General features: G+C 40.0%; 1 long non-coding RNA gene across 1 annotated transcript; it reads right to left on the bottom strand.

Moving 5' to 3' along the window:
* Nucleotides 1–45,761: 45,761 nt before the first annotated feature.
* Nucleotides 45,762–122,874, bottom strand: LOC121065928. Its single transcript, XR_005817398.1, has 3 exons — nt 122,587–122,874; nt 48,094–48,191; nt 45,762–45,999 (listed from the first exon to the last, which is right to left on the bottom strand). It is a non-coding gene; the product is annotated as an uncharacterized LOC121065928 (long non-coding RNA).
* Between the last annotated feature and the right edge of the window lie 21,305 nt (nt 122,875–144,179).

The following is a 144,179-nucleotide window of genomic DNA, read 5'->3' as shown; positions in this document are numbered from 1 at the left end:
GGTAGTTCACCAGTGGTTTGATGAGAAGGTAAAATAAAATGTGCCTATATCCTCAGCACAACTAATTTTACTTGGAGGAAGATGGAGGAAGTGGGGAGACTGTGGGGCCTTGAAATAGCTGGGCTGACTGTCTTTACACATGGTATTAACTCCACTATCATGTTTAGAAACATTTTCCGTGGAACATTTTCCATTTTCATTATATAACGAAATTCACATCACTGCTTCATTGCTTGTGGTGCACCGTGAAGAAGGCAGTACCAGTGAAGGCTGAGACAGAGCTGTGTTTTCCTAATGTATTATTGGAAAGTAAACATGGGAATGAAGGATAGTAGGTGGGTGGTGGAGAAACAGGGGAGAAATCTTGTAAATGCTCTCTCATAACTGTAAAAAAAATATACATAATTTGATCCTTTCTGATGAGTTTTTTTCTAATATCTAAAAAGGGGGATAATCAGCTCAGCTTTGAGGGGATTAGCTATCCTTCCCACTCAGACAGATAGCAATAACTCACACTTCACAAGTCTCCTAGTAACTACTCTCTAATAACTTCAGTAAGGTTAATAATTATCCCATAAAATTACCTGGCACTTGAACTGGCAACCAGTTTTACTGCCTGGAGGTGACTGTTAAACAATCTGTTTCTATTGGCAAGCAACACTGCATGCAAACCCCCTCCCCCATGATGGGTACGTGAAATCGCATGGCACATTCAACCACCCTGATTCATTACTTATTTTTGTACCTTGCCTGCGTTCATAACCTTAGATACCAGGGGATATATGAAGTGTGTCCTTCAAGGCAATATCCAGTCCAGTTTGGCACTATAAATGTAAATAGATCACTGATATCTGTGACTTTGTCAAAGGCAGATGAGGTCAAACAGTATAAACCCAGGCTTTAAATCATAGTCATAAGGAAGATATTTATCACAGCTGCTTTAAGCATCTCTGTGATATGCCCTGGTTCAAAACCTGCTTTTGTGATGTCCCAGATGTGAGCATATGCTGTGCATTGTTCAATCTTGATCACTTTGCCTCAGGAGGCAATGGCAGGAACATTTGGTAAGAGTGCAATTCAGGCATGGGATTTGCAAGAGGCAGATATGATATTATCTAGACAATTGTTTTATTTAGCGATTTGGACATATTCTGAAAGAAGTATTAATTATTAGTGGTGGTGTGACTGATATTGGTTTGCTTTTATTAGGTAAGAAGGCCATGATTTGATTTTGAAAAAATAGGCCAGTGCTGCTCAAGGAGCTGGTGAATCCCCTACATACCCTATGGCAAACCCATAAATGCAGGCAACCCACACAATCAATGTATTCTCTCAAGACTGAAATTAGTGTGTTAATTTCTGATCTCCATTCTGACATGGAGATTTCTGCTTGCCACAGGCTCATTCCACATTTGGATGCTGAAGGCCAGCTCTCTCAGCATCAGGGTATGCTTGGAGCCGACCTTTGCAAAACAGGAATCAAGCTGATAAGCCATCTCAGTTTTGGTGACTGTGACTTCCCCTCTGCTTTCAATTTCCAGATTTTAACTCGTCTATCCAATGGACTTAAAAGAACCGAAAAGAACATTGAACAGAAAAGAGCAGAGTACAGCTCTAGGGAACCTCATCATTTCCAAGCACCCACTAGTAAAAATCTGCCTGCAGGGAATATTAGCTGATAGCAGTACAGACTCTCATAGATAGTGGCAAGTGGAAACGATGAGCTAATTCTCAGAGTATTTGCTATATTTTATTACTACTGCTGCACATTTGTGAAGTGTCTATTTACTATTGTGGTTCTTGAACCTGCAGGCAAATATACATTGACTTATGGTGATAGTGTGCACTGACATTTTTGTGCTCATGTAAATCCAGGTTCAGGTCCAGGATTATAGACAAGGGATGATCTATACCTTTTGAGATGTTTGTTGACTGTCACTAAGAGGTTCCTCTGAGAACAGTTTGTTATAAATGGGTCTCAACTGCATTTTAATGTTGAGCTGGATGTCAAAACACAATGTTTGGAGGATTTTTGAATTCAAGCTTTTTTTATTTGGATTTAGACATGATTTTTCATGCCAGACCATAAAAAGGACCTATTTCTTGTCTATTGCAAGGACAGAAAAAATCCAATGCTGTTTATCTCTGCAATGTAGCCTGCAAAGGAGACTGCAAAAGCAGAAGAGGCTAAAGTAAACAAAATCACTTGCTCCAGGTACATTCTCTGCCTAGTGTTAGAATGCAATGGAGCTGGGTAACATATCTTTGTGGCATCATAATTTTAACATTAATTAGAGCTAAAAAGTTAGTAGCGATTGAACAATATTAGTCCACAAAATTAGTGTAAAAGGGTCTGTGTACACAGGCTTTATACAGGATCTTAAAGTTGTACGGATACAACAAAACATTTCTACATTCCCTTGTAATTCTTGGCATAGATGAAGACAAGCTCGTGGTATGTGGTTGGCCAAGCCTGAATCGGCAAAATACTCTGTATTTGCCTTTGAGTGTACAAGCAGTCATGTTTTGAAAAGTTAAGTCTGAAATGAATTTACTTCCTTTTATTCATTTAACCTAGAGAATTTCTTGTCCCAGTTTAAGACACCTTTTAGTGCTTCTCCCGAATATGACATTTTTGGTAGAAACCTTTTTCCTTGTACAAAAGATCCAATTGTTAAGGGAGAGCTTCAATGGTAAATCTGCCTTGTGAATGCATATGGATATCAGCTGCATTCAGGAGACCGCCTTCTGTAGTTTATAGGATGCTGTGGACAGGGAGGCTGTATGCTGTTCCTTGCTTTCTAGGTAGTCTATTGCATGAGTGAAGGAAAGCCTACTCAAACTCTGTGTTCCTCAGTTTACTTATAACAGCCAAAGGAGGATGTCTCATTTTGTTTGGGGCTGTGCAGGCACCTGGAAAATTCACAGCAAAACCTCCAGCTTGAAAATTGTCCTTGCTGGACTATGCTGTATTGTCATCAGAAACCTCATAACTTCACAGTTTTTAGCCTTCTAAGTCCTAAATGTTATTATGGCCTAACTGAATTGAGCACAGTGCAAACTAAGCTCAACTAGAAGAGTTACAATATGGCTTTTTACCATCACAGAATACGTCAAGGCAGAACTTGTAAGCACTGATACTTCTTCCTGAGGGAGCAAAACAACTGGGTTTTGGGCCCTGAGGATGAAAACACACCCAGTGAAGTCAGCAATCTTCTAAAAACCTATTTCTTGTTGCCCCTCACTATCTAATTAACAGGAACATCACACATTTCTGAAAAGACAGTGGGTGAGTTGTCATATGCAACAAAGAGAGAAAATAATTTCAGACAGAAAGTCTATGTAAATTATAACACCCACCCTTTTCTATGCTAAACCACAGCTATGATCATTTTAGGTGATTTTTCCATGGCATTTTAAAATGAAATGTGATTCTCTTGTTCATTTTCTGGCAATATGCCCTGAGATATTCCATTAAGTGTTTTCAATTACTTGCCAGTCCCAATAGGATCTCAGTAAGAGGTTTTAAAAAGGTATCTTATCCAGTATATTATCTAATACAGTCTGAATGCAATCAATGTTGCAATAAATAAAGGTAAATTAAGTTATATATATATATAAAAAAAAAAGTGTTGTAGTTTTGAATCAATAGACTGGGTAGTGTCTGTGGAGATGCATATATGTACTCTTCTCCTTAAAGAAGGGTTTCAGGACTTGGCACTGGAGCAAGGTTTTATTTAATATCTCATTTTCACTGACTTATATCACAGTCTATTTCAGGAATAAAACCAAAATGAAACCTAAACTACATTATTACTTCTGAAAGCTTAGATGAGTGTATTTTTGAAACATATGGAGGTACATTATCTGTATTATGACACCAATTATTTCTTAAATGCTGCATGGAAAAGGCAGCTGAGAGATGCAAGTAGAAGCACACTTGAATGCTTGACTTTTCCCTGCAGTACCAAAGTAGATAGGGTATACACATTTGTGTGCCTCTGTATGTGCACATGCTAATGTGTTGGCCATTTGTATTTCTGGAAGTGGAGCTGATCATGCTGCTCATTCTAGATAATTTATTGGACAAATTTGTCCTGTTCATTTAAACACTTGAGCACATAAATAATTTTCCTGATGTGAAGTCTCACATTTCAGCATAGGAAACCTCTGTATTAATGTAAAGTGTTTGCAAGATCAAGATTTTGGACCTGTTTTTATTTCTTTCTCCAAGCAGCTGACAATAGCCATGATGTTTAGTTTGACCATGTGTTTGGTTTCACTGATGGCTAGAACTGAGGTGTGGGAGAGCTTGTGTAACACCACATGGCATTGCTTCTGTTCTCTGACTAGATGGCTTGAACATCAAACATGAGTAGAAATTCCTATCAGAATGGTTACCTTTAATTTCCTGTAATAATCTTCCATATGAAGAGTGGGAACAAACAAACCAATTCATTTTCAGATGAGACTTAACTACTTGTGAATGTAGTTGCATGATATGGAGGTAGTGGGTGTGTTGATACTGTAGTTCCTTCCTAGGTCCATGATTTATGCCCCTGACAGGATGCTGGATCAAATTGCTCTCCTCCTCCTTTCTCATGGCCTGGCTGTATTCATTTCCTTAAAACACATAGTCACAACTCTCTGTCTTGGGAGCCCCTTTCCCTTCACAGCAAGAAGTTGTGAAAAAAATATCATTGTTTTCATATTTGACGACAAGCTGGCTGTTGGGAAATGAAGGTAAAGAAAGGGGAACTCCATCACTGTCCAATTTGCTTGGTTCCAAGCTTCTCAGCTTCATGTCGTATTTTAACAAAGATTTATAACATGCTGACTGGCTAAGGCCCTAGGGTTGCTAAAAGTAAAGATGGGGGGAGGGAACAAAAGCTGCTAATAGAAATGTAATATTACATTATGGTAATTAGCATGAAATGTGAAGATTTTTATAAATTGCTTATCTGTTTTAATTATTCTTGAGACATCTGTAATATTAATGCACAGATAAAGAACAGTTAATTGGAAAATAAATGAGAGACCTAAGTGCATTTCCCCCCCTGTGTATTTCAAGGGAAGCCTTGATATTAAATCTTGAACTTCCAAATTCCTGTTGTTATATTGCAGGAACGTATAAATTAATCAAACATTTATTATATAAATCAAGTCTTGTCAGATCCCAGTTCTGATGGATTAACTAGTGGAGTCCTAATGCCGAGAAAAGTGTTATTTGCTTCATTTTTTAAACACTTCGTCACCACCATCACCAGCAATGCTGTAGGAAAATATATTCGTAACAGTTTTCTGTAAATGACATTTCTGTTCTTTTTTCTCCCTCTGCATGTTTCACAAATGTGAATTTTCTGTATAGACAACAGCATGTTTTAAGCATGAACAAGATGACTATAGTATGACAGTAATTTTCCATTAAGTCTTCTTGGGAGCCACTACAAAACAAAACTATATGTATATTCCCATTGTATACATGGGCTATGTATGTACATTCACACTTCATCATTGAAGAATAAATGAAAACAAACAAACAAACAAACAAAAACCCAACAACAACAACAAAACAACAAAAAACAACAACAACAACAACAACAAACAATTAACTGTATGGGCAGCCAGAGAGATAAAATAGAAAACATAGGAGGAGAATAAAACTTGAACAAAGTAGCAGATGTAAGCATCTTTAAATTTAAAGTAGAACTTAGAGTTTCTGCTCAGCTGCAGTTTCATGTTTATTAAAAGGATTTATCCTGGAATCATCAAGACTGAGGCCACTAGCCTAGTCCTCCTCCATTTATCTTATTGATTTCCAAGTTACAAAGATTACAAAATCCAGGCATGCAAACCCCCCTCCAAAGCTTTTCGCAGACTCCATGAAAAACACATTCTGCAAACAACATGGAGTTCACTCTTCCTCTCTTCTTTAAGCTCTACCTTCTGCCTTCCCTTCCCTTCCCTTCCCTTCCCTTCCCTTCCCTTCCCTTCCCTTCCCTTTTTTATAAGTGATAATTTAACAGGCTCCTTTTTATAAAAGTATTCATGGCCAGTCTCTGAACCTCAGGTGTTCCCAGTTTGATGCTGCAGCTCATCCAGACCAGCTAATGCACCTTGTGTTCAAATTTTCACCTATCTCAATACCTACTAAAGAAGCAGCATCTTTTACTGTGGCATAACTGAACAGTACTTGCGTGCTGGGCACTCATCCTGGAAGTCCTATGGTGCATAACTCACATTTTTATGGCACTGTTGTAGCAGGTATTTTGTATTTTATTGGTAAAGCACCAAATTCTGTTTATTTTTTCATTGTTTTTTCATTTGCTTGTTATAGCCACTTATGTAAACCAATATCAGGGGTGGTTTGAATAAGGAGCACTGGCTGTGCATTTAATTTCAGAACAATGAAAGACTTATTACAGGCAATGAAGTAGAAGAATAAAGCCATATTTACAGGAGTTATGTAGTGGGTATTCCTATCTCTTGCACACCTATTAAACCTCAGTGGCTGCGTTTCCATGTATGTTGTTCTCGTAGCAATTTTTGCTTGCAGCACATTGCAAATTTCATAAGGGGATGATTCCCCGAAATTGAAATCTTTTAAAGAGGTTTGCTAGGCCCAGTTCTTTCAGGGGACCTTTACTGACCTTCATTATATGAAATAGACCCCTTTATATTGGAGGCAAGAATAACAAAGCTCCACATCTTTTAAATTACTTGAAAATTACATGAAGAAATGAATATATTTCTTTCCAGTATTCACAGATCTGGCAGATTTTTCAAACAGAAGCATAATGGGATTTGGAGTCTGTTCTCAGGAAGAAATGGCACCCCTCTCCCCAGTGTTTGACTATACTGATCATTTACAGTGTGTGAAAGAAAATCTTCAGCTAAGGAAGCCCTTTTCTTGCGTCCCATAAGTTGATGGAGGCAGGAGGCAGGTGACAGTCACCCTGACAGGACCACGCATGCTCTTTTGATACCTGGAAGCTCACCTAAAGTTGTGACAGGTGTACAGATTTCCCTCATCTTCCTGTTCATTCTGGCACATTCTTGAGGTGAGATGCACTATGACTGCAGTCCCATTACAGAAAAGAGGACTGACTCACGAATCACTGACTCATGGAAGACATTTGATAGGACCCCTGTATGTAGGTAACAAGACATGACGTGACACCTGTTCAAAGTGCCCCGCTGTGCTGGGTTTTATGTGGGAACAAACCAGATCTATAAAAGAGGTCTCTCATAATCCCCTGTGCACCTTGCTTTAACCAGTATACGGAGTTAACACCTGGAGGAAATCTGTCTTGTCCCAGCCCATGTGGTGTCAGGGCTTGGAAAATGTACCATGATCAAAGCAGTGGGATGGAAGGAGAACCTTTTATTCATGGTATTTCTGTATGCTTAATGTATTCATAAGCACCATTTTCTGACTGGGGAGTGTGGCTTAATAGGCAGTGTCAAACAGAAGATGCTGTATGCACAGACCTAATGTGGCAGAGGAGACACATTCGAATATTTTTATGTAATTGTATCCAAAGCACCTGAGAAAGTAAACAAAATTAAGATTGCAATTTAATGGAATAGTGAGAGATGCATTACCCAGCTAGATATTTGAATTAAATTAAATATATACATATATATACATGTAAATAAATAAAAACAAATGATTGTGAGATTTGAGCAGTGGTTTATGAAACTATTTTCTTTCATTTTTTATTTTCTTCTATTTTTACCATGTGACTACTCTTGGTTTGCCTGTTTTCCTTTTTGCAGGGTTAGCCTAATTATTTTTTATTCCCATGGGTAATATACAGTGAATGTGCACAGAAGATACGGCACAGACCATGTGCATGTTTGCTTGTTCACAGAAATATACATGAATTCACTCATGTTTACATATGCATGACCTCTTTATATTTGTGTTTATGTGCATGCACATAGACATGCACTCAGAATATCCAACATTTTAAGACACTGGAGATTTGTTTTAAGCACACATATTTCCAGAATGCTTCCTTCGGCTATCAGACACAATAGTAAATAAGCCTTTCTCTCCCTGCTCTGTTGCGATAAAGCTGCCCTGCTATCACTGACCTGAAATCTCAGCAAGCTGATGAGTAGATCTTCTTTCTGATGTGCATTTTGATGAGCCATCAATATAAATCCAATCTGGGTTGCAAGCTAGCTGATGCATGGCTGGCCTTCTGTTCCTTATTTAATATAACGATATTTTTCTCATTCCATATTCTTTTAAGGGTCTCTATTCCACCTAAATTCAAAACCAAAATAAACTTCAGCTGATATGAGGAATCTGTACACAAGAGCAAATGAAAAGAAAGAGCTGCACGCATTTCCAGCCATAGTTTAGTACACAGATGGTAACGATAGGAGGTGTTGGTTGCAAGAAATGAGTTGTTCAGGAAGATTTGCTCAGTTGAATTTTGATTTTGTTTCCAGCAGACCTCCTGACATGGTATTGTTTATGCAAATATACCCTCTTTTCAGAAAGCGTCTGGCTTCAGAAAACCCCTGGCAGTAGAGCACAAAAGCTAAGTTGTACAGCAGCTAGCAGACCTGAAAAGACAGGCTGAATGGAGCAATGGATGCAATATGCAGGCAGCCAGACAAACAGAAGAACCATTCTTTTCTGGGTACCAGTGGTGTGTGTGGAGAAGGCAGCCTACCCCAGAGGGAGAAAGAAAAGGCCCTGAGAGGGGGATAACTGCCCTGCTCCTATTGAGAGGAGAAAAAAAAAAATGCTAAAGGGGACCAGAGCCAAGCATTACAGACATTACTACGGTTAAAACATAAAACTGCTTTAACCCACTTTCTTTTAGGACCTCTTGTGGTATTGCTAACTTTGCCAAGCAAAAATTAATCAGAAAGCAATTCTAATTTGCTGGTAGGTAGGAAAGATAAAAATGAGAAAAGTGGAACAATTCTTACAGTAACTTTCAACCGTCAGGAATGAATGAAGATGTTTTCTTTTTGCTGTTAGCTCTAGCAAATAAGGATCTTGGCAAACATTTTCCTAGAAGCAAACATTTAGATGAGATGAAGTCTCTGCATGTAACTTTATATACATACAGTTAAACTTACATGCAGTCACATAGAGTGACAAAGAGAGCAAACGAGGACTAGTACAAGAATGTTACATTACACAGTATGCACATAACAGGGAGTACCAACTTAATTTTTTTCTATATATGCATTATTCACCCAGCAAGTGTAATCTAAAAGCTAGGTAGAACCCAGCCACTTCCTAGTGAAGAAGATATATTAGCAGTCTTTTATTACTTCAGCTTTACCACATTATTTGATAAAACAACTAATGTCGGTGTCCAATATATTTGTATGAGATAATACTTCACAAAAAATAAAAATAAAAAATAATTAAAAAATCTGTTAGTGTTAGTTTTCTAATAGATTCACTTTTTTGCATATCTTTCCCCAAGTGCTGCATATAAGTATAGCAGGTCTGTTTAGTACACAGAACACATACAACCTCAGAAACTTTCAAAATCACGTTGTATGCATAACTGCAAATTCAACTGCAGATGCATTTAATCTGTTTTGCTTGGTTCTTTCAAAGGGTTTCATGTGTTGTGAAGAAGCCATCAGCTCTGTTAAGTGAATTTTTTGTCAGACCATTCCTATGTTGAATATATGAATAATGCATTTTTAATTTCAGTAGTTCTGGATGCTCATCTTTTAAATGAAAGAATAAGCCCAGAATGGTTGTTTTAAAGGGCAGTCAGACAGCATAAACAGTGCAGAGAAAGCATCTTAAATTGTAGTTGTGCAAAATCTGTTCATTAATTCAACCTTATATCTTATTCTTTTTATGCCAGAAAATCTGAAAACCAAGTACAAGAGAGGGTGGCATCATCTGCATTTCAGTGGTCTGCCTTCAATATAAAAGCTATCTTCTTATCTCTCTTTTTTGTCCCACTAGAGGAACAGTAGCAGAGACAAGGCTTTTTTTGGAGGGTTTGGTGTTGGAGTGAGGGGTTATTTGCCATCTGCCATCAGCTTGCATTTTGCATATCAATAAAAAAAAAATAATAAACTAATTTCGGGCTTATATGATACAGTTAATGTGGAAGGCCCATTGTTAGGGGAGAAATAGTATATTCTTATCAGTAGCTTTAAACAGCTATTCATCATTTCTAAAGGGCAATTATTTGGAATCTATTAAACTGGAATTCATAATACCCCTGCATACTGAATTTTAAACAGAAATCTGTATTTAGATGAAGGAATACATTAGTATAAGTCATTAGAGCACTGAAAATCCATGACTTGTTCATTTTTCACTTTTTTTTTTTTTTTTTCCACACAGTGTGAAGTACCAAGGATCTGAACATTTAAAGGAAGCTTCCCAAAGTCTACCCTTTTTGGGAAGAGTTTTGGATAACAGCATATTCAACTCTGTAGTCCCTTTCAGTTATTGTAAATTTCTCCTGAGAAAATAAACTCTCCAGGAAAATTGTATCAGTAAGCAAAACATAAGATATTTAGCTAGGTAAATAGATAGACAGACAGACAGAGAGGTAGATGGATGCATCTGTATTTAGCTGTTGGACAGTCTAGATACAAAGGACTTGGTTCTAAAATGTTTGTTTAGGATGATGAGAAAACTCTTCAAAGAACAGAGGACAAGTATTTTGTGTCGTTTGTCCTCTAATGGTTATTGAATTTCAATGTACTGGTTATCCAAAGTTGTTTTTACAAAGCTAGATATTAATGAGTAAAAATAATTGATTCAAAAACATGATAGAAAATGATAAGAGGACTGGAGAATAGAAACTGTTTACTAACCCAGTAAATGGTAATGAATCTTTTACCAGAAGGCTCACAAAAAAGTAAATCAAGTAAAAATCCAAGACCCAGTAGAGATAGATAAATATCGTAATTACATATTGCACATATTTTCACAGTAAATGTGGTTTAAGACATAAAAGAGCACACAGAGCATATGGATATCTTGCATCTGCTTTGGAACTGTGTGAACACCAATCACTCCAGCAAACGCTCTCTTAAACAACACTTCTTACAGGAAGCTGTTCAACACACGTACACAAGCATATGTGTGCGCACATGCACACACACACACACCTTTGTACCAAGAAATTTCCCAGCAAGTGAATTAATCTACCAAATTTGATTTATAGTAAATAACTAACCAATAATATGAGAATATGAGCTCCACGTCTCCTGCTCTTTCTGATCCTGCAACTCATTAATATATAGCCACAATAAAATGACTGTATGGAAGTAAAGGTCATGCTTCAGCCTGATGCTTTCTTATTTCTCCAAGGACAATATTATTCTGTTTCTGTAGAAACTGAAAGAAATTACACACAAATTGGGAGGTATTAAATAAGCACTCTGGGCTGCCTGTTGCAGCACTGTGCATGGGTGGAGTGGACAGAGACTGCATACTTCATGCCCCGGGTGGGCATCATCCTCACCAGACCTCCCACAAAGAGAGCAGGGCTACCCCATGGGACCAAGTGACTGCCAGCCCCTCTGAGTGTTTTAGTGTAGAGAGTGGAATCGTCAGACATTGAGAAAACAAACAAACAAACAAAAAGTTCCTAGAGAAAAACAGGCAGTTGACTTCTGACAAACTTTCTTTCTTTCTTTTTTTTTTTTTTTTTTTTAATTGCCTTATTAATACAGTTCTTCATTATGGCTTTAGAAAGGGCGAGACTTATTTGTCCCTTTGTGGTTTTGGGTTGGGTAGAGGATTACAGACACTCTTAAGCAAGATTGTGCTTTTGTTGCAAAGAACATTCCTGAACTACTTTTCAACACTGTGGTCTGTGTCTGGTCTTCCTTGTTGTAGGAAGCAGAAGGGCATGGCTGAATTTCTAGGTATTAAGCCATGTTAGCAGTCTTGTAAAAGAGATAAAATAGATCTCAGATAAACCAGATTTCCCTCGGTCAGGCTCCTTACAACTGGGCTTGTTCTATATTTCACCACCTGCTACCCTGTTTATGTTCCTGTTACTGATGCATGATACATGATCACATGATGCATTAATCTAAGCTGAGACCTATGTACACCTGAAACTTGCATGGACTTTTTGTATAAATGTGTCTGTCTGTCTTCAACACCTCCAAAAAAAGTATTTTATGAGAGGCATGATCTGGTAACTACAGTTTGGCAACATTAAACTTGTCAGTTTTATCATAATAATGAGCAGATACACATTAATAATCATGGCAAATTCAAAATAATCTAACTATGGTTAAAATGCAGTGAAAGAAATTTAGGTTTAAATTCATAATATAGTATGTGCCACTTAAGAGAAAACACACAGCCACTTTGGGCCTGTGATTCCTTTCTTCTTGCTATCCCCCATCAGGACAGACACAGTTCAAGAAAAGCTAGATAACTGGGAAAGTAAGTAGATTTTTTTTTGATTTTATTTTTTTGGATGTCTGTGTCTAACTTAAGCCTGATGTAAAATACCTAGCTGGAAAAAAAATAGTTTTCAGCATGGCTTTTTTAGGTTTCTCCTAACTTGCTGAAGAGAATTCTGTCATCTCTAAATAATGTCAAACTAAGCCAAAACACATTGTTTGACATAGCAGCAGTTGCAACAGCTTAAAAAATTGAGCCCTAGCTAAGCAAGCAGGAAGGGAAGAAGGATTAGAGGGAAGTCTTTGGTCTAAATGACTTACTTGGAAGTCAAGCAACAAAAAATAGTTGTGGGTGAAAATCTACTGAATAAGGTGCAAGCTTCTGTCCTGCTCCAGCAAAGTAGTTGAGTTCACGTTCAACCTGAGAGCACAAGAATGATTCTTCTGCCAAACGGCATATTTAGATAGAATTTATGTTCGTATTTCATATGCATGCTTGAAACACATCTAGAGAGCCATGTTCCCCATTAATTGTCATGTTGTTAGGTTTAATATATTAATGACTTCTTCTCTGCCTTGTTAAGTATTCAGCACATCAGAGAGAATATCACTACAGAACCGTTTACCCTGTCAGCAGTACAAGTTGCAGAATGAATTACTACTGAATATAAATGTAGGTATCAGGAGAGGATGTGCTGAGCAAGTGAAAGCACAGAGGCAAAGTGACATGCCATGGCTTTGTGGATATGTGGATACAAGCAATCACAACTGAACAGATGCAGGTAAACTGGTGAACAGATAGATGTCCTGCACTTCATGATTTGCCCACAGATTAAGGATCTAAATATACCTGATCTAATACAATGAATAATTTAATTGTCAAGTGAACTTGAACATCAGAACAAATTCAAAAAATCCTCCTTGTAGCAAAAAGAAGCCTCAGAAGACAAATAGCATGTTCACTTTTAGTTAAGTGCCAAAGAATGAAAGGAATGACTTTTTAGTATTGGAAGATTATATATATATATATAATCTTATATATATAGATACTTATATATATATATATATATATATATACACTTTCATCCTTCCCATGCATTTTTATTCTAGCTCCAGCAAAATGTATCTATCTATATATACATATATGTATTTTTTTTCCCTACAGGAATAAGCCTTCCTATTTATGTCATAGTTGAGAGGTGTTGTTTTCTCCTGTACTTTACCGATACACAAATCCCTGCCTGCAGATCACAGAGCCCAGCAGACTAAGGAGTGACAGAGGCCATCGTGTACCAATGGCACCATCAGGAGGAGCTGCACTGTGTGGAAAAGATACCCACTCCCTTCCCTTCCCTTCCCTTCCCTTCCCTTCCCTTCCCTTCCCTTCCCTTCCCTTCCCTTCCCTTCCCTTCCCTTCCCTTCCCTTCCCTTCCCTTCCCTTCCCTTCCCTTCCCTTCCCTTCCCTTCCCTTCCCTTCCCTTCCCTTCCCTTCCCTTCCCTTCCCTTCCCTTCCCTTCCCTTCCCTTCCCTTCCCTTCCCTTCCCTTCCCTTCCCTTCCCTCCCTTCCCCTCCCTTCCCCTCCCTTCCCCTCCCTTCCCTCCCTTCCCTTCCCTTCCCTTCCCTTCCCTTCCCTTCCCTTCCCTTCCCTTCCCTTCCCTTCCCTTCCCTTCCCTTCCCTTCCCTTCCCTTCCCTTCCCTTCCCTTCCCTTCCCTTCCCTTCCCTTCCCTTCCCTTCCCTTCCCTCCCTTCCCTTCCCTTCCCTTCCCTTCCCTTCCCTTCCCTTCCCTTCCCTTCCCTTCCCTTCCCTTCCCTTCCCTTCCCTTCCCTTCCCTTCCCTTCCCTTCCCTTCCCTTCCCTTCCCTTCCCTTCCCTTCCCTTCCCTTCCCTTCCCTTCCCTTCCCTTCCCTTCCCTTCCCTTCCCTTCCCTTCCCTTCCCTTCCCTTCCCTGATTTTGGGGCCTTGTTTCTAGAGAGTCCATTGGAAGGATTCACATGGTGGCAGAGATGTAAAATTCTACCTACATTCATGGATATGGTGTTTTACTAAGCAGCCACCCTTACCTCCCAAGAAGTTAGAATAAAGGAGCCTGACAGGCTGAATTCTTATTGTGCCATGTTTTAAACCCTTATAAGGAGAAGAAACCATGGCATAGTTAATACATGGGGTAGCTGACGACATTACTGAATTATTAAACTGGAGTATTAACTGCAGTTAAAATATTTTTAGTCCCTAGGTTTTTATCATTGTATAGTCATGATCAGCTGTTTTGGATAAACTATTGAGAAAGGAACATAAATCTTCCCAAAATTTACAATGAGGAATATAATTCAGAATATAGCTTTTCCCTGTTCATGGAAGTGAATCAATTAATACTGTATTATGCTATTGCTGGAGTGCATAGTGACATTCAATGTTTGCCAGTAAAGATATTTTGCAGAATAGTGAAGGCTATCTGTGTAATTCCTTTTAAACCTTTGGGTTCCCTGTGGCAGTCCTTTGGGAGGATTGCAAGAAACATTGTACTGTACGTTTTCTCTTTGCTGAAAATTCAAACATATTCATCAGGGGGAAAAAATGAGAGAGAAAAAAGAGAAAGAATAACAAAGTTTTGCTGCTAAGAATGGCACCCTCACTCAGGCAGATATGTTTTCCTGTAGATAGTGGAAGGAACACATACATCATCGAACAGCTATCATTATTGGCTTAGGTAGTGAAACTATGCTCATGTTCTTTTTGTAGAAGGAGATGAACTAGTCGTCATCCATAATTGAAAGCAGTGGGAATATTTGCAAGTGTCTTCGCAAAAGATGGCCGATAACAACAGGCCAGTAATATGCAGTACAAATCACTTTCTTTCCTTGATGACTTTCGCGGCTTCATGTTAGTTCCTTTAAGTTAAAGTGGACTGACTACTCTGCTGTGTTTTTCAGCTGGCAAATGTTTGCATGTTACACTGTGCTAAACCTTGTGTGCAAATTGTCTTACTAAACTGATCATCTGCCCAGTAGGCTTGATGTGTTTGATATGCACTGTACTTGATGAGAATGAACATTTTGTTTCCACCGCACAAGCCTTGGTAGCACAAGAAAAATGTAGAGCTGTTGGGACCCACTTTTGCCCATGAAATCACAGATGGAGATCTGGTTGTCCTTCCTGAAACAAATGGAATGTTTCCTGAAACAGAATTCAAAGCAATTCTGAGGCCACATCTTTCAAATTCAGTATTGTAGTACCACTATTACGGAACTTCCTTGTTTCAGGCCAGGCTGGATGGTTTGTGTAGTCACTGAAGTGAGAATATAGCAAAGCTGTCCTTCAAGAAACTGAAGCAAGGATTTTGGTTGGGTCAATATTTTTCTAAATGCATGCAGGAAGATGTATACCTCCAACCTGTATTTAGCAGAACGGATCAAGTTAGTGTAAATAGCTAAACACCATCTTGGTCTGTTTTATTAACATGGATGGTAATTAAATTTAAGAGATTCCATCATTTTAGGTGTTTTATCCAAAACAGGTGAATACAGATTTCAAGTAATAATTACTGTAATTAGAAAAAAAGGGGACAGGACAGACTATTCTTTATACTATGTATGATAAGAAAACAGACAGCATTCAAGGAATGACTTGTTATTGAGTAGGAGACACTTGAAATTTTCAAGAGGAGATGTTTGAAAAAAAAATGAAGAAAGGCAGATAAAATCATCTATTATTAACTACTGTAAGCATATGAATTTCAACGTGAAGCATGCATGCTACAGATAGTCATGGTTTATTGTTACAGAGAATTAATAACATTGACATAACGGATAAAATCACATATCCTGGCTACCCAAGTAATAGAAAAAACATTAGGGTTTAACAATAACATAGCAGCTTTAAAAGTAAAATAATAATAACCAACCAAACAAACAAACAAACTCACAACCATTAAGTTAAATTCTTGAGTGGTGAGCAGTGCAATTTTGGCCTGCTGCAGCAGATGAAAGAACATTCAGTTCATTGCTTATTTGTAGTAGATACATGCTTTGCATACACATCTTACTCAATTTTAATCTTGCTGATTGAATTTATGATAGATACTAAAAAGATAACTCACCAGTTTTTGTGCACTTGATATTTTCAAGTAAACCATTTGTAAGCTGCACCAGAAATATAGCTTTCTTGGATTCCTTACCTATATGGGATAAAATCAGAATTTTTCACTTTCTTTTAGAACAAAAAATGGAGAGGAAATGAGCATTTTCTGCTAAATTGTTTATTCAAATTAAAGTTTAATTTAATTAAAAACCTGAGAAACCCACTCTAACTTTGAAGACAGCCATGCTTGGAGTAAAGGGGTGGACTAGATGATCATCAGAGTTCCCTTTCAGATTCATTTTTCTATTATTCACTGCGCAGCTAACACAATACAATATTAAGAAACAATAATAAATTTACTAACTTCAGTATATTAATCTATAATATAGAACAATTAAAATTCAGCTGGTTTTAAAATACAATGCCTCTCTTTGCAATATTTAGAAATTATATAAGTAATCAATTAGTTGAATTGGAGAAGTAATATCATTTTACATATTTCTAAAGATGAACTCACTGTTCTCATTGACAAAATGCTTTATATCAAACCATCTAAACCTCATCCTTCAGTTTTCTGCTTTTTCTTTAGCAGACCTCAGTAGGTTTTTTTTGTTGTTGTTTGTTTGTTTGTTTATAGTTTCAGTTGCTTTCTTTCCTGAACCTTATGTCTCTAATTCACACCAATTTTTAATCACTGAATTTGAAAAAAAAAAAAAAAATCAAATTTGATTTAATATTACAAAGGCTACTTTTCAGTATACATTATTTTTTACTACTACAAGTAAATAAATTGTGCACCTTTTCTTGTGGAACACATGAATTATACATTTCCAATTGTTTTGTTTCTTTGTGGAAAACTTTATGAAAAAAAATTAATTCCTATATGAATATCTTGACTTCACTGCATTAAAAAGCACTGTTGGTTTAGGTAATGGAATTTGCAGCACTGAATTAAGTGTATTCCCCATAGTAATCATTTGCTTTCATTGTACTAAAGAAAATACAAAATCATCAAGCCCTTCACTGCCAAGGGTGCTTGCAATCTCCAAGGACACTTTTTTATTAATAATTTTTAAAGTATGACAGATTGCAACTTCCTTTTGGCGTCCTTTAGTAAATTATACTTTTTGTTTGTTTCAGAATATTTTCTTTGATGTTTAAACTATTTTATATCCACATTCAATTATATAACAAAGACATTCAAAGAATGTAAACACATTGGGTAAATGAATCACATGTAATCCCCATTGATGGGTGAAAAAACATATACATATTTTAATCTTTTTTTTTTTTTTTTTTTCCTGTGCACAGCATGTGAGAACCCATGGATATATCCACAAATTAAGTATATGTATTATAGCTGACTTCTTACACAAAAATTGATGAAAACATCAAACTCTATATCCCTTTCCATCAACTTACTTGTTAATGTATTTTAAGATATTTTTCTTTTTAATGCAAGTTTATCAGTCTGTCTATAACCCCTGCTGGATACTGAGCAACACTCAAGTGTATTTTTCCAAAATATGATATAACCTTCGTAATATTGATGATGACGACTACTGCTACTACTACTATTATTATTAATACTATTATTTATTATTATGTCCAGAAAGACTGTATTTTTTTTTGGTAGTAAACAATTTGTTCTGTAGCCTTTTAATTTGAATATTCACAGAGAACAAATAATAAACATCCTAATGAGGCCAAGTAAACCTAACACAAATAAAAAGATGTAAACAGCTGAAGTCTTTCTTTTGCCTTTTGGTGAATCTGTAACTGCTATCAAGCATGTAGTGCTTCTGTTTAATTGTTTGGCTGAGAAGAAAACCGAACATCTACATGGCCTTTGAGATATGATGGTGTCTAATGTGAAGGAAAGGCCACAGCAGAAAGAAATCTCCCATTGCAGGAGTAATTTGAAAGCAATAGATGCTGTTTCAGGATACCCATATTATCTATGATTAACTCCATTAATGTTACAGTTAATTAATTCACTTTGTGGCATGCCTGCAAATATTTTAATGACTACCTGTGTGAAGTGTCCAATTTAGACATTGGTTTCTGCTGATGAAACCTAATGCACATGCTCAAACTAGACAGCAGCCAGCAGAGGAGGCTGGATATTGTGGGAGAGCAAAGCTATTACAATAGCTGATTCCCAACGTACTGGAAAAACATGTGTCTATAATTTGATAGGGAGTGGAGGCCTAATGGTTAGCAGCTGTGCTCAGCAACGCCTGTTACATTTCTGAGCCTCAAGATTCTTCTCCTGATTTTAAGGCCCTCTCAAGTGCTGACCCATCCATAGAGACTCAAGTTTGGAGTGATTACTCTGTGTCGACTGTACAGAACATTAGGATATCTCCAGCATATCTGGCAGCATCTACACAGCAAGAAATACTGGCTGGTCTTGGGATATCACCTACTCCTTAAACCTTTGGTGCCCATCCTAACAAGGGCTGTCTAGAAGTCACAGTATTCCTTCAGTGTCTGCAGTGTGCTGACATTAGGACCCACAACCTATTGAATTCATATTGTTCACCCTCTTCTAAAACAAGATGTCACCAGCAAGGTAGGGAAAGAAAGTTAAAAGAACGGGAGGAATCCTGATGGGCAAAGAGAACCAAGTCATATTCTAGACCATGCTACTTTGATACCAGAAAGTGAGCCAGAAATCTCATGTAAAGTTGCTGACAACCCCTGTTTCACCATGTCATGGTAGTCATGGTTTTGCATAATGAGCAAGAAGTCAAAGGATGGCAACTGGAGAACAGCTAATTATAAGGTGTGTTTTTGTGGCATGGAAGGAAGGAGGGAAGGAGGGAAGGAAAGAGGGAGGGAGGGAGGGAGGAAGGAAGGAAGGAAGGAAGGAAGGAAGGAAGGAAGGAAGGAAGGAAGGAATGTTGATTCCCCAAGACTTGTTAAAGTCTGGCTGTCAGATTCAACTGCAGGAAACACTAGGCATCTTGCATTCTCTTAAAATTCCTAACTGATGGATGGATTTATTTATTTATTTTAAATAGCAACAAAGTGACTGAGTACATTTGAGACAGGGAAGCAGAAGCTAATGTGGCTCTGCCATTTTCCTGGTTGACATGAGAACTGAGACCCCAGAGACTTTTCTTATGTCTGCTTCAATGAACAATAAGATTTAGAAAAAAAGAAATGTAGCAAAGATGGAATCATAAATTAGACTAGGGGAAAAACTAAAAGGGAAAACAGATAAGAAATGGAGACAGAGGGAAAGGAGCAGAGATGGCAAATAATAATGTGATATCAAGTTGTTATAATAAAAAACAAAACACAAACTTATCGTGTAAAGCATATGCATAAAGGTCCTGAATTAAGTTTTCCAGTCCTATGTACTTTTTTCTTTTTCTAAATATTGATTGCTGAATTTTAAAACCCCAATGCTTGGTTTTTAACCTTTCCTTCAAATCTTTGTAGGAAGTTTACTATATATACTCAGTGTTAGCCAGCAAGTCTTAGCCAGATCCTGAATTGAATAATTCTGCAGGACTGAATGGTTGCCTGGTTTGGGGAGACTCTAGTTAAAGATTTCGATCTTTATAACTTATGTTAAGGTAATTATACAAGGAGGTGGAACAGGATAATTATAAAGATATCTGGGGAGCTGAAACACAGACTAAGCCCTCACTGACTTGCTCCGTCTTTTGGCTAAGAAGAATGAAGATTTTCAATTGAATATAATGAAGTATGAATGCAAATTTCTTCTTTCGGCTTGTCATGGAAAGAAGAAATGTATTCCCTTGCACAAATGATAACATCTCAGTTTGTACAATAGTAATACCAGTAATAGAACCAAACTTTTATCATTAAAAAAATAGTTTCTTTCTCTGAAAATATCTCTTCTCTTTTGCATTTTGCTTTCAGCACCTATTATCCAGCCACAACGCTCAATTTCATTGACATTGTCTCCTAAATTGAATCATAAATGTGGGAGAGATCTGTAACATAATAGGCAGATTGAGTGTAACTTTGAGTGATTTGAAGTGGAATTTCAGTTCCTGTCTTTGCTGACTGTTTAGTTCATTAAAAAGGAAATGCAGCTCATGTATATATGTAGATCACTCTTCTTGTGAGAGGTAGGGAGCACCAGATATTTCCATGGCCACCTGAATACTTTCTATTTAGGACATCTCAGTCCCACACTCTCGTGAACCTGACTGTTGAGCAGGCTTAATCTGTCCCCACTATGAACTCAGATCAGTTCATATCAAATTTACTGTTTTGGTGGTAAAAAATATCTACAGCCCAATTTCACAGTATACTGGAGAGTTTATCTTTGGTTTATCCCTTGTTCATACTTAGTCCAATGATTTGGCAGGAGTGCACTCTGGAAATTTTGTAACTCAGACATCACCAAGAAAAATGACAGTTGTCTGGTTTTTGATACTCGGATACTTAAAAAAAGGAACACTATAACCCATAAACTTGTGAATACATGTTACAGAATGATTTACAGTTCTTCATGGTGTTCCTAAATGTTATGCAAAACTCTGTATGGTATTAGAAATATCTCCAAAACAAAGCTTTTCTTTATTACTTGCCATATTTAATCCAATAAACAAAAAGATGTTCTTGGAGTCTTACAACATTAATCCTCCTTTAGGTTCCTTGATATATTGTCATTTGATTAGAAGATTTTGGTGAGTGAATTGTAGCTATTGAATTTTTGGCAGATGATGACTCATGTCATCAGTTTTAGGTATGGCTGGTATTTTTCCTCTCATCACTATTTCTAGCTGAAGACTACATACCTCAGTCTACATTGCTGCTGAGTTGGTGTGAGTTTCTTCAGAACATATCACAAACTCAAAACTTGCCTTGTTCATTCTGCTTTTTAGCTTTTGCTTATTGAGTGTTAAAAGAACACATAAGAATTAAGTGACAGTAGAGGAAACTGGGAGGAATCGAGTTCCAATTAAGGCACAGGAGGTGTTCCGCTCAACACAGAAGATCTATATAACCTGTATCCAAAGGATGTTACGAATGCTAAATATTTAAAAGGAAGGTGAAAATGGACAAGTTCATGAAGCAGAACTCTATTGAGGTTTATCAAATACAAAGAAACTCCAGACAGCTAAGGACATCTCAACTGAAAATGTTTGGTAGATGAGAGAGCAATCAAGGGGAACAACATATATGCCTGCTCTCTTCTTATCTTTTGTATACAACTGTTCATGGGCACTGTTGGAAAGAGGGCAATGAACTACCTGACCCTTTGGTTTACCCAGTATGGTTATTGATAGTTCCCTAGGTGTCTCTAGATAATGATCAACTGTCACTTTTAATAAACAAAATTGTATGAAATTCCTAGCTTTACTTTTTGTCTTCAGGCTGATATATAAAGGAAAATATGCGTGCACAGCTTTTACCTGCTTCTAAGAAAGATGGAAGAAGCAAGGAAACCAAAACTTACTTGGACATAAAGAACAAGTGTATGACAAGATGACCAGAGAGAAACAATACCACAAAAAATGTTAGCTTTGAGTTAGATTAGGAAACTGTTGTGAAGAAATACTGCCTAATTTGCATGTACAGTTGTTTTGCCAAAGAAGGCTGCTTTGGCTAAGGAGTCAGTCCAGCTGGAGAAACAAATCTGCAGAAAAATGGTTGTGATATGGCTAGTCCTCATTGCCAGCTTGCTTTTGCCACTGTTGTCCCACTGTTCACACCAGCATACATCAGTGTTGGATTCGAAGCTTTGACGACTTCTTAGCTGTAGGCATCTATCTTTTGACAAGTGGGTTTTAGAAAGCCATTATTTTAAATTTTACATAAGTGTACATTAACTCTCTGGCTAGTCTGACCTCTCTGTGCTTGATGAAGGCATCATTTCAACCCCTATTTATTTTTTCAGAGATAAAATGGCATGTTTCTGAATTCATATCCCCTTAATGTAGGAAGGGGAAGAGAGGGGGGAAGAGAGAGTACAATGGGATGCCCATGGCCTGTTACATGTTACAATGCACAGGTCTTCACAAAGACAAGTAACAAAATTTAAATATGCTCCAAGGCATCTCTTAACCTCCATTTGAAATACAACCTTCCTTCTCCTTTGCCTTGGGGACTACTGAGGGAAATCCAGGAGGTGGAAGGCATGTGAAAATCAAGCACGTATTTTATTTTTCCCCCCCTGGCTGTGAAAGAAGACAGAAGCTTCATGCAGTTTTTATTGTTCCTCTGTGCTCAATTACAGCTCCTGTTTTCTCACACCCCAGGGACTACCTTAGAGTCCTCTGTGATAAAGAGCCTTTACAGCAAGTATCACCCCCTCCAGCCAAGCACTGTGAAGGAATACCCACCTCCAAAGGCTGATAGGCTGATCCTGCTTGCTCTGATGAATGGGTTTGTTGTCATGGTTAAGAAGATGAGATGGGTGAAGGACAAACACTAGGAAAATAGTTTGGCTTTTTGTGTCATACTCGGATGAGAGCCCTCTCTGGGGTCAATGCCATTACATTTCAGCTATTTTTCAAAATACCCCCTTGCCTTTCTTTAAAACGGAGCATATCAAGTTTGGAATCAGACTGGCATGTGAGGAAATGCTGTTACAGTTTTTATTGCAATATTTTTACTGTTTTATATTATTTTCAAGTCCAGTGTAGACCCAGAGCTCTGCTGGCCCTTAACCCTTATATCCACAGGGGAGAATGAAGAAACTTGTTTTGAGTTGAGGAGGTGGAGCTACAACTTCATACCACTGTACGACCATTTAGCAAAGAGAACAGTCCAAATGTGCTTCATGAGCTCTGAAAAACAGCAGCTGACACTGTAATATTAAAGCAGTACCTCACAATTAAAGGAGCTTTGCTCTTACTTAGCTGGTCTGCACAAAATCTGGCTTAATGCTGACGTGTTTTGAAGCTGAGCAAGGTCTCATATATGGAGATGGAATTCTTCCTACTCAAAGCTCATAGTAGGCTTGTGGCTTCTGTTGTTACATTTGTAGACATATTGGCTCCAGGCCTGTTCACAAGGGTGGTAAAATACCCAAAGGTTTCAGCAGGATCAGACCAACTGTAAGAGCTAGAGAGCTAAAAGCAAAACAATCCACCCTCTCTCTCCCACAGAAAGAGCTTAAGCTATACCATGCAAAGTGTCAATAAAAAAGACAAAACAATGATTTGTTTTCCACATAAACATTTCATCACATCCTTTCTGAACACCAATCATTGTGACAGTCCATGACAATATAAATGATGACATGACTGGGGTGTTCTAATACACCATTTTGCATTTCTGTAGTTGTCAAATAAATAAATAAATAAATAATCTCCCCACAAAACCTTTAACCAAAACAAAACTCCATTATCCCATATATGCTACCAATGCTTTCTAAAAATGGCCATTCAACAAGCTAGGCTCCATACCATGACTTCAAATTAAACCATATGTTCATTTATAAAATGAAAAACTTCTGGGATGAACAAGCATTGAAAATGAGGATTATGACTTCCAAGATGATTTTCCCTAAAGGAAACCTTGGGGTAATCAGTATGCCCATCATACAACTCACTGGACACCTATGATACTGTACTGTGAATTCTGGCTTCCTCATAAAGGTCCTCTGTTTTGCAAAGAAGGGCTTAGTATGTGGACTGACAGCTTGATTTTTTACATTTTGACATTTGTTAAAAACAAGCTACAACATAATCAGTCACAGAAACTTTGTGGGCATTGTGGGGAAAATCTCTATCATTCCCAGCCTGCAGCTCACGCGTTTCAGCAGAGTCCAGGCTTACCCTGCCTGTGAGATGGTGGCAAGAGGTGCTTCATGGTAAAGGAAACAAACAAAACTTCTTTCAGCTTAAAGACAAAACTTTCATTATTTTTTGGCTCTTTTATAAATAGAAATAATAAAACCCATACAGAATTACAAGGAGGGTAAATCAATAAACAGGAATTTAAACAGTACATTACTTCAAGATCCACCAAAGTTAGGGGAGGAGTATTTCTCCGTCTGTCACCTTGGTTTTAGTGGGATTCAAGGCAGGGTCAGATCCATGAAGACACCAGGGTGGTCTTGCCCTGTTTCACTGGTGAAATTACCAAATAAATATTTGGGCAGTCCTGCTTCAGTGGGGTCACTGGATCTGCATGGTGGTAAGCCAAGCTACTCTTCTGGTTGGTGTTGGCATGGAGGCCAGCACGATGTTTGGCCAGTCTCAGGGAAGAGATTCTCTCAGACAAGGTGAACCAACAGCAGGCCCAAAGCCACAAACCAGGGACAGTTTCCTCAGTTCAGAGAAGGTCAAAGTGGACCTTCTGGGCGCTGATGAGGTTTTTCTTCAATCATATTTTATCTGCATGAGTTAATCTGATTGTGCAGGTAAAAGGCGAGATGTCACTGGAAGATTGCCATGCAATGGTGGGAGTATGCAGTATATGGATGTCCTGAAGAAGTGGATCCCTTTATGTTACCTTTCTCCTAGACCATCCTCTAGCCCTCTACCTAGCCCTCTTGCCCATCATATCTCCATCTTGGACCTGTTTCCTATTCCCCCTATGCCCCCCACCCCAGCAACTTGCAAAACAGAGCAAGCTCTGAGAATTAAAACTCAGCTGCCAGAGAACAAGGTAGAAGAACACTGAGGAGAGTAGCATGGAGCAAACCTGGGACGGACTTCAGAGGCTGGCTGGAAGCATGGCACTGAAGCAGTGGTGTCACAGATAATGAGATAGCACTGCTATTTAAGTTTGCCCTTACTTGATATTGCCTGCAGTTAGATTCATGACACTGCAGTGGTTTGAAGATAATGTACACCCATGATGAAGGATAAACAGAAAGCGCTCTACAGCATGAGGGAAAAGACAAACATGCTCACTTTCTGATCCACCTTGCAGTTTACAAGTGTTATTCTAGGCAGTTTGAGGTCAAATTTAGCAGTGATAATAAATTCCCTTTTCATGATAACCCTTCCCACTTCCTATCATGCTGTGATGTCCTTACAGAATATTATCCATAATGTCTTCACAAAAATAAATTGCATATGTCATTGCTTTTTGCTACAGAAATGGAAAGGTGGTGCAAACTATACTAACCTTAATACTTGTCACTTCTAACAAGGTGCTCACTGAGATGGCAAATGCTGTAGGATGTGATCAGGCTTGTAGCTCACTCTCTGTGTTTCATATAATGGCTGGCAGTGCTTGACTTTTTCTTGTTTAGCTGATTCTTTCTACTGTGCTGGAATTTCCCTAGCCTCAGGGGCTGCTCTGGTTTCCAACTGGCTTCTCATGACCTTGAAGGCCCATTTGTGTTGGGTTTTGTTGGAGACAGCACATCCATACCCAGTACTTCAGTCTGAGTGCTTGGGTGGCTGAAGAATTAAGACAAGAGCCCTGTAATGTATATAGATTCTTCAGCCTTCATAAAATAAATAAATAAATAATAAAAAAATGGGTAAGCATGCTTCTGTACTATGAGGATAAACTTCTGAGCATTTGTGAAAAGCAGACGCTCTGCTGCTACATCCCTCAGACTACGAAGCTGAGCAGAGAACAGCAGAGGCACAGCAAGCACTTGAATGCAATCCTCCACAAGTTGTTTACTTGCTGATTGGCACTAGAGAGTGGTGGTAGGAAACAGGTTTGTTTTTTCAAAACCAGAACGTGCTGCTGTGGCAGGCTCGCCTGACCCCTCCACAGGGTGAAGTTTCCTCACCCCGCATCACGTGGCTGCACAGGTTCACCCAGGACTGCAGCTGACTCACTGTCTGGGAATTTAGAGTAGGCATGGCCTTTGTAAAAAGCCATGCTAAAAAACGCGCTATGCAAGATAAACAGGGAAAACATGCTACTTGGCACACGTAGAGTTCAGATGTTGACCATTGTGTTCCCTGGCAGTTAATCATCACAGGCCAGCCGTGCCTTTGCAGTGGGAGGTGTGCTCCACTGCTCACTCAATGCTAAGGAAGCAGGTGCAGCAACAGCTCATTGTTATAAGTGTTTTGCAAATTGGGAACTTGATTTTTTATTATTATTATTTTTATTTTTATTTTTATTTTTTTACCTCAGGTTAGCAGGGACCATACTGGACAACGGGTGCAGGTGGCATGGTCAGAGGTGGGGCGGTGGGGCAGGGGTGAGCATACGTGACCACCTCACCTAGTCACCTCATGTTTTTCCTTGCACCACCCACCCCACCCTGGAGGCTGACCTTCCCCTTGGAGGGTAAGGCCCTCTTCTGCCTAGCATGGTCACCTGGGTCTGCCAGCTTGAGGCTACCACCATGGTGATTAGCCCTTCCTCCAATTACAGACTCACCAGCTGGGAAATGTCCTAAAAATTACCTTTAGGAGATATTCAGACAGGATGTCTCACAGACAGACTTCTTGTTTCATTTCTCCTTCTCCCCTTCTATTCCTCAGTCCTTTCAGGTACTGAAGTTTCCCAGCCCAGTAGCTAATTACAGTCAGTTTATTAGGCCCAAGCTTCTTGTTGGCTTTTCCCTTGAAGCACTGGTTGAGCAAAGGGGCTTGTCATCAGATTTTTTACCCCTTTTGGTCTTGGTTTGCAGAGGCTGAAGGTGACAATAATCTAATAACTGCTCTTTGGCCTACCTGAAATGGGCATGTTTACTTTTCATCCTAATTTCTAAGGGATAGATGGGTGTGTTATGGGTGTGTTACATTAATTCCATCACTACTTTAGCTAATCTAGCTGGCAGAATGTTAAGGAAGTCATAGGATACTGAACTCATCGCACAAGGATAAAAGGGGATGACTGATATGTTGATTACCTACCTGCTCTGCTCCTGTTCTATGGTTGTAGGAAACGCTTTGTTTCCCAAAGCTGCTGTTCTTGTGCTTCTCTACAATGGTAACATTTCAAGAAGGGGAAAAGAATGCAACAGAAGATAGCTTTTCAGCCTTTTATGGATTTTTTTTTCTTTTATCAAAATAATTTGCTATTAAGTCTACTTTGTCCTTGCTTCCTTGCCAAGATAGTAAAATGTGTGTATGTATATATGCACACATACATATTTGTGTTAGAGGAATTTCTGGAAAATTTAATATGTGTAACAAGAGCAAAAAATCTGTATTAACTTCAAAAGCTTTGGGGGTTGGGATTGTAATAACTATATTCAGAGGGTAATTCCTTCAGCAGCTCTCCTCACAGTAAGTCAAGAAAAGTCCTTTATATAAGGCTTTAATGTCTATGGTTAATGTCACTGCCTTAGTAAAAAAAAATAAATAAATAAATGGCAGAGGTGAAAGTGGTATTAAGATTAATATACAACTATGAGCTGAATATCATTGCTCAGGAATGGCTGGTAATATAACACTACCTTCTCCTAAAATAAAATAAAATCATGGATGATCCTGTGGGATTTTTCTGTTATCTTTCATGGAAGATGTAGAACATTTTCTGCTGAGTTACTTGCTGTACTGAGCCAGCTACCTGTACTACCAGCTCTTTTCTGAGTACCCATCTAACTGCAGTTTCTTCAGAGACTTTTAAGTGATCCTCAGAATGAATAAGGATGACTTTTACATACCTACTTTTCTTTCAGGTCTCCTATCTGTTGAGCTAGTTCAGACAGCCTTATAAAGGACATCAAAATTAAGGCAAAAGCTCGTCACACAAAACACTAAACCTTGTTGGGAGTAACAGCCTTAGAGGTTGCAAAGTTTGTGTTAAAACCAAAGTTTCAGCACTAAAGTAAGCAAGGTGGAGGAACGAAGATTCTTAGTTCAGTTAAAATAAAGTTGTGGGTTTTTTTTTTTTTTTTGCTTGTTTTGTTTTTAATTAAGAAGTTTCAGGGATATAATTTCTGTAGATACAAAAAATGCTAGATGCTGTAGAAAACGCAAATGCTCTCTAGGTTCACCTGTCCATTTTGAATATGGAACCATCTAGAAAATCTGAACTTAGGCTAAGATCCTCACTGTAAGAGGGACAGCAAAACCAGTGAGCACTGGTATGGCAATACCTTTTATGGCTAAATGAGAAGCAGTAAATTTTCTGTTAGATCCAAATTCTCAGAGCTGCAAAGTGCCAGCATCTTCAGCCCATTTAGCAACACTGTGGATGCTCAGGATGTGGCCCTTTGCAATCAATTCCATTTGTACCTTTCTGTGCAGACTGAAGATCATTAGCTTTGTTTTCCAGTAGTGGATTTTCCTTTTTCCAGCCTATGTAGATTGAGGTGTCTAAGTTTAGACAAACTCAAAAGTCTCAAATGGGGCTTGTTCACCGAAATGAGCTACACTAACCTTTTGTTTTCAATGCATGGCCATTTAAGCAATTGGAATTTTACTGCAAAGTGTTCCAAATTCAATTGCAAAGATGTTAGCTGGTTAGGATCACTAAAGAGGCTTTTTAAAGTAAAATTTGTTTAAAAGCAGAGAAGGCTGAAGAATCTTATCCTTCAGATTTGTCTGTAGGTGCAAATCAAAGCTTGAGGTTGATAAGGCAGAAGTTGTGTTTATAAATGCTTATTAACCTTAAACAAGATTTCACCTGCTTCCCTGTTTATTCATTTGAGATTCTGTAGTTTGGACTGAGGGAAGCCTGTTTTTGTAATAGAGTTCTGAAGTTCTTTCATTCTTCTTTGATAAAAATTGCACAGCCTTCTGAAGGACATTTTAATCTAATATTTTGATTTAAAAAAAAATCCGAAGAAGCTGAGCTTGTCACAGAGAAAGAAGTAGGGTGTAAATATAGATCTCATATAGACATGGCAAATTTGGCAGATGTATATCTGTGAAATCTGGCAGAGAAAACGTGTATCCAAATATGAAAATGAAGAGATTCTTTCTCCCTAAGATTCAGAGAGGTTCAGATATAAGTTTTTAGTCTCAGTTCTTCTCTAGTTAAAATTTAATAACAAAAAGCTTATCTGGTATGCCCTATACTCTGAAAAAAAGAAATAAAGTCTAGATATTTTCAACTCTGTATATGCAGCATTCTGCTACTTTCACCATGAAAATAAGAAATCAGAGCTATAATTAAATAAATAAATAAATAAATAAATAATGGACCAAGACACAACACAACCTGAAGCTATCCATAAACATTTAGGAGAGAGAATGGACCTTTAGCTGTCCTAAGCTTTTCTTTGTCTGGGGCAGTGCCCTGAGTAGAAACATGTGTCTCCACTGTGATTAGAAAGGTCCATCAGCTGGTCAGGCAATTAAAGGGAGAAGTTGGGATTGAGATGATTGATTAATGGGTCACCTTCAGTAGATCCTCCAGCAGTGGTTATTGCAGCCTGTTCCAGCAGTGTTTCTCACCCTGAGTGGGAAGAGACCCCTGACTGCCTAAGCTCTCTACTCTTCTCCTAGGAGAGAAGGTCTGTTCAAAACTATATAAGTGACAGTTAGTTTAACCTTGTGCGCTTGAGAGATACTCAGTTAAAATATCTAATTTCATAGCAGACCAATCTCATCTTATTCTTGGTAAATTTACCAGGATAGTCCTTGATATTCTGACTTTGGTATTCAAAATGTAAAAATCTTCTCAAATAACATCCTTAAAGCTAACTCTTCTATAACTTGCTCTAGATAGTTTCCATCATTAAAAATATACACATACATGAAAACACACAAAAGAGTATCCCATTTTAATTTCATGAATGAATATCCTTTAAATATGGTGACTGTGACTTGCATATGAAGTTTTTTTAAAAAACAGTCTACCCTTTAGACTGTTGTCTAAAGGGTTTACCCTTGTTCCTGCTTGTACTGCTCACTACAAAGACTGTCATTTTCAAACTACCTTCAACTGTCGTATCAGTGCTGTTACTTCGTAGATTTTTTTTTTCTATTGTGTGTGTGTGTGTTGGTTTGGAGTATATTAACCAAAGGCTCAAAAGAACTATTAGTAGGAATATTTCACAGCAGCCTTCCAAAGCACAGAGCTGACAACGGGAAAAAAAATAATAAACAATACACACTGACAAACCATCTACAGATTCATTTATAAACCTCAGCAAGGAAAACAAATCTGTAAACTCAAATCAACTCCTGAGACAAAGACAGGATGTAAATTCCTGCTTGGCACATGTTTCTGATGAGCTCAATCAGATTGCTGCTAACGGAATTTCCTTCAGAAAAGATATGGGGAAGTGTGCAATTACCTAGGACACTTCAGTTTAAAGAGGTACTGACCACAAGTGTTACTGTCTACATTATGAAATATTTGCCTGGGTGCAATTCAGCATAAGTCAAAAGCTAAATTCTTAGTCAGTACTTGTTCTTCACCAGTTTTCTGACAGCCAGGTGCTCAAGAAATGTAGAGTAGTCCTTTCACTTTGAAAGCATATTCAGAGACATATATTTTCTAACATCCTCCCATAAGCACTCCAAGTTATTTGAACTGGACTATTTCCAGGTAATTCACCTCAAATGCTCCTTGAAGACTTGGAAATCTGTCCCCCGGTGAACTTTGCTGAAAAATGAGAATGGTTTGGTTCAGAAATGTCAAAATGTTTTGTCTTCATGCTTCTGACATTTTTTTCTGCTTTTTCAAATTTGGCTACAGCCATTTACCAAAGTCAGGCCAAAGTATTCACTATTTTGATAACTCATTGATTTCATATGCCATTTCCCCCTCCAAAAAGAGCATCTGCCAAAACAAAAAATAAATGCCTACTTCTAGTAATGAATAATATATTTGCAGTGTATCATGTTCTGTCTCATTATTTCTCAAGATGGGTGTGAGTCCTGAAGTAGACACTGAAGAATAGCAAAGGAGAAAGCACCCATCTGTGCTGCAGAAAGTATAGTGCGACATCCATTCTGTCTGTATTACTGTCTCCTGAACATATAAGGTTTGGGCTGAGAACTAATCTAGAGCTGTCTTCTGGTAGTCTTGGGCTTGGTTAGCAAGTGATTCTATTACTCCCACATTTTTAATTGTCTCTATTACAAAGCCTTCTTACCATTACAGAGACGTTTCTTTGGCTGTATGACGAAACGAGATATCCTACTAGAGGGTTGCTTCTGGAGCTCCAGGTCTCATTTATTTTCATCATGCTTTTTGCTACTCCATCTCTACAGTGCTTTGCATGGAACACTCAGCTTTTTAAAAAGTGTAATACGACTACAGCTGTAGCAAAGGAAAGTGCTAAGAGCAGAGACATAAATTAAATGTTAATCACACAAAAATGATTACAATTTGATAATGTACAAAATGAATCCATCTCCCTTGAAATTAAATCAAAATTATTTAAAATCTCAATACACAATCACAATCAAAACAACGTATAAAATGATATTTTAATTTAAATTGCTTAAATGGAATGCTTTGGTGTATTCAACTGGCAGATATGCATAGTCCCAGTACTTGTATAATAAGCTACTTCAGTTAGATAGCAATTAACTTTTTAAATTTAGTAAGTATTACAAATTGCCAATTGCTTTCTAAGAAGAAGTGTCTAGAGAGGAGATCAGGTACTTTTGGCTGAGAAAAAGAAAAATGTAATAGTTTTAACTAATACTGAAAGGTTTTCTGTATTCAAAATGTGATAAAGCTAATGGTTATAAATATTAGTGATGGACAATTGATCACTATTATTTTTTATAATAGTATATAAATTCAATGTTGATTTGTGGCTAAATTTTTAGGTTTAGGCTGAATCTCTTTTCTGCAAGGTGCTATATGAATAGAAAATCAAGTCTTTTTGATTCATAGCCCAAAAGGGAAACAAAAGCAAGTATATATAACTAAAATAAAAAACAAAACAAACAAACAAAAAACCACCAACAACAGGAAAAACAAACAAACAAAAAAAAAACTTAGAGAGCAGTTAGCAGTTGAACAGAGAATTTGAGAAGTAGTTTGAAAGCATTAGGAAAGTGCCATCAACTTTCAGGTGCATTTATGTTCCTAAATCCCTTTGTATCCTTTGCAGGTTGTGGCTTTGGTACTCTTTTGGACTAGGAGGTGTTGCTAATGGGAGAACAGAGGGAGACTTATGGTGGAAGATCTCACAGGCGTGATGTGAAGGGCTTTTAGAAATAACAAAGAGATTCCTGCAAACTTCAGTGAGCTCTTTCCTGTCATGAGAAAAAAAAAAAACACAAACAAAAAAAAAACCTACTCTTCTGTTTCTGCACTCATAGTGCCTGCAAATACATTATATTATGTGGATTTAAAACTATGTTATCCCCACTTTGAAGGACTGTCAACCTGAGTCCTGGCTGATAGCTGATAGCATGTGAAAAGGGATAATCCATCATTAAAAACCAACGCCAAGGTAACGGTTAAATGCTTATGAGTAGAAACAGAGTGTGTGACTGTGTAGGCTTTGTTTCTTTGCAGGTAATTACTTTCTTACGTGCTGTGACTTGTGGGCCCCCAGCAGCACTGAGATGTGAAGGCAGTTGGCTCAAGTGGGTAGGCTTCCGTCTTCAGTACCTGCTCGGTTGCTCTAAGTACTGAGTTGTTATCTCCCCACCTTGTGATTAGCATTCCTGCACACACTGAAGCTGGCCTCCTGGAGAAAGTCTTATTTATCTAAATGCTCATTAATCTGATAAGCAATGGAATAGGTATTCTCACTGCATAAGAGGCAGGCATGTTCTCAGGCATAACACTGCTGAGCTGGCAAGTTGAAAGATTTTTACGTATATTACCCTTTCATATATAAGGACTGGGAAAGAGTAGTTAGTTGGGGAGTTGCAATAAGCAGGCCAATATTAGAAAAGAGCTAGTGTGCAGAGTAAGGGGAGCAGGTAGATGCTGGAGATAGGCTGGGGGATGGCAAACGAGCAGTGAGAAAAAGGAACCAGAAGGAAAGTGGGCTGGCACACAGTCAGCAGTGCAAGCTATGCTGACAGGCAGAGCACTGTGTAGGTAGGTGGCACGCAATAAAGGAAATCCATATAATGAAGGAGGGCAGATGAAAGGAGAAAAGATTCAGCCTCCAGGATTCACATGGCTTGCCAGTAGTGGTCTGTAAAACCGTGTGAAACAACCACGGCTAAGAGTTTGTTTCAGTCCTGCAAGGAATCCCAGTAACATAAAGTAGAATATCAGGCATGTTGCTCCCTTCTTTCTCTGTATATCTTGAATATTTATGCAAGCTCCTGAATAGAGTGCAAACAAAATACTAGATGGTTAGCATATTTTTGGAGCAAACATTTATTTTAGAGGTGGGGGACAGAGGTCATGGCTGCCCATAGATGTCGAATAAAAGCAATGGGAAAACCTTTTTTTTTATATATATATATATATATATATATATAATTATTTATAAATAAAGGATTATAAACAATGGGTCACAAGGTCACAAGCCAGGTAAAGATGGGCTAAACTCACAGTTTCTTTTTTCAATTTCATCAAAGTTTCAGATGGAAAACATTAACCTGATAGAATAATGAGGAAGAAGAGATGGAAAAAAGCAAAAAGAAATAATTATCTGAGTGTATGCCATTTCAATTATTTTTATTTATTTACGTATTTGCAAGAGAAACATGTTTCTGTTTCATTGGAAGGACAATTGAGTGATTTGTCCTATGAAAGCATAATTTAAATATTTTCAGAAAGACAGGAAATGTGTATGCCAAAAAGATGAAAATGGTTTTAATGTCTAGTGTAAGTAATTTTCTGAAAACAGTATCTGTTCTTTCTGATTTTAATACCATCTGAATATACATATAATTTCAATTACATATAAATAAAGTCATGATCCATCTGAGTACATCATCCAAAGGGAGGCATAAAGGAAGAAATTATTTCCATTCAAAAAACTGTAAAGGTGGAATTCTCTGCAGTGTTGCTTTCTGAAAATTAGGAATGGATAACAGCTAACTTCACACTGACCTGAGCGAAGTGTGTGTTCAAATATCCTTTTGGTGCCCAATTTTATGGTCCAGTTGGGCTACATCCTTTAGAGAAGACAATGGAAAAACAGATCATGCACATTAATTTTTGGTTATTCCAGAAAAAAATACTTTCTGTTTGGATCCTGATGCGACATGTTTTTTAATGAAACAGTTTTACATTATACCTGCTTTCTAGGTGTCACACTGCTTACAGTGTGTCTGAATTCTTGCTAAGTACTATTCAAAGTGGTAGTGCTTCAGAAATCATAATAGAGGTGTCTTTTGTGCACTTCAAGGGCTCAGAAATGGACTTCCATTAGAAAGGATTTGGCTGCTGTGTCTTTTGGAGATGCCCATTCTAATTCATACCTTCAATTCCCCCACAAAAGACAACTATTTTCAGGATGGTTTTTCTTGTGGGCTTCTTTAAGAATTTCTTTATCTGTTTTTCCTGTTTTTGTTTGTTTGTTTGTTGTTTTGTTTTTCTGTTTGTTTGTTTTGAAGTATTCTTGTAAAAAGTGATATAAGAAAAACTGTCCAGATAAGATAAATCTTCCTATAATGGCAGATCTACCCTGTTTTTCAAACTTTCATTGTGTGCTGCATTATATCGTGCCATCAGTGATCTCACTGACAGTAGCATGGCTTTGGTTCTTCGTGATGACTGTAATTCAATTTCTTGGTGACAGTGTTCCTTGACAACACTTATCTTCATAGTAAGTCAAGATGGAAAGCATTTCCCATTCAACAGATCTTGTGATACTACTCTTTACCTAAAGAAAAGCTGCTGTTGGTACTGAACAGATGGAGATTTCACATTGTTTAGTGATCACTACTCCCCTAGGTGAGTCCTCAGTACCCTTTTAGCTGGTAATGGGAAGACCACAATAATAAGTGGGGAATTGCAGTAGTTTTATAAACACACTGTGTAAACAACTGAGATGATAGGAAATGGTGGTGTGGCTCTCTATATTAGAGAGTGTTTTGATGTTGAGGAACTTGAGGCTGGGAATGATAAGGTTGAGTCTCTTTGGGTTAGGATCAGAGGGAAGGCCAACAAGGCAAGCATCCTGGTGGGGGTCTGTTATAGACCACCGAACCAGGATGAGGAGACGGATGAGGAGTTCTACAGGCAGCTGGCAGAAGCCGTGAAATCGTCAGCGCTTGTTCTTGTGGGGGACTTCAACTTCCCAGACATATCCTGGAAGCACAACACAGCCCAGAGAAAGCAGTCAAAGAGGTTTCTGGAGAGCGTGGAAGATAGCTTCCTGATGCAGCTGGTTAGAGAGCCTACCAGGGGAGGTGCCCCGCTAGACCTTCTGTTCACAAACAGAGAAGGACTGGTGGGAGATGTGGTGGTCGGGAGCTGTCTTGGGCAGAGTGACCACGAAATGGTTCAGTTCTCTATTCTTGGCGAAGTCAGGAAGGGGACCAGTAAAACCGCTGTCTTGGACTTCCGGAGGGCTGACTTTGAGCTGTTCAGGACACTGGTTGGCAGAGTCCCTTGGGAGGAGGTTCTGAAGGGCAGAGGAGTCCAGGAAGGCTGGGCACTCTTCAAGAAGGAAATCTTAATGGCTCAGGAGCGGTCTGTCCCCACGTGCCCAAAGATGAGCCGGTGCGGAACTAGACCGGCCTGGCTGAACAGAGAGTTGTGGCTCGAGCTTAGGAGAAAAAGGAGGGTTTATAATCTTTGGAAAGGAGGGCGGGCTACTCAAGAGGACTATAAGGATGTTGCAAGGCTGTGCAGGAATAAAATTAGAAAGGCCAAAGCTCATCTGGAGCTCAATCTGGCTACTGCCGTTAAAGATAACAAAAAAAGTTTTTACAAATACATCAACACAAAAAGGAGGACTAAGGAGAATCTCCATCCTTTACTGGATGCGGGGGGAAACTTAGCTACAAAAGATAAGGAAAAGGCTGAGGTACTCAATGCCTTCTTTGCCTCAGTCTTTAGCGGCAAGACCAGTTGTTCTCTGGATACCCGGTACCCTGAGCTGGTGGAAGGGGATGAGGAGCAGGATGTGGCCCTCACTATCCACGAGGAAATGGTTGGCGACCTGCTACAGCACTTGGATGTACGCAAGTCGATGGGGCCGGATGGGATCCACCCGAGGGTACTGAGAGAACTGGCGGAGGAGCTGGCCAAGCCGCTTTCCATCATTTATCAGCAGTCCTGGCTATCAGGGGAGGTCCCAGTCGACTGGCGGCTAGCAAATGTGACGCCCATCTATAAGAAGGGCCGGAGGGTAGACCCGGGGAACTATAGGCCTGTTAGTTTGACCTCAGTGCCAGGGAAGCTCATGGAGCAGATTATCTTGAGTGTCATCACGCGGCACTTGAAGGGCAACCAGGCGATCAGGCCCAGTCAGCATGGGTTTATGAAAGGTAGGTCCTGCTTGACGAACCTGATCTCCTTCTATGACCAAGTGACGTGCCTGGTGGATGAGGGGAAGGCTGTGGATGTGATCTACCTTGACTTCAGTAAGGCTTTTGACACCGTTTCCCACAACATTCTCCTCAAGAAACTGGCTGCTCGTGGCTTGGACTGGCATACGCTTTGTTGGGTTAAAAACTGGCTGGGTGGCCGGGCCCAAAGTGTTGTGGTGAATGGAGTCAAATCCAGTTGGAGGCCGGTTACTAGTGGAGTCCCCCAGGGCTCAATGCTGGGGCCAGTCCTCTTTAATATCTTTATCGATGACCTGGACGAGGGGATCGAGTGCACCCTCAGTAGGTTTGCAGATGACACCAAGTTAGGTGCATGTGTCGATCTGCTCGAGGGAAGGAAGGCTCTGCAGGAGGATCTGGATAGGCTGGACCGATGGGCTGAGGTCAACTGTATGAAGTTCAACAAGGCCAAGTGCCGGGTCCTGCACCTGGGGCACAACAACCCCAAGCAGCGCTACAGGCTGGGAGATGAGTGGTTGGAAAGCTGCCTGGCTGAGAAGGACCTGGGAGTACTGGCTGATAGGCAGCTGAATATGAGCCAGCAGTGTGCTCAGGTGGCCAAGAAGGCCAACAGCATCCTGGCTTGTATAAGCAGCAGCGTGGCCAGCAGGTCTAGGGAAGTGATTGTCCTCCTGTACTCGGCTCTGGTGAGGCCGCACCTCAAGTACTGTGTTCAGTTTTGGGCCCCTCGCTACAAGAAGGACATGGAGGTGCTCGAGAGAGTCCAGAGAAGGGCAACGAAGCTGGTGAGGGGTCTGGAGAACAAGTCTTACGAGGAGCGGCTGAGGGAGCTGGGCTTGTTCAGCCTGGAGAAGAGGAGGCTCAGGGGAGACCTCATCGCTCTCTATAGGTACCTTAAAGGAGGCTGTAGCGAGGTGGGGGTTGGTTTATTCTCCCACGTGCCTGGTGGCAGGACGAGGGGGAATGGGCTCAAGTTGTGCCAGCGGAGGTTTAGGTTGGATATTAGGAAGAACTTCTTTACTGAAAGGGTTGTTAGGCATTGGAATGGGCTGCCCAGGGAAGTGGTTGAGTCGCCATCCCTGGAGGTCTTTAAAAGACATTTAGATGTAGTCCTTAGTGATATGGTTTAGTGGAGGTTTTGTTAGTTAGGACAGAGGTTGGACCGGGTGATCTTGGAGGTCTCTTCCAACCTAGACGATTCTGTGATTCTGTGATTCTGTGAAATGTATCCCTACTGAGGCCCTGCCTAGTGAAAGGAAACTCTCTTGCTCACACACACTCTTGCCTTCATTTTTTCGTGGTATGGAGATTCAATCAGATGATCTGTTCAGTTAAAGGTCAAAATGGAATTCTTTCCCACCCTTTCTCATTTTTCCAAGCCAAAGATTTTATTGGCTATAATACAGTAAAAAGAGAGGAAAAAAAAAAAAAGGCAATATATCCTGACTAGACTAGGGGTTATCCCTTTTATTTTTTAATAACTTATTTTTAAATAACCTTTCCAGCATGTTTTTCATGCTGGAAATAACTGGAAATAACTGGAAATAACTGGAAATAACATTTCCAGTTGTTTTTAAAAAGCAGTCAAATTAATTCAGATATTTTAATTGTATCTGAATTTACACTGATTTTTGGACAAATGCCACCAGGACTGACTTAATGTTGGATAAGGGTAAGGCAAATTTTGCACTGACTTACACACTTAGAGTTCCACTGAAACCAATATATGTGCATATCTGCAGAACACAGTTGAGTGAATCACTGTTTGCTTGCTTTGAACAAATGCACACATTTTTAATCCTTTGAAGGCTTTTCTTTCAAGGCCTCACTTAATTTCAATTTACTGGAAATCTATCCTATTTCAGTAAATTTATCATCATTCCACCCCAGCCTGCACGAAATGTGTGGGGTCAATAGCACCCGCAGATTTAGTCTGCCTAGGTGCCAGAGGTGAAAGAGCATTAACAAAAAGTTATTCCTGATAAATCAAGCCTGCTGCTGCTCCTTCCATTTTTCTGTGAAAGGCTGAGTCTTTCAGAACTGTGTGTGCAGACTGGTAGAATCACACCTACTCTGTAAGTCATAGAATCATAGAATATCCGAGTTGGAAGGGACCCACAAGGATCATTGAGTCCAACTCCTGAGACCCCAGAGGACCATCCAAATAAATAAATAAATAATTATAAAAAATCAGATCACATGTCTGTCCAAATGCTTCTCGAACTCCAACAGGCTTGCTGCTGCGACCACTCCCCTGGGGAGCCTGTTCCATCAGCCAATTGTTCACCCATCTTATTATGCTTTTAACTGTATTCTGGTCATTTTTTCCAGAAGGATACTGTGAGAGACAGTATCAAAAGCTTTATTGAAATCCAGAAAGGTTACATCAGGAGCAGCAGCAGATAAGGAGAAATGAATTAATTTAATACCATCATCTTATTAATCCATTACCTGGTGGCCACTGCATTGAGGTTGATCATAATTTGCAAAAACTCACATATGGTTGCCTGAAGTCTTATTAGTAATATCTGTGCAATATATGAATGAATCCAATCTAAAGTCATATATAATAATCATAATGGGATTTGCTGGCAGGTATTAGCTCTCTCCCTCTGATAAGCCAAAGAAAGATTATTTTTTCATTATTCTTTCCAACATGTAAACCATTATGAAATATAATGTGTGGCAGAAAAATAATACTTTTTTCTTGTTCTAACAATTGAAACATATAATACAATTGGACAATCCCCTGATATTTATGAATTACGCTTAACTGCAAGCAGTAGAACTAGTGTGGGGAGGTAAATTTTGTTTGTTTGTTTGTTTGTTTTTTTGTATTGTTAACTACAAGAAATTTTATAGATAGATAAAATTTGTCTATAGGCATCAGTTATTCTACATACACTTCTCAACAAAATTCTTTCGGATGAATCCTAAAGCATTTACTTAATGCATGGGACTGCGCACTTAAGTCATAAGAACAAAGAATACATATTACTTAGCCTGAGGAAGGGTGCAAGATTCAGATCCTTGATTTTGACCAAATCATTACATACAGAATGTTCCCAAAGATGACAGATGATGAGAGCAGACTTGGTGGTAGAACCAGGATGCTTTGGTGGTACTCCCAGCTGGTGGTCACAGTCCGTGTTTGACCTCGAAGCCATGCAGAAGTTAGTGCATGGCTAATAAACCTCATCCAGGATGTGCTCATTTCAGCACAGTGATGCTGATGTTAATCATCAGACAGGAATGGTCAACCTGTGACTTCAGCTGCCTTTGAATCTTGAGCCCCTTGCAAGGTAGCTCCCATGACAGTGCTACATACATTTCAGGCTGGATAGCAGGAAGAGGTTCTTCCCTGGGAGGGCTGTCATGCACTAGAACAGGCTCCCCAGGGACGTAGTCACGGTGCCAAGCCTGTCAGAGTTTAAAAAGCACTTGGACTATGCTCTTAGTTATATGGTCTGAATTTTTGGGTAGACCTGTGTGGTGCCAGGAATTGGACTCAATGATCCTTATAGGTCCCTTCCAACTCAGAATATTCTATGATTCTATGATTCTATACATCATTTCACCAGCAAAGGGGCTGTGCTAACACAAGGCCTCCTGGCAAATTCCAATCTCTAGGTATTAGGCATGCTCAGGACCTCTACAGGGCCTCCTTGTCATACTGCCCTGGGATCCAATTTTGGTAAAGCAGAGCAACACCTGGAGGCCAATGTCACCTTTTGCCTTCCTGGTGGCAGATGCGTAGTTCATTTCTAGGGGTGCCTAGCCCTACAGGCCTCTGCTAGAGCCAGAAAGGATGCCTATTCCTGTTGACTGCATGCTTGTTTTTTTGATTCAGAAGTGCCTGGCTCTCTCCACCCTTTCTACAGGAGTTCCAGGTACAGAGCACAGATTTTTAGATGTCATATGAGGAATCACTTGGCAAAAACTCTGAGAAACTGAGGCAGAGCCATCTACTTCATTCTGAGACATCACTTTCGTTATAGAGTCCTGGTTATCCTGATGTGGAACTGCCAGTATATTTATTTCAAACATTTTGCCATGTTATATTGTTTAATTGTATTGAGGATGACTGAGCACTAGCACAGGTTTCCTAGAGAGGTGGTGGAGTTTGCCTCCCTGGAGGTACTCAGAAACTGTCCTGGGCAACCAGCTCTAGGTGACCCTGCCTGGGCAGGGGGGTTGGACCGGATGACCTCCTGAGGTCCTTTCCAATCTCAGTTATTTTGTGTTTCTCTGAATCACATGCTTCCACAGACCCGTAATTATATATGTCTTACAAAGAAAGGTAGAAAAATAGGTGACAAATAAAGGAACTAAATAAGTTTGTTTTGGGGACTGTATAATGAAAACACACCTTCTGTATAAATACTTTGAAAACATTCTAACTTCAGTATAATTCGTGAAAACAAGAGCCCTTTTGGGTACAAAGTGGGTGCAAATAAAGAGTTGTTGTTGTTGTTGTTCTTTTTCTTAGGCTTGAGGTTGTTTTTTTCTTCTCTTCTTCCCCCCTCCCCCTCCCCCGCCCCGCTCCATACCTGAACAATCTAAAATGTTGTTCTAATTGAAACTGTGAGTCACAAAGATTTCCGACCACTACAAAAACAGTCAAGAACAGGTCAGATTGACCCAGTGCAATTCAGTGTTGTGAGGGGTTTTAAAAGAAAAATGTACAATTACCAGATGCCTGGAGCTTATTTTGCATTGCTAAGTCATTTTGTCTCTTTCTGTTGCTTACTGCCTGCTGCATGAGAATAACAGTATTGTTTCATGAGTACTTACATGCAAAGTGCCTTTAAAACCCTTTTTACTCTTCCTCTCAGTGATAAACCTGATATGAACATTTACCTTTTTACAAATCATGGAAATAAGGAACCAGCCCCCCGCCTCTATTCCCATCATGTAACACTAGGATTGAGAGGGCACAGAGCTCCAGCAAAGGTTAGGAAAATAGTCATATAATGGCCCAAGGAATCTTGCAACCTCTGTTTTTCTTTGGTTACCTACCAGCAGTTGGCACCTGCCTTATGTGGCTGGCAAGGGGGTTTAGTAGCATGGGGGCAGCAAGCAGGGAAATAAAAGCTTGTAGTGTGTTGCCAATAACTGCTCAAGACACTGTAGTCCAACACCAGTAAAACTGTACCTTGAAAGTGACTTCTACTCAGATCTGCTTTGCTCTTATCCTTTCCTAAGACTGTGTGCTAATTGGCAGAATACAGAAACCAGGAACAAGGGGAAAAAGCAGAATATGTTTTTCCTTCCATCTCGTTGCATGCTCAGGTTGCACATAAGGAAAAGCCCAAGGAGGGCAGGGGAAAGTGCATGTTGGACAGCCAGGGAATGTTAAACTGCCAAGGGACAGCCTCCTCTGTGAGACATTCCTCTTTCAAACTTCCTAGTTAATAATTAACTGTTCCCTTCCAGCTGCCGCACTCTTTTTTTACCTAAGTTGGTCTGTCTTTCCTCAGGAGCAGTCATATTAATAGATGATGGAACTAGGAATGTAATATTCAGTAATTTTATGGAATATATAATTTCACCTCCTGGCCATAGGCTGAGGAAGGACAGCTTCCAGAGGCAAATGACATGTAAAATGTCATTGATGGATTTTGTGATGAAGAGAGTAAGTGAGAATAAGCAGTCTCAGAGTAGAACCTCGCTCTGGCCCCCTTATGAAATGTGCACCAGACATGGTTTCCTGGTAGGAGGTCTTTTAATCCCCACAACCGACATTTTAAAACCTGCTATCTTAGTACTTAACTCCAGCTAGAAGGCATGAGCATATGATTTTCATTTGAAAATATTCCTTGAGACAATTGAGGGGGGGAATAAATTAAAACAATATTAACTTACAGGGGCACCTCACTGAAGTCATTTTTTTAATACTGTAATATTCATGTCAATCAGTGTATCTTCTTTTCAGATTCACATAGTCCCATTAGGTAACGTGTTGTCAACAAAAAGAATATAATTTCAGCACTAAGGGCTTTTGCTGTGGTTATCCAAATCCTATTAATAATGCCTAAGGAACAAGTTCATTATTGGGTTTTACTGTTGTAATATATGTGAAGGCTTGGGGCATACATTTGAAATTCCTTGATCTGTATTACCTTTTATATTACTCAAGGTACAGCTAGATGAAGTAGGTAAGGCTTGATAGCAGTTTAACAATCAAGAGTCTAAATATCTACAGCATCTTCCCATTTAATTTGTCAATGTAGTATTGAATAACTGGGCATTAACAGACTAACCTTCCAATATCACTCTTTGATACTGTCCAAACAGAAATTAAAATTTCAAGGAGCTGAAGTATGGTTATAACCATACAGCCTACAACTATAGTTTAAAAGCATAGCACCAGCCTAAACTGCATAATTAAGGAAGAAATTCTTTGCTCAGAGGATGGTGAAGCACTGGAACAGGTTGCCCAGAGAAGTTGTGGATGCCAAGTTGGATGGGGCTCTGAGGTATCCATGCCCACAGCAGAGAGGTTGGAATTTGACATCTTTAAGGTTGCTTCCAACCCAAACAAATCTGTGATTCTACAAGTCTATTTCTTCTAACAAAATGAGGCTCGGAAATAACGAATGTCTACCTTATCTGTTTTTTTGTTTTGTTTTGTTTTGTTTGTTTTTTGTTATTTTGTCCTTCCAGTTCTGCCCATTCCTGTTTATCCCTGACTCTGATATCCTCTGTTGCACTGATGATCTCAGACAGTCACTCTCTAAGGATACCTCTGAGGAGCTGCAACAATCTCCTTCTTGTTAATTACTTTTCTGTTGATTTTTCTCTACTTTTGTTTCATTGCCATTCATAGAAAAGCTGAAGCAGAGAGGGTAAAAGGTCAAGAAAAAGGAAGCACTGCTGGGAGAGAAGATGTTACAATAGCCTGAGTGTATGGAAAAAGAAATAGAGGCAGTAGCTCATAACAGGGTCTCTGTTTCTGTGAAGTGTATATAGAGAGCTGCAGTTCAGTACTGCTGTATGCACCTGGACTAATGCATACAGCGTGTCTGTGTATACGTATGTATGTACATTTTATATATATGTTTTCTAGCATCATTTACATTCTGACTTTTTCATTGTTTGATAGCAAAGCGCCTGATGGAGGCTAGAGGAAGAATGAAGAATTTATATTGCTTCGCATTCTGAGTCCTTGACTTGCAGCTGTTTCTGTGGGAGCTCTGTGGGAATAATGGAAGGTATTGTAGATGCAGTTGAAGAGCTGATTTTAGTTTGGTTTCCTTAAGCTGTTGTGTATGCACTGCAGAAATGTTGGGTACTTAATCTGAAGCATTAATCATAGAAAAGCATTTTTTTTTTCCTAAAATGAGAAGTATCACCTCTAGCTCAGTGAATAGTATGAAGGGGTACAGTGGGCACTGGTACATATGCCATAATTAACACCCAGTTAAGTATTTGAAATTGCTGTTACATAGCTCAGTATTGTCAACCATATAGCTGTTCAGACACAAAGCTGGAGGTTGTCAATGTTGTTCCACATCCCAGCAGCAATTCCAGGTATTAGGATCCCATTTTCAGAATGGTGTGTATAAAAATCAAAGTGCTATGTGTCATTTATTGTGTTGTAAAAAAGAATCCATATAGAAGCAAGTCATGTGCTTGAGGTAAAAATGACATTTTAAAATTTGACATTCATAAAAATGTTTCCATCAATTAGGCTCAGAAGCTATGCCTGACATTTCTAAAAAATATTGTTAAATTCACATTGAGATCAAAGCCTTAATCTGCACTGACTCCAGTGAAGCCAGGATTTCATTCCTTGACTTAGGCATCTTTGGCTATCTGCATCTCAAACTCAGTTGGTTGAGTTACCCTGGTAGTCACAGAACATACTCAAGTGTTGAATCTGAAGGTTGCTCTGCCGATACAACAGTCCTGAGGTAAGTATGTATTTCTACCATCCCTAGAAAAATAGTGAGTGCCTCTGAAACCTTTGAGTATCAGTGTGGAAGTGTCCTGTGTTGTCACACTAATGCTTATCCTTGCTTTGAGAATAACAGCAGGTAGGTGAAATGATTAAATACAGGTAAGTGGAAATGAACATACATATTCCTTGCACAACCTCTGAAACACTGAAAGCATTTGTTGTGGATGATGGTTATGTTGTTTCGTCTAACCCTTAACCTGTCTGTATCAGTACATCTCATTTTTGCACTTTTAGTTTAACCTAGTTGCTTTAGATCTTTTCCCAAATTTTCTAATTAAAAGGACATTGCCAAGGAGCCCACAGTGTCAAGCATAAGCATAACTGGAGTATTTTGATTCCTGTATTAGAGTTACCAGACAGTACCCGGTAGAGTTGGATGTTGTTGACTGGATATGCTAACCAGCTTTGAAACATCCTCACTCAAGTCCTGAATAGAAAAATTGCTTTAGATGTACTGGACAATTTTCAGCTTCAAACTGTCCACTGTAGACCAGAAATCAGTTCTCATTTGCCCCTTTTGTAATATTTTCAATGGATATTTCTGGCACATAAGACGCATATGTATGCATCATATATATATGTATATATAACTGTATTACAGGGTACTTTCTCCTTGGAAACAATATTACAATACATTTTTCCCATTGAAATCTGGAATCAGCTGGAATCAATGCCATGGTTTTAGAGGTTTCCATGTCATTCTGGCTAATTATCAGCTTAAAGGGAGCAGGGAAATGTGCAGACGAAATACCAGAGGAGCTTTCAGTCTTAGTATTTTAACAACTTCTGTCTTCCTCCTTTTTCTTTTCCACACCCTTGGCTTTTCTCTCTATTTTCTCTATGTCCAACTATGTCAACTCTATGTCAACTATGCCCAAAAATATGACTGGTCATCTTGGGAGTTCAGTACAGTCTCATGGTAAATTCCTGATATGATTCCACTAAGGTTTGCTTTACAGACACCATTGTTTCTCTTTTTTCTTTCCTTATTTGGCTGAGAAAAGGATTGGTATCATATCTACTTCTCAATTTTATCTCATCATATGAGCTGTCACCAGCAAGTGCCTGACAGCCTTGCAACACAGTGTCAGATTTTCTTGTAGTTCAAGGCCATGGAAAACACATTGCATCCCTCTGAATGTAGCCAAAGAACTCTCTTAATTCCAGTGTAGGGGCTTTGGAAACAACACAAACTTGCGCTTTTGTACACACATGAAAAGGTACACATTACAAAAGATGTGACTGTCTGATTTTTTTTTTTTCTCCCAATGAGCAATTCACTTGTAAACAAGGTTTCTGTCTTTGTACCATTCTTGGACATCTGTTCCAACTTCAGCAAGTAGAGCCTGGTGATATACTCCATAGAAATGTCTATATATAAAAAAAAAAAAAAGTACAGTTTTAATGTTGCTATTATTATGCCTTGAAATATTTGATAGAAAGTGAGAATTACATAATAGCAGTGCAAAAGAGTGAAGGCCTGCATTTTTGAGGTAGAAAAAATTATTTTAAATGAAGTAGCTTAAGTCAAATGACAGGACCTTATTGAAGAGAATAAACAGATGTATTTTAAACTACACAAATATAGTCCTGATCTATAGATACACCCTTGTATAAAATCTTCACTTGAAGTCTAGAGTCTCTTGGGAAATTTTTACTAGGAATGAAGTAAGTGCAGTTAGTCAATCTTCAGAGAATGAGTATTTTATACTAGAAAAAAATATCTTGGATCTTTCATGTCATTATTATGCTGTATGGTATTTTGGTATTGTACATAGTATTTTCATATCAGTGATGGTGTGATACTGCAAAGCACAACTGCAGTGAGGGCAGAGTAACCCAGCCAATACGTAAAATAGGAATTCTGTCTGAAGAAACTTGTTTGTGAGCTGCTGATGAAAGAGGCTTTACAGTGATACTGAGGTATTTTGACATTCAACTTTGTGACCAGGAGGTTCCTCCTAGTCCTGTATTCTTGTGTCATGCATATTAGTTAAGACTGGGACAAAGAGGGGTGAAAACAGTGAAGTACTGTATCCATTAATGTATTTCTTCCATTCCATTTCCATAATACACTTATCCCTTTCTGCTCAGCACATACTTTCAAGAAAACAGCACAAGATAGGAGTGGGAATTATTTTTTCTCAGTACAGGTTACTATGCTTGTGCTTAAACTGACTTAAGCATACAGATGAATCATGACTTTTCCACAATGAAGCCAATGACATAAGGACAAACTCTATTGTTTAATTCAGTAGCAAGAGAGAAGGGAGAAAAAACTGTTTTCTGCCCATTCCATGTAACTAAATTATTTTCTTTTGCTGCCATGTCTTTAATACCTTTTGAAGGTGTTTGCAAAGTGCCTCCAACATGCATCATTGAGGAGCAATACAGTCCTCTTTAGTAAAGCAAATACAACCTACATAAGATGGGACTGAAGCTAAAAACACCCCTTCTGATGGAGAGCAAGATAGATAACGGACACAATAGATATGATAATTACACTCATAAACAGTGCAATAACATATATCATTTCTATGTGATGTAGCAGTAAGTATTCCCCTAACAATACACAGCACTCCTAACAAATGTAACATTTCTTGCCCACTTTCATGTTTTTTTTTTCTTCTGTCTTACATTTTAGATAGTTTTGTACTTCTTTTTCATCCAATACATCTATTTGCAATTATAGTAATCTATATTGTTATATTATTGTTATATATATATATATATCTTATTATATAAATATATGTCATTTATATAGTCTTGCTGACTTTCAGACCTAACTTAAAGTACAAGTAACAAAGACCCAGCAGCTTAGAATCAATAATGTAAGGTTCTGTTGAGACCAAAAGCTACTTTTCTTTAGAAAAGCAAGTGCTATTCAACTGTAAGTATTTCCCAGAGTACTTTTCATGTACTTCTAGACAGTATGAGAAGATTCCATATGAGACAGTGTACAATTTTGATCCTACATGATGAGGAAAGATGTACTGAAATGGAAGAGGAACAGATGCAGAAAAGAGCTGAAAGAATTGTAGCAATTGATAGAAAGCCTAACCTGTTTGGATGTTTTGGACTAGCAAAATGAGAGCTGAGGAAAAACCTGTGGCAGTGGCACAAAAACAAGTAAATACACACTGTCTATAAATGAATTCAGAGTTGAAACTGAAAAAAAAAAAAAAAGGAAAGGAAAAGAAAAAAGAAAAAATAATTGAACCTACAGAACAGAATATTACCCCAAACACAGGCAAAACTTGTAAATTGTATTGCTTTAAATTTGATCAGTTTATACGTGAGATCATATGATACAATTGCCCTGCTTTTCACAGAATGTATAAATCTTATTAATAGTATGACACAGTGAGAGAATTCATTTCAGAATGTGACCACAGTAAACAGAGGATCCATTTTCCTTAGTGGTCAGCTGCATTAATGCAATGACAAATTGAACTGTTACGTTACCATCTCTAAAAAGTGACTGCATTCCATGGCCTCATCTTTTGGTTTTTCATGTCCTCTTAACTGAAATGGAGACAGTGGCATCCTTTCGGATCTCCATTCTGTAAGGAAAAACAGAGTATTAAAGAATCAGTTTTTCAGTCAAATGGGACTATACAATATCATCTCCCATGTTTGAAATACAATAGCTCTGTAAATTTGTCACAATTCATTAACTTTGCAATAGAGAAAAGAAAGTATAAATTCAGTGCTCCCTGTAATGTTCTTTTAATACTCACAGTTATAAGTACTATACATATACTATATGACTGATTAGGAGTCTTGAGTATAGGTCTCCAAATTGACAAAACAGAAAGCACTTGCAAAGTAAGCACTACTTAGTTCTGCTCTTTCTCTTTTTCAAAGAAGTTCCCTCAGTCCAGCTATCGGTCTTACCAGAACTGGAAGTCAAGTGCATATATATAGATATGCACAAATATGTGTGTTGAAACAAGTACAGAGAGATATTCACATTATTAACTATTCAAATACTGCATACACATGTATGAATTCGACAAGATCTATTTATTGATTTGGGGGGTGGGGGTGGGGCAGAAAATAAAAGCTTACACAAATAACAACATAGTGTCAGGAAAGCTGATTTTGCAAACACTTCTCATGGTCACTACTCATTTATTACTGAGAAAAGCAGTGCACATGCTAGTACTGCAGAACAGTCAAGAACATTGCCACCTGGTTCCCATGCTAATCCCATATTTATCTGCATCTGAAGTCTTGTTCCAACTGCCAGTCTTAACTGATAATGTTATCCTGCTTTGTAAAAGCTACTGTCTCCAAAGAGAGTTTGGCTACCTATCCCTTTGTGGAAGGAGAAGGCATGACTTGTCATTGCAAGTCAGTCAATTTAAGGGCTTCCATACAGTTGCCTTGTTAGCCTCCCAATCTGTTAGATTCTCCAGAGTAGTATGTCTTTTTTGCTAAAACATTCCAGTGCAATTGATTCTAGTCTATATTAAAACAAAACTAAATAATTAACCTCCTTTTCAGTAAACGTATTCGCACTTTACACAGATTTTGTATAGGTGCTTGCAGACACAAAACTGTGGTTGCAAACCAAATCGCAGTTGTGGGATGCACATTACTGCCTGTTTTATAAATGGAGAAAACAAAACCCAGAGGGGCTATATTTGTGCCAGCTGTCAAATACCAACTCATTTATGAGCTCAGTCAACTTTAGGTCTTTGTTACAATCAAGGTCTGTGATCTGTTGAAGCACATTATTTCTTTTATGCTGCTTCCCTTAAAACAACAACAACAAAATTGCGTAACTGTATTTTCAGTTTAAAATGAATGGACCTCCGTCGTCGTCATCGTCTTCTTCTTCTTCTTCTTCTTCTTCTTCTTCTTCTTCTTCTTCTTCTTCTTCTTCTTTCTTCTTTTTAATCTACCTCTTTAACACTGGTTAATCACACTTTTCTGACATAACCTGTGTTTTGAAAGCCCATTACCCGTAGCTACTCTGTTTATGCCACACTGAGGAAGAGAACAGAGTTTCTTTCAGATTGTAAGACCACACGAGCCAACTCTTAGACACGTTTCAGCTGTGTGAATTATGAAGTTAAAGAAGTGCCCATGTACAACATGGCACCAGCACAGTCCTGACAGATATAGACTGCTATTTTATTTTTGGAAAATCAGCCTGGGGCTATTGTAGCTGGCTTGCTGACAGACATCATGTATCGCTATTCACACAGAGAAATGTTTGCTATAAAATCAAGTGCCCCAAGGGTTTGGAATTATACTTAAATTTTTAATAAGTTGTCAAAAGCCCACTTCACAGCATCCATTTAAAATTGGACTGAGCTGCTTCACTGTCACTTAATATGCACTTACCCACAGCAAACACCAGGAAGGGAAAGGGGGCAGGGCTGCAAACCTCCTCTATGAAAAGGATTTCTGCTCTCTATTTCATTCCATGCCATTTTGACTGGCCATGTGTATCTGCTCCAAATGGTCAGACTGGGTCACCAAATGAATATTCCCATCCATGCCTTCCCTCCAGCATTCAGTTCCCCTCAGTGTGATCCAGCTAGTGGTTTCCATACTGAAACCTCAATAGTATGGCTGCATTTTCTTCCTTCTCTTCTTTTTCATTTCTCCATGGATCTTTCCTGGCCTCCAAATGACATTTGCTTTGAACAACAATTTCATCCCCCACTTCAGCAGGGCTTGCAGCACACCTCTCAAGCCTGAATGCAGTGTCATGGCCCTGGAAGGTTTCTCACTCCACAGACAAGGGGATTGCGCCTTACACCTTTTCAGCAAAAGGGAAATCAGTACGGTGTGCTTTTTATATGTCTGTTCTCTGTAAATAGCTAAAGAACAGGTATGCCAAGATGGACTCGTTATGATTCCATCATTGCTGTAGGACTACTACATTCATTATCCTTGTATGCTGGCCTCCTTCATACACTTCTATCATGCTTTTGTAAAGGGGTCTGTCCTAAGCAGGTAATGTGTAGCACTTGGCCATACAGGGAGGTGCAGAACAAATCTCATCAAAGCAGAGTTCTGGCTCCTTAAAACAAATTATGCTTGTTTTTACAGGCTTCAGTCCTGCAAACAGTCTGAAGTACCCATACTTGTGGCCTTTGTTGAGAAAACACACTAGCTGTCTTCTGCTTGCTGATGCCAGTGGAAAGGAGGGAAACAACCAGGACCACCTGAGGAAATAAAAGAAGTTTAGTGATGTGGTATGTTTCCATTAAAATGCTTATGGGAACTGAGCTATTTCCCAAGCCATTCATGTAAAAACAGGTGAAGAGGTAGATGATAGATGGTAAGCCAGATAATCAATGGCTCTAACCAACATCTGATGTCAGTTGAAAACTGAAAAGTGGAGGTTATGGATTGCAAGGGGTTTCTGGCCATAGCTAGGTCACGGCCACAACAAGCGCCTTGGTTATGCCATTGTGGTTTCCCACAAAGGATACAAAGCCACAGGAGCTGTTTTACTATTAACAGCACCTTGTTAAAAACCCCAGTAAAAACAGTGATAAGTTCTTCAAAGAGGAAGACAGTGGAGAGGTAGGTAATGAAAAATTGCACACAGCTCTTGATGCTTCTGTCTCCTGTGCAAATACACCTGTGAGAATCACAACCAGAAAAGTTTGCCACATTTTGTGTTGGTTTTGTTTGTTTGTTTGCTTTTTTTTTTGTTTGCCTTTTTTTTTTTTTTTGAATAATGGCTGTTATCAAAATTGACTTCCCCAGATAGACTAACAAGCAGTTCTAGTTCAACATGCTCAATCCAGCGATTACTATTCAATGTGGAACCCAAATAACTGCAATGCTGAGTATTGCTACCAAGAACACTCAGAATTTGGAGCTGAAAACTGTACCTGTCCTGTACATATTTCTCTTTAAGGAGCCTTGTTGCAAGGTTAGTTATATGGTTATGTACAATTACATATTATCAATAGAAAGATTGATTAGTTTCATTAGTGCTCATATGAAGTCAATTCAACAGTTCTATGATTATATTATTGCTATGATATATTATTGCTACAGCAGAAATTGTAGAATCAATAGCAGAAACATCCCAAGCTATCATTAACTCTTTTATCTAAGTATACAACAATGCCACATGTAATTATTTTCTTCTGTTGTATCTGTAAATTTTTTATTACCTTCATCACCCATTGTCTTTATTATGAGTCTTTTCTGTGGGAATATGTTTTCTCTGGGAAAACAGACTGTGCAACTGATGATAGCATTCACCAGTCCTAAACTTCCACTTTAATGCTGCCACATTAAGTTTAAATACTATAGAATAGAATAGAATAGAATAGAATAGAATAGAATAGAATAGAACAGAACAGAACAGAACAGAACAGAACAGAACAGAATAGTTCAGTTGGAAGAGACCTACAATGATATCAGGTCCAGCTGCCTGACCATTTCAGGGCTAAGCAAAAGTTAAAGCATATTATAATGAGCATTATCCAAACGCCTTTTGAACATTGACAAATATGGGACACCAATCACCCCTCTAGAAAGCCTATTCCAGTGTTTGACAACCCACGTGATAAAGATATTTTTCCTAATATTTAGTCTGAACCTTCCCTGGTACAGTTTTGTGCCATTCCCTCATGTATTATCACTGATAACCAGAAAGAAAGGATCAGCACATCCTTCTCCATTTCCTTTCCTCAGGAAATTGTAGAAAGCAATTACTTAATTAACTAAAAAGCCTTCTCTAGGTCTAATATTGAGGTGAGGCTACATTTGCCAGATGTCCTGGTGCCAAAGTTGGACAGTGCTACCCTTGCTCCCTTCATCTTTTTGGATGTTTCTAGGGGTGTCACCAACCCCGCACATTTTAAAGAAAAGATTTCTAATGGTCAGGGTTTACTGTATCATAAAACTTAGCCTGAAGCATGAATAGACCAGGCCAGTCATAGAAAACAACCCAGTAGTGTTGTTCTTTGTTTTGAATTAGAAACATGTCCTGCCAGAAGATCTAAATCTTGCTGTTTGTATATTACATATGTGTCCATCTGTCTGTCTGTCACCTATCTGTGATATTATCAAAATGAGCTTTTTAAAAAAGTGTATGGTACAGAATTATTTGTAAATAGGAATATGTCAAACATTAAAGTACAATGTGACTGTGCAAGAGAAGGGGAAATATTCAAATAAAGTTTTCTAACTAATATTTAAGGCCTCTGACTCATAAATTTCTTTTTTTTTTTTTTAATTTAGTCTTTTAATAAGGGAAATAACAACAGTTTCTACTCTATATGGCATTTTTCCCCTTTAGATGAGGCACCTCTGAAATACTGACTGAATTTTCTAACTTGAGTTTCTTTGTACTCTGAGAGGCAGGGTTAACTATATATGTCTGTGAAGAGAACAGCAGTGGAAAGCACCTTCATTTGTGGAGGGCTTGGAGGAAAGAGAAACTGCACAAGCCCAGTGAGCAAGGAGGCATCCAGAAGCATGAAAAGCAATTATGGGCTGCAAAAGAGGACAATGGCTGGCAGCCTGGGGCAAAAGCATGTATGCATGTGAGTCACATTGTGACCCTTCGAGGGAGATTCAAAAGCACCTTTTCCTCTGAGTTATTTCCACATTGAATATTTCTTATTCCTTAGGATTCTGTAATTATTAAAATGTAACCTGGATTTTTTTTCTCTATAGGGAAAATACATTTTTCTTAACTACATTTTTAATATATTTTTTTTTTAACCAAGTAGAGAAAAGAAAAATCAGCTACAGGCAGAGATCAAGACTAAAAAAAAAAAAAAAGCCTCCTGAAAGGTGAATGTATCAGAAAGTGATGAGCTAGAGAAGAAAGGTATCTGAGGGGGAACATCTGGGTATTAGGAAGGGTCGCTGCAACTTACAGGACAGAAGAGATGAAAGTTTATGCTTAGGATCCTAAAGGCAATCCAACCCATTTGAAAAGTCATTACCAGATTTTCATGATAGATTTTTAAATCTTGACTTGTTAAAACATCAGAAAACATAAAGAGGATCAGACTTAGGAGATTTGCAAACTGCTTGAGTATTTGCTAATATGCAGTCAAGCTGTGTCTCATGACAGTGACTTCTGACTTTTCTTTGAGGCACTCAGCTATCTTGGTTTATGTCAGATTGCAGTCTCAGACAAAGCAAAAGACAGCAGAAGAGGAAAAGGTGGGTTGAAGAATGTTATGTCAAGTACTAACAGCTGACAGTAAAACATCCTGGTTTTAGCATGTGGCTGTGAAGAAGAAAGAACAAAGGTGCTGAGACAAATTGCTGCCCATCCTTTTGAAATTTGAAATGAGGAACTGCAATTCTCTCAGACAAACAATCAGACTGAGATTCCCACCTGATAGCCATGAAACTAGTGTTGTGCTAACAGGAGATCCTCCGGGCTCTAATTCATTATACTTGGCCAACAAACATGAGTGAAAACTTGGAGTGAGTTCTGTCTCTGGTGTTGATCACTTCTGCCATCAGGTATAATCTCAGAAGCTCATTAAAAAACACATTATAGGACCCCACCCCCCTTTTGACATTATGAATTTCTCAAATCTTTGTTGTGAACAACAGGAGGTACTCTGACTTTCTCTTGCTATACACACCACTTCCCTCATAGAAAGTAAGCATAATAAGTGCCATTGACATACAGATTGAGCTACAGTTCCATAAGCATATTAAAAACTACTCACCTTCCCCTAGTTCTCAAGGACAGGAGTACCCTGGAAGAACAGGGACTGGAGATATTACCAGGGCTAAGGGCAGCCAGGGACTGTTTCAGTTATCGTGCAGAGAAGCATCTAGTGCTCTGGGCAAGGGTGAAGTCATCTGGCTATGCAGGTGAATGTCTCTGAGAGACAAGGCTAAGTATGATGCTTTTGAAAGGGATCTCTGGAACAGAAAAAGGTGTTAAGGTGAGTAAACCTCTTTTTGACCCTTTTCAGCCTGATATTGTGCTTGGAACCACTAGATTTTAGTTGAGTAGCTCTGACTACTACCTGCATGCTGGACTTTCCAGATTTATTTTACCTTTGGTCAGAAGAGCCTGACAGTTGTGTTAGTGAACAATATCTGATATATTGTCTGTCTTGCAGCTCAGGTCTCCCCAAGCACAGACTGATTGGCAGCATCATGCTGACTGGGCCTGGTCCACCATTGCAGCATGAACCTATGTCTGAAAGGAAGTACTTGTTCCATTTTCCCTGTATCTGTGGTCCACTGTGAAGCCTCTGCAGAAAAAAAAAAAAAAAAAAAGAGGGCACTTCTAGCATTTGGGAAACTACTTCATGTACAGGCTCTTTACATCTCGCAGAGCTTTCCTACAGTGAGCGTCATGGAAAAACATCAAGCATCAATCAGCTGTACTACATGACTTACATGTACACGTTTACACCAGAGATTTCTGGTAAGTCAGACACATGAGATTCATAATTGTGAGGGCATTCATGCATTGCCTAAGGGAAAAATAAATCAAGCCTGCAAACTGATCCCTTCTATCTCACCAAATGGATTAGCTTATTGATCAGAAAGTTATTCCTCTTGCTTTGTTTATTGAATTGTATTACATCTGTTGTGTTGCTTTCCACCATTACTGCAAAACGTTGAGTCAGTGTGATACAATATGCATGTGAGCCAAAATATTAATCAATGGGACTACATCAGACATGCAAAAAAGTCATTGATCATACAAACTAAGTGTCTGAGAGCACAAGTGTGCTTTGAATTATAGCTTAATCCAAGGAATGAATCTGTACCTAACCTAATTAGGAGTAATGTCTTCATAGAGGAGTGGACTGGGGATAACACAAACTACTGAGCCATAATACCCACTGCTAACATCATGTGCTTCTTATCAAATATTGAAACTTCTTTCCTATGCTATTATCCTGGATTATTGCAGATACAGGGAAAATGGAACAAGTATTTCCTTTCAGACATAGGTTTATGTTGCAGTCATGGATGCTGTTTTACCTCTAGTTGGCTGGCACTGCATGTAGGTTCTGTTTCTGTTTTTAACAACCCCTATACATGCTTTGCCTCTGAAAGCATGCAATGCAATGAAGAAACTGAAGGCCTATGTGTAGGGGATGGAAATGTTATGGAACTTGTCCTGGAGATGTGACAATCTACTGTTTGAATCTCAAGTCATTCCCACAGATAGCAGATAGTTGCATCACCTCTTTTTTTTTTTTTTTTTTTTTTTTTTTTTGACTGGTAAGGACCACCTTCTCTTAATGCACTCAAATTTACGTGAGCCAAAATGGAATTGCAGTAAAGTTGATAGTTTAAGTATTCTGCCCAGGAGGTTGTTATTATCATCCATAATTATCTGTACTCTGTTGCACTACGTATAGTATACTGTAGAGGATTGAGTCAGTAGGGGTTGGGCTTCCACCATGTAAAGACTGACTAGAAGCTGTGAAGCTCTTATGTGTTGTTAACCAGTGGCTGCTTGGACTATAATTAGAGTAAAGCAGATCTCTTGCAATTTATTAAGGAATCCCCAGTCACAATGTGCTTCACAGAATTACGTGAATGGTAGTTCAGCTAGCAGATTATATATGAGGGTGAAATTGGAGACAGAAGGGACGGATTAGGTAACAGAAAAACATACTAGGATTTCAGTACAGCATGAAAGAAATAATTCAGTGCTGCAGTATATTAAACTCAAAATTCAAAAGGGTGGAGTTATATATTACACAACTGTATTCAAGCCATATCTAAACTTTCTGGTATCTCCTTTTACTTTTGCTCTCATCAATCATAACCTTTAAACTACTTCTCTTGTCAGCCCCTTTATCCCTCACCACTCCCCCCTTCCTCCAGACATTGCTTAAGGCTGGAAGAGCAGAGCACAACAAAGGAAGAAACTCAGCAGGCATCCGGATAAACTGGTTTCTTAAAGTGCCCCTTCCTTTTTGACCTTCTTTCTCATTCTGTAATCCTAAAATATCATTTTCTTGTGGAGTAACAGCAAGAACATACTCATGCTATGCCACAGGAAGATCCTAACTGTTGGGAAGCTCCAGAGGGCAGGCCTGCTTCAACTGTCAACGTCCATCTTGTTCCAGACCCAAATGCCTACCTCACCCCTTTTAAATTGTTCTTCTCAAACATTCAGTGAAAACTCTGTGCTCTCAAGTATCAACTGTGTAGTTAGTTATACCTTACAAATCCGTCAGACCTCAGAAAGTTTTCATGCCAGAAACCCACAGGGAGATTGCTTAGCAGACTGCACAAGCTCACTGCTTTCTTGGTGAGGACCATACTGTAGTTAATCTTTAGGCATACCAGAGCAGCATTCAGGATGCACAGCACATTCAGCTTTGCTATTGATCCATTCAGAATTCACTGTGGAGATCACAAGACTTCATGACAAGAAAATCTTCATTCCATCATGCATGTGTTGGAAGGACAGCAGCAAGGGCCTTACTACATTGTGAGAAATACATTGGCATACTTGGGACATGTTAAATGGGAGTAATGCACAGTGTAGGTCATCAAGAGTGCATCCTAGAGCTCACCATAAATCTTGTGTGCTCCTGAAATATCCATGTTATTACAAATTGCCCTGAGGATACCTGAGATGGTATACCAACAGTTGCTACGTGGATGGATTTTCTTCCTTTTTGTAACAAAATGGTACTTTGGTTTTGATGGGTTTCAAATGTCTTGACTCTTTTTTCTTCTTGCATTCAGTATGGAGAAAAAAAAAAATCTAATACTTTGGTCTTTGAAAGCTTCCATCATTTTGAACTCAGATATATGATTTTCTTTTTTTTCCTCTCATGTGCTTTTTTTCTGCCCAGGTTTTTCCTAAATTTTCCCTTGATTTTTTTGTGTATCAAAATTAAATGAATCTGAATGCCAGTATTTTATTTTATTTTATTTTATTTTATTTTTATTTTATTTTATTTTATTTTATTTTTATTTTATTTTATTTTATTTTATTTTATTATTTATTTTATTTTAAGGAGGAGAAAAAAATACATTAAACTTTGAGGAATCAGTTGCAAAGCATTGAGTTAGCTTCCCAGATCTATAACCCATCAAATAGCTGAGTGATAGCTGTGTCATGAATGGTTTTAACATTCTGTGAAGTAACTTGATATTAATTTTGGAAGTAAAATACAATACCTTGAAGATTTCTTGCCTAAGGATATTTTTGCATTCAAAGTTGATGAACCATGCTGCGGCTTAGAGGAATAAACCTATCCTGTGTATTTTTTATGGATTCTATCTAGAAGAGTAAGTTGGACAATATGTGTACAGCAAATACATTGCTGATTGTATAAGTTTTAATAACCTGAGGTCATAACTGAAAATAAATCTTTGAGTAATTAGGATCTATAGTCAAATTAATACAACAGGCAATTAAGCCCAATTAAGAGGCTGTCTATTGGAGGAAAAATTGTGCTTTCACTTTATTCAGGTTAAAATGTAAAGGGAAGTCTAGTTAACAGAGAAGACGCTCCAACGCTGCAGTCATCACTATAGTTCATTGATCTCCCTGAAGAAGGGCATTTGTATCTATAGGATGGAAATGCTTGTAGGATCTAAGCAGCTATTCTCATCCTAGACCTAGTCAGATTCAATCACTTAAGCAAATATATATGCTTTTTGACTCATTTAAGAAAAAAGTATAGCAATTTCAGGGCTCATAGAACCTTCCATGTGTCCTTAGTTAATTAGTATTTTACTCGATCATTGCCTGATGATTAAATCAATCCTGCTTTATCTAGACATTCTTTTTAAAAAAAAATAATCCAATCCAATGAAAATGAAGTTGATTCCCACTACTAAAAGTGTCATTCCTCTTCTCTGTCTTTCCTGTGTCAAGCTTTTCTTCCACCAGAACCCCCAAGTCCTCAAGACCCCCCAAGAGCAGACCCAAGCACGCTGCTCTCAATGATTTCTTTTCCCACTCTGTACTCATGTCTGGGATTGCCCTGACCCAGGTGCAGCACCTTGCATTTGGACTTGTTGTGTAAATTAAAGAAATAAGGAAGAAAGGTTTTTGTCCTTATAACACAGGAGAAAATTGAATAAACATTTTAAGCTCCTAATTCATTTCTTAGTATGTGCAAGTTTTGTACATAATTTTGTCAAATCTTAGGCTGGGAGCTTAGCTAGAGTTTGCAATCCATGTGGCGTCTCTTACCACACTGCAGAATGGTCAGGATGCTTTTGACATTGCTCTTTCCAAAAGAAGTAGCTGCATGTGGTCCTGCATTTTGTTGACAGCATCTGGGCAGGGCGTTGCTTCTCTTCAGCAGGTTCCTTGCTTTCATTGGAAGTATCCCCATTTGCACTGCCTTTTGAACACCCTTTCCAGACTAAGAGCACAGTGGAGACTTCTGCCACTGAACAGCTTTGATTTTGTCAGGTTAGCTGAGACTGGCTGCAGATCACAGCTCTTTCAACTGGCAAAAAGACAAGGTCCTTCCATGGAAGGCTGTGTAGTTCACTCTCTCTGGGAAAATGCACACAGGAACTACAAACAGTGCCCCAAAAAGTCATAGAAGAAACTCCAGATATAATAAACATATTCTTACTGGTTTCTGTCATGGCAATTACTTCAGAATCAGGACTTTTTACTGAGAAGTATTAATGAAAAAAAAATATGCATAAATGCATGGCATGCCCCAATGCCGTTTCACTAAAAAACTAAGCTGCTCTTATATTTTCTCAGAATTACCTTTACTTCTAAATTATCCATGTCCAAATTAAATGTGAGTCCTTATTTCTTAGAGGCAGTATAAAATGTCTGTCTGGAAACTGTGCTTCTATTCTTTCAGGCTAGACTCGTGGTATGAAGTCAATAAGCCAAAAAGCAATATCCACCTAAGTGCAGATGCTCAAACAGTCAGAAACATAATCGACTGACATTTCGAATTATACATTAGAAGGTGAAGCAAAGGTTTTACTTTATTAGGTGTTAGACAACCAGATATGCAGATGTGAGATAACATAGAAGCAGTGTCAAGAAAACTATTTAACCCCCAGGATCTGGCACCCAAACACACCAAAAACATTTTTTTTTTAAACAACTAAAAGACAATTTAAAACAAGCTAGTGGATCAGTGGTTCAACACACAGTGCAGGTGTAGACTTAAACATTCTCCAGACAAGTTAATTGATTAAGGGAAGTCATTACTTATATCTCTTGAGTTTACTAATGGGAGACCTGAGGAGTTTAAAAGCATATCAGGTTTCTAAAAGACTGACTCTGGACTGCATTTCAAAGTACATCAAATGCTGCTGTACCTTGACTGGATATTTGATACATACCATGCAGCAAACAGCCAGAGCTGCATTACGGCAGCGAGGGGAGGTGGAGGAAATGCCTTCTGGACATTGCTACATAGGGGGTCTGGCTGGGCTTTTCCTCTACGCTGCTTAAGATAATCACGCAAAGCACCCAGACAAGAGCCATCTGTGTTTAGGGTCACATCATTCCTCTTCCTTTGCTTGACTACAGCCTCTCCAGTCCCTAAGCCCCATCCTGGGTGGGCTGGATCTGTCCCAAAAACGGGAGGCACAGCCTGTGCCTCAAACTCAGACTGCAACTACTGCCCCAGCATGAATTTGAAAGGGTGACGGTACTTCTGCAATCCTCCAGCAGACTTAGGGTGGGTGTTTTGTTTGTTTCTTTCTTTTGACAAGGAGTGGTGCTGGTGGGAGAGTGTGTGGAAGAGAAAGCTTTGAATTAAAACTAGATGTGGCAACATTTGAGATGTAAATGCATTAGAAAAACACATAGGTTGGTCTTTCAGGAAATGTAAAAGATGATGCCATGGGTATTTGCTATCTCTAATCTTTATTATAAGCATCAACACTAAATTAAAGACAAAGTTGGATGTTTCCGCTCAAGTTAACAGTGATATTTAAATTGTCATGATTGGATGTCAGAGCCAATGCTCTTCTGAGACAATTGAAGTTGTTCACACTTCTCCAGAAAGTATTGCTCCTGACTGCCTGCTGACTCTGTCAAACAACAGAGTCTCTCTTCCCATTCTGAGGGTTGTCTTGGCAATCATATGGTTTAAAAATCCTCAACTTTAGAAAAATGAAGGCATACACTTTCCAGAAACAGAAGACAACAATAAAAATCTGAACTGCTGTCTGGATTGACACACAGGAATTGGAACTGCTGTGTGTCCTGGTCAGCACACATTGGCCAGGCGTGTTTTAGTCAATACTGAAATTAATTTTAAAGTTCTGAGTGTAAATATTATACAGATTTTATGAACGTACTGTATTTTCTGGGAATCTCTAACTAGCTTAGCTGTATTCTTATGCAATCACTTTGCTATCCATAAATTATTTCTTTTAGAAATAGTTACTGTCCATCTTCATCTTATATGAAATATAACTGTTATGCAGCTTGCAGGCTGTGTTTGTGGCTTATTATACTGAGAATTAAATGTATAAAGTTTCACATATCAAGGTGAGATTATATCTCACACTACATTTAAGGACAAACTAAATATCTGCTCTGATGTTATGTGCCAAAATATAATATTTATGTTCAGCAGAGATTGTGATCTAGGTATGTTTTCAGCAGGAATTCATCTCATTTGTTTAGCTGTTAATATGAAGGAACGAGGGATCAAGAAAACTCAGTCTCTGCACTGTCTGCTGGGGTAGCGTGCTCAGCTGGAGCTGCCCTGCCGTGACACTCCAGTGTGCCTTGTAGGTAAGGTTGCTGTAGCAATAGGTTCCACTGCATATTCCAGGAATTTCAGGTTTCTAACCCTGAAGGTCCTCGGGAATTTTTTGTTATGAGAGTTGTATTGGGAGTTGCTCATCTATATCATTCAATACTACATTTATTTTTAAACTTGTGTATCACAGTCGTCTCTTTCTTACGGTCAAGAGAAGTTTCTTTCCAAACTTACCCTGTATGATCTCTGCCACCCTTTGTGCTTTTCAGAAACCTTCCTAGTTTTGCTTTGTTTTGTTACTGTACCATTATTTTGCACAAGGCTGCATCACTGACTTACATTGTGTCATAATTCCTTTTTCAGAAGAGAATATTGGAAATTTACAATAATGCTACCCACCAGCTTGACAGAGAGCTATAAATGGGACTGACACATCTCCCAGTGTGTATATATAATTAATTAATTAACGAGGAAACTATAACAAGAATTAAAGAACATGATGAACCAGACCTTGGTTTTCTATAGGAGCAATGGAATTTAACGCTGTCTTGTATGTAATTCCTTACTCAACTCTTATCCATAAGTGTCAGAGAATTACTAACCCTTTGTCCCACCCCCAAAATACAAATGCTAGAAGAATGTGATCCATGAAAGTATATATGATTTTCTTTTAAGTGTCCAGCATTGGAATCTAACTAAGACATGGGATTGCTTTGATGGCACTGTATATCAGTAGAAAATAGATGGATTCCAAAACACTATGCTAACCCTGTAGCAGAGGGGGTAGTCAGTTAACTAAAGCATTAAAATGAGATTAAAAGAAGTTAAAAAAAATCCGTCTTGTGATTGGAGTAAACATGAAATTACATAGGATGGTCAGGTTTTTCTAAATGTCACTCAGTTGTGTGTGAATGTAGCAAACCAATTAGATAAAATTAAATTTCAAGCCTGATTGACTTTTAAATATTCAATTTGAGCTCTGCATTTTGTGTTTATTGCATTGCTCAGGAAACATCTAGAAATGGATGTTGAATCAAGGAATTAAATGAAAGTTACACTGTCAATAGTCTAGCTGGGGTTTCTTAGAGAGCCTTATGGCAGTTCAGTTTTATTCAGCACCATTAAGTGTTGAATATCCACAGAAAACAGAACTATAAGTCTGGAAAAGGACAGACTGGCTGCTGGAGTGTTTTGGCATTTATATCTGGATAGCACTGGCAGATAACGAGAAGTTTGATACTATGGAAATCATAACTATGAAATATATAACAATAGTAACCCATGAAGATGGAATATATATCATGAAATATTGGAGGATAATTCAAATCTGCACGGCAATCTGCTTTTCATTTCAAGTGTTGAGCCTATGTAAGCCATAACTTATCCAGGTATTACTCACGTGGGAAATAACTACAGATTTAGTACAGGCCATGGAAAAAAGAAGAATCCACACAGGAAGAACACCAAGGATGTAATGCTCTTTTTCTTCCCACCTCCACTGTCTGTGAAGAAGAAAAGGACTTATTGTAGAAAAATATGCTCACTACTTGCAGAGTGAGTGAAAATCCCATTGCAGCTGTCAAGGGAAATGTCTGCTGGAGAGAAAAATCCTGATAGCAAGGAGAAAGCTACCTCTTTTTACCACTTTAAGAAAGAACGATTGGCATGTGATTGGTCCCAGATCCCCCCTCCCCAAACAATCTTAATGCTCTTTGACCACCCTAATACGAAACAGAGAATGGTGTTCCACCAAGTGCTTCGTTATGGCCGGCATCAACTTGGTCTTCTTTCCTCTGAGTCAGAGGAGTCATTACTGCCTTTTATGATATATTTAATGCTCTGGGAAATAGGCTTTGGACCAGAGAGAGAAGAGAGGATCTGTCTCAGTGCTGGAAGGTTGAGTCAATAAGTCATATGAATATTATTTTTTCATGCTTTTATGACAACCCTGCTCTCTGCCAAAAAGTCAGAGTTTCCCCTTATCCTGTTCCTGTGTTATCAAAGCCATGGTAAGAAAATGTATCACTGAAAAGCTACTGATACCTTTTTTTTTTTTTCCTTATTTTTTCCCCCCCCCCCTACTAATAAAACAGAGCAGCTACAGGCAACAAAAAGTGAAAAAAATAGTAGAGCCATTTCATTCTTTTAATTTCCATTTTTCTGCTGTAGTAACCTTTATACCAGCATCTTTTCTATTCTCCCAAGGCAATCACTTTTCTTATTAAAAGCAAAATATACAAATGGTGAATGAAACTATTGCAATGTTACTTCCACAAAGTATTTTTTTTATCTCTTCCTTTGGTCACCAAATCCAGAAATATTAGCAACTGGAAGATGCTGTAGAAAGGGATCTGTGCCTACTCAGAAGGAGCAGCAATCTGTCATTCAACAGATATTTTTATTTTCTTTGATCCTACTGGTAAAAGCTAAGCAGTTTCATTAACAGAACCAAGTACAAAAGAAGTGCCTGTGTTTCAATATTACATCATAGAGAACCAGCCCTCTCAAAAACACCACCTAGGGTAGTTCCTGCTAGAAAACAAGATAAAAAAGATCACTTTGACACAGAAACCAAACCCAGCCAAGCCTTTGGAACATTCCCAGAGCTCAGAATTAAATGTGTCTTTGAAACAACCCATTCTAGAAAATGATATACAAATGAATATAGCGTGCATCCAGCTTTGCTTTGGCAAGTGTCCTGGGCCATGATTTCCTGTGTCGAGGATCCCACCCTCAGACAGGAATAGCCAGATATTCAAATACAGGGTGAGAAGCAGCTGACTATGTAGCTGTTCTGAACAAGGCATCTGGGTTTGTCATGTCTCTAACCAGATTGTGCTGAGATGTTGTGAAAAAAGAAAAAATAATCATAAGGCAAGCACTGAAGTCTTGCCTACAGAATACACAAAACAGTCCTTCTTACTCTCAGCTCTGCAACACCCTTGGCTGAGAGCTGTGCTTCTTCGGGAAAGGTGTGGGTCAACTGAGCAGAACGCAAATTAAGTGATAGTCTAGAAAACATGATGTGTGAAAAGTTGAGCAAGTTGGAGTTATGCAGTGTAAAAATTGGAGGAATAGCATGAAAACAGCCTCTAAACAGGTAAAAGGCTGCTGCAAAGAGTGGGAAAGGCAGGAGTACAAGAAGCAAGATTAAATTACAGCAAGAAAAACTCAGCAAAGAGGTTAAAATATAGCAGTAGAGCCACTGGGCTATTTTGCCCTCAGGGGCAATTGCAAAGTTGCCAGCACTGGAGAACTTTAAGGACACATCAGACAAACACTGATCAAGAATAAAACAGATTTTTCAGCCCTTCCTTAGGACTGTGACGTACTAGATGGCCTAGGATGCTACAAAATTCTCTGCCAAGTATTACTGATGTAGTCTCTGGTCAGTTGCAACCCATACACATAGTGCACCATCCAAATTACTTCTGTTGAGAACATCTACATGGCTTGCATGAAAGAGGTTTGTGCCAGGTGACCATCCTAGGGGCAAGGAATGCATGAAGCAATGATGCCTTCACCTCTGGCACCTGCTACTGGCACTTGGAAGTTGTTTCAGGAGCTACTTCCATGCAGAGACAGTTGAGTGGATTCTCCACTGTTTCAGTAAGAGTCAGTGTTGTAGAAGATGACTTCCCCCTGTCTCTGTACTATCCTCTGTAAGGATTTGGGGCTCTACTGTGTACTAGATGGATGGCAAGGCAGTTGTACTGGTGTTCAGCAACCTCTCAGTTAAACAGCATGCAAGGGAGTACAATCGGGAATTGTAATGGGTGAAAACAGGGCTTTTCATGATGCATACATCCCAAGGTGTGCCAGGTCATCCAAATCATATGCCATACAGCATCAGGGCTTCTTCTTCCCCTGAGACACCTATACAGCAGGCAATACATGAAGCCAGAAAAATTTCATGCCACTGTCAGCTAATACACAGGAGGATGTGATGCTGCAGAATAGCAGAAGAAAGGTGGTGCATGTTTGACTGACACTGGCAGCCTGACATTTGATAACTGAGTTTTACACAGGTTTTTTCTCTTAAAGATAGGAAGTGCTTTACAAACATTCATTAAGCTTCATGATACTTCTAACATCACCTCCTTTTTACAATTGCAGAAGATAAAACTCTGTGGTTCAGCTTCAGTCCTGGCACTAACAAGGGGTGACATGGTATTGGCTAGAGACTGACGGTCACTGGTTGGCATTTTTCACTACTCTGCCTTCAGCATGATGTCCTGAGCAGGTCTGGATGGCTCCACTTCTATATGAGTCCTGCTGTTCAAGCACTGTCACCTTTCCCACCTGGCTGGCTGGCATGCAGATGCTTGAGGTACGGCAAGCACTGCTTTTGCTACATTATCAGCTGCAAAGCCTTCCCCTCTGCTGCACTTGCTCAGTTATTATGGAAACAGGCAGGATGGAAACCCTGTCAGAAAGGCATAACTTCCAGAGTCCCATCTCCAGACAACCACAATCTGCATTTATGTACTCCCTCTTCCATCTGTCCCTCTTGCATGTTCTCACAAGCCTGCAGAGTTGAAATAAAAAATACTCTGTGTCTACCAAATTAACCCAAGTCTCCTTCTTAGGTATAATTAAACACAGATGTATCATAAGCTAGGGCAAGCCTCAGACCTGTGTGAGTAACTGTTGTACAATGGCAGCAAAGAGAAGCAAGTCCAGAATTAGCAATTTTTCTGTGGTCCCATTTCGGTCGTTTGCCACTGAGATATTATTTTTGCCTCTTCTCCTTGTTGTTGGCTTTTGTTTGTTTGTTTGTCTTCCTGAAGACCAGCTGAAATGATTACAGGAATATTTTCCTTTCATTTGTGAGGTGTCATTGGATTCCTGAGGCAGCCAAGGACTTTGTTTTATTTTTAAGGCTTTCAAGGCTTATGTCTCCACTTGGTGAATGCTGCACCTCAGAAAATCTCCCCTTTAAACTCTCTAATGTGCCAGCTCGAGTAGCTGAGCCCAGTGCGAGCATAGGTCTGACTGTGGCTGCAGTTGTCCCTGCCCCCTGGCTGAGATGGTTGCAACAGCAAACTTCTGCCCAATGGCTAAAGAAAGCCTGCGCTCCTTTCCTTGCAGAAAGCATCCAGTAGTGACACTTCCAAAGTAGGATATACTTGCCAGGCATTAAGTGCTTTATCAGAGGTCAAGCAGCAGGAGCGGTCTTTGAGAAATGATTCTGCTTCCTTTGAATCGCTGGCGGCTGGAAGACCAATTTTGTGGAGGCCCTGCCAAACACCCTCCCCAGCTCTAAATGTCTGTAAATGCAGGGCTTTCCTTGGCAGGGAGCGACGAAGCAGCATGCAGGAGCCAGCAGTTCAGAAGAAGTTCTCATTTCCATTTCTTCCTTCTGCCTCAGTGATGTGGCTAACTGCACCCCTACCCCCATCCCCAATTTTTAAACTGGATGTACAATGTGTGCTGCACCTAGGATGAAATCCAATGTGGAAAGAAACTGGGCTCGTGGAAGCTGATGAGTCGCAGTTGTATGCCTGCAGAAGTCCTTTTTCCCCATGAGGCAGTGGGATGGGTGTCAGCAATGCAAAGCTGGTGAAAATCAGCAGTGCTTCACACGAGTGATGCTTTGGGATCAGGGAAAAAGCAGCTGTGAATGATTCAAAGCCATGAAAACTTTCAGCAGTTAAAAAACCTGCATTTTCAGGGGGAAACCTCTCCACTATGGAAAGAGCGCCTAAGTTTTTTTAAGGTATTTGTGTGCTAAGTCAGCTCAGCCAGTGGTTTGTAGTTGGTTTCAGCAGGCCCTCTCAAACCTTGTACCCTTCCTTGCTTGTTTGTAAGTAACAATGGATATGGAGGACTCAACACAGACTCAGGAAGGAGTTTGAGTTCCTTAGTGATTTCCACAAAAACTGGGAAACTCATCACAGAAGAGGTTAGGAGAGAAAACATATATCTTTCTAGTTACCTGTAGACAGGTAACTAGAAATCCCATCCTCATTATACATTGTAACATATTGGCCTCATTTTGCAGGAGAAAACTGCCCATTGCCTGTGGGCAGAATGAGAGGACTTGTCTTGTCTGTGTATACATTACTTACTTGAAAATACAAGTTACACGACAATTCTACATGCCACCAGTTAGAGTTACTTCCATGAAACTGCAGTGTGAGCAAGTCCTGAGAGGTAAAAAACACTGAGGAGGAAAATACAGGAAAATACAACTTAACATTATCACAAGTGATTTTTCCCTTCCTTACTGGGAAATGTTGGGGTAATCCCTAACACTATTGCTCGGAACTGTCATGCATAAATTTAGCAACAAATTCAATCCAATAGCCAACATTTATTTTTAGAAATGATCGTTTAATTGCGGCTCTATTTTCAAACTTGAGTTTTACACTATTGTAAACAGGTTTTATTGAGTCAGACTTAGCCTGCAAGTTGAATTTTTTGAGGACGTTTCTGCAGAATCTAAAAGCAATCAAAGTATTTCTCCACAGTTTATTTTTTCCAACAGAAGTGTGCACTTATTTTTAAATACAAAGAGTTCCATACAGTGTTATCCTCCCAACATACTGGCAGAAGAGAACTGGGAAAATAACAAAATGTAGAGAACCAGTAGAAAGACTGAAAGTGTTCTTCCCAAGCTATAAGAAATGTAGATAATAAGTAAGGAGTGCACTTGCATGGATCAGATATTAGCTGACTTGGGCATAGGAAGTGGCAGCCCCAAAACAAGCTTCACTGATGCCATCAGCACAATTTTCTCTGTTTCAAGAACCCAAGACTTCATCTCCGGATTCTCATCTCAGCATGGCTGGTCACTGGGTATAATCTTCTGCCTTTGGGCATAGTCTTCCACTTCTTTTGGGCTCTGTCTCCTTTCTTCCATCCTTCCACCCAGGCCAAAGATTGCAAAGTACTATGGGTTTGCTCAGAGCTTGCTACAATGAAAGAAATTTGGGGTGACACTGAGAACAGCTATCACGCTCCTGCCATTATAAAAAGCCAGATAAATAATGCAATATTTCATTTTAATCACAGTTCATCTCATATCTAAAGAAATTTTAAGTGGGAAGGAACTTTTAAAATGAAGAATGTGCTGTGAGGAAGTCTGATTTAATTTTGTAATATGAATACTAACCAGAACAACTGTAAATCACCAATGTCTATACAGTTATTATGGAAGAAAAGAAAAAGAAAAAGAAAGAAAAAGAAAAAGAAAAAGAAAAAGAAAAAGAAAAAGAAAAAGAAAAAGAAAAAGAAAAAGAAAAAGAAAAAAAAAGAAAAAGAAAAAGAAAAAGAAAAAGAAAAAGAAAAAGAAAAAGAAAAAGAAAAAGAAAAAGAAAAAGAAAAAGAAAAAGAAAGAAAAAGAAAGGAAAAAGAAAGGAAAAAGAAAGAGAAAGAGAAAGAAAAGAGAAAAAAGAAAAGAAAAGAAAAGAAAAGAAAAGAAAAGAAAAGAAAAGAAAAGAAAAGAAAAGAAAAGAAAAGAAAAGAAAAGAAAAGAAAAGAAAAGAAAAGAAAAGAAAAGAAAAGAAAAGAAGAGGAATCATTTAAGAGAGCAATTTTATAAGGCACAAAAGCAGCATGAGAGCAGAATTTGCACAGCAGCTTGTAGCACCCAGTGTAGGATTTCTGCATTTCCAACTTGCAATATTCCACAGTCCTTTAATGTAAGGTATGAATTGTTGTAACCTTACAGTATAAACCTGCCTCTCTGTTTTTATTCTGCATGCTAATGGTGTCATATTAATGTCATTGATATTTCACCTTGACAGTTGTTTCACAATAGCAGTAAACCCACAAGATAGTGACTCTTGCTACGTAGATATTTCCAGGAAATATATTTTACACCCTGGGAAATATGCTTTTACTCCTGAATGATTGTGAATACTTTTTTAAAAAACAAACAAACAAACAAACAAACAACTATAGAGAAACTGAAGCCTTTGTCACTTTTTTTTTTTTTTAATAGAAGTAAAACTTCAGCAGTTTGAACTTCTGTCTTGAGCTCTATTTCAATAAAGGAATAAATGCTCAGTAACTTTTCATAGACGCAGTGTGTCTAAAACATTAAATACATATGACAGCCTCTTTTTTTTCAAACTACACAAAGCCTTGCTCTCTCTTTAGACATCTCAAAGCAGATGTTTGCTTATGAGCTCCATTTGGTGTTGCCTGTAGGACTGGTTTCCCTGCCGCTTCTTATTTTCCCTGTTTTCCTCCCTCTCTCCCTCCCCTTCCTGACTTCCAGCCTCTGTGCTTATTAGCAAGCAATATGTAATCAGTCCAATGCTGATTTTCTTTCCAGTTTCACTCCCTCTCCTCTTTCTCTTTCCCTTTCACTTTTTCTCTGTGAAGTGTTTGCAATATTTACTTTGTTGTCAATTGGAGCATCTGCAGAATCCTTGGAATAACAGTGACACGCAGTCTGGCCCAGCAGGGAATATAGAGGGTTACACAGCTGATGGAAGAATCAAAAATTGCTTTGGATACAAGCCAATGACACACTGAAGGGAAATGTAGGTGTCCATAAATCTAACCCAGAAACAGGTGGGTTACAGGAGATGGGCCTCCTTTCTGGTTTTAAGCCTATTAAGTGTTGGGGTGCCGCTACTGCCTGTGTGGCTGGGAAGCTGCTGGTATTATTTTGTGTTGCACTAAATAAAGTTCAGCATCTCCCTGCTCAGACTTTATGAGGCAAGGCTGCTCCGAGGACAGCAGGCTCAGTGAGGCGTGATGGTAGGACAAGAGGACCCACTGTGGCAAAAGACTCTCAGACTGGGAAATATTCTGTTAGAGAAAACTGAGAGGTTGGGAGAGGGCAGAGAGGGGAGAGTGGGGCAGAGAAGCGGAAAGGGACAAAGCTGGCTGCTGGGTATTCACGGCATCCTAAACCCCTCAATGGGGTATTGTCCCCGGGCAGAGGTTATACTGACGGAGGGGGCCAGGGGCTGCTTCTCTTGGAGGTGGCCAGCTGGTAGGTAGCCTGGGGGGCCTACAGTGGCCCCAGAGGCTAGAGAAATGTGTCTTCCCCAATATCAACGTGGCACTGGCTGTGTTTATTCAGAAACCAGCGACCAGCTGTCAGGAGCCTGTGAATGAAGAGAGATTTTTTAATGATGGTGCTTTCAATCATAATGATCAGTTTGTGGTGTTTTCCATTTTCAAAGCTGTTTTTTGTAAGGAAAAAGACTGAAACCTTTCTTTAATGAAACACGAAGCCCAAGCCTCTTCTTTGCATGTGGGCCTCTCTCCACCCCGAACTGGTGAAGCCATTATCATAGTCCATAGAAGCTCTGCTAATACTCCACAGAACCTTTCAAGTGTTCATTTATGCCTTTATTATTTTTTTTCAGTCTAGCTTCAGCAAATGATCTGGGGGGAGCATTTCTGGTCTGGACTTTAGGAGGAAGGAGGAAGGGAGATTGCTTCAGATGAAGGGAAGTGGTAAAGCTTTTATGTAGCTCTAAGCACATGAATATGCTCACTGAAGTCACTGGCAATACAATATAAATGCCAGGGCCGCCTTCTCTCTTCCCAGCTCAGTCATTCCAAGGTGTGAGTACCACACTTCCCCCCCTACCCCTTAAAATAGGGTGAGCAGCAATTGCCTCCTTTTCACAGGATTATACACCTCAAAATAAAATATAACAATTTCATTATTATTATTATTAATAATAATAATAATTATTATTATAAAAAGCCGGGTAACATTACTATCAATAGCTCAGCAGTAAGTTCAAGGACCTCAGAGAAGGGTCAGAAAGGGAAAAAAGTAAACTGAATATTAAAAAAAAAAAAAAAAAAAAAAAAAAAACATGAAAAACATATTTGAAATAAATAAAGAGAATTTTGAAGCAGGTGTCCTGACTGCAAGCATCAATTCCAGAATTTATAGTAGGCTTGATAACATGGGACTTCAGCAGAACACCATTGAAACTGAGGAAAGGACACCCATTGATTTCAACCACTATTAGACAACAACAGCAGAGCCTGTTCCACCAAGATAACCAATCACTGGTATATAATAGATAAATGCCTGATATAAGATGCACAAAATCAGAGGCATTTCCAAACCAGGGGCAGGCTGAGGCAAAAAGGTCCATGCCCTTATTGGTAGTAGATCCCCAAGTTTAGCTCTAAGAGCTTAATAGTTAGTCCTTAGCTTAACAGTTAGGCTTTTGACAGCGTATCCCACAACATTCTCCTCAAAAAACTGGCTGCTCGTGGCTTGGACTGGCGTACGCTTTGTTGGGTTAAAAACTGGCTGGATGGCCGGGCCCAAAGAGTTGTGGTGAATGGAGTCAAATCCAGTTGGAGGCCGGTCACTAGTGGCGTCCCCCAGGGCTCAGTACTGGGGCCAGTCCTCTTCAAATCTTTATCGATGATCTGGATGAGGGGATCGAGTGCACCCTCAGTAAGTTTGCAGATGACACCAAGTTAGGTGCGTGTGTCGATCTGCCCGAGGGAAGGAAGGCTCTGCAGGAGGATCTGGATAGGCTGGACCGATGGGCTGAGGTCAACTGTATGAAGTTCAACAAGGCCAAGTGCCGGGTCCTGCACCTGGGGCACAACAACCCCAAGCAGCGCTACAGGCTGGGAGATGAGTGGTTGGAAAGCTGCCTGGCTGAGAAGGACCTGGGAGTACTGGCTGATAGGCAGCTGAATATGAGCCAGCAGTGTGCTCAGGTGGCCAAGAAGGCCAACAGCATCCTGGCTTGTATAAGAAGCAGCGTGGCCAGCAGGTCTAGGGAAGTGATTGTCCCCCTGTATTCGGCTCTGGTGAGGCCGCACCTCGAGTACTGTGTTCAGTTTTGGGCCCCTTGCTACAAGAAGGACGTCGAGGTGCTCGAGAGAGTCCAGAGAAGGGTGACGAGGCTGGTGACGGGTCTGGAGAACAAGTCTTACGAGGAGCGGCTGAGGGAGCTGGGATTGTTCAGCCTGGAGAAGAGGAGGCTCAGGGGAGACCTCATCGCACTCTATAGGTACCTTAAAGGAGGCTGTAGCGAGGTGGGGGTTGGTTTATTCTCCCACGTGCCTGGTGACAGGACAAGGGGGAATGGGCTCAAGTTGTGCCAGCGGAGGTTTAGGTTGGATATTAGGAAGAACTTCTTTACTGAAAGGGTTGTTAGGCATTGGAATGGGCTGCCCAGGGAAGTGGTTGAGTCGCCATCCCTGGAGGTCTTTAAAAGACGTTTAGATGTTGAGCTTAGTGATACGGTTTAGTGGAGGTTTTGTTAGTGTTAGGACAGAGGTTGGACCGGGTGATCTTGGAGGTCTCTTCCAACCTAGACGATTCTGTGATTCTGCGATTCTGTCCTGCAGCACCTCAGCACCTTGCTCCTGATAGGTGTTAAGCACTTCAGCATTACATTCAGTGAAAGGAACTGGGATGACTCAAAATAAGACCTGAAAGAGCTGAGCAAAAAGAAACCTAAAAGAGATACCAAAAAGGGCAGGAAGAACACTGAACAGGACAAGAATGTGACTTCCAGTTGGAGAGACTGGTTAGAAGGGTCAGCTCCTGTTGTGTGAAACAGGAGAGCTCAGGCAGACCTCACAGAGCCACAGTCACTGTGCATCTGATAGTTGGTTTCATCTGATGGCCCCCAGTCAGAAAGAAAAACAAAACAAAAACAAAAACAAAAACACATTCATCTGAGTAGTGGACATCCTTTCTCATTTACAAGAACTGTTATCACTTTCATCATGGCCAGATTATGGTGATCTGCTGGTCTCACTTCTGTAAATGAAGACTAATTAAACACTTGCTGAGGCAGAATGGTTTTGATAGGGATGTTCACATGCTTAAAATTTGCTATCCGTTATTAGGTTGCTGAATCACAGTTGCATACAAAATGAACTGAGACAAAAGTTGCATCTGGCTGTCATCCCACTTCCCTGTCTATGGCCCTAGTACAAATTCTGCACAGCTTAAGACTGCTTGATTTTATGACTACATTAAGATTGACTGAATTTAACAAAGCCTTATATACGTACATAGTATCAAGAGTATTTTGTGCTCCAGTCACACTTTCTTTTCTTCCACATTAAGTCTCTAATCACATTTCCCTTACCATGCTGGTACATCATAGAAAACTGTCATGTTATACGAGAGAATTGAGGTTACTGGTTTTACACTACAAAAACTTTTCCACGGCTACAGCTTTATTGGCTTAAGTGACTGTTTTTCTTATTTCCTTTTTTGGTTTTGCTGTTTCTGTTGAGAAAAAAAATGGAATGTAGAAATGTGAAACATGAGACGAACTTTTCTCTGGATGATCAAAGAATAAGAAATGTCACACCAAGAGACAGCAAAAAGAAAATCAGCTGTTGGGCTCAGACAAAAAGAAGGAGCATCTGATCAATTAGATGGGAAGGCAGAACCAAAGACTCATGACCACTTATTATTTTTCCATATAAAATGTTTGTATACAGGATAATTCTTTAAATTTAAGAACATGGAGCAGAAGTGGCTCTTGGCAAGATATTTTTTCCTGACACCAGTGCCCTAGATGAGAGACTGCAACACACTGAAATAAATTAATCTGGGCCACACTGCTGCTGCTTAGCAAGCTATGAGGATGTGACAGGGAAAGTGATGGAGAGGATGAGGGGGTGCATGGGAGAATGGAGCAACCGGGGCCTGGCTGGGGAGCTCAGCCCTCTTCCCACCTCAGCATCAACAGCTGGAAACTAAATATCCCAAGTACAGACTGACTGCCTGAGCCTGCTTTTCTCTTGTGTAGAAAACACATAGGGCATGGTCTGTCCTACAGAAATTAGAGATTCAGAAGACCAATTAAGTCATTCAGTTTGACTCCCTGAGGCCAATTCCAGGACTGCTTTCTCTTCTAGATACTCTGTTGTGGGCTTTTCTTTTATTCAGTGTAATTTTAGAAGTCCCAAGTGACAGTGCTTTCATTATTTCCCTAGGGAGACTACTCCACAGTCAAATATATTTCACTGTCAAGAAGTTTTTTTCTTGTAATTCCTCTTAAAATTTTATTCCTAATTGCATTTCATTTACCCAGGCTTATATGTATTATGCTATGCTAAATGACTATTAGTTACACTAAAAATTAATCTCTATTTCCCATATGTTAATAGAATGTTACAATATCCTGTCTTTGTCATTATTTAGACAGACTGAGTTTTATGGTGACTTTTTTTAAGCTTATGGCCCTTCCTGAATTACATTGATCCCCTGTGGGCACCTTTCCTGTACACAGTATATCTGCTGCAGTGATGCAATATTCCAGATGATAGTTCTTACACTACCTTGATGCATACAGTATTTCCCCTGCCTCTGCAACACATTGACTGTTGGGGGTGAGTTTCTTTTATCACGTCAGCTTGAATGTGAAATGGACTAGTAATTTCAGTGCTCATGCTCACCAGCGAGTCTCTGCCATTAGCACCATGCCCCAGCCCTTCTACTGCTGTTTGGAATTATATTTCCTACTGTTCATCAGATGACATATTTCATAATTCAGTCTAATTTTCTTTTCTGTTTTCAGGTTTCTAAAGGATCATAATGCATACTATTTTTTCTGCCTTTAATTCTCCTTCAGATTTGTCAATTGCAATCGTAGCAAATATTTTTCATGGATAGGGGCTTTCTCTACTTCCAGCAGTGTTGTGCAGGATATTAGCAATTCACTGCTTAATTATTTGTCATTATTCTTTACCTATTGTCTTTTATAATTTCTGATATACATTGCATTTTTCTGCTTAAGAATATCTCAATTATGTTTTAGAAAAATATTTCAGGAAATGCATTATAGAGCACTAAAACAAATTCATATCTATCCAAAGAAAGCAATAAAGCTTCTCTAGTAAAACTGATTTTTCTGTTTTCCTTCCCTTCCCTTCCTTTTTTTTTTTTTTTTTTTAACAGCTGCAAAGTATTTGGAAAGATCTTTGATTTTTCAAAAGGTAAATGTTATGTTTAGCTTTCCACTAAAGATTTTTGTACCTTCTCCCATCCCATACCTTTTCAAAAGTAGTTGTCCTTTATGTAGTAGCATTATTAGGTAATTATCTTAATTTGCTAAGGTATATTGTCATCAGAACTTGAAGACTTGTTGAGAATTGTGTTTTTATAGACTTTTCCTATCTTACTTCATATAAAATGTTTTTGTTTTCTTGTTGTTTTTTCTTCTGCTAATTTAACAAAGCTCACTCACTTCGTAGAAAATGTTTTGTTGTTGTTGTTTTTTCTTCTGCTAGTTTAAAAAAGTTCACCCCTGCATTCATGCACATGGACAGTGCTGATATTGTGAACATTACAAGAAAAAGCATGTGAATAACGCCAGTAGATGCCTGAATTATCCTGATTTTTTGCACAAAAAAAGGCATTGATATGTTGGTATTTAAGTCCAAATGGAAAAAAAAAAAAAAAAGTCACAAAAGTAAATGAATTCTGACAAAACTCTGCTTTGGCAAATGTCTTTCCATATGGGGGATTCAAAATCTCATAATCCTCATCACTGACAATAGACTGTGTTAATATGAATGGCTTTACCTTTTATAAATGCCACCCAAATTATCAACATTGATTTGAATGTGACATAATTTTCTCGCAAATGCCGTTAAGTTTTTATGCTCTTGGTGAGCAGCTCTGCTTTGATTATTAGACATAGTAACTCTTCTTTTAAGCAAGGAATATCAGATATTTGCCTTGACTCCTATGTGCAGGTTGCAAAACTAGATACAAAATAGATAATTTAACTTGTTTGTGTTAATGATCTGACGTGTCTTCCTGAAGTTAGCTATTTAAGCACAACACTTGAGTTACAGCTATATAATCATCAATATCTTTAATGACACATTGGGGGTGATGCTGTCAAACAGGATAAGTATGCTCCTGATCTTTCAAAGTCTTTCAAAGGGATCACACAGTCCCTGTTGTAAAGCACCCTTCATTCATCACTAAATTCCACTAAACCCTCTCACTTTGACATCTCTTCTTATCAGACAAACTGCCTGCTCTTTAAAGAGTTTGCAACTCACCTGTGGTTTCCTGGAAGACAAATATTTCTGTCTCCTAACTGATAACTTCTAAAAGGGTCACTATGATAGATCCCCACATGATACCCCCAGAAGAGGTGAAGGCTGAATCTGCAAAGGAACTAAAGTGCCTCAAAGGTTTAATATTAGGTGATAACGTAGAGGTGTATGGGATTTCTTCATGTATACAGAATGTATACATACAGAATTCAGATGTCTCTTGCTCTAGGCAGCAGCTGAGAGAGCAAGCTGAGGATCCATATTTTAATTCAGTCACTTAAATTTCACTTTAGGTAGCTAAGTTCTTTTATGGCTGTGGCTCTGGTTGACTAATAACACAAGACAGAGGAAGGAAGTATTACCCTCGTTTTACAAATGAGGAATTCAAGTACAGAGAGATTAAATGTTTTGCCTAAGGAAATGTATGAAACTTGAGGCAGAATCAGGAAGGCCCGCTGGAGCTGTGCTTCAGATCAAGATCTCCTTAGTCTCTGATCCCTGTGTCTTAACAAAAAAGCCCTTCTTCTCCACTTCTCTCAGCTATGTCAGCTCACAAATGCTGCTGAACTGGACGTTTTTGAGACTGTAACTCTGTTTACTTCCTACTTTCTCTATGCACTTTCCGGTGAACTGATTAATCCTCTTTTACATAGGTTTTTGTACCATGACAATCCCCCCCCCCCCGCCCCCGCCGTTTGCCAGTGCCATCCAGAAAAGCCCCTAGAAAGCCCCTAGCAACACAGCTCACATTTGTCACTGGCTGTTTGTATCTTTACTTTCCCTCCAGAGAAGGACTGTTGTTTTCGTATGAATTTTGCAAACACACATTTTGCCAGGTATTTGTGTTAGAGGAGACAGGCAAAGGTGAAAGCACATCCTGCACTGCCTGCTGTGGCCATGAGGTTAGCGAAGGCCTGTGGTTTCCCAGGGGGTTTGTTCCAGGCAGGGCTGACTCAAGCCTTCACAGAGTACATGCAACATCTAATTTTGCTCTGCTGGGGAAGTGGCGTCAGAGCCAGGCTGCTCCTGCTACGGGAAGGGAAGGCAAGAGAAGCAGAGATGGGAAGCTGACCAAGGCAGGCCACAGAGGGCTGGCATGGCTTGCCCTGCCACTGCCAGGCGAGGGCAAGGAGAGAACAACCACTGCTGGTTTTGGCCTCACCCCTCTGGCATTAACTCCAGTTTCCCATGGGTCTGGTACGGGGGGAACACGCAGCATGGCCACAGTCGGTTTGCTGCCGATAGAAACCTGCCTCCCTGGGCAAAGGCCAGGTTTGCTCTCCTCCCAGCCACACTGGCTCCAGCCTCTGCCTGGCCTCACAGTATCCCAGAGGCAAGGTTCCTCCCCACTGGAGACAGCTCCTTGGAGAAAGAAGATAAGTCACTGCCCACTGCTTTCAGTACCGAGATGCCAGCAGACTACTGAGGGCCTGTGCTAGGGACTATCTGGCCAAGACCTTGGGTTGGATTTAAAATCACCAAAGCAGCCAGGGCAGAGAGCTGAGGTGAAGGCCTGATATGCTTGAGGTCGCCCGTGCTGCTAAGGAGATACGATGTAGTGTTTGCTGCTGGTTCTTGTTTCCAAGGTGTATCACATTGCTGCTGCCCAGCCAAGAAACAAGGAAGACATAAATGACTGAGGGTAGGTCACCACCTGCCAGATGGCAGGCTCTCCCAGTCAAGCTGAGATGAAAGAAAATATTACTGACAGGAACTGGTGTCTGCAGAGCAGTGGAAAAGCTGACAAGCATGCTGGTCACTTTCCGTGTGTCAGGAGCAGAGGCACTGCCGTCACCGAGGCAGGACACAGGGTGTCTGGCACTGCACTGGGCACAGGGTGGGCCTGATGGGGAGGTGTGCCCCAGGGCTCCTGCCAAACACTCGTTGGAAGACTTGATGGCAGAATGTCTGCAGGTGAATGAACCTCAGCAGCAGCCATAGCCTTGTAGGATTTACAGGCTCACCAGGGAATCCAGGATCCACGGGACCCAGGTGGCTCCTCTGGTTTTTAGGTGACAAAGTCCAGAAAACATATTTAGGTATGGCTGAGAATCTGGACTCAGGCAACCCACCACGTGTAGTTCCTTACAAGCCCACTGACCATTCAACCAAAGTTTGGTCAAACTTGGTTTCCTTTCATAGAACATCTCAGGTTTAGTTAAAGGGTGCTTTCTAATTAAATACAACTTTATTTCTAAATTGTCCATCCATCTCTGTCTTGACAGGACCACTTCTATGAAGCCAGCTTAAGCAGCTCTGAAGCTGGCTTTTGCTATCTTCTTTGTAAACTCTGAGCTACAAGACTGGGTGCCAGCTGGCCAGAAATGAGGTCTACAAGGTAGATTTCCTCATCACTGAACTAACAGATGGCCAGAGAAAGGAAGGCCCTCTGTTCACATATCACATTGGCAGCTGCAGTCAGGAGTGGCACCAGCTGTTGAGCATTTTCTTTCACAGGCTGAGGAAGGGCAGAGGCCACTTCTCAGGGTTCAGGTTGCAGCGCTTTGAGAGTGTCTGTTACTTCCTCATCTCCTGATGAGACGAACTAAAGTACTGGATTCAGGGTATATAGAATCATAGAATCACAGAACATCCCGAGCTGGAAGGGACCCGTAAGGATCATCAAGTCCAACTCCTGGCACCGCATAGGTCTGCCCAAAAGTTTAGACCATCTGACTAAGTGCACAGTCCAATCGCTTCTTAAATTCAGACAGGCTTGGTGCAGTGACTACTTCACTGGGGAGCCTGTTCCAGTGTGCAACCACCCTCTCGGTGAAGAACCTCTTCCCTATGTCCAGCCTAAACTTCCCGTGCCTCAGCTTAACACCGTTCCCACGGGTCTTGTTACTGGTGATAACGGAGAATAGGTCATCTGCCTCTCCACTCCCCCTCGTGAGGAAGTTGTAGACTGCGATGAGGTCCCCCTCAGCCTCCTTTTCTCCAGGCTGAACAGGCCAAGTGACCTCAGCCACTCCTCATATGTCTTCCCCTCTAGGCCCTTCACGGTCTTCGTCACCCTCCTCTGGACACTCTCCAGCAGTTTAATGTCCTTTTTGTACTGTGGTGCCCAGAACTGCACACAGTACTCGAGGTGAGGCCGCACCAGCGCAGAGTAGAGCGGGACAACCACTTCCCTCGACCGACTAGCAATGCTGTGCTTGATGCATCCCAGGATACAGTTGGCCCTTCTGGCTGCCAGGGCACACTGCTGGCTCATATTCAACTTGCTGTCAACCACAACCCCCAGATCCCTCTCTGCAGGGCTGCTCTCCAGCGTCTCATCGCCCAGTCTGTACGTATAGCCAGGGTTGCCCTGTCCCAGCTGCAGGACCCGGCACTTGCTTTTGTTAAACTTCATGTGGTTGGTGATCGCCCAGCTTTCCAATCTGTCCAAATCTCTCTGCAAGGCCTTTCCACACCCATCCGAGTCCACAACTCCCCCAAGTTTGGTGTCGTCGGCAAATTTGCTCAGAACACCTTCTAGTCCTAAATCCAAATCATTTACAAAAACATTGAAGAGGACTGGCCCTAAAATGGAGCCTTGAGGGACCCCACTAGTGACCATCCGCCAGCCAGATGTGGCCCCATTTACCACAACCCTTTGAGCCCTGCCCGTGAGCCAATTGCTCACCCATCGTATGATGTTTTTGTTTAGCTGTATGCTGGACATTTTGTCCAGTAGGATCCTATGGGAAACCGTGTCAAAAGTTTTGCCGAAGTCCAGAAAGATCACATCAGGTGGTTTCCCTTGATCGACTAGATGGGTGATCTTATCATAAAAGGAAATCAAATTTGTTAGGCAGGACCTACCCCTCATGAACCCATGTTGGCTGGGACCAATGACTGCATTGTCCCCCAGGTGTACTTCAATAACTTAAGGATCATCCTCTCCATAATTTTACCAGGCACTGATGTGAGACTGACAGGCCTGTAATTGCTAGGGTCTTCTTTCTTACCCTTCTTGAAAATTGGGACAACATTTGCCAGCTTCCAGTCCAATGGGACCTCTCCAGATTCCCAAGATCATTGAAAAATAACTGAGAGAGGTCCCGCGATTACGTCAGCCAGCTCTTTAAGCAGCCTGGGATGGATCCCATCCGGACCCATGGACTTGTATGGATCCAGGTGGAGCAGCAATTCCCGCACACATTCAGGGTCGGTTGGGAGTTTGTCATTCCAACCATCATGGTCCTCCAGCTCAGGGTACCCTGGGTCCTGAAGCCCATCATCAGTGTTGAAGACAGAGGCAAAGAAGGCGTTAAACGTCTCTGCTTTGCCTGTGTCATTGTCTGTGAGGAGACCCTCCCCATCTAGTAGCAGACCTATGTTTTCTTTGGTTCTCCTTTTTCTGTTCGCATATCTAAAAAAAACTTTTTTATTGTCTCCCACAAACATGGCCAGCTTCAACTCTAGTTGGGCTTTGGCCACACGAATTTTCTTCCTACAAACACAAACAGCATCCCTGTATTCCTTCCTTGTCGCCTGACCCTCCTTCCAGCAGCCGTACACTTTCTTTTTTCACCTAAGCTCCAGTAGAAGATCCCTGGTCAGCCAGGCCGGCCTCCTGCCCCACTTGCCTGACTTCCAATATTTTGGAATTGCCTGATCTTGTGCTTTTAGGAGGCAGTGCTTAAAGATTGACCAGCACTGATGGACGCCTATGCCTTCAAAAGCAGTTTCCCAGGGGACCTTGCTGACTAGTTCCCTGAGCAGCCTGAAGTCTGCTTTCCCCATATCCAGGGCTGAAATTTTGGTGACAGTTTTCCTTCTGTCACCATAAATTCTAAACTCAACCACTTCATGGTCACTATGACCGAGATGGCCGCCAATTGCCACGTCTCCCACAAGACCCTCTCTGTTCTCCAGCACAGATCTAGGAGGGCACCTTTTCTAGTTGGCTCTCTTAGCACTTGCACCAAGAAGTTATCATCTAGGTGCTTTATGAACCTCCTGGACTTGCTCGTGTCAGCCACGTGGTGATCCCAGTTGACGTCTGGCAAGTTGAAATCCCCCATTAGAACAAGGGGAGTTGATCTCGAGGCATCTCTTAGTTCTGCAAAGAATAATTCATCGGCGTTGTCATACTGGCCAGGTGGTCTGTAATAGACTCCCACGACATCCCCTTTATTTGTTCGTCCCTTAATCCTTACCCAGAGGCTCTCAACTTTGCCATCGCCAACTTGAAGTTCCACACAGTCCAGCCCATGCTTCACATACATCGCCACCCCGCCACCTCGCCTACCCTGCCTGTTCCTCTTGAAGAGCCTGTAACCATCTATTGCAACACACCAGCCACAGGACTCATCCCACCAGGTTTCGCTTATGCCGATGATGTCATAGCTGTGGGACTGGGCCAAGACTTCTAGCTCATCCATTTTATTCCTCATACTGTGTGCGTTTGAGTAGAAGCACTTCAAATGCGCCTCCCTACACACAGCACCTTGTGTAGCTGACCGAAGGGCCTCACTAGCACACAGTCCCTCTGATTCTAGTGCACCATCCCTTAGCTCATCACCGGCGTGCCTGGTTTTATCCCCTTTCCCCTTCGACTCTAGTTTAAAGCCCTGTCAGCCCTGCCAACTCCTGAGCAAAAATCCTCACCCCTCTCTGAGAGAGGCGCATCCCATCTGGTGCCAGCAGGCCCGCTGTCGCGTAGACCTTCCCGTGATCGAAAAACCCGAAATTCTGCCGGTTGCACCAGTCCCGAAGCCACGTGTTAATGTGATGAGTCTGTTTGTCAGCTTCGATCGCCCCTATCGGAAGGACAGAGGTAAACATAACCTGTGCCCCTGATCCTTTAAGTAGTTGCCCCAAAGCCCTAAAGTCCCTTTTGATCGCTCTCGGACTTCTTGTTGCTACCTCGTCATTACCAGCCTGAAAGACCAGTAGCGGGTAGTAGTCGGTGGGCTGTACCAGGCGCTTGACTTTCTTAGCGAAGTCTCTCACCCGAGCCCCAGGAAGGCAACAGACTTCACTGTGGGTTGGGTCCAGTCAGCATACTGGGCCCTCTGTCCCTTTCAAAATGGAGTCCTCCATGACAACAACCTTTATTTCTTTTTTGACAGCTGATGTAGCAATGTGGGGGATAGGTTGCCTTGCCTTAGGCATCCTCTCCAACTGGGACGGGCTTTTGTCTACTTCGTTGTTCTGACTGTCGTGTTCTAGACCCTCATATCTGTTATATAAGGGTAGATGGGAAGGTGAGGTGGGCAGGGACAGGGCTCGCCTACCACCCCGAACAGGAACCTGCCTCCATTCTCCCCCTTGGCCTAGGTCTCCTACTGCCTTGCGGGATGAGGGAACTTTTGTCTTCTGCGTAGCAGGAGACATTTGTGCTATGGCAGGCTCATCAGTCTGTCTCAGATAGGGTAGAGTACACCTCCACCAGTCAATTTCCCTCTCTGACTCCCTAGTACTCCTGAGCCTGCTCACCTCCTCCCGAATCTCCGCTACCTGGCTGAGCAGCTCTTCAATCTGGGCACACCTCCCACAGGCATACCCCTTTCTGCTGCTGTTGGATACCAACAGAAGACTCGGGCACATCCTGCAGCCCAAAACCTGGATGGCTGTGTGTTTCCCCGAGCCCTGCATCTGAGTGGCCACACCAGTGACTGTGGCTGGGGAGGCCGCAAGAGATGCAGAGGCCATGTTTTTCTGCCTGGTTGATACCATGGCCAGGTTCCTCGCAGGCAGGTTACAAGTACCGAAGGGAAAGACCGCTGCAAAAGAGCCGTGAGGGGCCCTGCCTGCTCGCCCTGCCTGCGCGCACTGCCGCGCAAACTGCCGCGCCCCGCCTTTCTGACGCGCCTTGCCCTGGTCGCCCGCGCTCCCGGTCGACCGCACTCCCTAGGAGCTGCTTTTGAACGACCGGGGAGGGGGCGCTGCTGGCTCCTCCTACGCCTCGTCAGCCTCCCTCGCGAGCGCTGCCGGGTCCTGGCGATTCCCTCGGCTGCTTCGAGTGGCCTCGATGCCGAAAAAAAAGCCCTGCCTGTCTCGATCCTCCGCTCCGCTGCAGAACGCGTCTGCCCCGGAGCCGATCGCCTCGGCAACTGGGTGGGCTGCTTGTTGGTAGCCCCCCTTGTCGGTGGGAAGGAGAAGGTTTACACCATTTGGAAAGCCCCTTGAATATGCATGATCTCTTTTGGCAAAGTAGAACTGTCGCCTTGGTTTGTCTAGCATTCAGCTTGATTACATGCCACGGTCATCCAAGTCTGATAAAGTATTTTCTCAGGGTGTACTGCAAACTGGGGAAGGATTCAAAATTTTATTAGAGGCTGACAAGGAGTCTCTCTTGGATGTCTAGGCTTATTCTTTCACATCCAAGATAATATTTTCCTTCCTGCCCTCCTGGTTCTCTTCTTGAAATGTGAATTCTGACAGCCCTTCAAGGTAAACATGGCAGATGTGTGCAATGCAGAGATACATGGGAGACAAAGCTGACCCTAAATTTTCCTTACTGTTTTACTTCTATATAGGAACTGATATTTTCCAAATGCCTGTAAGCAAGTCAAAAATGGTAACACGCATAGGTCTAACTTATTCCACAGTTCAAACAGGTCAAATAAATCTAGGCAGACTGCTTTTGTCTGAACTGAAGCAAAGGTCTGCAGTATTAATGCTGTGATATCATACTTTCTTTCTGCTTGTTAGGAAAATAGAATGCCAGCATTTCTGCCACAAATAAATCTGTGCAGGTGTTCTTCCTAATATGAATTCCATCAAAGCTTTGTATGGAAAATGTGCTGTCTTGATGACATGATTTTGAAAAAAGAAATGTTTTCAGAGGCAGCACTTTTTTAATTAAAAGAAGTCCACGTGACAAACTTGTCCATTGTTCCTCCCCCAGTCGAACACTCAAGCTGGTGCTTGAAGGATTCAGTAGGTGATAATGAGCCTGAACTTGATCCCACTCTAACCAGCAGTGAGACTGATGCTGACATAAGCTGTATGTCAGGAATGCTTCTGCAGACCGTCATTGTGAAGTAATGGGCTCCTTAGAAGGCTGTGACTCTGGGGAGACACTGTGGCAAGGGCACTTTTATGTGGAAAACCCATTATTCTTAGAGAAAGTAAATAGATAATTAAAAAAAAAGACATAGTTAATTTTTCATTTCTTCTTTCACTATCATAATTTGCAAAATGTAACTAAATTCTAACCTGGAGAGTCCTGGAAGATCCTAATGATTCAGAAACTGGCAGATCTGTTAGCATTGCAGAAATCTATACTACAGGCATTTGCTTCTCCTCTCCTCTTTATTCCTGTCACCTCTGCCATTGAAATCAGATGGTCTCCAAATTGAAAACAGGTATCTGATCCAGAAGAGTGCATTTCTCATTAAATGCAATGAATCCTGATGCAGCCTGATTGGATACAAATGAACTGCAGAAAAGGAAAGAAAATGGCCAGTTTGCAATGTAGGTGCAGTCTCTTAATTTGTCTAACTGAAGATCCAGGGAAAAAAAGGCCAATCAACTGCTATTACTGCAAACACTCAACAAACCTAAATACCTTCCTGTCTCTCCATCATTAGATGTTAGGAATCTTACAGAATCAGTTCTTTACTGGAACTATTGATTTAATAAGGACTGGTAACTGTTTAGAACTGATTTTTTTTGTTTGTTTGTTTTCCTTTTGAAGAACATTTCTGCCCTGTATTGCAGGCTTGACCCAGTTACCACTGACAGTGGTAAGTCATCTTTAGCTGTGCTGAAAACAAGAGATATGCTTGTGCCCAAGAGAGATATATGTGAGTTGAATCAGTCCCCATGAGTGGGAAAGCAGGCCATGGAAAATCTATTGCTTTAATTGCCTTATAAAAGATTGACATGGTCTAATTTGCTTATGGTTAAACACCATCATTTATGAAGAACAGGATGATTACCTTGCACATTCAGCACCAATTACAAATACACACACACATCCACCCCAGTATTCTTTTTCTTAATTCTGTTTGAAACAACAGCAGCAATCTCCATCCCTCAGAACATCCCTGTGCTTTAATATATGTATTATTGCTTCATATATATATATATATATGTATATATATATAAAAGTTAAACCAATTCTTGGACAAATATCTATTTCTTCCCACATATACATTCCATATTCCAATATGGAGCTATTCCATATTTCAAAATGCAGCACTAAACGTATGGCCATCACAGCAATTTACTATTTCTTAGTAGCTGGAATATTTCACATCCCTGTTAAATATCCCTGTGCCCTTTGTTAAGTTTGCTGCCTATTAAATTGCATGTTTAGCTTTGGAGCTTATGTTGCTGCACCCCTGCTGCTTTAGCTCCTTATCTCCATAGGATTTGTTGTAGCACACACAGTCAGTGGATGAATTTCCACATATTTGCAGTGTGGAGCCTTGACTTTTACTGCTTGCATGTAAATGAAAAAAAAAAAAAAAAAGTCATTTCCTTTCATGATCAGCAATTCATCATCACTAAAGCACTGGGAGGAAAATAGTTATCAACTTCCCATTTTAGGTTATATCTTCAAAGCAAACCTTTAATTTGAATGCCAAACTCTGAATGCTGGGAAAAAGGGGAGGGAATGGGAAGGGGCATTAGGGGAAGGAAGCAGGAGGGACTGGACTATCACCTTGTGGTGGTGACAGCACCCACCATCACAAAGAGAAAAACAACTTATTATGCTACCAGAGCAGCCACTGGTTTGTCTCTTGCCTTGTTTATGCTTATTCAGGAATTAAGGGTGCCATTGCAGAAGCCCATATGCAAGGCCATTCTTACAGTCAAAACTTACTCCAATTCTTGTGGAAACGATCTGTCTCTAGGATATAGAATACTCACCTAATAATTAAGTGAAAATGCCTACATTTTCGTAGACTGTTGGAAGACTGAATGTTGTACTCTCTTGCTTGCTTTTTTTCACTCAAAGCACTTAAATTCAGCATCCATTCATGGAGGTACATGTTTCTGACAAATTTCAATTAAAACCATAGATAGTCTGTGTCATAAACAGCCCATTTTATTGCTACATGTTTTTACAGTAAGGTAGAGAATTTAATTCCCTGCAGAGCTTGTTCAAAGGCTTTAAGTGCCTGCCTGAACCCAGATCCATCTTTTAGGAACCTGTTTTTCTGCTTGTAATAGAGCAGTCCCTCTTGAGCTCCTTCTTCCCTTCCCCCTGCCCCCTTCTTTTTTTCCTTTCTCACTCTCTTTCTCTTTTAAAATTTTATTATGCCATAGCTAGCATAGTCAAAGGATATTTGCAGAACCGATACCCTGGTACCTTAGCACTGCATTGATTATGTTTGGAAATAATTGCAGGAAGCAACTCATAATTCCTACCCCTTGTCCTTTATGCAGTGTAAGCACTTTTTTTTTTTTTTTTGGCTGAATGAAAAGAGGATGTTCTGTATACAAGCTATTTCCAGGCCTTGAAAATGTTCTATATAGGCACCTTTGAGGACTTTCTTTGGCCTATTTTTGTGTCACTCTCCTACAACTATCATATATCAAAAGCCATGTTATTCCTTCATTCGAGTCCATTGTACTACAGAAAATGCTGCTTAATCCATTTCCTCTGAAGGGGGGAAGTGGGCTGTTGATTTTTCAGATGTGCACACTATTCTCACGCATTAGGGTATTCAGTGAAAATTCCTGTTGAAATACCATTAATATACATGCACTGGAAACACCTCCGCAGAATTCTCCTAGGCTTTTAAGGAGAGCAGGGAGAGCTTGACTCCAACGAGCATTTTGTCATGAGTTTCCGTCAGAGCGCGGCTCAGCGCCAGGTTACATCTTGCCTCATTGTTTATTTCACAGTAAACAGATATGCCTAGCGAGACACTGGCAATATTTAAACTTTAAAACACAGGCCACCCCAAACCTCAGGCTGCCTGTTAGGCCCCTCGCTCATTCCCGCACCGTGCCATCTCTGGCCGAGAAGCGCCTCGTGCTTTCCTCTCTCTGCAGAATGTTGGTTTTGGCAGCAGGGAGGTTGGGGTAATCCAGGGGCCAGGCTGCAGTTCCTGCCCGGCTGTATGGCCGGCAATGCCGTGTTTGCAGCCCACTGCTGCTGCGCTCCGCCGAGGGAGAGCCGGCTCCATGGGCCCCTGGCTCCCTTCCACCTGCCGCCGCCGCTGGGATGCAAAGAAAAGCAAGAGCTCCCCCTGCACGCTGTCGTGCCACCCGTCCCCGCCTCTCCGGCCCCTCCCGACACCCGTTTTTTAATTTTTGAACGGGAAGCACTGCATATGTAAGGGCGATGACAAGCCTGAACTGGTGTCAATAGGGCCGAGAAGTATGTATCTGCCATCTGCAAACAGGAGGAAAAGAAGGAAGAATTACTGTTTTGCTAGGGCCATTTAGAATTAGTGGGGTCATTAAAAGCTTTTATTCAAATAAATAAATTCATAAAATTGCCTTGAACTCAATAGTGCAGGATGTCTAATCAATAGTAATTCATTTTCAGAATTGCCGTCTGTTACACAAGCCAGGAATTGCAAGCAGTAAATCATGACAAACACTGCATGCACAGACAGGATCCATTATATCACAGCAGGGGTCACGCTGGAATCACTTCATCTGTTTTTAAGGTTTGAAAGCCCAGGATGCAGCGGATTTTCAAACAGGCCCATCTGTGTGACATTTCTGGCCGCAGATCTCTAGTTTCCCCACCGACGGTGGTAACTAAATCTCTGTGATGTACTCCATGCCATGGGATGGATTATTTGCATTAGCAGTAATCTTCTGGTGACTCTGCAGGTGTCTGTAGCTGGCAGAACTAATTGCGAGGCTGCGCCTAAGCAACTTTGCTACTGAACATGGTTGAAGTTTGAAAATGATTTTCAATAGATAGCTGAACTTTGGGGGCTGTAGCCTCTTCCCTGTGCTATAATCACTGCCTAACTTCATACACAAAAGGGGTAAGGCTGGAGTAGGGCCACTGTTTCTACAGTTTCTCACTGAGCTTTCTAACAAAAACAGAAATGAAAAATGAAAACCCAAAGGCACTCCATTGCAGGTTTGCTATTGCCTGCTACTCACCTAAATGGAATTTTCTGACAGTAAATTCCAAGTCATTTAAAGTTCTGGTTTTAATTCTGTCCACAGATGATTGTGAGAAATTCACTTCTGTAGTCTGGAGACATTCCACCTGGAAAAAATTAGCTGTGGAAAATGATATTTCCATCTGTTAAAAAAGAGGAGGGAGTGGAGGGGGCAGGGCAGGGCAGGGCAGGTCAGGGAATAAATGATGGTCTATGTAGATTAGGGCAAAAAACAGGAACTGAAGTTAGCCTTGTGTATTCATACTCAGACACAAATAAATATAAAGTACGTTGGGAAATTGTGCTAAGCCCCTGCTAGCTCTGTCTTCCTTCTTTTTTTTTTAAAAAAAAAAAAAAAAGTTATGTATTTATTTTTAACCTGACCTCATCTTTTAAGGCCATAGTCAGCTGCCCAAATGTAGATGAGACAGAAGCTTATGCTCATCCTTCTGTGTGACAATTTCAACCTATGTCCCAGGTAGCAGGGTCTATCTTTCTCCCTTTCTGTAAAGAAGTGAAGGGCCAGACCAGGCTAGGGTTTGTGGATCTATTCACAGAGAAAGGTTAAATAGTCTGGTTAGCCATGATGTTGAACTAATGTCTGGTTACATTTCCTTTAACAGTGGCTTCCACGGGAAAATTAAAAAACCACAAATTTCTGCTTAGTATTTTAATTGTCTACATGAATCACAGAATCACAGAATCGTCTAGGTTGGAAGAGACCTCCAAGATCACCCGGTCCAACCTCTGTCCTAACACTAACAAAACCTCCACTTAAACCATATCACTAAGGACTACATCTAAATGTCTTTTAAAGACCTCCAGGGATGGCGACTCAACCACTTCCCTGGGCAGCCCATTCCAATGCCTAACAACCCTTTCAGTAAAGAAGTTCTTCCTAATATCCAACCTAAACCTCCCCTGGCGCAACTTGAGCCCATTCCCCCTCGTCCTGTCACCAGGCATATGGGAGAATAGACCAACCCCCACCTCTCTACAACCTCCTTTAAGGTACCTATAGAGAGCGGTGAGGTCTCCCCTGCGCCTCCTCTTCTCCAGGCTAAACAATCCCAGCTCCCTCAGCCGCTCCTCGTAAGACTTGTTCTCCAGACCCCACACCAGCCTTGCCGCCCTTCTCTGGACTCTCTCGAGCACCTCCATGTCCTTCTTGTAGCGAGGGGCCCAAAACTGAACACAGTACTCGAGGTGCGGCCTCACCAGAGCCGAGTGCAGGGGGACAATCACCTCCCTAGACCTGCTGGCCACGCTGCTTCTTATACAAGCCAGGATGCTGTTGGCCTTCTTGGCCACCTGAGCACACTGCTGGCTCATATTCAGCTGCCTATCACCAGTATTCCCAGGTCCTTCTCGGCCAGGCAGCTTTCCAACCACTCATCTCCCAGCCTGTAGCGCTGCTCGGGGTTGTTGTGCCCCAGGTGCAGGACCCGGCACTTGGCCTTGTTGAACTTCATACAGTTGACCTCAGCCCATCGGTCCAGCCTATCCAGATCCCCCTGCAGAGCCTTCCTTCCCTCGGGCAGATCGACACACGCACCTAACTTGGTGTCATCTGCAAACTTACTGAGGGTGCACTCGATCCCCTCGTCCAGATAATCGATAAAGATATTAAAGAGGACCGGCCCCAGCATTGAGCCCTGGGGGACTCCACTAGTAACCGGCCTCCAACTGGATTTGACTCCATTCACCACAACTCTTTGGGCCCGGCCATCCAGCCAGTTTTTAACCAACGAAGCGTACGCCAGTCCAAGCCGCGAGCAGCCAGTTTCTTGAGGAGAATGTTGTGGGAACAGTGTCAAAAGCCTTACTGAAGTCAAGGTAGATCACATCCACAGCCTTCCCCTCATCCACCAGGCGCGTCACTTGGTCATAGAAGGAGATCAGGTTTGTCAAGCAGGACCTACCTTTCATAAACCCATGCTGACTGGGCCTGATTGCCTGGTTGCCCTTCAAGTGCCTTGTGACGACACTTGAAATGTGTCGACACAATGTCGACGACAATGAAAACACATTGTTGGGATCTACAGTGAGTTTTGTAATCAGCATACATAGCTTTGTACTGAAAGACCAAAGTAACAGCGAGTCTAGTTCAAGCAAGACCATTTAACACAAAGTTATGTTCTGCTAATTCCAGTCAAGGGACACGGCTCTGCTTTCAAACCTTTGTGTACAGAACACAAATAATTTTTAAAACTTATTTGGCTGCAGTGTCCCCTCATTTATTTTTATTTTTATTTTTTTTTCTTTTTGTTGTTAAATAAGACATAACGTACAGCCAATACTGCATATTACCTCTCTCTAAGTGTGGGATTACTGGCAGCTGACATAGAGTCTTTTGCCTTCCTTTCATCCCCATGCACAGTAGCAGATGAGACAAGTGTTTGTGTCCTCATAATATACTTCTGTCCCCTTCAGTCAGGACTGTATCTGCTGTGGCCTCTTTTTCCTTTTTGGACCAATGTTTCAATTATTCTTTATCCTTCTCGTATCACAGAATCACAGAATGGCCGAGGTTGGAAGGGACCTCTGAAGATCATCTAGTTCAACCCCCCTGTCCAGCAGGATCACCTAGAGCACATTGTGCAGGATGGCATCCAGGCAGGTTTTGAGTATCTCCAGAGAAGGAGACTCCACAACCTCTCTGGGCAACCTGTTCCAGTGCTCTGTCACCCTCACAGTAAAGAAATGCCCCTCATACTCAGCCAGAACCTCTTGTGCTTCAGTTTGTGCCCGTTGCCTCTCATCCTGTCGCTGGGCACAACTGAAAAGAGACTGGCTCCACCCTCTCAATACGCTCCCCTCAGGTATTTATACACATTGATGAGGTCTCCCCTCAGTCTTCTCTTTTCCAGGCTAAACAGGCCCAGTTCTCTCAGCTTGTCCTCATACAACAGGTGCTCCAGTCTCTCATCAACTTCGTAGCCCTCGTCTGGACTCACTCCAGTAGTTCCATATCCCTCTGGTACTGGGGAACCCAGACCTGGACACAGTACTCCAGGTGTGGCCTCACTAGGGCTGAGTAGAGGGGGAGGATCACCTCCCTTGACCTGCTGGCAACACTTCCGAATGCAGCCCAGGATACTGTTGGCCTTCTTGGCCACAAGGGCTCATTGCTGACTTGCGGTCAGCTTGCTGTCCACCAGGACTCCCAGGTTCCCTCTCTGCAGAGCTGCTCTCCAGCAGGACAGCCCCCAGCCTGTACTGGTGCTTGGGGTTATTCCTCCCTAGGTGCAGGACCCTGCACTTCCCCTTGTTGAACTTCAAGAGGTTCCTCTCGGCCCAGCCCTCCAGCCTGCCAAGGTCCCTCTGAATGGCAGCACAGCCCTCTAGGGTATCAGCCACTCCTCACAACTTTGTGTCATCAGCAGACTTGCTGAGGGTGCACTCTGTTCCATCGAAGAACTTTGCACAAGTTCTTTTGCTATGGTTTTCTTGTGTTTTATGTCATGTTCTATTTACTGGCTCATGTTTTTCAGCTCTGAAGTACCAATTAATGAAGCTAGACAAAAATACTTGGACCTACCTAAGCCTATCTTTAAGTTCACCCATTTAAAAGCTTCATGGAGGACGGTGAGGCAGCACAGATGAAATATGCCCTTGCTGAAGTGTGCATAGAGCATGATATCACCTGTAGTGTAACTTTGGCAGACATGGACTCATACTGTAGTCTTTTCTCCAGAAAAAACTTCTACGAAATTTACTAACTTTCCTGAGAGAGGATTGAACTTCATGCCTCTAAAAGCATACCACAAACAATTTTGCTTTGCACTTATGTGAAGGAAGTGTAACTGCACTCCATAAACACTCATCAAATCAGACTCACAACAAGTAGGTATGCAGACATTAATTTCCCTGCATGTGCCTGCCTATTCAGGAAAGCTTCTCTCATTCAGGAAGGATGCTGAAAACTCCTCTCAGATTTAAGCACATATTTGGCCCTTACAGATGTGGAAACTAATGCACAAGAGGAAATCCTGACCCACAGAAGCTCTTTTAATACACCACTTCTAGTTTAAAAGACAATAAATGCAGCTTAATTTATGAGCCTGGGTTTGTAATAACCTTGTGCTATTGAGATGAGAATTTGTCCTATCCAGGCAACCTCTGGACTTGCATGAAGCACACGTTCAGGAATTTAGTGGTTTTGCTGCTTTTTGCTCTTAGCTGTACCCATTTCGTATGATCTAACAGTTCAACATTTTTGCCTAATATCAAATTTCAGAAAGAACTTGCAACTCTTCCCAACCAACTGAGAAATTGAACTCCAGTGTAGGATTTTCCAACTGCTGGATAGGACTTTCCCATGGGACATACTATAGCAAGGCCTGTGCCGAAGCATGTATCAGTCTGCAAAATGGGAGCTCTTCCTCTGAAGTGTTAAGGTTGCTCTAGTGCCTTGCCAAATCAGGGTGTTATTCCTCATTTTGGAGCTGTAAGGGGACAGAAAAGAAATGAGTTTAACAAGACTATGATCAGAGCAATCAGGAGAAGATGTGTGTCATCAAGGAGGAAGGAAGGAATAAAGAAGCAGAAAAGGGGGAGAAAAGGGAGAAAGGGAACCAGAGAGACAAGCATGGATACTACAAATACTGAAGCTTAGCTGGCTTTCAAGTGGGACATAAGGACATAACAAGAACAGTATCTCTTTGGCCCAAGTTACTGAAGAAAGACCATAGAATCACAGAATCATAGAATCATACTGATTTCAAAGGGACCCACAAGGACCACTGAGTCCAAATCGTGGCTCCACACAGGACCACAAAAAATCACACCATATTTCTGAGAGTGTTGTCCAAATGTCTCTTGAACTTTGGCAGGCTTGGTGCCATGAGTGCTGCCCTGGGCAGCCTGTTCCAGTGCCCATCCACCCTCTCAGTGAAGAACCTTTTCCTAATATCCAACCTTAACCTCCCCTGTTGCAGCTCCATGCTGTCCCTTCAGGTCCTGTCATTGTCACAGAGAGAAGAGTTACACACCTGCCCCTCCACCCCAACTTGGGAGGAATTTTGGAGGCTGTCATGAGGTCTCTCCTCAGTCTCCTTTTCTCTAGGCTAAACAAACAAAGGGACTTCAGCTGCTCTCCAGACCTTTCACATCTACATACATCTTTCTCTCTAGACACTTCACCCATCTTTGTAGCTCTCCTTTGGACACCCTCCAACAGTTTTATGCCCTTCCTACACTGTCGTACCCAAAAACTATATTGCAGTACTCGAGGTGAGGCCACCTCCAGCACAAAATTAGAGTGAGACATCCCTTCCCTTGACAGCTAGCAATGTTCTGCCCAATGCACTCCAGGACATGGTTGTGACTCTAAGTTTTTGCATCATCAGAGCATCATTAGGTGTTCCCCAGTGATTTAGGTTAGAAGTCTTTTTGTCCTCTCACTTCTCTACAGTACACTGTCTGAGCCCTTGTAGCAAACACCAAACAGGCTATACCACAGATAAAATGCATGAAATAGTAGTTTCACTTGTCTAACCCTGCACTGTAACCAAAGAACTAGGGAGAGGATTGATTCACTTAATACTGCACTGATGAATCACTGTATCAGATGGTAAATAAAACCAAACAAATCTAAACCATTGTCATTATTTCTACTATAGCGAGACTAATGCTCTGGACATAAATACCTATCCACATTCACAAAATATGAGTAGCCATGTGAACTTAACGGTCCAAAACTACTTGGACTTACAAAGACTTCATTTCCTGGAGTGCCATAAATACAAGGCTAGCTAGTTTTGAGTAGGAATGAGCAATAGCCCGTGAACACCATGGTGTCTCAAGATATTTGGTGACTTACGAAGCTGATTGCTAGCAGAAGATAAAATATTTTTTTTCTCATGTAAAGAGAGGAAATGAATCAATTTGGAAGCTAGCACGTGCTCAGAATATCCAGTTCAGTAATCTGAGGTGGAAGGAGATCTAGACACTGCTAAGTAAATCTCAACCTGGCAAGCTTTCAGAGAACCACTGTCTGTACTTTGGAACAGCAGGGCATTTTTGATGATAATAATAGCTGGGCATTCATTGTATAGAACTATTGCCACATTGCTATAACGTCCAGCAGTAATATAGCCACATGTTTTTACTGGATCCTGAAATTATTGTCAAATTTTTCAGCACACTTGTAATTGGGTCATGATGATGAAAACCATTCTTTATATGAGGGTTCATTATGGCTGGCATAAAATCAAATATTTAGTTATCTGTCTTCCATTATATACTGAAACATATGATATTTATGAGGTAATGAAATATTCAGGCTCAGTGCTGAGATACTTATATCTCAGCCTCAGAATTCAGTCAGCTCCTGAAAATGTACTTTGCATACACAAAATGTATATTTCATATAAAAAGATGTGCACTGAAATATTAATAACATTTTCCTGAACTCTCTACATTGTATTCTGCAGGATATGGACATATTTAAATACACTCATTACATCTTGAGCTTTACCAGCTTTTACCAAAATGCGGTGTTTCATTCAGCTTACTCATGCCATCCATGGTCTGTCATTCTGATTTCAGCCCATCCAGGTATTCTGCACCTTCACCAGTTGCCCAACATATGTGTTGATCTCTAACAAAAAGCTCTGAAATACAGTGTTCATCCTGCTTCTGTCTCTGAAAACTACTTTTCCCACCATACATAAAAAAACCCACAAACAACAAAAAAAAACAACCAACAACTTGTATTAGTCAACAATGAAAGCATATCAAACCAAGATAAAATGTTCAAATAGCTCTTAGCCCTCTTAGCCACCCCATTATGTTTAAATGACAATAATCCTATTTCTAATTTATGCAAAAAAGTCAGTATTTTATCGAATCTAAAAAGAGAAGTAGCTCTTTTGTATGTGAAAGCACCATTATATAAAGTCTTTGTTATTGAGGAAAAGAGATAAATCTTACCATATCTAAAAATCATTATACAATTAGGTGATGTAACTATGGAGAAAATAAATAAAAATGAGGCAGGGAACCGTACGTTCTATCATATGGTATCTGAACATACACATTTCATTTGAATTTTTTTTCTTGTTATGAACTAGGTCTCCATGAGTTGACGCCATGATAGGTTTTCAATGAGTGCTTATTTTTCAAGGAAGTTCCTTTTTTTTTTGTTTTTTTCCTTCCCTGCAATTGCTGTCATTACAGTGCTGATGCAGAAGGTGCTATTAAATAACTTTGAAAAATTATTTTACTCTCTTTCCAAAACAATTCAGGACACTGTTTCAACATCAGTAAAATATATTTCCCTCAGTCACTTCTCATTATGTTAGTTGAGTCATGGACAATTACAGTTTTGTCCTGGCATTTCTGATTTGCCCATAAAATGTTTTGACCAAGATGTCCAGAAGTAGTTATTGACCCTAGCTACTCATCAGGAGGCAATTTAGTAGGATCTAATTTGGGACACAATCTAACCACCAGTCCTCTTTGTAACTTAGTTTAGTTGTCTAATTATCTCGGTTATTTTTAAAACTGCTGACTTTCCGGTATTATTATTTCTTTAGTTTCATCTGCTTGGCTCTGTTTATAGAATGAAGCAAAGGCTTTGTCTTTCCTTGGGCACCCTGAAATCTATAAATTTGTTTCAATTATGAAGGAAATGTTTGGTGAGCTCTTTGTGCAACAGTAACAAATAATTACATCCAATTTGATCTTATTTATGGCAATTTTTAATTCTTAAAGTATTACCAATACTCTGAGGTGAAAAACAGCAAGAGTCTGAAAGGTTGTCAAGTATCCTGCAATATCTTTCACTGGAAGAGAAAAAGGAGATAGAGGTAGAATGACAACTGACCATTAAATGCCACTTACATACAAGCTTTGTTAAACTCCACTACATACAAGCTTGTTAAACAATAAAGTAAGCCAGCTATGTTGCATATTTATTTGCCTCCGTGTTACTTGTATATTGAATGATTTGACAGACATTTCATAATCGGGTACACAGTAGCTTGCAGAATACAATATGCCAAATATGTGGCACCTATATAAGTAATTCAGTATGTTCTGCTACTTTTTATGTGAAGTATATGTTTTTATTAGGTAATGTACTTTTTTTTTTTTTTTTTTTTTTCAGTGTACAGTGTATCAGTTTTGCCTTATGATTTTCCACTCTAGCAGTTTCCAGATTTATTATATCATACATATGCTTCAGTACACAGTGTAAAGAGCTTACTAAATATTGAGATCCTTATGGAAACCAGATGTATTTTATGATGACCTCATATGGTTGTGTGTAGGATCTTGAACTGCGGGCCTTCAATGGTTGCTAAGACATGGTGTCACGGTCAGGCATGATAATAATTACACACCGTGAAGTTATGCCTTAGTAAAATGGAATGAGTCTTGGTCAGCTGAATGCGTTTTATCAATTCCCCAAGACTCCTAACATTTTTTTATGCATCTACTGTCTTTGAAAAGATGAAGACATCCACCAAAACTCAGATTAGGTTATCTGCTAAAGAAATCCCTCTCAGATGGAGCCTGGCCAAGGCTGTACAACCCAAGCTGCTACACTTTTATCTTATTCTATCTAATAGGCCGACATACAATTAACAGATTCTACCCATTGGGAATTTAAGACTCACTGTGTATCTTCTTAGCTGCGTTATTTACAGGGCTTGCAACGTGTCAGCATGTTTGCACCTCATCATTTTATGCAGGACTAGCCTCACACCATGGCACCCGTACAGGCAGATCTAACAATGTGCCCATGGCGTTGCTGGATTGGAGCAGGGGCTAATCTCTGTAGTTTTTTACAGCTCACCATTGGAATATTTCCTTCCTAAAACATGTTACTCACTGCATGCAAGAAGAGGACTGTGTCTACTGGAAGGAAATTACTTTTCATTGATTCTTCCCTCAGCAAGTAACTAGCATGGGGGATGTATCATCTTTTAAAAGCATGCTTGTATCATCTTTCAAAAGCAAATGATACCAATCCCTGTTCTCCTAAATTCTGCTGTTACATTAATTAACTATGATAAATAAAACATTAAAGTGCAGTTGTGTAACTCCCTGAGCAAATGTGCAAAAAAAGAGAGTTAGGTAACTGTCAGTCTGTGATAACAGAAGTGCTCTAAGGTACTCAGAGACTAATGATTCTATTTATGAGACCAAGTGCAATATTTCTGACTCCATCCACAATCCTCAAGCAAAGAAATTCTGAAAGCTAGTGCAGTATGCATTAAACCGCCACTCTTTGTTACTTTATTCTTTTCATGACTTTATTAAAATGCACTTCTGGTTGAATTTAACAACATATATATGTCACAAGGGTCTCAGTTATCAAAGATGAGCAGTCAATAGAACAGCTGAAAGACATAGTTTCATTCTCTCATTCAAATATAAGAGCATATTTGCCCATTTTATATGGCTTTAGGTCAGTGTATATGCACTCACATAAAGCTCCCATTGTGCCAACAAGATAAGAGCTCTGACCCTGGAGTGTTTTGGAAGAGAGGAATAGGAAAGACTAAGACAGGTTGCACTACCTTCTTTCCTGGCTCACTTTGGAATAGTTTCCCTGTTTTGCCCCATTAGAGAGATTAATCTCTTTCTCTTCTCAGTCTAAAGTTAATGTCCTTCCCGCTGGCATGGAAAAGGTGGTGTCCGTGCAGCTGTGGCACTTTGTCAGCCTTACGTCACTTGCCCATATCTTTTGTGTGGAAAGTTCTTTGCCTTTATTGAAGGACAGGTTCTCCACTTGTATGTGGTTAGTGCTAAGGATCAAAATCTAGTCAGTTATGCTCAAGCCTATGATGGGTTATCCATTCTTAGTTCAGTGGCATAGAGATACTACCAAAGTTAAAGGCCCAACTCAAATTTTCTACAATAATTCACAGAATTAACATTGATTATATATATATATATATAATTTTTTTTGAGGGTGCAAGGAATGGGGCTTGCCTCTCAGTGAACTGAATTAGAGAAAACAGTCTTGTCTGGATAATTTCTGATTTATGTGTATGTCCTTACAAAACAGATATCACTATTGCTGTTACCCTTACGTTGCACATTTTTCTGTATTCTGCTCTATTGTAAGTGGCCTAAGAATTGAAAGGACACTTTTTTTTTCTTTTTTTTTTTTTTCTTTTTTTTCTTAAGATGAGTTATGTTTTTAATATTAATATCTTTAGTAGAGGACAAAGTGGTAAGCTGCACACCTAAGTTACCCTCTGGGGAATTGACTACTTGCCTTTTTGCTTTGGTAAAAATCTGTACACTCTTCTAACTGAAGGTTACATTAACATTACACAGAGAAAGTCAATTAATTTAACAAATTATCAATTTGTGGAGTTTCTTGAACATGCAGTAACATGCACACAAAGCAGCTCTTTGTGATCCCACAGCTGTCCTGTCCTCAGTGCACAGCTTCATTAATCATGTGCTCTGCATGTTATTGTCTAAATTGCAGTGCCATTTGAGACAGGGAAAACATTGGAAAAGAACTGTTGCTTACCCTTTGCACACCAGTATAGATTACAAATAAGCAGAGGGTTTAAAAAGACTATTCAAGTCAGTGCTGTGAAGGTTTCATTTTTTTCTTAAAACTGCTGTGGTTTACCCAAAGAAAAATCTTTTATATCGGTTTATGTATTTCTAGATTAAAATTGAGTATACCTCGTACTACATATCCAGTTCATGAAAGAAAAACTGAAATCTGATGTTGTTACACTCCAAGAACACAAAAGCAAAGGACTATTCCTATGATTGGGTTATGCTTCCAGAAATCTAAAAAATGCTACTAAAGTCTGATTCTGTAGCAATGATGCCATACAACATGATCTATACTCCTCGTGCCATACTGACGTGGGCATTGGACCCATCCGTAAATGGGGAATGAAATTTAGCCAGTTCAGAAGTACTACTTTACATGGATCTTTAACATATCTGTATTTAAATGGCCACTGTTCGCTTCTAGCTGGGGTCTCCATATTCTCATATTACACATACATAAAAACCAGCTATCTATATAAAAATATTTTGTGAGCTATACTTTGAGAGAGTTTTAGTAATTTGATACAAAGTGTGAGGAACCTGTTGGCATAATCCAAGGATATCAGTTGCCTGAAGCAAGGACCTTCTCTGCAGCACCAAGAAAGATGTCAGCATTTAAATAAAGGAGAGATGATGGCTTAAAATGCTCCCTTCCAGCTACATCCCTAGTACTCATCAGTCACTTGACCTGAATACTTTGAAATGGACTGCTCTCTAATATATCCTGTCATAAATTCTTCATAGGGTCTATTTTAATTCACATATTCCGTGATTCACGTATTCCATGCTTTTTTTTTTTGCCTAGTTATCTGTAATCATGATGCTGGGCACAAATAAGATAAACAGGAAGGACCATGCTATTACCCGTAAGAGGGTGAAAAGCAGGTTACAGTTTGAATGACAAGTAAAATACAGAGACCTGAAGGGCGAAGTTCAGCAAAGTGTGTATCTCTTCAACTTGGTGATGTTTATCTAAACACAACAAGCCGGCGCGGCCACAGCGCCCGACCACGAGTTACAGGGGGATTTCGGGCCCTGGCCTCGCCAGGGACAGCCCGGGACAGCAGCACGACCAGGCCGCACACGTCGGCTCTCCCGAGAGAGGCTGACGGGGAGTGGGCATTGCCAGGGCAACGGCGGCTACGTCCCCGCCCTCTGCCTAGGAACAGCCTCCGGGAGGGCAGGGAGGGGCCAGCTGCGCGTGCCAAGCGGCGTGCAACTGATGTGGGAGGGCGAGGGGTTCCGCTCCAAGTACTGGCAGTCTGTGTGATACCGTGGTGTCCATTAGGCAGAGAGGTCACTTCAAAATGGCTGTGGCGACCCAGACGCAAGGCCTGCCAAAAGACACCGCTGCCGGGGGAGGGCAGCGGGGAGACTGCCTGTTCTCAGAGGGAAGGTCTGCTCGCCGTGGTGGCTGAGCTCAAGGAGGAGGTGGAGAGACTAAGGAGCATCAGGGCTTGTGAGCAGGAGATCTCCTGGTGGAGTAACTCCCTGGTGTGCCAGGGTACCAGGGTGATGCACGCCAGAGGTGGTGGAGCCCCTGCCCTATCGCTGTCGGGCAGAGGGAGGCAACCAAAAAGAGGAGAAGGGTTGGAAGTGAGTACCACTTCAGCATCGCAGGCAACCCCTCTTGCTTCCCCAGGTGCACCCCCCCCCCCCCAATAGGTTTGAGGCACTGGATCTTGAAGGAGAGGAAGGCGAGGATATGGTGGAAGGCCCGCTTATGAGGTCATGTAGGAAGAGGCAGTCAACACAAGGAAGGAAGGAAGGAAGGAAGGATAAAAAATACAAAAAGAAAGAAAAAAAGAAAGAAAGAAAGAAAGACGAAAAGAAAGAAGAAAGAAAGAAAGAAAAGAAAAAAAGAAAGAAATAAAAAAAAAAAAACAAAGAGTAAAAAAAAGAAAAAAAGAAAAATAAAGAAAAAAGAAAAAGAAAGAAAAAGAAAAAAGAAAAAAGAAAAGAAAAAAGAAAAAAGAAAAAAAAAAAAAGAAAAAAGAAAAAAAAAAAAGAAAAAAAAAAGAAAGAAAAAAGAGAAAGAAAGAAAAAAAAAAGAAAAAAAAAATAAAGAAAAAAGAAAAAAAGAAAAAAAAAATAGAAAAAAGAAAAAGAAAAGAAAAGAGAAAAGAAAAAAAAAAAAAAAAAAATAAAGAAAAAGAAAAAAAGAAAAGAGAAAGAAAAAGAAAGAGAAAAGAAAGGGAAAACGAGAAAAAACCCTGGTTAGCATGGGGGATTTCAACTACCCTGATATTTGCTGGAAGGTCTACTCAGCCAGACATCCGCAGTCCAGGAGATTCCTCCAGTGCATTGATGATAACTTCCTGATGCAAATGGTGGATGAGCCAACTAAGAGGGTAGTGCTGCTGGATCTTGTCCTCACTAACAAGGAGGGGCTGGTTGAAGCAGTGAAGGCTGAGGGTAGCCTTGGCTGCTGTGACCATGAGATGGTGGAGTTCAGGATCTCATGTGACAGGAACAGAATACCAAGCAGAATTGCAACCCTGGACTTCAGTAGGGCCAACTTTGGCCTTTTCAAGCAATTGCTAGGGAAAATCCTATGGGGCAGGGTACTTGAAGGTAAAGGGGCCCAAGATAGTTGGTTAGCATTCAAGGACTTCTTCCAAGCTCAAGATCAGAGCATCCCAACAGATAGGAAGTCAAGAAAGAGAGTCAAGAGACCTGCATGGTTAAACAGGGAACTGCTGGGCAAATTCAAGTGGAAGAGGAGAGTCTACAGATCATGGAAGGAGGGGCTGGCCACTTGGGAGGAATATAAGACTGTTGTCAGAGAACTAGGAAAGCTAAGGCCTTGTTAGAATTAAACCTTGCAGGAGGGGTCAAGGACAACAGAAAGGGCTTCTTCAAATATGTTGCAGATAAAACTAACACTACAGGCAGTGTAGGCCCACTGATGAATGAGGTGGGTGCCTCGGTGACAGAAGATAAAGAGAAGGTAGAGTTACTCAATGCCTTTTTTGTCTCAGTCTATAATGTCAGGGGCTGTCCTGAGGAGCCCCGTACCCTTGAGGCCCCAGTGGAAGTCGGAATAAAGGAGGAGTTTGCCTCGGTGGATGAGGACTGGGTTAAGGACTGATTAAGCAAACTGGACACCCATAAATCCATAGGTCCTGATGGGATGCACCTGTGGGTGCTGAGGGAGCTAGTGGAAGTTATTGCTAGGCCACTTCCCATCATCTCTGGTAAGTTGTGAGGAATGGGAGAGGTTCCTGAAGACTGGAGGAAATCAAATGGTCTTCAAAAAGGGCAAGAAGGAGGACCCAGGTAACTATGGACCGGTCAGCCTCACCTCCATCCCTGGTAAGGTGATGGAACAACTTATCCTTGGCATTGTCTCTAGGCATATCAAGGATAAGAGGGTCATTAGGGGCAGTCATCGTGGCTTCACCAAGGGGAAGTCGTGCTTGACCAACATGATAGCCTTTTATGAAGACATAACCAAGTGGATAGATGATGGTAAAGCAGTGGACATGGTCTATCTTGATTTCAAGCCTTTGACACCGTCTCCCACAGCATCCTCTCAGTTAAACTGAGGAAGTGCGGTCTGGACAATCGGGTAGTGAGATGGACTGTGAACTGGCTGAAGGGAAGAAGCCAGAGAGTTATGGTCAATGGGACCTGCTTGATCCTGGGGTATATTAGAAGGGGAGTGGTTAGTAGGTCGAGAGAGGTTCTCCTCCCCCTCTACTCTGCCCTGGTGAGACCACATCTGGAATATTGCATCCAATTCTGGGCCCCTCAGTTCCAGAAGGACAGAGAACTGCATGAGAGAGTCCAGTGCAGAGCCATGAGGGTGTCAGGAGGATGGAGCCAGGCTCTTCTCAGTGACATCCAATGATAGGACAAGGGGCAATAGGTGTAAGTTGGGGATGTTCAGCCTGAAGAAGAGAAGGCTCTGTGGAGACCTCATTGCAGATTTTTTTTTTTTCTTCACAGAATTATAGATGTACAGAAACAGTTGTTCATACAAAACTTTTTATATGATCTTGTATGGAATTTTAGAAGTCTCCATAAAGGAGACAAAATTGATATTTAACTATAAGGAGACAAAACTGATATTTAACTATAAGAGAAAGTAAGTTTGTTTACAGTTATTTTTCTTAATATATTGCTTCCTTTTTCTCTGTTTTCTTTCAGCACAATGATAGTTTCATGTCACTTACTTTAGAAATGCTATGAAATAAATAATGAATATGAAATGTGTATTTTTTTGCAGAATGCAGTGTCTCCATAGATTACTTGCCAAAATACCTAAATAAAAAATACACTTGTAAAGGGAATGACATGTTTTTCCCTTTTATTTTAACGCAGTAGAAAGTAAGAATGGCTTTTCATACACAGAATTTCACAAAAATGTTTTCATTCCTTAGCTGACAAACCAAATGAAATCCTCTAAAAACTGTATTAGAGTTTCTTTAACTTTTAAAAATTACTTTGACGACTTCTATTTGTTTGTATCCCTAAGTTACTTTTCAGCTGTCACGTTAGCCACTTGGAATACAGGAAATGCATTTCCACGTATCTCAAGCCACATATATGTGCAGACAAGACACAACAAGCCAACCAGGAACATTAAACACCTTTTCAACACAGCACCATGGCCACCTTGAATTTATGCATCTTTTCCTATGGATGGAAAGGAGTATAGGCTAAACTGTTACAAAGGTACAACTTAAGGAAAAAAAAAAAAAAAAAAAAAAGCCTACATCAAAACCTTTAGTGCTTTAAGTAAATGGGTACCCATTAAGTATAATGTTTCTGAACTAAATCCTACAGGGAAGAAAATGTTAGGCAATGCTTTGCAATTTGCCAGATGTTTCCAGATTGTTTTTCTTTTTCCATCACAGTCAAGTTAATCATTTTCAATAGGCCACCCTGCAATGGAAAGTAAAAGTAACTTCCTTAGACAGCTGCTTTGAGTAAAGTGTTTGCTTTCAAGGAATATTGTACAGAAAGGGGATACTAGAGAGTAATAACAGAAAAAATCAGGGAGAGAGAATGTGTTTACTCCCCCTTAGTGTTTTCCCATTCCGCCCCCCCCAAAACAAAAGATAAAATCCTTTGTTAAAATGGGGGTGGGAGGGTGGGTGGGGAGTGGAAAGGGGGCTGAACCAAAATCTATCAATGAAATCAATGATATCAGAAAGCCAATTTAAGCTACTGTGAAATAGTGTCACCTCATTTCCCTTTACAGCATTTAATAATCCTCTGAGTAGGGATGCTGTCTAAAACAGTCTTTAACATTGAAATAATGACTCAGAATGATAGGAGGTGTTCAGAAACAGGATACAAAAAGAATGGAGAAAAAAGCACAGTTAGAGTGGCTTAGCTCAGATTACAAGAACAGATCCAGGTCAGCTTGCTAACTGACTTCTTTTAAATTTTTAAATAATTATATTCATTATCCTCCAACTGCTTGAAAAAATATTCCATGGCCACAGATTACACATGGAGAGATTTGAGAGATGTCAGTTGGCAAACACATTTCTTTTTGGGAAAACCCCCACATATATCAAAATAAAAAATGCATACATAATTCTAGTGGTGAAAGCCTCCTCAGTTTTTATTGCATAATTATTGTTTTTAAAGAATAAGATTTTAAAAGACCCCTTGCCAAAAATATGATTTTATGGTAAAATAATGGGTTTTAAATTAGGCTTAGGGAGTCCTCAGTATAACTAAGAATTTTAATGTTCGCTATCATCTATCTATATTTCTAATGTCTCAGACATCTGCTATATCTTTGGAAAGCTGTCACTATTATAAGGTTTTTATTACTTTATCTACTGAATACACTTTTAAGATCATAGATGTTATGTTGTATTCTGACTTACAAATGTTGGAGAATGTTTGGTACATATATAGTGATTGCCATACATACACAAACATATGCATACATATATCTGGAGAGACATACAAGGCATACATAAATGTACATAAACATATATACTCATTGGGGGGTAGCATTAACTGTTGGGCATACTCGATTCAATGACATCTTTGAATTTAATTATAGTCTTTTCTGTAGACAGGTTTGAATATGACTCCATGACCCTAAGTAAAAAGAAGGAATATTTTTGTTAATGCAGAGAATGTACTATAGTACAAAATGCATCGAGATATACCATGCAACTATGAAGTACTGAATAAATAAGACACGAAGCACAGAGCATCTAGAGGTTTCAGTGTCTACTACTGGATGATAATTTTGTTTATTTTTATATTAAATGCATATGTTTTTATGTATCTATGAGACATAGATATGCACATTGTTCTTCAAATCAAGATGCATACGTAGTTCCAAATAGCTTTTGAATTATAGGAAGACTGGATATGTGAGCTTCATGGCTCAAGCACAGCTCTAATAAGAAAGATAAATGTGAGTGATTAGTATCCTTGTTTTCCTACGGTCTACTTGGCTGGGCTTTTTTGCTTTTGCTTACAGCTCTTGTGCTTCCCTGTTTAAGCTCTTGCTCCCCCCATACCTGTTGTGTTAATGAAGACATTGCAAAACTGAGGAGCAAGCTCAGGCCTCCAGACCCTTCTGTTCCTTTCAGTGTGATGCCATGCTCACTTTGACAAAAGCAAGCAGCAACAAAACCCATTTTACCCACAGCCAGGCAAAGCATTGCAAGATGACAATGGGCTCAGCAACGCACATCCCTTATGTTAATGCACACCAAAACATATCTACAGCAACACATGTGGGCCTATATTGAGGCAATCAAATCCAGCAAATTGAATCAGGGGAATCAGCCTTGGGGCAGGGGCTGGCCAACTTTTGCTGCAGCTAGCAAGGTGGCTGCCTTACCTCCAAATAAGCCTGGAGGCAGCTATCAAAGGATGCAGCACAGTACCTTAGGAGAACATCAGGGACAAGTCTTAGAAGATGTAATCAGGTTTCAGTCCTTGACACTTGCTTTGGGTTTCCTCCATTTGAATTGCCCAGGTTTTTAGTTTTTAATTCAAATAAAATGTGACCTCTTTGTGTGTATGTATAGGAACTTTCTGGTCTTTTTTGGGGAACTGATGATAGATGGTCTGAGCACATCCCCCTATGTCTGCCACAGCTGAATGGGTTTTCAATTTTTCTGTACTTGGAAACACTGGAAGATGTTTCCAGTAGGAATGACTACACCCCTATTCATTACCTTTTGCAGATCTCTTAGAAGGGGTGCATGAACAAGCATTTGAAAACAACTGTGCTTTATCCTTTTTCTCACACAGACACCATGATTTACTTATAACCTGTCAGAGACTCTGAGCTGCCTGCCTCAGTAAATCAGCGGCAGTCACCTTAGCCTTCTCCCAGAGGGTTCAGGTCGAGGTGCATGCAGGTTGGAATGATTCATGGAAATTTTGACAGCCCCCTTAAGGATCTCTTTATGACTTGACAAATGCACAGATGTGCCAGTTTTTTTGTGTGTGTGTGTGTGTGTTTTTGTTTTTTGTTTGTTTGTTTGTTTTTGTTTTTAGATGAATGCTACTTGGATTCTTGCTGCTGAGAGATTATGCTTTGATATAAATGTCCAGTCTGTAAAAAATGTGCATTTTTCAGGATATATTAACAAATGTAGCTCTTGCTCAAGACCACTGTTGTATTTTTTTTTTTTTGCCTACTTAATTTTATAAGTAACATACGGACTAAAGCCTAACGTTCCTTAAGCTGATGTGGGAACAGACCAGACATTTATAAATCTAGTACAGAAACACGTTTTCTCATGTTTGGTTTAATCTGATTGCAATCATATTGTTTTGGGAGAAGAATAGTAGGAATGTTTCCTTACCACCTAGGAGGAGGGGCTAAGATCTGAGAGGCTCTGAAAATGCAAAGTAGAAACCTTCTCATTTGGCAAAGATCTGCTGGTGCATTTTACTCCGAACAAGCACCCCTGATTCGCACTTGTTCCCTCATCCCCACCCAAGTGTTTCATGCCCATGCGTGCACACAGCATGTTCCTAGTGTATCCCTCAGGCCAGGAGCTGCTGAAAAGGAATAAGTGAGAATCAGGACACATCTATGGGCTGTGTAGGGGGAGACTGTGGCACAGACATTGGTGAAAACCCTAATACATTGTTGTCAGTCACAGTGTCTAATTTTAACCCAAATTCCTCTGGAGAGTAGCAGGATGGGCCACTCTGCCCTGCACCTTTTCTCTCCCTTTGCATTCTAGTTTCCCTGGAAGGATGTGCAGGTAAGGTGTGTCCCAGACAGCATCTTGGTTTGGCACATCTTGGAGAAGCTGGGGAGTAGCCCCATAGAAAGGGATCTGTGTGTTCTGGTAACAGCAAGCTGAATATGAGCCAGCAGCGTGCCCTGGCAGCCAAAACGGCCAACCATATCCTGGGCTGCACCAGGCATAGTATTGCTAGCTGGTAAAGGGAAGGGATTGTCCCACTCTACACAGCAGGGGTGTGGCCTCACCTCAAATACTGCATACAGGTGTGGGTGTCACAGTATAGGAAGTGCATAAAACTCTTGGAGGGTGTCCAAAGGAGAGCTGCAAAGATGGTGAATGATCTAGAGGGCAAGACATATGAGGAACAGCTGAAGTCACTTGGTTTGTTCAGCCTCAAGAAGAGGAGGCTGAGGGGAGGCCTCATGGCAGCCTGCAACTCCCTCAGGAGGGGGAGTAGAGGGGCGGGTGCTGAGCTCTGCTGTCTGGTGACCAGTGATAGGACCTGAGGGAACGGCATGGAGCTGGCACAGGGGAGGGTCAGGGTAGCTGTTAGGGAAAGGTTCTTCGCTGAGAGGGTGGTTGGGCACTGGGACAGGGTGTCCAGGGCAGTGGTCATAGCGCCGAGCCTGCCGGAGTTCAAGAAACATTTGGGCAATACTCTCAGACACATGGTCTGATTTTTTGGGGCGGTCGTGTATGGAGCCAGGATTTGGACTTGATCCTTGTGGGTCCCTTCCAGCTTAGAATATTCTATGATTCTATGATTCTGCGATGCTAATCCACACCCACAGGTCAATGTAGACACAGACTGTTTCTTTTCAGGAAGAGCAAATCAAGTGAGTGAAGAAAAAGAAGGAAAAAGAAGAGCTAAGGATATCGATTTGCTAAAGATCGGCATTACTTAGAGCCTGTGCCAGGATAATAGAACTGCAGGACATGTCCATACATAAGGAGCAGCTATTCACAGGCCTCCTTGAGAGGTATAGATTTAATGGCAGCTGTATCTCATTCTAAAACTGGCTTATGCTACAAGATACAGTATGTACAGTAAAAATAGCACTCTCCACACAGCAGGTTTCTATTATAGAATTAACCAATTGTGCCCACGTTGTAAAAACCTGCTAACTAGCAAAGGCAAATCTCCTCAAAGCAACAAGGCAGTGAAAGAAAGTCACAAATGAAAGACTAATGACTTAAAAGGAAAATCCAAACCTGAATATACTTCAGAAATATATTGCTTAAAAAGCTATGGCAGAAAACTGTGTAAATTATTCACCTAAACCTGATTAACAAAACTCGTATTGCTTGTTCCCATATGTCCTATGCTTCTGCATCTCTTAATGCCTATAAGATTATAAAATAGCAGGGGGAAAGGTTGCATGTAAAGTGTGTTTATTTATGAATTCCCTTTTTAATGATTCTCCAGCTTAACCAGAAGAGGCGTGGATGATTCTGACTGAGGTGGAAAGGTTATATTAACAACATTATACAGTCCCCTGCCAGTCCCTGCAGTGACTGGAGTTTTATGCAGCCCATTTAGAGTAGATAACTCTGAAATAAATTAGTTTTGTTCACTTCCAGAGTGGACCAGGTCATTCACTTAATTGAACTTCAGTAAGTATAAAAAAAATGAGCATTGCTTTCAGTTCAAATGTCAAATGTCTTATTTTAGCATATGGTACCAGGCAGATTGCCAGCTTTATATGGAAGGAGAAATTCAGCAATATGCTACAATGAAGCAGTCTCCTGTCTCCGAAGTCAAAACTTACTTTCCCCTAAGTATTTTTTCTTGCCCTTTCTTATTTCTAGGATCTTGACATAAAGTCATCAGCATTCACACTGTAAGATTAGATTTAATGTGTTTCTAAAGCCTCCGATTAACCTTTCAGAAAATCTGACATTTCCTGGTTCACAAGACAACTAAGTCTTATTCTATCAGGGTAGACAGTCTCTTCTCAAATCACTTGCATGTGTCAATAATGACTCTTTTCTTCCCCCGTGAGCCAGAGGAGACTGGGGCCCCTGCTTCCTTGACCAAGGAGGGGTTACTTTCTTGACTGCTTGTGCACAGCAGAAAAGCAGAAATGGGGAGATGATGTTAGGCAGCTTCACAGTCAAAAACTTCTGAAGATAGCTTCTAATTCAGCCATAGGTGGATTGAGTAGTAGATAATTCTTTACTAAGGTAATGACAGAAAGTTAGTCTTCCAGGATATGTATGAGCCTAAGAAAAAGCTGCTACTATTCTTGAGTTTCCATTCCTGCTGAGCCGGCACCTGTTTGCACTTTTCCTTCATTCTGGGCAAGCAAAGAATCTCACTTAGCATGTAATAAAACGTTGCTTTGTTTCCTCTGTAAGCCAAACACATTGGCGTCATTGGGTGTGTGCCTGGTTTATGGCCTAAGGATTTTAAGGATTAGGCCTTTTGTATGTACACAATAATCTAGATGACTCTTTTCCTTATTCTCCCCCCCTTCTTTTTTTTTTTTTTTCCAGACTCAGATCAAAACAGCAAGTCCCTTAGGTCTACTTTTAAGTTCATATTTGTGAGAGTGTCATGCGCTCACAGATCTATTTGATTTCCATAAGATCTTAGGGCCATTTTATACTCTTAAGACGTTAATTTATTTTGTAAAATTAGAAATCACTCACTTTTAAATATTTGAACAACCTGTTCTATCCTGAAACTATGAAAATAAAGCACTTACAACAAACAAGATATCATAAAAGATCTTGGCTGAGTCCATGTGCATTCATATAGAGCAATGCATGACTTGACAATGGAGTCTCCCTTGTATTGTAATCTTGAGGACAGGAAAAAAAAAAAAAAAAAGGCTTGGTCTTTTTGTGATTGATTTTATCTTTCCTTCCCACAACCCAAGATGGCTCTCAGAAACATAAATGTCTATGATTTTTCCCACACTCATGAAGGACAAGACATACCATCAGGAATTCAAATACCACAAAGGCTGATGCAAAGTAATATCCTTTATACTTGCTCAGAGGTCACACACTGCTTTTTATGCAACTCATATGCTGGTTATTGGAAAGAAGAATTGCTTCATTCTGTCCCCTGTGTCAGCCCTACCTAAAAGAATTGAAAGGAAGTACTATATGCTCTGGCTTATATATATCAATAAAGAACTCTATATGAACATAGATATGCACTGATATATAACTATATCTATCAGTATTTATATCTATAGTGATATCAAAGTAACTTCACATTTATAGATACTTAGACATGTTCATATCAATATAGATGTGTATATATGTTGATATCTATATAGTCTTATCTTGAAATTGGTATCAGTATCAATCTGTATTGATAGACATCAATATTTATTGATACAGATATTTATTGAAAAGATGCAGATTCATTTATATAGATATTGATGAGCATTGATCTTATTGATCTGCATATCAATATCAACTGGCATCAACACCTACTGACTTGATATCTAGTATTACCTATGAATATTGGTATCTATTGATAGGTATTGATGTTACTGACAAGAGTTGGTGTCAACATCTATTAAAAAACTTTTGACAATAAGGAAGGGATGTCATCCAAAGGGACCTGGACAAGCTTGAGAAGTGGGCCCCCATGAGTCACGACATTCAGTAAGTCAACATGCAAGGTGCTGCACCTGGGTTGGGGTAATTCCAGACATGAGTACAGACTGGGAGAAGAACTCACTGAGAACAGCCCTGCAGAGAAGGACTTGGGGGTTCTAGCGGATGAAAAGCTCAACCTGAACCAGCAGTGCACGCTTGCAGTCCAGACGGCAAACTGCATCCTGGGCTGCATCAGCAGAGGAGAAGACAGGAGGTCGAGGGAGGTGATTGTCCCTCTCTGCTCTGCCCTTGTGAGGCTCCACTTGGAGTACTATATCCAGGTCTGGAGCTCCCAGCACAAGAAAAAAGTGGAGTTGTGAGAGTGGGTCCAGAGGAGGGCCCCAGAGTTGATCAGAGGGCTGGAGCACCTCTCCTATAAAGAAAGGATGAGAGAACTGGGACTGTTCAGCCTGCAGAAGAGAAGGCTCTGGGGAGACCTCATTGCAGCTTTTCCGTACTTACAGAGGGCTCATAAAAAAGATGGAGAACAACTTTTTGCTCGGGCAGATAATGATAGGAGAAGCGGGAATGGTTTTAAACTAAAAGAGGGAACATTTAGATTAGATGTTAGGAGGAAATTCTTCACTCAGAGGGTGGTGAGGCACTGGCACAGGTTGCCCAGAGAGGCTGTGGATGCCCCATCCCTGGGTGTGTTCAAGACCAGGTTGGATGATGCCCTGAGCAACCTGATCTAGTGGGTGCCATCCCTGCCCATGGCAGGGGGGTTGTAACTGGATGATCTTTAAGGTCCATTCCAGCCCAAGATGTTCTATGATTCTATGATAATTTATGTTTAACAGACCTCTTGACAGGTAAGTATATTGATTGATATGAATAGGCCTTACAATAGTTACTGGTTTCAATACTTTTTGATAATGAAGGCATCAATACTTGTTAATCCTGATACCAATTAATATCAATAGGAATTTATAGTAGCTTATAATCAATACTGCCATGACCATAATCAATGTCATTTGATATCGATAGGCATTAATACCAATCCATTTCAAAAATTATCGTTATGCATCAAAGCCTTTCAATATCAATGCATATCAATATCAATATGCTGGGATACCTTGTCATTATCAATAAGCATCAACGGGCTTTTTATCTATCATTATTGACAGACATTGCTATCAATCAGTATGGATACTTATTGACAACTATTGATATAGATATTGACACATATTTATATCAAGACCTATTGTTATCAGTGTGCAAAGAAACATCGATATCAGTATGAATACTGATACCAATACTTTGAATATCAATATGCATCAGTAGGCATCTACATCTTTCACTGACACCTATTTTCATCAATACGTATCAGCATGCACCAATATTTATCAATATCAAAAGGGAGCAATACTTATTGATACTGATAGCTATCTATATCTATAAGCATCAGTAGGTGTCTAATACTCAGTTTAATAATCAGTCTAATAATCAGTTTTGATATCATTTTTGATATCAGTAAGGATCAATGTCTGATATTGATACTTCTTTATATTGATAGCCATCAGTAGTTAACACTTCTTATAGATTTTCACATCAATTGGTAATGGTATCAATATGTATTGTTACCTATCCATATCAATAGGCATTTTTAGGTATCCATACCTATTGGTTTCAATACTGAGTTCAATATCTATTGGCATCACCTGTCAATATCAATATTTTATCAATTTTTATATCTATCAATACCACAAGACATACATATCTGCTAAAAGACATTCTTTAATGGCAGTGGAGTTGTTCATAGCATTGTAAAACATCCTGTTTTCAGTGTTAAAGCAGACATAGTGGCGGTGCTTCCTTACGCCTCAAGGCTTAGTAATAGACGTCATCATGTAGGTCATGCAATGCAACTCCTTAGAAAACTGCAGAGAACCTAAGTCCTGATACTTAGAAATTGAATGGAGAATTTTTACCTAGGGACCACGAGAGAAGTGGAAATTAGACCATATCACATTTTTTGAGACACTACCACGTAACATAGGAAGGTATCAAGAGATCTCTGAGAAGCAGACCTAGTAACATTGCAAACATGGGCACATTTCTAATCAGTTGACCATTTTGAGCCATTAACTTAAACCACAAGGGCATGGTAATGCTAAAGGTTTACACAACATTTGAAGAACACATGGGTTATGGCATGTTGCACGCTCCCCACCCTCACACCCCTTCACTATTTCAGATGAAAAACACTAACACAGAAATAAGTAATTTACATCAAGATGTTGAGATGTTATCTCCTATTGTAACAGAATCACACACACACACACACAAAAGTAAAATTTTTTAGTTTATATTCTTAATATAAAGAAAAAAGTCTCTATAAACAGTGAACAAATTACTACAGTTTCAGGCCTGAATAAGCAGATTGGGGAACTCCTTAAATCTATAAAGTACAAGATATGCCTTTATGTATCCCATACTGACTCATATGTTCAATCAATTTATCTGAGGTAGTGAAACATCATGTTAAGTGTTCCTTCTGAGTACTGCTGTCTGAAATTAAAGGTTGTTTTGCTCTAGGATCAAACAACATCTCTCATCAATGCCACGATGATAAGTAATGATACAACAAGGAGGCCAGGTAACAGTCTCACTTGTCAACAAAGACAACTTTTGTGGAAAATGTTGATAATGTGATAGTGCGTTGAAATAAAATGACTTGATGGTCTGGTTCATACAGTGAAGAATAAATTATTGATACAGGCTACATTTCTAAGACATCTTAATGTAAAGATTTATGTGGCAAATGCCTCTATGGAGGTAACTCATGTATGAGTAGCATATATTTTCATTATTGATTCACTAAAAGGATAATATTGCTACTGCAAATGCAGGATAAATGTCTCAATGGGTTAAATTCCATTTTATGTTGCTCCAAAGAAAGCAGCAAAAATACGCTGGGGATTTTCTTAATCCAGCCCATCAGATGTACTCTAGTCTAGCTGGTGGTTTAACTTTTCCAAAAATATATGAGGCTAATATGTTGTGAGCTGCTCATAAGAAGAGAATAATAAGCATAAAAGAACATAGTCCAAACAACTTAAACCTTAACAACCATTGCTGCGAAAATTGTCAAGATGTGAATATACCCTGCTATTAACTGTTACATATTATGTCAGAGTTCTCCTCCACAAAAGTACCAGACAGAATGTAATATATGGTTTTTGAGAACACCTCCACATTTTTCAACCCATACAGAATCTGAACGATGTTTATATAGTTTCAGAAGACGACTTCCCCAACACATTGGATAGACTTTAAGGTAAATTGAGGTTGAGATTTCTGAAAAATTCTCAGAGAAATTATAGTGCTCCAGCAGGAACAGAGCAAGGCCAACACTTAGAGTATACAAAACCCCCACCCTGGAGTACACATAGCACAGCTAGAAAGGAATCTCAACTGCATAGTTGATTGCATTTCAGAGCATGAAAATTTTCAGCCTTTGAGATCTTTGGCATCTGAAATTTTAATGCTGGGCCCACTCTGATTTAAATAAAGTACAATAATCCAAGCTGGAGTAAGACATACAGAGCATTCAGCTTGCAAAGTGAACAGACATGAAGGAAACAAGTGCTATCATATTTAAACTATATTTAGGTTGCTAATTGCCAAGTCATCTCTAAATATGTGATTTAGAAATCTATGCTATATAATCACATCTGAAATTATGTTCAGTATGAATGAATTATTAACTGCTCATGAACAAATAAAATAAATTATTATTTTGAACAAGTGCTTAGCTATCTAATTTAATCTATCTAGATTTCTAGTCTGTTCTCATCATTCTAATAAAATATTAGAACACATTGAAAGTGTTAAGTAAACTTTTAAAGAATTTATCTTTCAATGTACATATGCCAATAGATTTTCTTTGGAGGGTCCACCTCACAGGGTTCTGTTACAGTGGCCAAGAAAAGTAGACCTATATTCAGAAGTTTTGTATTTGCTGTACAGATGTACAACATATCTAAGATGTCCAAAAACAGTAATACAGGTGCCAAGAGAGTTCTGACTGTTAAATTATTGTGCTGTTCTCCAAGAATTTCCATACAGAAAGAACTAGCTGTTTCTCCTCTGCAAATTTCAGGATAAATGGGCTGCTTAGTCTACAAGACCGTTCTTATTGCTGTTTAAGTGTGCAGTTTTGCTATCATAACTAATATTATCATCATTCACCTTCTCTCTGATTACATCTAGTAGACTCAGTAGCTTCTGTGTTTAGACATTCAGTGCAACCATAGCTTGTTCTGATATCAAAATGAATCCAGGGTTTGCATCAGCACCCCATGACTAGGCTACTGCAGGAGGTAACCTGTGAGGAGGGTTCATGGGTTCCCCACCAGATGCCGTGTCAACAGCCAAGGGGCAGAACCTCAAGCATTCACAGTGCACTAACCTCTTGGTCTAGATGAAACCTTCCTCTTTGGAGGTGGAAGGCAATGGGATATAATTTTCCCCTCATATTCTCCTGAAGCAAGGGCCACAGGGGATGCAATCTTCCTAGAGCTAAGATTCATTAATAGCAACATCTCCTAAGAAACTCTGTCAATATCACTAAAAATGCAGAGGCAGAATTGTCTAGGTGATCCATATTTTTTTACAAGGAAGTGAACACAGATTAGTAAATAAATTCACTTTTTCTAGATAAGTGATTTCAGACCACAGCATGAAGTTTGGCAGATGAACGCTTTCAGGAACTGAAGCTACTTTAAAAAAAAAAAAAAGTTTCTCCAATCTTGGATTTTCACAGGATTTTTGGTAATTTTGTTATTAGAGAAATAAATAAATATATATATATAATAAAAAATAATGTTTTTTATTACCTTGGGTAGCTGGCAAGTGCTTTACCCTTTACAAAGAAGAAATGAATGAAGGTGAGAAGATGCTATAGGGCAAAAAGATGTTATTGAAGGAAGTAAACAGTATGCTGGCCTATCAAGGGGGATCTCAGCAGACCCTCTAGTCATTCTGCTGTGCTGTGGCAGGCTCAGGGGGACATTTGCCCTTTCTATTTCTATTCTATTTCTGCACAGAAATCTCCTTCAGTTGTATTATATATAAACAGATATGCACATTTCATACATTCCCTTTTCTAAAAAAAAAAAAAAAAAAAAAAACAAACTTCCTTGCAAACAACCAATACATAGTGGAATAGCAAATTAAACTATAAAGACTCTTAGGTCTAGATTAATTCTATCTAATTTTAGGCACATAAATGAGGCGTGCAGCCTAGGCACAATATCACCCTAGGTAGCCTGTGTTGTCAAGATAGAGACACAGGACACTTCTAGAGGGCACTGAAGTATTAAGTGGTTTGAATTCATCCTCAGAAAGTGCCTATCTGGGTAAAATAGGGCAGTAGAAGGCAAGTAGACCAACTGTACTCTGAACTTGGTACCTTAGCTAAGTGCCTGGAGTTAGGTGTGTTTTATCTTAGCAGGGAGATAAAAAGGGACTAGTGAATGCAAAGTAAGAAGAAACAAATCAAATTTTACTTTCTAGACACTAAAGGTCAGTTCAAAGCCACAGAGAGCAATAAACAAAATTCAAAATTTAAAAGGCTGAAAAAATCATTGATAGCATTCATTTAAGCTAAAACATTTAAAATAAGGGTGTCTGAGGAATTCAGTTCTTGTTTCCTTGCTTCCCTGCTTTGTGTGACATACTTAAAAGGACACATGCTTATTAAAAAAAATAATCTTTTTTTTTCTGTATTGGCTGGATAATTGAAGCTACTAGTAGTGGAATCAGAATTTTGCTCTCTATCTTAAAAAAAAAAAAAAAAAGCAAATGTTTGTGTTTTATGGGAATCAACTTTTTCATGATGGAAAGCTCACTGAAAGTGATGGCAATTGTTCAAGTTAAGCAGTAATATTCTATGTATTTCCATAGGTTTTTATTTAATTATGTTCCTTTTTAATGTCTGTTATTAAAGAAAATAAGTAGTACCTTTCAAACACAACTGGAGTACTGGCAAGGGACAGGGGTTCTCTGTAGCATTCATTTTTAATAAGTCTTTTCTCTCTTAAGCTTTGACCTTACATTTATAAGATAAAAATACATTTGAGACAAGGAGTCTCCCTGAGTTATTAATAACTTAATTATTCTTCTTTCCTTAGTGCTAATATTTTAGAAGGCATTTAGAGGAATTATGTGAGCATACTGTGCAGTACTCAGAGCATGCATACCTCTGTTGTATCTGCCTATTTCCCTTGATTCACCGACACATTCTAAATGCAATTTCCAAATGCTAACAATGTCATTCATTTTACACTATAGAGATGTAAACATTGTGCATTATCCTCTGGGGCTGGCAGTGACAGAACCTAGTCAGGGTCACATTTCCAAAGCAAAACTTCAACGTGGCAGATCTCCATTCCCTTTCCATCTCTCCTGGTCCAATGGTGCACACTCCTATTTGGGATGTTCTTTGGAGGCATACAGCACATGCAATGTGCACATTACTGGAGCAGCAGCATGTCTGCCCGAAGCAGCTGCCAAACAGGAGCTCTTTGCCTGTGAGTGCAGCCCTGACCCCAAATGTCAGCTCTTCCTCCAGAGGACTTCTGGTCTGGGGTTCAACAAGGAAGCAGTGGTGCCTGTTCTGAATTCCAAAGCAGACAGCAGTTCTGGGATCCAGGGGGAGGTTGTCTCAGTGGAGCCCACATTTAATGGCATATTCATGTGCTGCCTAGGATTTTAAAAGCCAGCTTTGTTGAATGGGGCCAAACTCCTTCCATCACAGACATAGGTGCAAGTCAGATTCCTGCAGAGGGTGGCAGTGAAATAAAAACTCTTCTGGCTACTGCTGTGGCAAGCAGATAAAGTTGCTGTTTGATATTTGCATTTAGCATGAGAAATTAATGGGGAGTGCAGAAAAACAAAACCAGCGTTTGATGGTTAGTCATTTCTTTGAAAAGACACGTGCATAGGAACTCATGCTGGAATTGTTTGCAATAATGCCTACAGTAATAGCCGTCCCTTTAAAAGGTCCCCTAATACTTGTTCCATCTATTAAACTCCTTTAGCTACAGCCCAGTATAGTTCCATTACACTCAGCCTTCTAAATCCATTGAAGTATGTCAGAGAAATACAGATGTGATTCAAAATGCCATGAACATAATCTGTGGGGTGCTCAGGAAAAGCATCTTAAATATTGAAATCTGTTTCTGAGAGTGCACAAAGCTTTTCCTTGTATCTAGAAAAACAGATGTATAGTTATTGCAGAAGATCACTCAGATCAGCAAGGAAGGATATCACTAGGATAAAGCTGAGAATAACATTCTTGAAATCAACTAATTCAGTCCAATAGAAAGAGTAACTAAATTGGTTCAGATTAAAGTTGGCCTGAAAATTCTTCTATTTTTTTTATAAACCTTAGGTTTTCCTTACTGTTGTTCAGGATAGATATCACTGAGTCACCTAATGAAGCTTAGATGCAAATTATTAAAAGAATACACAGCAATTAGCAAAAAGGTGGGGAGGCAAGGCTCACAGACAAAAACAGCATCAAATCTACAGCTGATGAAGAGAGTCTACACTTCTGGGACTCACAAGTTGAATTGTCCATTCTCTTCTTTGAGCTGACCTTTCTGCCTATGACAGCACATGACGTTAGATATATGTTAGGCATATCCCTATATTACTGAACTATAACACTGGTTCTCTGCTAGCCACAGAGGAAGAAGGCTCTGAAATAAGGACAAGCCCTTCAGTCTAAAAGAGTAGCAGCTGAAATACTTGCCGAGTTGTATGCGTCCAGCTTTATTCAAACCCTTCTTCCCTCTCTACCTGCTGGACAAGTACACAATGGAAAACAGGTAATTGTGGTCTGAGTTGCTTATCAGTATCCCACTCAGGGAAGATCCAGGCACTAGAAACAACCTGCATCATTTTGTCACTATAGTATGTTTCTCCCTAACTATGCTTTCTTGTTCAGATATCTGCCTTCCATTGTGGGGAGAGGACTGTATTTTCAGTTATCAGTAATTTAGTTTATGTTCCAGACAAGTTCAGCCCTTGCTTGTTGCTCTCTTTCTCTCTTATTGAAGTCTCAATCCTACTAGGGACAGAAATTAAACTATCAAATCTTCCTTCAGGACCCTGGGCTGAGCATGAGTGATCGTCCTGCAAGAAAAGAATAGCAGTAATATCTTACGCATCCTCTTCAGATAAAAAAAAAAAAAAAAAAAAAAAAAAAAAAGGTTTTCCTGGAATAAACAGCTTTCTGGAAAAGAATGTAATGAAAATGTGGTATTTACAAGTTTTGTATGTTAAAAATATCACTGGTAAAAAAAAAATAAAAAAAAAATTATAGGGAATATTTCCCCCCCCCAAAATGTTAGGTTTGTCACTTTTGTTGGAATAAATTTAAATGACCCTCCACTTTTCCTGCTGTTTCACCCCTATGTAAATAATGTGTTTTCTGAATGACCCTAAAAGCCATTACCATTTTTCTTGATTCTCTCTTCTTGATGGAGAGCAGCAATTTCAACTTTTCTTCTGCTGGTTTTCTGTCTACTGTACTAAAATTGATGTGTGCATGCAGTTGGTAGCCTCTCTCCTCTGAGACTGCTTCACCTTTCAGTTGTTAACTTGCCTGTTGTTTTTTGAAATTGTATATTTAAACATTTACATTGCAGTGGTTTTCTGGAGACCTTGGTCCTGAGAACCAGAAAAGCCAGACTGGGAAGGCTGCCCAAAGGAAGATAACATGGTCTCTTCTTCCAAGGGCCTGAGTAACATCTAGTTTCACTTCTTTCACTAAAGGGGACCTTGTATATTCCCAAGCTGCTCAACCTCTGGCAGGATCAAGCTCATATACAATACGTTGTCTCTGCCGTACAAGTTCAAGACTGGCAATCTCTTACTTCATTGAAACTTGAGCCCAAGAGATGCAAGAAGCTAACAGTGCAGAGGCTTCTAATTTGTATCCCACTCCCAACACACCGCAGAAAAATCAGGCCAACAGTGCAGAGGAGTTTGACACTTGAAAATGAAACCTAGACACAGAGATTTATTTTTCTATGGTCGTTTTATGAGACCAAAAGAGTTTGCAATAGGTGTAGGCCAAGAAGTGAGGCTGTGTCTGCTCAAGTTTTGATTGCAGAGAGTATGGTCTTGGATAAAAACCACAGGAGGACTTCAGAATCTGGCTCTTTGTGGGGTGTTTAGGGGAGACTGGTTGTCAGCAATTGGGTCAAGCCAACTACTTCTGTCTACTAAAAATAAAAGCATTATTCTCAAACCCACAGCAGTGCCTGCTCCTGATGACTGCTGCAGTCACTGATTGAAAACAGAATTAGGCAAAGCCTTTTTTGGTCCCTGCTTCTAATTTAACTTCCCAGCCTTGTTATTTCTGGCTGTAAATATTTTTATTTTTTGTTCTGAGAGACAGTTCAAAGTTTTCAGCTGATTGTGCCTAAGTAAGTTTCTAGCCAGGAGCCTGTACTGCCTCTTGAACTTGCGAGTAATTGGTCCAGCCAGGGATTTTTTCATAATTGAAGAACACTGGAGGAAATGCTCTGTAGGCATTTCAGGGGTAATCATGGGCTAACCTGTCCCAGGATATTTAATCTGTTAAATTGTATTTCATATTTATACCATGATAGTATCCAGGGGCCCCAGCAAGAACCCCAGTGAGACAGAAACTGTAGAAATGCAGATGTTTACATGGTCTCTTTCCCAAAAGCAAACAATCTATACGCAGCCTATAAAACACACATTTAAATAAAAAACAATGAACTTGGTAAAACCATTGCTGTAGTCAATAATCTTATTTGCTTGTATTAAGCTTACTTTATTCCTTTGTCTCACCAGCAGTACCTAGTTTGTGTCCAATCAGCTAGCACAGAAATGGATGTTTCTGTGCAAAACTCACAGGAAATCTTGCAAGATCACTTTTTGCTATACTTTTGGATAGCTGCAGTTATTCACTGTTAAAATGATTAGTACTTTAAATGAATGAGATCACCTACTGAATAAAAGCACAGCCAAGCCACACTTATAACATGATCTCATGCAGGCTTGGCTTCAAGAATGCCCCCGTGAGAGTTTTCTACAATTGTTCATCCAATTGTTGTATGTAACCTCTGTTCAGAAAGGAAATGTGGCTGACAAAATCAACTGAAAAAGAGCCCACTGGTGCCAAGAAAAATATTAAAATGTGTTTGTGCCTGGGTATTTTAATATATATTCTTTTCTCATCACCAAAAATGAACCTACTCATTTTAAACAAATATACATAACACTAATTTTCATATACAAGCGCCATTCATTTATTTCAGAGGGGGCTCATGAGAATGGGCTTTAAATAAGCTGCTTATGAGCATCTCCATGCCCTAGATCCAAATATAGCACATTTTCTCTCCTTATGGCACCCATATAGTGCAGCACTGTCTGTACAGCTCCACCACCAACAGAGTTTTTGTCTCATCTACAAGGCAAGAAACCACTATCAGTCCTATTTTACCAATAGGCATGGAGGCACTAGGAGAAGAAAACATCCAACTCTTGAAGAGTATTTTGGTTCTAAAGAAGGCAGATAATTCCTTGACAGGTTTTCAGAATTCTTAAAACCCATGTGAAAAGTCTCACAGCTGCATAGATGCCCAAAAATCCAGCAAGCTTTAAGGGACTTGCTGACACTCAAGGAGGTAGCTTGCAGCAGAGACTGAAACCAGTCACCAGATCCCCAGACTAGCCTCATAGTCACGAGCTCATCTTTCTTGCCATTTCTCTGCTGTGGAGGTCACGAGGAACTCAGACATTACACAACATTGACTTTCTGTCTCTTTGAAGAAGAATTTTGATCCTTGCAGTCGGACATTTTCTACCCCAGACAGCTCATTGAATTACGCTGTCCCACTGCCAGCTCTGTGCAGAGGCTAAAGAGAAACTTCTCTGCAGAAGACAGTGAAACATGAAGATGTGGTTAGAGTGGGAAAGCAAAAGCAGTAAGAAAAAAAATTAAAAAAAGAAAGAAAAGAAGAAAAGAAAAAGAAAAGGAAAGGGAAAGAAAATAGAAATAAAAGGGAAAGAAAATGGAAAGGGAAGGGAAAGAAAACGGAAAGGGAAGGGAAAGAAAAGGGAAAGGGAAGGGGAGGGGAGGGGAGGGGAGGGGAGGGGAGGGAAAAAATATGGGTAAAAGGGAAAAATAAGGGAAAGGGGTGAGTGTGAGCTGAAAAGAAAGAAACAGCCACTAGTTCTGTGACATAGGTTTTCAAAACTTTTCTGTAAGAATTGAATAGATGGCATGTATTATATATGTTATATTACTAGGAGTTAGCCCTGCAAAGTTACATTACAGTTTTTGAGTACCTTTATCCAGGACTGAAGGCAGACATGATGCGACTGCTAGTATGTTAAATACTTCATTTAGTAATGGATTTTTAGCAAGCCTATTAAATTATCTTTTATTGTATGAGCCACAGATCACATTGACAAACTAGTATGAACAGTCAGTGGTGGTATGAACTACCAGCTTGTTCACACAAAGTACTATCCAATGATACTGTACCTCTCAAGCATACAAATGAGGTTTTCATTCTGCTCAACAGTTTTCTAGGCAAAGATAGTCTCTCCACACCCTCTCAAATGCAGATTTTCAGGATATAACACTCTCTCCCAAACTGCTTGTTTTTTTGACAGTTTCACTGGCTTTTTGAAGATCTTTGTCCTTATGTGGTAAGTTTGTTATTGGCAGATAATGTAAACCAAGTGTTCCCAGGCTTTTTCAATGTTTCTGCCATACAGAAGTTACCTGATAACTACCTGCAGCATCTGACACACAAAACCAAAGAACGATGTGAAGACACTGGTACACAACAGTGACAGAAGAGGACTACCACAGACATATTTGTTTGCCAGGCACAATCCTGGTATAGGTGGCAGAAGGGTAAACATGCATGTTGTACTTACCTGAGCAGGGAAATCTCATAGCAGAGGTAATGAATGGGTCTGGGTGTTTCTTATTCCCTACCAGATGGTTTGAAAGGAACTTCTTGTATGCAATTTCAGTGGGTGAGAGAGAGAGAGAGAGAGAGAGAGAGAGAGACTGAATTTAACTTAATTTGAGCAGGACTGCCATTTTCAGTTCTCTTTTCCTCTCTGGAAAGACTGTGCCTGATTCTCAACCAATGTAACTTGGCACAGTTCCACCAAAACCAATGAAGTGTATGGGCACAGGGGAAAGAAGACAGTTTGGCCAAGGACCCTTGAGAAATCTCTGCTTTTAAGTGCTACCACAGGCTGACATCCATGCAAAGAAAACAGGATGTCCAATTTTAAATCACTAAACAAGCCACATCCTGTAAACTGCGTTCTACTCAGCTGACCCAGGAGGTAAAACATGCTGGGACAGTACCTCATCCTTGGTAATGCTGGTTTGTTTAAAGTCACAGTTGAAAATCCCCCCTGAATGGAATTTTATTCTATCCCAGATGGGTAGGAAGGGGATGAAGGAGGGAGGGAAGGTGGGGTCGGTCATCCTAGCACAGGCTAGAGCAGCTCAGAGGTTTGTGGTTAGAGTGGCTTCTACCTTTCAATGAACCCAGACTCCAGGGCTGTCCTTCAAGGGAAAAAAAAAAAAAAAAAAAAAAAAAAAGGATTTAAGAAGATTGTCAAGCCTTGCTAGCTCTAAGCTGTTTAAAGAGGCAGTTTGTTGGTCTTTCACTATTTCTATGCTCTTCCTTCATGGACCATGTGCTGTCAAGAGGCTTTTAAAATCCATCCAGGTCGTCTGAGCCAACCCCAGCTAATCAATACACAGAAACTATTTGGAGCAAGATTCACCGAGCAAGCCAGACCATTCCCTTAGTCAAAATTTTATTGCAACACTGCAAGTACAGGCTTAATTCTTTACTTGCTTGCAGGAATAGTGGCATATGTTAAAGGCTAACCTTGTACACTAGCTCAGGCTGAAAGCTGTCCATCTGGTAATGAGGAGGCTGGCAGAAATACTTAGTTGATGACTGACCGCCACTGTCCCCATCAATGAAGGGACTGCTCTGCTGGAATGATGGCAGAACAACCCAGCACAGACTCATGACATCTCCTCCTTGAAGCACACAGGCAAAGTAGAATAGGGAGCATGCAGGAACGGGTTGAATTTTGCTCAGGAAAGGCTCATATTTAGCTACAGGCAACCCAGGTGCTCAGACCAGATGTCAGTCACCAAAACCAAACAGAGAGCATTACCTGTAAGTAGACTTTCACTGTGGATTTATGTGGGCCATGTAAAGAAGGCTTAGTGCAAAGTCCTACTGCTGGATTAGTCTTACACAAGGGTGGGTTTCAGCAGATTGACTGCTAGTTCATCATGCTGCATTACTCTGTGTACTGCTCTATCAATTAATTTGTGGCAGACTGTGGGAGAATTTGCTTGCTCTTCCTAAGCCCTTGTGTGCACGTGCTCTCAGCTTGCCAGAACAGTAAACTAAACTTCTGGTGGAAAGACACAGATCCTACTCTGGAAGATGAACTCTTCCAGCTGTTAATGCAAGTCAGGTTTTGGGATAGGGAGCACAAGGAAAAAAAAAAAAAAAATAGAGGCAGATATAGGGTATGAGACTTGGTGGAAGGAATTTTGGCAGAGGGTTTTGCCCTGACAAGCAGCAGGGTGCCTTGCTAAGGAGGTCACGCAGGCTGCATGCAGGCCTGAAGTCATGGAGACAGCTGATGAGAGCTTAGGTTTTGCCAGACAACATCATTGTAGTACACACACTGATGAAAACTCATTAGAGGTGACTGGAAAAATAACTTTCTGGAGAATTCCCCTCTGGAGTAGTGCCTTACCCATCCTATTCCCATGTGCGGACACATGGGCAGGGATTTCTCTTGCTGTGAATGATGCCACCAGGTACCTGCTGCTGTAACATATTCTAGAGTGTCTACAACAGAGTACCTCATGAACACCTTAGCTCCCTAGGTGCTCTGGCATTCCCCAAAACCACATTCTGCAGAGCTTTTCCTGATAAAAGCAAACAGTCCTGCCTATAAGGTTCTTATACACATATTCCCCTGGAACAGAAACTTAATCTTTTCTGATGTTAAGGCCCAAAGTAGCAACAATTCTCATGGAACTGCACTAGATAACAGAAGTGCCCTGTGTAGAAGCGCTTTAGCATAGTCCAGAGATGTGCCCCAAATGCTATCAGATAGCATTAATATGATGAGTTTGTATATTACTTCCCTCAGCTTTTAGATGCACACCATCAAAAGCATCCTAGCATGCATTAGGTATTGCATCACCAACAGGCTGAGGGAGGTCATCCTTTACCTCTGCTCAGCCCTGGTGAGACACACCTGGAGTGCTAGGTCTTGTTCTGGGCTCACCAGTACAAGAGAGACATGGACATACTGGAGTAGATCCAGCAACAACAACAACAAACCAAAGATAATGAAGGAACTGGAGCATCTGACATCTGACATAGATGAGAGGCTGAGGGAGCTGAAGCTGTTCAGCCTGTAGAAGAGAAGGTTCAAAAGGGAATTTTATCAAAATGTATAAATACCTAAGGGAAGGGGTAGACTAAAGAAGATGATGTTTGATGATGTGTGAAGGACATTAAACTGTTGGAGAGTGTCCAGAGGAGGGTGACAAAGATGGTGAAGGGCCTAGAGGGGAAGACATATGAGGAGCGGCTGAGGTCACTTGGCCTGTTCAGCCTGGAGAAGAGGAGGCTGAGGAGGGACCTCATCGCAGTCTACAACTTCCTCACGAGGGGAAGTGGAGAGGCAGATGACCTATTCTCCGTTATCACCAGTAACAAGACCCGTGGGAACGGTGTTAAGCTGAGGCACGGGAAGTTTAGGGTGGACATAGGGAAGAGGTTTTTCACCAAGAGGGTGGTTGCACACTGGAACAGGCTCCCCAGTGAAGTAGTCACTGCACCAAGCCTGTCTGAATTTAAGAAGCGATTGGACTGTGCACTTAGTCAGATAGTCTAAACTTTTGGGCAGACCTATGCGGTGCCAGGAGTTGGACTTGATGATCCTTATGGGTCCCTTCCAACTCGGGATATTCTATGATTCTACGATTTTATGTTTCCAGTGACAGGACAAGAGGCAATATTCCATTAACCATAATGACATTAAATGTTACAATTAAATATAAGAAAAAGGCTTTTTTTTTTTTTTTTTTTACTGCGAAGATGGTCAAACACTGAAAGACATCTCTTAGACACGTGGAGTCTCAGTCCTTGGAGATTCAAAGCTCAGCTGGACACAGTCCTGAGCAACCTGTGTGTAGCAGGGTCAGACCAGGTGATCTTCAGAGCTCTCTTCCTTTCTCAGCCGTTCTGTAATATGTTGTCCTTTGAATCAAGGACAGCTATGCTAAGCCAACTTGCCTGTGCACTAGACACTTAGACTACAGATAAAACTTCATAAGTGCACTTTTTTTTTTTTCTTTTATCACCTCTCCATATAAGCACTTGAAGTGGGAGTCAAAGAAAGTGTCTTGTACTTGGATGTTACTGAGATACATAATACCTAGGCTGTCATTATAAACTGTCCTTCAATGCATATTTTATATCCATTGATGTTACTGAACCTGTACTAAGTAAAAAGACACAGTTTCAGACTATTTCCAGTTGCAGGCCAGAGGCAGGATGTCCAAGACTGAATCTGTCTGAAAAGTAATTTCCTTCTGATGTAAAAGACATTCTCTTTCTAATTCTCCCTCCTGCAAATACCATTCCTTTCTTATTCACAAAATGAGTCCAAATGAATGAGTGTCTAATGTGTCCCAAGATACATATCCACTTCTACCTGTTACGGAAAGCTTTATGCAAGTCTGTAGAAAATAAGTGGCTCCTTAACTGGGTGTTTTCTAGAAACAAAATAAATGCTAGGTCTCAGAAATGCCTCAATACTTTCTTTGGAGGGAAATAAATAAATAAATAAATAAAATCCATGTCTATATCATCTCAGCTGAAACTCTGCATAAGACCCTGCTAAAGTAAAGGATGATCTCTCTCCTTGTTCCTTTCCTGTGCCTTCAATTCTGCTCTCAGCAAAGTGCCGCAGGTTATTTCTCCAGAGAAATTGTTGCTGATTTTATTTTATATTTTATTTTATTTTTGTGATTCGGCAAAGAAGATGGGTGGACAGAGACAGAGAAATGAATAAATATTCTCAGTAAAATCCCTGTTCCTCAAAAGTGGTGTCTTAGTTGATATTTTAGTTATGGATGCCTGGACACTTAGATAAAGGAATCAGGGAAACATGTTTCTTTTTTTCCTTCTCTGGTCCCACAGATGGATGGTCTGGCCCAAAGCATCCTACTGGGGGTCTGTCAGCCAGACTGCATCAACAGAGGAGCCTGTACCTGGCCCTGTAATACTTTCAGGTTGGCTTAAGCTCATCCCAGCATTTTCTGGAAAAACGCCTCTCCTTCAGCCATGTTGCTCTGCAAGCTACTGGCATCAGGCTCAAGTAAGGCCAAGGGGTGGCACCATGGTCTAGAAAAGCAGACAAAGCTGAAGAATGCTGTCCTAATCATCAACTGTCCACTCTTTATGAGCCCAGGGTGCCCTCCTTGCTTTAGAAACCATTACTTACATGGGGCTCTGACAGGAGAAATGTTCCCACTGTGCAATGAAATCTGGAGTGCCAAAACACTCCAACCCTCCGTTAGGGCTGCAAGTTGCAGTATTCAAAGCATCTGCACTTGCCTTTGTGCAGGCAGCAAAGAAGGAAGATACAAATGCAAATGAGGATGTCTTCTTTGACAAAGAAGACTAACTGCACCCAATGTCTGATTTTTACAAGTGGTTATTAGCATTTTTTATGCACTTCCAAATGCAGAATAGTCGTTATTCACATAAATGAATGACAATAAGGTTTACCGTTTATTATTATATCATTCATTTCTAATACCAAGTATGGAATATAGGATACAGGGAAATATTATGGGAAACATGGCAAGATTACCAGAAAAGAAGATGAGCATTTCTCAGATAGGAATATAGAATGGCAACCATAATGAATTCAAAAAGCCCCAGGTAGTGCACAAACAACAATAAAATGCTCTGAAAGTAATAAATCCACAATGTTATTAGTACAAGAACAATGGAGTAAATGGTTTCAAGACCCATTTGGCTTAGAGCATTTCCTTCTATGTCAGTGGTTTGAATAAGAGGTAGGCAAATACTGCAGAAGACTTTGTGCAAATGATTGTTTAATGTTTCTAATGAATTCACTTAGTTTGTGTTTATTTTCCACCAATATTGTAGTACAGTGACTCCCGGTCTGCTTCATATTTGCATATTATAGAAAGTCTGATGCCATAAAGGGGGAGAATGGATCAGTCCCAGGCCATACACCCCTGTTGCAGTGAATGTGCTTTGTGGCAAGAAACTCCATGAAGATTATTCTTTTTAAACAAATATTGGTAACTGGTCAAAGAAATTCAGTTCTGTATTTGTTCACATGAGAATTTGTACCATATGCTTTGAATCTAGGAATGGCACTTATTCTGTCCAGGAACTAGCTTGTACATCAAGTCATCACTAAACTAGGGAATTAGAATTTTAAGCTCAGATATTCAGAAAAAGAATATGATTCAATTCACAGATATCTGTTCTGATTGTAAATAATTTCAAATAACTGTAAGAACTGATATTTTCACAAACTATTAGTAATAAGAAAAAGATGCAAAATACAGCTGAGGCACTACTGCTATCTACACATTATATTATATTTTAAGTTGTTTCTTTTAATATGCTTTATTCAAAGAGCATTCCTAATTATTTCCTTCCCCTCTACTCTGCCCTGGTCAGGCCTCACCTGGAGTACTGTGTCTAGTTCTGGGCTCTGCAGTACAAAAAAGACAGGGGTCTCCTGGAAAGAGTCCAGCGGAGGGCCACAAAGATGATACGGGCCTGGAGCATCTTCCCTATGGAGAAAGGCTGAGAGACCTGGGTCTGTTCAGCCTTGAGAAAAGAAGACTGAGGGGGGCATCTTATCAATATTTATAAATACCTGAGGTGTGGGAGACAGAGGGATTTGGGCAGCCTCTTTTCAGTGGTTTGTGGGACAGGACAAGGGGCAATGGCCACAAAATGGATCACAGGAAGTTCTGCACCAACATGCAAAAGAACTTCTTCACGGTGAGGGTGACGGAGCACTGGGACAGGCTGCCCAGGGAGGTTGTGGAGTTTCCTTCTCTGGAGACATTCAAGGCCTGTCTAGACAACTACCTGGGCAACCTGCTCTAGGGAACTTGCTTTGGCAGGGGTGTCAGACCCAAAGATCTCTAGAGGTCCCTTCCAACCCCTACAATTCTGTGATTCTGTGATTCTAATATGCAGTGCCTAATGGCTTTTTATTAGTGTATGTGGAAAGAGTTCAGCTCAGCTCCTACAGGCATAGTCTAAAAAAAAAAAAAAAAAAAAAAAAAAAAAAAAAACCACTGCAAACACAATCTGCACTTCCTGGCAATATAGCCAGAAGCCACATAGAGGCAACAAATCTTACTTAAATATTTACTCCCCCATTTCAGTCGACTGTAAAATAACACACTGCTGAAAAATCATCAGTGTTTAGTATAGCTTGGGAAGGAAAGGAACATTGGTAACAGTGTTCTTGCAGAGTGGCAATACACCTCCTTCAAATATGCATGTTGTTCATAAAGGCTACTGCCAGTCTGTGATGTCATAAATACATCCCTCTTCCTGAGGCAGGATCATCCTATTCAGTTTTAGGTTTAGCAATGTCCAAATTCATTACCCAGCTTCATCGCACCACCTGTCTCGTGGATTCTTGCCCAACTAATTTCCTTTTGGAATCTCAGCTTTTCACTGCTCAGTGTGGATAAGTTGTCACTAGGAGGGGGATATTTCCATGGCTGGAAAGAAAATGGTAGTGAAGCTCCTGTTAAAATAAATCTTGCTGAAGCCAATGGTACTGGAAAATGAACGACTAATGTCTGACCTACTATGTTGGCCAAGATCCTGGTAAAAGAACTACGGGAATATCCAGAAAGCAATAACCTAGATGATAATTTCAATCAGGATTTTGGATTTGCAAACAGTAATAAAACTCACCCTTCCCACAATCACTTTTAATCTGTTTACCACAATAGCTAAAGAAAGCCTTTTTTTTTTTTTTCTTTTTTCTGGTGTTGTTTTCTGGTGTTATTTGTAGCATAAGCATATATTTTAAAAGACCACCAGTTCCTGCTAAAATATTGATTTCTCAAAAGTGTATAAATATAGAAATCCATCTCCCAGTTTACAAAAAAAATAACTACATGAACTTCCCAAGCTGCAAGAACGTTTTCACAGTCTAATAACAGATCTGATGATTGCCAAGTCAAGATAGCTCAGTGTATTTGTAGACTAATGATTAACAAATGACAATATAAGCAACTAAATTCTCTATCTGTATCATAATTAATACACTTACCACTCCTTACAGAAAAATCCCATGTCCTGTAAATTATCTCCACCAGAAAATTTCGTGGAGCTTACTTCATTCTAAATTAAATCTATGTACAAATAAGATATAGATACAAAGCAGTATGTTTTTGCTGATGCACAACACTATGGAACTGATATATGCTCTGACATGTATATGTGTTTATAACTAGGAACATGCACACACACATATATATACATGCATAAAAGCAACATTTAAAAATATCAGGTTGCAAAATTTGGTAAATGACAGGTTCAAGTGAATTTTGAAAGCGCCAGATGTAAGCTTTTCTGCCAGGTGGGCAAGTGAAGCACCAGATGATGATAACACTTCAGAAATTCTGTTCTCTGGGAGGCAAACATATGTGTATATATATGTATCATCTGAAAAAAAAAAAAAAAAGGCTACATCTTGAATGAAAAATGCTGCATTTGCTTCCCCCAAGGGCTGTGGAGGGAAGCATGTTACAGAATCACTGACCCTTCCAACCAGCCCTTCCCTCTTCTGGCTCCCACCCATTCCTACACAGCTGGTAGAGTCTGTCCCTCCCACACACTCTCTCTCCTGCTCTGTCATTGTCTTAGTAATGGTTTTCCCAATCCCTGCCTTCTCATCCCTGCTCCAGTCCTCTGCGACTTGGCCAGGACCCCCGTCTGCATCTCAGTCCCATGGTCCTTGCTCATCAGGTTGCTTTTCCTTCCTTTTCCCCTTCCTTTCCAGCACTATTTCCCAATCCCTTTCAGACCATATAATTTTCATTCCTAGCTCTACTCTTCTCCCTCTGAAACTTTATGGTGTTTTCTGCACTTTCCTTTCCCCACTTTGTCTCTGTTTACTTTTCCTACTTCATAGTCCAAGACTCAGATCTTCTGCATCTCCTGTCAGTTACTTGTCCCTTAGCCAATGGCTTCAGTTCCCATCTCTTGTCCCAGGAGACGTACATCCCACAGATTCAAATCCTAGATGTTCTTCCTTACTGGACCTTTCCTTCACCCACTTCTGCTTCCCAGCTTCTGTCCACTCCAGTATCCAGCATTACAGTCACAAGAAGGATCCCAGCCACCCCCAACTGCACTTGGACTATAATTAGTGTGGTTGGAAAATTCAGAAGATTTTGCAGTAAGTATTCAGAAAAGGCTGTTTTGATTTTATCCACTGAAAAAAATTATCCAATTTCCAATTTATATAATTTCTAAAGACATTGGGAGATGTAGGATGGCTTTACGTGGAGGTGTGAAAAGGCAGATGAGCTCAAAACCCTGCTCCATACTATAATAATTGTTAAAGGAACAGTTGCTAATAGTCTCATGGGCAAAGCAGGCAACACAATAGATTTTACCCTAGCCTTGTTCTGGGAAATGCCTGAACTTATTGTTTTTAGAACAATAATAATAACAAGAAGTGATAATAATAGCCTTTTGGAGCCACTGAACATAGAGAATTTCAGCCCACAAAGTGTAAATTTGACAAAGTTAGTTACAAAAAAAAAAAAAAAACAGTGTTTTGCCATGTGGAGTGTTTGGCTTACGAGCTTGGACAATGATTATTGTGTGTTTGTGAGTATGGTGGGGTTTTTTTTGCATTCCTTTTTCACACTTTGCTCGACTTGTTTTACCTCATGCTCCTTATTGTTACATATCACAGTACTATTGGCATGACAGTAGTACGATTAAAAGCTCTTCAGAATTCAGTCTTGTTGCCAAGCTCACTGTAATTCAGCCTGTGGGATGCTGTCCTGGCCCCTGCAGAATCACTAAGAATATGCCACTGCTTCCTTATGGGGCCATAGTTTTTGTTCAGGGGCTCAAATACAGCAGGAACCAGACAGTTCACTGGCATTCAGGAACATGCTCTGAGGTACTGAGACTGAGGTCTCTTTTTTTTTCTGTGATAATTAGGTTTGTACTGGTATTCTTCATGAGTCCCTCTTGGTACCTGGAGCTTTCTTTGGAGAATACATGCACTCATAGCCTGTAAAGCTACAGATTATGTTTCCTTTGCTCTGCCAAGAAAAGCTAGTTACCCACTTCTCCACAAAGATAATAAAGTTGTAATTATAATGGCTGATACAGATAACTGTTCAGATCTGAAGTGAATCCTGCAGATTTTCAATGGGAAGATTCAATGAGAATTTTGTCTAGACATGCTGTTTGATTGAGATCAATGATCAGTTACAACTGAGGCTCAATTCTACCATCTCGGTTATAACTACCAGCAGTCAGACCTGGCAGCAACCATGCATTCCTTTGCAACAATATAACTGTGTATAAAATAATGATATTTTGGATTACACAAGCAGCTGGACTACAATTCATAGCCGGAACTGAATAAAGTAATATGCATTTAATTTAGAGCAAATTTGGCATTTCAAAGTATACAAAGACCTTACCTTTAGAGAAGTAGCAGACATCTTGTTCTAGTACCACTTCTTTTTCTCCTAAAGGAAGCATTTCCAGGGTGCTGAAGAGTCTGTCATAACAACTTTATCAAATGTTCCTAAGAGACTTTACAGCCAAAGTCTTGGTGAAAAAGCAATGGGGCTGATACTTATTCACCACAGGTGAGACCTTCCTGCAGGCAATTCCTTATATTTTCCACATATCTATTTCTTCACAAACCAAGGCCAAATAATGTCCTGAAGCTGTCCTTGTAGACAGAATTGATTAGTTCTATGCTTGGCAGCTGTGGCTACATGGATTGTTTTGTCTTTGTATTTTATTTTATATTTTTTGATACATGGAAATTTTAGGCATTAGAAATATTTTTGGCTAGGCTCAACTGAAATATTAATTATGTTAAGGAATTCATTAGTTCACTTTTAAAGTTATTTTTATTTTTCATCTGGGATGCTACAGGATAATGAACTTAATAAAGCATGGTTGAATACTGCTAATTTTAGAAGGTCATTGTCAAGAAGCCAAATTGTTTAAATGATAAAGCCAGCTCCTCCTGGGAGACGTCTGCCTACATCAGTCATATGTAACAAGCACAGCAACAGGATCATTGTGGAAAAAGCAAAACCCAAATCCATTTACTGCTGCTTGGATTAAACGTTTCTGGTGCAAAGCCAATGGAGCCAGCTACTCCTCCAACCACCTCACTGCAGTGTCTTTGATAGGTGAGGAATGAAGCTATACCACGGGCACAGCTGCTTTGATGAGACCAAAGCAGCTGCAGCTTCAGAGCTGGGGGAGCCACCAGGGAGCAGATCTGTCCCATAATTATGTAAGTCCTGGGAAGGATGGCAAAAGTGGCAAGAGTAAAATATCCTACAGACAGAGAGAGAGCAACACACTTTATAACATTGGCTAGGCATTGGCAAGAAGCCATGCTGTCATACCACATGGGAACTCTCACGGACAAGGTGGGATGACAATTCTGTGCCTATAGCCCTTTCTTCCTGGCAGCACACACATATCTGTTATATGCACAGGAATTTTTAAAGCAGCAGTTGTAAATAGGATTAAATAGGTGTTCAACTCTGATGTACATAGAAAGGACTTTGCAAGGTATAATAGTATAAAGTTAGCAGGGCAGCAGTGCTAAGGGATGGAAAGAAATAAGGAAAATACCATGCAGCTCTGTAGGTCGTCTTTGCACCTAAGTTTAAAAGAAATTATTCTGAGAGCCAGTGTCTGACAATGAAAATGAAATAAGAAATAAAAATTGCTTATTCTGTGTGATATTCATGGATATGCAACTAAAGACTCAGCATTTCCACTTTCTTGTAGAGCTTCAGACATTTCAACAGTGATGTAGATATATCGTGTTTTCATCTGTGCTTTTCTATTGTATTTCAACTTCATTAGAAACTGAGTTATGCTCAAATGGTATTTAAAGCAATGGAAATATGTCGAGACACGACTTGACTAAATGGATTTACTCAATGGGACTTTCAGATAGTGAAGCAGCACTTTCTGAGCTCCCACAAAGAAACAGGAAGGGTATTTTTGTTGGAGTTCACCACTTTTCTATTTCAATAAGCACACAATAGTCAGAATATCTTTGCAAGTGAATACTAAGGTTGGTCAGAAAACATGTTTGTTTTGTTTTCTCCTCCCTCCTTGTGAAGGAAATTTTGATATGGAGTTGAAATTTTTACTCTTGTCTACATATTTATATTCTTTGCCAGAAAAAAAAATTAATCTTTTTATTTTCAGACAATTGGATGAACTTTTGAAAACAGCTCTGAATTGTTTGATTGCCTGCTTGGATACTGTATAGCTTTTCAAAATATCCGAGCTAAGCTTGTAATGAACATGTGAGAATCTTGTTCTGTGTCACAGAAAACTTCCTATCTTCTTCACCGATGTGAAAGGTTTAATATCTTTGTCAGGAGGGCTTTTCAAGCTCTCTTTAACAATGATAATGATAGATACATATATATGAAATATGCACGGTGTGATTGAAAGAGTTGCATAAGTGTAAAAGTTTTGATAAAGTTATCAAGAAAAAATAGATTTTTGTACATGAAAAAAAATCTGAGAAACTTTATATAAAGCACAGACACAGAGAGAAAATGATACAAATTGAAGAATAGATTTGGAGGAGAATGGATAGTCTTAGGAAGACTAACAACTTATTTGAAAAAGCAGAGCTTGTCTTTATTTTACCTTACTTCTCTAAAGCAAAGTTCACAGGATAAGGTTTCCACTGGGTTTGTCTGAAACTGTACCTTTGAAAGGATGTCAAGCACTGTGTACAGCACACTATACTTGAACATGGTGGAGTATGTTTCTGTCATGTATGTTCTATCCACATGCTGTGGATAGGGAAAGGCAAAGCCAGAGAAGACACTGTTGAAATACCCCTGGAAGTAGACATGCTTTGGAGCTTTCTGCTGGCATTCCAGGAGGGATTTCTGTCCTACAAATGAGGGTTCAGAACTCTGGGTGATAGATTCTTCTGTCACTTTTTTGACCTCAGCAAGCAGCACAGGTCTACAGGCCTTAGCGTACTTCATGCAGGCAGCTGTGTGATTGTTTCCATTATTAAAATACTGCTTCAGACCAAGTCTCCACACCTCTGATGAGTAATTCCACGGATCCATTTAGCATCTGCCCTTGACTTTCTTTCCCACTGCTACTCCAAGTTGTGCAAGTTGTGCTAAATCTTGTTAAATCCCTTCTCTCTTTGTTATCCTTAATTATATAGTTGTCAATCTCAAAGCACACAAAAGAGGGAAATTTGAAAACATTCTAGGATTTTTATTATACTGTTGAATGAACTGTTATTTTTCCTATTGCACAGGAGAGACAGCTTTAAATGAACTTTTTGCAGACAAAAAAAAGTGGGTGAGTCTTTAACAAGAAAGAAAAGAATTGGCAGGTGTATAATTATGTAGTATTTCAAGTCATTAAATAGAGCTCAGATGTATGTACATGACTAGAACCTATTTAATTCTGAGCAGATCTTTGATTACTGCTTCTACTTTTGTTACCTTCCTTCCTTACTGTCAGCCTTCATCCCCTCCCCAACCTGGTTAAAAATAACAACAATAAAATAATTCAAGACCCTTATGCTAACTTTATGGGAAGAATTGGAACATCACAGCTTTACTTTACAAGCTAATGCAGCACATACGCTGGGCTGAAAAAACAATGGAACTGCTGCTTCAAGGTGTCCATCAGAGACTCTGAGGCCTCTGCCAGAACTATAACATCACCAAACACAGGCAAAGAGAGCCTTTCTTTGAGCAGTTACCCACTGCTAACCGCATATCTCTGGACACTCGCACTGGAATTTAGCGCTCTGCCACGTGACTGAGTTATAACTCAGTTATAGCAGCTTAACAAGCTTTGGCCTGTCAACAGACCTGACAAAATTGTCTAACCCATGCTGTTCATCTGCCATGTTGCAAGGTAAAATACATTAGCTCAAGTCATTGTGAAGTATGTATAGAGCCTATTACAAGAGCTCAGCTGACAAATGGTAACTGTTTATTCCATAGTAACTTGAGACTTTTGCTCCAATTAATCAACGGTAAAGAAACTGTCAGGTATGCAACAACAAAACACAGAGAAGAATTGCCTTCTGTTGCTGTTGATGAAGAAGGAGACAACTGAAGAAAAACAAAAAGAAAAAAAAAAAGAAATCTCATTTAGTCTGTTCTGCTGAAATCAGAGCTGCGCAATATCTGCTGACTTGGTGGGTTTGATACTATCATGAAGAATAGAGTCTGACACAGAAAGACCACATGGATAGGAATGAACACAGCAGAACCACAAAGCCAGTCATGCCATCAGATCAGCCTCACTGCTCAGTATGCAAAGGCAAAACAACAAGTGGTACATAGCTTTGAAAAGTACAGGAAAGTACTGGGAAAGTAGAGGAAGACAGAGGGGCACTAATGGAGCCCTAAGGCATCAGTTCTGGAGAACCAGTAAAATGAAACGCTATTTCTAATATTTGTGTTAGTATTTCCAGCATCTAAGATCTAGCCCATTCAGACACAAAACACTAATAAGAACATATTTCCTAAGTCCAGATAGGAAAACCTCAACACTAACAGCTTTCATCCTTGTAGATGCAGGTTTTCATTGTATGAGTGCTGTTGATATGAAGCACCTTAACATCTAATCCATTTATGTGTACTGTGCTTTAGACACCCTGGAGTTACAGCACTTCATGTTGTATTAACAAAATGTGTAGAAGGAACATGCAAATGAAAACCTTAACATGTAGTTGTGCTCTCTCTCTCTCTCACCTGGAGGACATAATGGAAGATGTTGGCCAGTGTACCTGCAGCCCTTTCCCTCAGACTCATCTGCATGTGTGAAAGGAACTGAAGGTGTTCTCAAAGTTGATAAAAAGAAAAAGATCTCAAAGAAAAGGAAAAGTTTGCAAAGTCCTTAAAAGTCCAGGCCCTTGTTTAGTAAGATATTTCATGTGATGATTTGGGTCTTCCTTCAGCAAATATCTTTTCTATGTCTGCAACATAATTTTAAACTGCATCGCACCTTTCAGAAGGATAAACTGCTTTCTGACAGCTGCTAATTTCTTCCACAAGGAACCCCTTGAATGTCCATTCTTAAGATTTTGATTTGCTGCTATTAAAAAGTACTGAGCAACATGTGTCTGTTGTGGGATAGGTGGTCTGTTTAAAACCATTTCTAGTCTGTTTGTAAATAAAGCATAATTTTTGTGAAGGAGCTGTCATCCATAAATCTTGCACTGAGTCTTTCCAGATTATAAAAATATACTTCTGAGAAATTAAGGACAAAGATAACTTAGAAGAAATATATACAGCCCTGCAAGTGACTCAGATGAGACAGAACCAGAGAGCCCAGAAGCAGGCAGCAGTGGTGGCAGGTTGTACCTTGCATCTCTGTCTCAAAAAGACCACAACTTCCCAATATTTATCCCACTTTTCCAGCTATTTTGGCATTTTTCAAGCAGGGAATAACTGACATATCACTCTTCCTGACCCAAGTGCCTACCCTGAATATTGGCCCTGGTGTTTTTCCAGTTATAAGTTGATAATAGCAACCTACCCACTGCTTTCTGTTTACAAGGCTATCTTCAGTCACTGTTTTCTGGAACTATGGATTCTCAACTTACCTCTGTAAGGCTCTTTCAAGCTTGGCACAAAGCCTATCCTCCAGGAGTCCCCAGGCACTCCCCCAAACACTGCTACTCAAACAACACTAAATCTCCTTTTTCTTCCTTTCCAGGAGGCTGTAGTCTCTATACTAGCAGTTGCATTCATCCACAGTACGTCCCTTCTCAAATGACATCCAGACAAACTTGGAACATGATCCTGAGCCATTCTGCATGTGCCTTTGCTATGGCAGAATTAAGAGCCTCACTGTCTCTTACAGCTCACTCAAATCCTGTGATGAGACAAACAAACCAGTTAACCAAGTGTGTCACCAGGTACTTTTGTACAGCTGCTTAGAGTTTCACAGGATCATTCACAAAGTGTATATAAACAAAGAGTTTAGATGAGGTATACTTGATCCCACCTGGGTATTTTTGTGAGGCACTGTGCTTTGCATTTAGTTTTTATTTCAGCTGGCAGCTTTCAAGCCAGAAACTGCTCTAGGGTCCTTGCTCTGCTCAGCTGCCTGAATTAATATAGACATATGTATACGTATATAGATAGATAGTATAGAGTACTACAGTGTGTATATATATACAGTGTATATACATACTACGTGCATATATCATGTTTCCTTACAATTTACTTGTAACAGACACTTTATTTATTTTTTTTTTTTTTGTGGTAAGAAAGGGGAATATCTGTGTATTTAACCACATGTGTGCTGCCCGCTTCACCCAGTTATTGCTAATAATCTCCCAGTACATAATGACATATTACCTGGAAAAAACATAGCAAACAGACTTGGGAAAAGAACAGTGAGTAGCCCACTCATCTATATGGGAAATAAAAGCTACGCCTACAAAATCATAATGAGTGTATGGATGCATTGTCAAAAGACAGGAAAAAAAATAAATCAGATTTATGCAGTTCTACATTATCCTTGTGGAAAATACTGAACTAATTGAGCATGAGCTTCTAAAAATAAAATTGAGCAAATCACACCAGTATTATTACAGACAGACTCCAACTTCCGTAAAGAAACTGCTGGCTTCTTAGTCCCCCATATTTCATCATCTTTCTTCCAGCTTGCACTGATGCCTCCTGTACCATAGCACAGCTGCCAGTTGTCTCAATGTATGCAAACGAAACAATGTACTCAAGCTTACAGTGCTCTTCACAGGGGGCTGCTGTTTGGCTGAGAATGGCCATGTTCCTTGACTTCTATTGGCACAGTGGTCAGAAAGCTTTGCAAATTTGCCAACAGCCATATCTAGTAATTTTCATTCAGATAACACCCCAAGCTACCAAAACCATACTTGTACCTGAAACCTGCCTGATGTCTTATTTCACATTTGCAATGCAGATGGGGCTACAATATGGGAAACTCATCTTACTTAAGGTAACTTTATTATTTAGCTGTAGTTTGCCATGGAAATAAAGAGGCTTATTCTTATATTACCTGCAGAGGTGGAACTAAGGCACAAATATTTGACATGACCAAGCAAGGACCAACATGTAGACATGACATGACATGACGAAGCTGAATGTAGAATGAAGGTACTTGTACTTTATACACTAAGCCATGCTATCTAAGGAAGTTAAACTTTCTACTTTCTCTCTAAACCTTTTCCCTCTTCGTGTTGATTCCACAGAAGAATATGACATAAGTACGTGTTGACTATACTTTACTTATCCTCACTAATTACTATCATAGCTCTGCCAAAATAGTTTCATTTGTGTGAAAACCAGGCAAAGTAGCAGAGAAACTTTCGGGAAAACTTAAATAGTCTTACTGCCCACATTAGAAAGTCGTCTTCAGTTTATAGATTTACTCATGCCCTTCTGAAAAATGGATTTGTTTGCTTATACAGAACACGTTAGGCTGAATATTAATAGACTTACAAGATTAGGCATGCAAAAAATAGCTTCAAAATTAGATTTACCAATAAATACTTGGAGAACAAGAAGAGGGTTTAGGTGATACGCTGTCCTGGTGGACATCAGTCACATTTCTATCCACAGATGAAGGGCAATGAAAGTCTCTATCAAATGCATTGATTTGAATGGGCTTTGTTAAAGTTACCACCTATAATGATATTCAAAAAGAGCCTTTAAACAATCTCTTCTGAAATTCTGTGGCACAGCTGGAGAAGGAGCAGCTCTAGAACCCTTTTGCCCCTCTCGAGATCTCTCCTCATGTGATAGGCCAAACCTAGGAACATTGGAAGCCAAGACCAATTCGTTTCACCTTAATACACCTTGAAAAAGAAAAGACAAAGCAACAGTGTAGTGTTTGCTTTCAAGTGCTGCTTTCCACATTCTCAAGACTGTTTTGCCACTGCCTTCGGAATGACAAGTTTCAACTTCAAGGCCATAAATAAGTTATTTGATATGTTACTGTGCTCATTAAGTAGGCTGTGTGCTGCCGCTTTTGCACATGGCCTCTAACAACCACTATGTATTTAAATCCAAGAGTAATCATCCTCTTATAAATCTGTAGGCATTAAATGCATACATTAAAACAAAAGCAAACAGAAATCATGCAGGTTTGAGAAGCACTCCCTAGGGGTATTTTCTCTTCTGTACCTCCTGATACAGAACTATATTTTTCCCAGCATTGACTAGCAACAAACTACAATATTTAGCATGCATTTGAATCAAAATTTCAGACATATACTAAATTTTTCCCAAATATTTGTCCTTGCTGCAACATTATTCATACACTGAGCATGAATTTGATTAGCACATGGATGGCTTTGTTCACACTAAGGTGTTGCCTTTGCTTTTGCCTCCTCTAGGTTATAAAAACCAAGATTTTCACACTCTAACTTACTATGCAAGTCTTAGGATCTCCATTTTTTGACATGAGCCTATAATGTTTAAATAGTTGTTTTTTGAATTGAAGCTAAATAAATCATATTATAATGCAAGTAGCATGGAACAATCTTCCTATTTTATGTCAACAGAGTATGTGGGAGCTAAAACACCTATGCTCAAAGACAAGGATGAATTCTTATTGCTCTTCCTTCAGTGACTGAGAAATGGTTGTCTGTGTATTCTGTCAGGAAGGTCTACCCAAGTCACACCTCATTTAAAATGAGCTGGACCATGAAAATCAAATAGCCTGCCCAAGAGAAGTGGTAAAGTTAGGAAAATAAGTGAAGTCCTCAGAGCTCCCAAGGAAAGTTCAAAGTATTTGGAAAATGAAAATAGAAATAAAGACTCACTCTGGACACCTGAGTGGGCATTATCTGAAGCATTTTATCCTACAGGAATTTTCCTTGGCATCATAGATACCTGGCAAAAATTGTGCAAACTTATCAGAAAGCAGAGAGGACCATGCTAGCCGTGGAAATAACTTACTTCTGCTTGAAACCAGAGTTGTCACATCCAATGCAAATTGTAGCTTGTCTTTCTGCTCCATGAACTAGCACGTGTCGGCACCTAGAGCGATTGCTGCCCACAGCCAACTGAAGTGAGAATTGATCCCAACACAGGCCAGGTCCCCAATATCTACATTTGGAGAGAAATGTCGGTCATATATTGAGGTAACTACTTTTCATGTTGGACAAAATCCTGAAGGTGTTCACTCAGTCTTTTTTCGGGAAAATGTCTATCCTGAGATCACTAGATATTTTAACCTTAAGGTGATTAGCCTTGCCTCACACAGATGGCATAAAATCCACCATCTTTCCAAAGCCTGATGAAATATATTTGCTTCCATTGAGTTCCATTTTTGTTTCCATCTAATTCACATACCTTAATGATACTTTTCATATGTTATGTTTTAGTGGACTGACAGAGCTTGCCATTAGTAAGAGGGAGTTGAATCTAAAGCAATATAAACTGTGCTGCAGAGCTGAGCTAAAAGAAGTGGCAATTAAAATGCATCTGCTATGATAGAATGAACTTTAATAAAGATCTTAATGATGATATTAGAAGTCATACATGGAGTTTTATTCCTTATGCATGGAATAACAGCAAAAATAATAAAAAAACCTTGACAAAAATATGAAATGTGGCATTTGTAAGCCTGACAGAACTGTGGCATTGCAGACATTTTATTACACTAACAAGAAGAAAGAAAGATATCCCTCCTTGATTGTCTGTGTGTCATTTGAATCAATTTAGCTTAAATTTGCCTTTTTTTCTGTTAAAGGTCATTCTTTTGTGAAGTGATTTTTATAATTGTCATTCTAGATCATTTATGTCAAACTTAGGCTAGATTAATTTTGAGAGAATCATTCTAACAGATGATTAGCTAATAGATTCATGTAACAAATTCAGGCACTCAGTCAGAGGTCTGTCTACAGGAGAACATACAAATTAATCAGAACTTTCTGTCTTTAGTTGTGCCAATATCTGTATTGATTCTTACTCAAAGGTCTTTCATTCGAGCAATTGATGTCACCCTACTAAATCATTCTATCCACAAATTGTTCTCCACATATTTTCACTTCTGCTTTGTTTGCCAGAAACAAGGCATTCTTTGAATTGTTCTGGGAAGTAGGCAAGGACAAATGCTTCCACAAGGTTGAAATGGTCAGCTGGTTCTCTGAGCTGATTTCCTGTTTAACCCACAATGCATCATATAGGAACTCCAGGAAGACACATTGAGAAGCCAAACAAAATTAAATCAGCTCTATTCCTGCCTGGTATGTTTTTGGCTGTCTACTAAATACAGTAATTCAGCGTTCAGCATGAAATTTAAAATTGTGGTCTGACAATATTCTTGCTGTATCCAAGAACAAAAGGTGTCATGATCCTATATTCTCACTTCTTCTGTCAGCTCACCAGAACTCCCAAATAGGCATTTAATCCTTCTGGGGATCAACTTACTGAATGCCATTTTTGACTGTGTGACTGTCTGCCTGTGCCTAGAGTTAGCTGTGCTAAACCCTCAAAATCTCAGTTGCTGCGAGGTTTCATATCTCTTCTAGATTAACTCTGCCCGTGGTTGCTTGCCATCTGGTAACCTGCCCACTTCTTTAATTGCACTTTAGTCAAGCTTCCAAGGTGAATACAGTGGGAAGTCTCACAAAATTAGCTTTACTTTTCTATACACAAAAGTGGAAATTAGATATACTCCAATTTGAAAGCGCACAGAGACATATACCAAATTTTAAATGATTTCCTAGACAAACCTATTGAAATGGAAAGATTGGGGAAAAAAAAAAAAAAAAGTATCTTTTTTTGGTGCATTATGGTGTTAATTACTGTCAGGATGTGGAATCCCTGTGGTGGCTGTTAGTATTGTATTCCTTAGTGCTGTCCATATCTACCTTAAAAGGTGAATCACGTGGTAGTTGAAACAGTTTAATGTTAAAAAAAAAAAAAAAAAAAAGAAAAAAAAGAAAAAAGCTGTTTAAGAACACAGTTGTCCTGATTTTGGGAATCTTACCATCAAACTGCACTGGGCATTGGATTATTTCTTAAACAAGTTAGGAGCTCAGTTTGGCAAACAACTTGACCTGTAAATCAGCAAGTAACCTCACCGAAGTGAACAACACTGTTTTGTGCTCATGGTTATGCACTAAGCCAGGTACTTAATTATACCCCTGTCAGACTACACCATGACTTGCCTTGGTTCTCAGTGTCTCAATGTTGCATTCAGACTTCCTATCAGCAATATACCATTATCAATCAGGCCACTCCAATATATGACTTCAATTTAACCTTATGAGTTTTTTTTTGTTTGTTTGTTTTTAATAAATTCTATTATTCTTCCCACTCTGCCTTTAGGTTTTTGAACATTGTGAGAGCATATTGGTCCTGTTTTTTGACTTTTCCCAGTAAACACAAGGATTTAAAACTTACTATTTTTGGTGGTGGCAGAGGTGAAGTGGGGTTCTTAGGCAGTTGCTCAGTTTCAAAAGCTGGGGATTTCAAGAAAAAACAATAAATTCCCAAAAGCTTGTGATGTGATCATGAGAGCTGGCAATAAAGGGTGTGATGGGCCTGGAAGCAAGAGAGTTATCTCTGTGAAATTGGTATGAAATCAAAGCCCAATCATTCACTAGGGATTGAATATTTTCTTCTTCACTGTTTATAATGAAGCTGCCATAGAACTGCTGTCTAGCTGGGGGAGGGCTGTTTCTGACCCTTTGGACAGAAAAATTTTCAAATTTATTTTTTACTTTCCTTCCCTCTAGTACCTACTTCTCCTGTTTCCCACATTCTCTTTTTCAAAACAGAAGAGTTATCAAAACTTCACCTTTCTGCCTCTCCATAACCACATATATTAATCAAACCTATAAATTCAAGACTACAATGTGTACATCCAGCCTGAACTTAAAGAGCAGCTTTCTGGACATGCAGATTGATTTCATTCCCTTTTAGGCAGACTGAAAGATGTTAAAATGCTGCCACCTTCTGTTAGACGCTTGTGCTGCTAATGGGCTGCAGAAGCGCATGCCCCCATTTCCTTCAGACTTGTAAGTTGATTTATACTGATCCTCAACTGCATTGCCGCAATATATAACATGACAAGTTAAATGCAGTGCCTGCCAAAAAATCTTGATAGGCTCAGCTTTCGTTCAGTGGCACT

Source organism: Cygnus olor, chromosome 2, assembly GCF_009769625.2.
Source record: "Cygnus olor isolate bCygOlo1 chromosome 2, bCygOlo1.pri.v2, whole genome shotgun sequence".
NCBI classification, from domain to species: Eukaryota; Metazoa; Chordata; class Aves; order Anseriformes; family Anatidae; genus Cygnus; species Cygnus olor.
This window is presented reverse-complemented; position numbering and strand designations above follow the sequence as displayed.